The following is a 123,245-nucleotide window of genomic DNA, read 5'->3' on the forward strand; positions in this document are numbered from 1 at the left end:
GTGGACCCGTCCCCTCATATTGCTGGCTACCCTAGGGAACCACTTCCTACACCCTCAGAATTTCTTTAGTTTTACACACATTTTAAATGAAGGTGCTGCTCCACTTTTTGCATTGCGCATCCCATCCTCAGAGGTGTACTGTTTACATCCCATTCCTTTCCCCATGTGCTGGTGTGTTCCTTCCTCTTTTATTGATTTATCTGCTACCTTTTTTTTTTCTTTGCACCCAAATCATGCCCCCCCACTCCAGATGGTGATGATCTCTTTGATGTATACCTGTTTGTCCCCCAATGTGTGGCTAGTTGCTGTTAACCTTGGTTTTACTAGCTAAGAAGACCAGGGTGCTTTAACTTTTTCCTCAAGGGGATACAAGGGTAATAGCCTTGTTTTTCCTGAAAACAAATACATCCTCTTCAATTGGTCTCTGGATATCCAAAGGTCCAACTTATAAAAGACCCCAAAGTACCAAAGGTTTCTTATGCTCAGCGTCTCTTCCTCACTGTGTATCGCAAACACACCCCATTCTGGTTACCTCCTAGGTGCTCTTCCCTCTTGTAAATGCCTACTTGCTAATCTATTCACTACTTCCACTACCAATTGTTCTGCTTCCTCCTTTGTCCAGTAATACACTCGTTTTCACACTACCCATAGTTGTCCCTCTTACTCCTCCCATTATCCCTCTTCACTGTTACGGCTGTCATCTTTCCGTAATTTCTATTGACAAACATAATCTTAAATCAAGTCTGCTTGATCTGATTTCCTGCATCTTTCTTACTATCAAAAATGTATCCTGGACTCTTGCTAAATGTAAATCAGGGCTGTCCAGCTTTTCCAAAAGTTAGGCCTATTTGATTTTACCCAGCCTTTTGACATAATTATTTTAAAATGGCAGACAGAGGTGAAGTAATTGAGCAAACAGGTGACAAACTTTTATTATCAAGTGTTTTTGAAGTACCAACATACTCTTTAGTGCTGTATAATAGAATGGTGTGCACAACGAACAGATAACCAATTTACCAATGCTGCGCTAAAGAGGGTCCTTCTGATTTTTTTTTACAGTTTGTTTTTCTTGCATATGTTCAACCTTTAATACAAAACACTGTTTCTTTGTCTTCAGAACAATGGATTTTGGCTCCTGTAATAATCATTATTTCTATGATGTGGATATGAAGGAGGACTTTTATCGCTGCATTGCTCCAAGTGAAGACATATGGAAGAAGTTTGAGCTTGTGCCTGGCTTTCCTCTATCACCTGGGGGATGCCCAGGTGGTGGTGGAACAGACTGGGGAGCAGAACTAATGGATTTAGGGTGGGAGTCTCCTATGAAGTTAACTGGGTTAAGTTCTGTAGTCCTCCTGAGAGACTGCATGTGGAGTGGCTTCTCTACCCGAGAGAGACTAGAAAAGGTAATCCATGAGCGGCTGTCTACTGGGTCTCCTCGAGCAACAAATGCCCAAAAACCTGTAGCAGATAATGAAAACTCAGAACCTGGAGTAGACTCTATAGAACAGAATGCCACGCCTTTGGTTGTGCCGACACCCATTCCAGAAAAAGTACCCAATTCTTCTGGATCTGAGAGCACCAGTGATTCAGGTGAGCTGGGTGAGAAAGCAAAGGGATGCCTAAAACAAGGCACAATTAAAGCTGTAAAAAAAAACTGCTCGTCAGGGCAAGGTTGCCTAACAAGCGGATCTTTCCTGTATATGCTCACCATGAGAGATGCAATATCAGGCTTATGTGATTGCTTGTGATTTTTGGCTTGAGTCTCAATTGTCATAATGTGACTTTATAGTAAGCACATTGTACTTTCTGGTAGCTAGAGTGGGCTTTTTTAGATTGGATAGTCAGAGCAAACGTGAAGATTTTTGTGGATGCTTAATATTGGTAATGTTTGTGACATTAATGTAATAAGCATGGAGAGGGGATGCTGTTTGGCAGTATGCAGGTAAAACCCTCTACACCTTAAACTTTTTAAAAAGGTAGCTTTTTTTTTTTTTTTGTTTGCTATATTAATTTGGGTTATGACAGGGTTGATTTTGTGATGCTAGCTGGGAAGCAAAACCATCTAATTTAAAGGGGAGTGTGTGATCCAGCGTTTTGCCCAGCTGTTCATTCTGCATGTCCAGGTCTGACACGTACTGAATTAAAAATAAGTACTTTGTATAGCTACACTCATATATTTTTAGTCTCCCTGAAGTCAGTGAAGTTTGAAGAACTTAGAAAATATGAGCAAACTGTAATACACAATTCCATATTTACTTGTTAATAGCAGTTGTGGCTACTGTGCTTTGTTGCAGGCCAGACAATGGACCTTTAATAAAGTGTATAGTATTCAAAGTTGCTGTAGATATAGTTAACCTTTTATAAATGTAAAAATTCAAACAATTGCACTGAACAGCTGTGACTATTATACAAGGAAGTGATTGGTTCTGTTCAGCATGCACTTTATGCTTGTAATCAGGAAGTCTTGTAAGGCTATTGTGTTAATGGCAGAAAGCTCAGTGAGTGCTTGGTGCAGCAGAATAGCAAACATGTACATTGAAGGACTGTGGTGCAAATGCAGCCGTCTTCAGCTATGGATTTTTTCTAAAATGGCCAATAGACCCATGAGTATGTACACCTATATTTGTTTTAGACAAGATTCTATAAATTGTGTTTTTTACCATGGTATAGTTTTGTATGCATGCTTTTTTAGACCCTGTGAAATGTTATTGGGGGTGAGTGCCAAACAAAGGGATTCCTTTAACAATCAACACTATTACAGCTCTGGTTGTAGTTGCCACTGCACACATGCAGCTAAGTATTCTTTGTTACATTTTTAGGGTTGCAGACAAGGGACTACAATTATAAGAACTAGTTCAGAATATTGCATAAAACTTTAATTAGACAGTGCTCATATACCCTCACTATAACCTCACTTTGTTTCCTGGCCTCACTTAATATTTGTGCTCTTTTGCAGTGATCTGTAGTATTACTTTTTAGGTGCTATCAAAGTAATTGCGAGTGGAACTTTTCCAACAAAATTTGAATACCTAGGAAGATTTTAATGTACACTACTAATCATTAAGCAACCCAAAGATTACATTTCAACTAGACCCCATCAGCTGGCTTAACCTCTTATAACTTTATTTTCACCCTTTAAAAAGTGAAATTAAGGCAGCAAGACTAGTGAGCAATATGACTGTTCTGTAAGTTTTGGTAATGTTTGATTTGTTTCTAGAGTAATGGACAAATGGCCAGTGATTCATAGTGGAGTCTGAATTTGGAGTACACATGGCCAGGCACTCTGTTTGGGGACATTGTTTGTTGGGCACCCTTCCCCCTTCTTTCAGAAGTCCTTCTGTGTTAAAGAGCTTTTAGCTGCATGCGGCAGACACATGGCTAGACAAAAAGCAACAGCTTGCAGCCGGTGGGGGTCAGACACCTCTGAGCCAATAGCTATACGCTTTGCTTTTGAACTAGATGCAAGGAACCAATCATTGTACCCTTGGGTTAGTTGACTAGGATTTATTAATGGGTATGTGAGCCTGTTCACATAATACAGCCCTTTTTCCTTTCTTTTGACAGAAACTTCATACAACCCATCCCCCCCCCCCCCCCAACCATGCCTTTTATACAATAAACGTTTAAACAAAAGGTGGGGAATTTCCATTTTCAGCTCTTTGTAGTACCTAATACCACATAGACCCATATCTGTATGATTTTAATTCATTCTGGTACTGAAGCCAATTGGGAAATTGGCCAACAACCCTTATGCAATAATTTACCCTAAAGCTGGCAGTGTATTTGCATATGCAACAGTGAGATGAAAAAGGGTTAACCCTGAGGGGTGTATTCTAATTGAGTCAGCTGCTTTTGTTTCCTTTTCAATTAGTAAGGAGCAAGGAGCTGCAGGGTCCACATTTACAACGGGTTTAGGCTGGATGGGTGGTACAGCCTAATGTTTGCTTCCTTTGTTATGCAATTAAAGTGGGAGCAAAATTCATCTTTAGTGCTACTGTTCATGGTGAGAGTTATGAGCTATAGCAGATGTGCGCCTTAAGCTATTTTGATTGCGATTGCAAAGAGGATGATGGGAGTTGTAGTTTGTAACAGCTAGATAAAACCCAACCACTTCTGATAGCAAGGAGACTAGTCTTTTTAGATCAGTTGGCTGCTTTCTTTGTACTGAAGACAATGAGCTATTGCGTAAAACACACTGGGAACAAAAGGCAGTCACTTCCTCCTTTGCTAGTGTTCTGCTTTTATTTGCATGCATAACCACTGAACTTTGCTCCAGGGAAGCTGGTTATGCATGAGCTGATTCTTAAAACAATTCAGTTCTCCCAACCAAACTGTATGATCACTGGTCATGTGTAGGCCCACACATGGGACAGTGCTTGGTGAAATAAGCTGGCCATATCACACAAGCACTTTTTTCCAAGACAAATCTTCAATAAATCAGGCCAAAACACTAAGTACATTTCTTCTGTATTTAAAAGTTTAATGAATGCACTGGCAAATTCTTGTTTCACGATATGTCCCTTTGGAGAAATGGTCCAAATTATGGAAATCTCAAAGCATTCTGAATAAAATAAACTTGTTTTAAAAGGGATGTAAACCTAAAATAACATTTTGCATAGTTAAAGAAAATGTTATTCTAAACAACTTTCTAACTAAGCTTTACATTGATTTAAATCTTTGTAAATGTAATCTCTAATGAAAGCAGTATCTTCCTTTTCCTAGTCTACTGCTGATCCTGATTACATCTAGCTGGGAGAGACCCCATTTCACACCAGGCTTTGAATGATCTGTGATTAACTGTAAAGAATAGCAGAACTATGAAATGCTTTGTGGGATTTTAAGTCTTTGCTAGAGGAGTTTGCTACCTGCTACATTATTTTAGCATGTGGTCAGAACCAACAATGCAGGCACTAGTGTACCAACATGATTCTTTCAATATTGAAGACATTTACACATAAAATCACTAACACTTTATACACTGTTATATCCCTTTCAAACTGTTCAGGACTATAATGGTGAATAGTTAAGGCATTTTAGAACTTCATTGTAACTTTTTTTTTGTTCTCTCTTTAGAAGAGGATGAGATTGATGTGGTAACCGTTGAGAAGAGAAAGTCCTATGGTGGGCGACAACCAGTGACTATCACTGTACGAGCTGATCCAACAGCAACTAAACTCTTTCATATATCCATACACCAGCAACAACACAACTATGCAGCCCGCCTTCCACCTGAGCCTAATACCATGTCTCCACAACACAGCTTTCAATCACCAGTGAAGGAGGAACCAGGGGAAGTAACATCTCCACCAGCATTGCAGCCATGTAGCTCACCGATGCCAGGCTCTCCTCTAGCTTCAGGCAGTTCTGACAGTGAGGATCTTGCTAAAAGGAAGAATCACAACTATTTGGAGCGTAAAAGAAGGAATGACCTGCGGTCACGATTCTTGGCACTCAGAGAAGAAGTACCAACTCTAGCCCGCTCAACAAAGACCCCCAAAGTTGTGGTGCTCAGCAAAGCAACAGAATATCTGAAGGGTCTTGTTGTTCAAGACCAGCAACTCACTGCAGAGAAGTTAAAGCTCTGGTCTCGACACCAGCAGCTCCTAAGAAGAATATCCCAACTGAAAGGTCGCTGAATGGAAACTGACTATGCCTGGCACATTTGCACATTATATTTTTCTAGTGGGAGAAGGAGAATGTTTTTGGGTGCACAAAAGACTACCACATCAGACTGTTTGCTCTTTGGAGCACATTGGTATAAAGGGCTTGTCCTATTTTCAGGTGACTGATTTCTCTGGTTTAATAGCTTGTCTGTTCCCTCCACTGGCCAAAATCTGTTTACATTTTTAATTCCTCATAGGTACTTTGACTTGGAAGCTTTGTTTATATTTGCAAACAATGGCTTACTCTTTGAAATTATGGCAATGTCGTGCTGTACATTGAGGATGATAAAGTATGGTAAGGTGAAACCAGTTGCCATTGCAGAATATGCTTACGTTGCAAATTCCCTTTAGTCTGCAGTTCAAATTATATGTAACTGCTGTAATGCACATGCCTGGTACTGTCATGAGAAATTCCGACTTCAGACTCAAAACCCCCTCCTTTCCTCAAATGTATGAGGGCGATCATGTAAAACCACAAGGCATTGCAGGACAAAATGGCTGAAGGTTTTAGCTCAAATGTACTATAAAACCAAAAATCCTGAACCTTTTGAATACTGATAACTCTGACCTGCAGCCCAGTATACCAGTTTTGGGCACTGAATGTTGCTTTGCTTGGTAAGAGCTCTGTTGCCAGTGGAGGGAACATCATGGACGTGTTGTAAACCATTCTATACCTCACTCTTGTCACTTTACATTCTAGTTTGTTTGTGTTGTTTTCAAACCTGCTGCTGCCTGTGGATTTTTTTTGTACTGAATGGAAATTTATACTGTATTTTTGTACATCTTTGGGAGGAATTGTGATTTATAAAAAAAGAAAAAAAATAGAAAAATCTTTAACATGTTAGCAGCTGAAGGTATGTGACCCTCTTGCTGTAAATCTATACTTGAGTGTTTCACCTCACAAATCCTTCTCAAGCTTCAGCTGTTAATAAAGGTGTTGAACTGTAGATGTAGGGTTTAGTCTGGAGAGGAGACTTGTAAGCTTTGGTTTTAAGCAATAAGTCTTTTTTTCCTATTATGCAGTGTTTTCAGAGATCTCACCCCATTATCCTGGCTGCAAACTGTAGTACCCTAGCACTCAAATATACAAAAGATTATTTATTGCAACACATGTTAAAAATAAAGCTTGGCCCCATCTGGCTTCACAGAAAACCTAGAATTAGTGTAATACCAATTTGACTTCTAAGAACGGAAACTTTGGCAATTCCAGTGTGAAGCAAAAATGTTGTCATGTCCCACCAGTTCAGGTGGTGTACAGTGAAGAGAGCTGTAGTTCTGCAATTGCTGGGATGCCAAGGCTTCCTGCCCCTGCATTAAATTAAGGATGGGCCTTCATTGTGTGGGTTTCTACGAGATTAATCTACACAGTTTTAACCTATTAGAATATGGCATTAACCCTTTTATAAAGCCAGAATTGTATTGACCAGCTTTAATTTCTTGAACTGTTGCTTATTTAATGAACTACTTCACGGTCTACTTTTTTCCTACTCTGACTAAGTTTAGTCTGAATTTTGCCAGATGCCTAAAATTAGCAAAAGCTGAAATGTGAGTTATAATATGAACTTATTCTATATTATACTGATATCTTTAAAATTCCATTGTATGAGTTTGTTGGGAAAAATATATACCATATAGAGTTTATCTTCTGTGAGAACAGTGTGCACAGAACTTTATTTTGTATTTTGTATTACTATTCAATATATTTGCATTTGTTTGTAAAAGGGGAATGCAATTTCTTAACTAGATTAAGCATTCTTATAGACTGTAAATAGCAACCTTGCTCAAAAAACACATTTGCCCAATGAAAGTGTATGTACCAGCTTTCTAACAAACTTAGCATTAAACATTTTTCTATAATTATAAGGTTATTTCTAAATGTAATTGCTGTTGAAAGGAGTAGCCTGTCACCTCTCATCTAAACAGTACCCAAATTGCTACGATGTCTTACATGTTTTGTGATTTTTCACAGGTATTTAAAACATAGAATATGTAAGGCTGTAGGAAATGGAGTCTTAGTTTGAGTACAGCTGACTATTGCAATAGTACTTTAATAGGACAATCGGCAAGGGACACAGATGCTGCTTCAGCAATAATTACATTTACTAATAGCTTTAAAGTCTTTAAAACTGCTGATGTATATTGAAGCATGCAATTACATTCTTTCATTGTGCAAAATGTGATTGGGTGGAGTTTGTAGCTAACATAAATGACACCACCAGATGAAGATGTGCCACCTGAATGTCTGCAGTGCATGAGCAAAGGCAAACAGTGTGGCAGCTTCTACTTGTGTACATATTCAAAAACCAGCACTCAAAGGATGCCCTGCACTACAATTCTGTATGGCAGGAAATTAGTGGAGATAAACCCTAGTAACATGGCATAATTTTTCCTTGTCTGTCCTTTGGCTCTCCAAATGTTTATGAAAAGCTCAACACTACAGTGAGAAACTGCAGATGAGTGTGGGAAAAATGCAGAATGCATGCAACTGTTTTATCTCTCAAGTTGGAGATAAACTGGATTCTGCAACATGCTCTTTCGTGTAGAAACCTCTGGCATATGGTCATTTAAAAAGCACTTTGTTATGTAGATAAATGTATTGTTCGGGTCTCAAATCTGTCTGGAGCATCAGTGGGATAGAGGGAATGAATTTAATGCAACACCTTATTCTCCTTTTGATGCTATTCTGATCTAATAAATAAATCTGCTTTGCACAGGATTGACTTCAAGTTGCATGACTGAAAGACTGTTTTCTTTTTTTTCCCTGACCACCTAATTGCTCATTCCTTGCTTTAAATAGTTTTTCCTCTACATGTGTAGTATTCACATTAAAACACTGTACGTTAGAAAAATACACTTTCAAAACACACCAAGGTCGGTACAAGTAAAATACAAAATGGCAGTTAAATATAACAAGAGGTCCCTGTTCCATGCAATTGAAAGTCATAATTCCCCACTAGCCATATACTCCCCCTAGCCCGCACCTACAACTAGCCGATAGATAATTCTGATTCCTATTGTTATGACTTGCTGTGCTAGACATTTCTGTTCTCAAACAATGGGGGACATTTATGAACAATGGGCAAATCTGTACCTGGGCAGTTACCCATGGCAACCAATCAGAAGTTTAATTGTTCTACTTGCAGCTGGCTTTAAAAGCTAATCACTGATTGGTTGCTAAGGGTTACTGCTGTGATACAGTGAACCCCAATGACTAAAGAAAAATGTCTTGAAATGGCACCCTACACAACCGCAGCTCTCTTCTTATACTGATGCACATTCTGCCATGTTCCCAAGCGCTGGCTCTGTGAGCCACAGTCAAATGCAAAAAGACTTGGGGAGCAACATAAACATCATAAAAAAATGATGGGGTGGCAAATAAGGGCTGTGATTGGCTAACTAGTAGCCTCTATGCTTAATCTTGGCCTACAGAAGGCTTTGTTTGGTGGTACATCTTGTTTTTATGCAACCAAAACCACAGCCAGCAATAAAAAAAAAAAAAAAAAACACACACCCAAACCCTGCTTTGGGGGCACTGGGTGCAATATCTAAGGGTTGGTGAGCAACATGTTGAACTGGATCTACTTTTCTTAGCCTGACAAAAAAACGCAGGCTGAGAGCAGTGGACAAACCGCTTAGGGTGATGGCACAGGGGTAGATCCGTAGGCTGTGGGAAATTTGCATTGGTATCTCTGGTAATCTTTTGCATTTTTCAGGGATTGTGAGTCATGTTTTAGCTCCGGGAGTGTTATTGCCAATGGACAGTGCAGATTTCCCATGGGTGACAGAAGGGTGCCATCACCATAATGGACTCCTGCAAGTAACAACAGAGATGGAAAGGAGGAGATTGTATACTCTGAATCTAATCATCTACCTCCAACAATGATTATTTTTAAACTTTCTACATAGCTCAAGAAATAACAAAGGAAAAATATTTTTCCTGACTAAAACTGGTAAAAGTCATATGCAACTCAAGCCCTATTTATTGCACTTCTGTTAAAAAGAGGCAGGCTCTTTATAAAGCTACATTCCAGACCATATCTTCATTTATTCCCTGAACTGGAACATTGGTCATCCAAGTTTTCATATTACTGGAAATGCACCTGAGATCCTATTAAATAATATAAAGGACATAATGTACCCCCCTATATTAAATATATTAGAAATCAGAGTTTTACAGCAATCCAGTGGCCAAAGGCTGTGTGCTTTTATCTGGAAGCAAAAGAACCATACTGGTTAGGGAAAGAAGGCCTGAAAGGAGCCAAAGAGCCCTTCTTTTAGATGGGTCATGGAACACATAGGTAACTTCTCATATTTTATGCACGGGGAAAAATCTTTTTTATGATGAACAAGAGTCATGTGACACAAATGGCTTTACTAATCACCTTTTCTAAAGATCAAATTTACAGAATAATTAAGGCATTTGGCTGAAATTTAGGAGAAATCTGTACGGTGGTCATATACCGGCAGTCTCCAAATAAGAAGAACTCAGCCCAAAATCTGTCTGATCTGATTGTTGGCCCTGTTGGACAAGTACTATATTAAACATGCTACTGAGGTCCTCGTCTGATGAGATTTTCAAATATGGGCGACATTTGCTGATTTTCAGGCAGATATTGGTTGAACCATACACTGCCAATAAGCTTCCAGCTCAGTGTGGAGGAACCATTGGCATGGGTTATCAGATGGTGTATGATCAGCTTAATTTACATAACAAATACATATGGCATGAATATGGCTCCTGATTAAATATGATTGTGTTCAATATCCTTTTTCTTTGTTCTATAATTGCCTGGTTCATGTTCAAAACACCAAGATGATTAAACATCCCACTCCACCCAAAACCTATGATGTAATTTTCTCTAAATACTGTGCCTGTTAGTTGCTATGGGAACAGTGCTTTGCAGTGGTAAGGCTGCCTTTGTTACTATTGGATAACCACTATTTCCCTGTTTCTATGGCACCTTCACATTTTGTTGCTATAGAGATTTTGCTGGTACAGGACCAGTTCCCACTGTTGCTATAGGAACAACATCCATCTGTCTAGACAACACTGCCAGTTGTCTGCTGTTCGCATTCGTAAGGGGTTTGGCAGATGATGATTAAATTCTCATCTGCCTGCCTTGGAGTGTAACCTTTGTTTCAGAAGCTGTTAGAGTTGCTTGCTATACATTACTGTACATCTGCCAACTGCAAACAGAACCTTGACCTCTAAATACAGTATATATATGATGTTTATTAATTGGTAGATTTGCTAAAGAAGCTAAATTGCTATAAATAAGTTAACACCAATTCCAGCTTTTACCACAGATATCCAACCGGAAGTAAATTCCATATGCCCAGCACCTAGCTCCCATTAAAATATTTTAGCCTAAAGGCTGCAGTATACATATACTAAGCATAAAGACACGGAGCTACTAGTAGCAGCTACTTGTCATGGCTAATAAAATAGACAATGCTGATAATTTACTGATAACTGTCTCTACATGTGTTTCAAGGTGCCCATACACGGGCCGATAATAGCTGCCAATATTGGTCCCTTGGTAGCTGCTACTAGTAGCTCCGTGTGTCTTCACTCTAAAGAAGCAGTTCTCCAGGATTCCCCCTCCCTATCCATAAAAGTACGAATACATCCTGCAGAGCTGTCCAATAGTAAGGTGCATACATCAAACATAAATATGACTTCATACAGGAGATAAAGAGTGTCCTGCTCATTAGATAGGAGTGTTCATGAATGGCTTACTGGCTAAGAGGTTGATGCAGTCTCATTTTTAGGGGCAGTTATGAAAATTTGAGATTGATTTTTTAGGGTTTTAGGTTCATATGCTAGTGCTCAGGAATAAAAACAAGTACGTTTTTTTCCTCAAACTTGAAAATCAATAAGTCTGCCCCTTGGTGCTGCTTTTTCTTTGAAGGTGCTCAGCAATAGTTTGAGCAGTAAATAGAGGGGGTGAAAAGCGAAGCATAAAGAATTAAAAACTGAAGAGTGCTTTGCAGGTTATTTGGAGAGTGAGTTCAGTATAGGAAAGTTGGTGTTTTTGGCTAAGCAGATGCTTGTATTATAAGTGAGCAGTGCAGGTTTGGAGCTGCAAAGACTAGTTCTCACCATTCCCACTTTTGGAGAAGTATGTTTTGAGCTGTATGCCAAAGTTGGCATAGTGTAGTGTAGAAGTCATTAGTAGTCATACTGATGTAATAATAGAGATCACTGGTCCTAATCACTGGTAGAGGCTACAGTACCAGGCAATTACTATATACTTCACTTACATGCATGCTACCCTCTTGCAGGGTCTAGATACACAAGTTGTTATCCTATGTATACAGCATCTAACCCAGCTGATTGTCCAGACTCATCACATCTTCCTAAAGATAGTATACAAAAACATAAAAGAAAATATAGTGCCTTTAAATACATTCTACATAAAAGGTGCCAAATGGCTTACAACAGCTCCAGTGAAATAGCCATGGTCCAATACTTGCATGCCTTAGTATAGTCCACCACTTGGAGTAATGACTTCACTTCTTTAGGAAGATCAGTGTCATTGTTACATAGAGGCTGCCGCAGGACAAGACAAAGGTTTTGTAGCGTGCTACCTGTCCACATTAAAAGTACAAGACAATAATGCAGCAAATAATTAACACCATATTCACCTCCTGTCATACATAGTTATGTAGTGTGTACAAGTGTGAAAAATATTAAGGTCAGTGTATTAGTTTTTATATTCTGATCAATTACCTTTAATAATCTTTAAAAAAAATAATCTTGGGAAACACCTTCAAAACCCAAGAATATGCTTAGTTAGAATTAGTTATGCATTTAATTTTAAAGTCTAGTGCCTACTGTAGGACTGCTGCCAAAGGCTATAACTATAAAAAAAACTATAAAAGAAACTTGGGGAACTATTCTGTGTCCTGAACCATAGGTTAAAAAAAATCCTTGCTGTACCCAATCTAAAAACAAATAAAGAAACCAGATGGGGTGTACTAGCTGGATAGATTTTAAACACAGCAACCATTGTAAGGAGTGTTAGAAGCAGAAAAATCTGGCTTCTACCACTTAACCAATTAGTCCCCTGCCTCTGTCTTTTGTGCTGGTAGAGCCATCTGTCACAAGGATGAGGCGGTTTGCTGCACCATGTTAATGAATGGCATAGCCTTACGCGTTTCATGCCTGACTCGGACACTTATTCATAGGCAATGCAAAGCTGGCCCAACTGTCATTATAACATTATCAATTCAATAAAGTTACAGGGGGTTGTCCACCCAGAAGTTTTTTCATGTATGTATGTGTATATTTATTTATAAGGAATGAAATGTAATTCTTAGCAACTCTTCAAAGTAAATACATTAAAAATGTTCAGTGGTTTTCAATGTAATTGAAAGCAGTATTTGTTTATACTTTTCTTCTTTCCTGTGTCTGACTCTTAAAGGAGAAGGAAAGGGTTAATAAAGCGACCCCCCCCCCCATAACTGGAAAGGCCTCATGTCCCTGTAGCTGATCGCTACCTTTATTTACCTGGAAAGCCAGTATATTGCCTGCACATCTTGATTTTCAAAATCGCTGTAGTTGTTCTATAGCGGCTGCCATGTTAGATATCCAACATGGCGCCGCATAAGGAAACGCGCATGCGCGAACCTTCTCCCTCCCCCTAGACGCGAGCGTGACCTACTCTGCCTGAGCCGCTCCTGCTTGAGAGATGGAAAGCACGCTCACAGGGTATGTTCAATGCGCATGCACTTACTCAGTAGCTGGTCGGAGTGTCTGTGCAGGAGCGATGCATTCTGGGAGTCTTCTTTACACAGCTCAGCATTTTTTCTTCCTGTTTGGCTTCTGCCAACAACAATACTCTATTCAATCAATGAGTCCAATTGATAAAACAGCATCAAACCTAAATGTCCATTCTGCCTTGTAGTTTAGCAATGCGCGTTCCCTATTTCCACCTGTCCTAGGGCGTATGATCTATTGTAAAACCTGGAACCTTAATTGGGATGCATTGTGTTTTTTTTATTTTAGCTTTGTGTTAGTCCATCCCTTATATAGTTTGTATAATCTTGTATAGTCATAGCAAAAGCCACAGGGCCATCTGGGGCTTGGGCATATGGAGCGTATCAGCAGCATCCTGAGCAACCCAGCCAGGCACGTCCCCCCTCCCGCCCCTTCAGGCTTAGAGAAGCTTTCCTAAGCAGCACCGTGTGCCAACACTGGAAGTCACAGTATCTGCCTGAGTGAAGGCACACGGAGCACAGTATTTTTCAGGCCAACCCATGCTCCACTCTGTTTTGCCTACACTCAGGTGGAAAGCTGTAGTTTTCAGTGTAGGCACACAGAGCAGTGTAGGCACACAGAGCAGTGTAGGGATGAGGATCCACTTGTGAGTCTAAGAGCAAGTGACCCAATAGGCATGAAATGTGTTACTTTTACTAACTAGTGCTCTGAATTGAGAATTTCACATCCAGTGGTATAACTGCTAGGGGTGTGGGGAGGGGCACAACTGCATCTGGGTCCAGCATTAAGAGGATTTTTTGCGTTCCTTCTCCTCTGTTGAAAAAGAGAGTGTCTGCAGGGGGTTGTGGGGCCCAATTACACATCCTGCTGATTTGCTATCATATACCTGTAGTCTGCTGTCAATTGTGAGATATTCTCTTTAAATTTAGCCATTTTGGATACCTCACATTACTACCTTCAAGTAAGGTAAAATTTACTGATACCTGTGAGAAGAGTAAAGGAGTGGGAGGGAGTGATGATAAGCTACAGGAGGGGCAGACTTTGTGGAAGGCAGACAGAACAGTACTTACCTAGCACCCCCCTTTTGCTCAGTAGGTAGGGGCATTGCTGCCTGAGAAACTCGCCCTTGAGTGGTAGTGCCCCTAAAGTTACCAGGTGCGGAAAAAAAATGCTCCTGGTAACTTTAAGAGCTAAAATTCTGAACTGGAATTGTGGCTTTACCGACGCAAAAAAACCTTAGTGCGGAGGGGCAAAGGGGGCGGAAAGCATTCTCTAGGCTGTCTCAGGGCGGTGCTAAGGGGCTAAAATGCCTCTAGCAGTAGGCACATGCCTCTTCTGTCCTCCCCTAGCTCTGGACCTGGGGAATAATGACAAACATCATATTTAATCACACTATTACACTGCCAACAGGTTTACTAAGGAACTTTTGTCTAGTGCTTTTTATCTCCAACATTGGCAATAACCAGTCTTTCCCTGAGACTGCACTGTATTTTATGCCAATTCTATAAGATGATTTTCTTAACCTCCTCACTTTAGGGAATTGATTGTATTGATGGTGGTAAACCCAAAAGGTCTAATCAGTCAATCCATAGATACAGATATTAACTTTTCCTAGTCTCTCACCTCAGGCCATCCTGCCTTAGAAAGAGGTTAGCAGAGGTTCATCATGCAATGTGGCACAGTGCACAGAAGTTGGTAGTTTGAAGAGCTTGCTGATTTGTGTCATTGTTTTCACTGGTTTGTGCTTACTTTATGGAAATAGTACAGGATAATGGATTGTCCATGCAGGGTAAAATCAATTTAGTCTTGGCCCACCGCCCACCAAGGTCTTAAAATGGCCCTGGGGCCTTATAACCCTTGTTCAACATGAGTTCAATGATCAGTGCTTGTGCGGAACATTGATTATTCTTTATTAAAACAATAGTCAAAAAATATGAAGCTACTCCATGTTTCTAACTGACTGCTTCTTAGATGATAATTAATCAGATTAACTGTGCACAGATAATCCCCCTGCATAATGGATTTTTGTTTATCTGTAATCTCACTAATTACAGGGGAGGAACAGTATAGCAAGACAATTCTCCATTACTACTATATTATTTTTTATAGAAAAAGAATAGGCATAATTTTCAAGATAATTTCAATTTATTTATATAGGTGTATACTGCACGCTGGACATCCGAACACAGTGGGTTTGAGTTCAATGAAGATTAAATGTATATGTTATTAAATGTATATATCCTTGTTAATTTTACCCTCCAAAACTGCAAAGATTTGTGTAAAAGGAACTGCATATTTATAGCTATTCCCCTTTTGGCTAATATTCTCTATGTAAAAGCTCTTTTTAGACCGTTTTAGAATAACACAAGCTGTAGAGTCACAACAGATTTGACAATAAAAGTTTTCAAGTAGACTTGAAAAAGTACATTGAAGTCAATAGGGGGAAAATAAACAGACACTTGAGTAAAAATAAGGATGCACCGAATCTAAACTTATTTTTTGCCGGGGGCCTCGCACATGCTCCTTCTGCCTAATCATGCTTCACTTCCTTTGCCCCAATAATAATAATAAAAATAATAATTTTTTTTTTTCAAATTTAAATACAGATAAATATTTCCCCTAGTTAGTGTTTAAGTCTGGATAGGGTTGCCCCTTTTCCCTATATTTTTATGAGTTTTCCCTATTAATAACATTGGCATCAAGCAACATTTTACTGGCCAGACCAGTCAAATACTGGCAACTCTAAGGGGCACATTTACTAATCCACGAACGTCCGAAAAGCGTCTGAATGCGTTTTTTCCGTAATGATAGGTATTTTGCGATTTTTCATAAATTGTCGCGACTTTTTCGTAGCCGTTACGATTTGCTTGTATATTGTCGCGACTTTTTCGTAACGTTACGACTTGCGCGAATTGTTGCAACTTTTTCGTAGCCGTCGCGCCGAGTACGAAAGTTTCGGATTCATTCAAGCTTCAGTATCGTGACGTTCCTTGGGCCAGGTTGGAGCTGCAGAGTGCCATTGAGTCCTATGGGAGGCTTCCAAAATCATGCAAAGTCTGAAAGGTTTTCCCGCCGTTTACAAACGCTCAATACGAAAAAGTTGCGGCAATATACGAGCAAATCGTAACGGCTATGAAAAAGTTGCAACAATTTACGAAAAAGTCATAACGGCTGCGAAAAAAATCGCAAAAAATACGAAAAAGTCGCAAAATGCTTGTTTCCAATCCGAATTTTTCCCATTCGGATTCGTGGATTAGTAAATGTGCCCCTAAGTCTGGACTGACAATCAAAATAGGCTCTGACATTCCAAGTACACAAAGGCCCAAATAGCTCCCAAAAGGCCCAATGAATATTGATGAGCTATGTCTCTACAGCTTTGTCACCCGCCCCTATATTAGCAGCCTAGCTAGTAAAATACTTGACAAGGCCAGGAGTCAGTATTGTAAATCTACTGACCCCTGATCTGCTCCCAATATTGCCCCTTCTCTTCCCTCATCCACCTAGAATTTGCCCTTAGCACACCCACTTCATCATCACCACATTCCTTTAAACTACTGTGATCCTCCTATATGTCACCACCCCCACCCCTTTCATCACCACCTGTTTGCCCACCAAAGCCTAAATGCTGAATGATAAGAACTTCCACATACCTCCCAAATGCCCTACTTTGCCTGGGACAGTCCCGCGTTTATTCCATTATCCTGCTGTCCTAGATTGTCCCACTTCCTGGAAGTCTTCCGTCTTCTTTAATTGCCAAGCTTGTATTTTGGCACTTGACCATTGGTGCAAAGCAGCAGAAAGTGCCAAAAGTCCTGGCACTTAAGCTGGCCATACACGCACCAATGATATCGTAGGAAACCTCGTTTTGTACGATATTCACTGCGTGTATGGCTGCTCGACGTGTCGATCGGCCAGGTTAAAAGATTTTGATCTGGCGCCATTGAAGGTGCCAAGCGAAATCTATGTTCGGGGCTGAATCATCATAAGGAGGTAGAATTCCTATTGTTTCTGCCTTCATATCTGACAAATCAGCCCTGAAGTCTGTAGAGGGTGGGAACGATCTTTTGTGCAACCAAAAAAAAAAATTTATTGCGTGCATGGCCACCTTTAAGGAGAAATGGGACATTACAGCAGCAAACAATTTAGCACATTTGGTGGATTGTAAACAAACAAACTTTGCCCTGTGGATACCTGGCATTCCACTTCTTTCTCCTGTAGATTTGTTGTGTCACGCTGGGCCCCATAGGGTGAGCAGATCACTTGAAAATTCAGGGACATGTCTAATAAATACATGTTGCAGGGCAAAACTGATTGCATTCAAATCTAACTGTAATCGGTTCAAGCCTGCTGGCTGAATTTTCAAGTGATATGGTCACCCCATGCTGGGCTGATATTTCTGGATATTACTGCTTACAAATAATGCAGGAACAATGTGATATAGTTCTACAGATCTACCCCCTATGAGTGGCAGTGCCATTCACCACCGTCAGTGTTTCTCATATTGAAGACTCAAAGCCAGGGGTGCAATTAGATGTTATTAGAATTAGAGGATCAGTGTGCGCAGCTAATGTGATGCCATTGTCAGTTTAAGTTCATAGTAGTCTAGTTATTTCCGGCCAGAACGACAACAGGTTGTAGTGCAATATTTGGTCTGGGCCCTTCTTATTGTCAAAGCCTTCAACATTTATTCCCCAGTCCCTCCAGGTAACTCACGACGGGAGAGTATACAGTCATTCCTCGCACTCACTGTGCCATTACATGCCATCTGAGGGCTAAAATGTAGCATAAAATGCTTTAACACACTGAGTCTATCATAAAATGCTGGGGGACTCTCACTGTGGCTGTAATGAAATAGAGGTGGCAAGTGTGTCATGGTATGCTTAGGGCCATAATGTCATGAAATAGCAAGGACCACTACATCTGTCTCAAAATGCTAAAAAATCACTTTGTGTACCTGATGCTGCTATTCCAATCATGGGAAAAGGGTTTTTGTAAAAAAATGGTGTGTTGCTTGGGGGAGTGGCCACAAAGTGAGAGTGTACAAAAACTACATATGTTTGTCCCTCTTTCTGATTTTCACATATCGGGAGGTATGCTCTATGGCATCCTTCAGCATCCCCTGTACAGATTGCCAGATCAGGTCAGTGTTCCCTCTGATTTCTTTTTGCCTGTATATGCTAGAATGATTCAAGATTCCTTTTATTCGTCACATATACAGTTAAACAGGTACAACATATAATTAAAGTTTTGAAATATTTTTAAAGAAATAAAAAATTGTTTACACCTAAAAAAAACTTCAACATAAAATAAGTGTAAAGAATAAGAAAAAACAAACAAAATAGAGCTTATAATGTAAAACAACAATAGTGCATTATGTTTAAACAATACATACTAAAGTGTAGTACCATATTATTACCAAACACAGCTGTCAATAGGTGACAGTCAAAATATATATTAATATAAATTATCTTTTGTGTGTATTTTTAAAATAGTATGTGCTTAGAAAGGTAATTTGTACTTTTTTCTGACCACAGATTGTTGTTTGTCCTGGTCTCCAAATTTGTGAACACATGGCTTATAGGGAATTTATACTGGCCATAGTGGCCAACAAATGTTCTTGGCCTTAAGCAGTTAAAGGTAAACTATACCCCCAGAATGAATACCTAATCAACGGCTAGTTTATGTTAAGTAACCTATTAAAGAATCTCACCAAAATGGAATATGAATATATATATATATATATATATATATATATATATAAAATCAAAATACAGATGCACACCAGTTATTTTACAAAGAAAAAACTTAACTTTTAATCAGCATCATTAAAAAGAAAACAGGCTGATGTTTCAGTCCCCATCTCAGACCTTTCTCAAGACACACACACACATATATATATATATGTGTGTGTGTGTGTCTCGGCTTGTTTGTGTGCACTGTGAATCCTATGATCCCAGGAGGGTGCCCTTAATTCTTAAAATGGCAATTTTCTATTTAGTACCGGTAGTACCCTATAGTGCACACTACTTAAAAAGTATATATTTATGAAAATGGTCTATTTAGACAAGCAAGGTATGAGTTTGTTTATGCAATATATTTTTATAGAGACTAACATTGTGGGGGTATGTGAGCAGCTCTTCTTGAATAGTTTACAGCAGAGCTTGGCACACTTTGCGCACTCAGGATTAATGTGGGCAGCCACGGGAATTTTGAGGGACAAACCTGATTTAGGACAACTGTGATGAATCTTCTGTATGAAATACAACTTTCCTTTTAGTAATATTGTTGTTAGTGCTGTATGCCTGGTTACATTTTACAGCTTTTCCGGTGTTTTTCTCCTTAGACAAACCCCTTCCTGTCTGTCGCTATGGCAGAAGATGATGTAGGAGAGATGGCTGCGCAGGGCTTGAGTCGCTCATTGCCGCTTGTAGTGGTTCTCGGAGCTACGGGGACCGGAAAGTCTAAATTGGCTGTGCAGCTTGGGCGGACACTTGGTGGGGAAATAATCAGCGCAGACTCCATGCAGGTAACGGGCACCTAACAGAATAGCGTTCAGTGCCCAGGCGCTGCTTGTGTTTTGTACATGGAGAACTGCTTAAGTGGCGTGCTGTCCTTTCCTAGGGCAAAACAAACTATTCATATTTACTGGGAATACATACAAGTCGTGAACTATTATACGAGTGGTTTGTTTGATGTATTTTTTTAAAATATAAATAGAAAAAAACACGTGCGTTTACAATTTTAAAGGAGTCCTTTACCCACAAAACTTTTTTTGTGCAATGACATTCTAAGCAACTTTCCAATATGCATTAAATACATTCATATAAGTGATTTTAAAGTTGTATGTAATTGTAATTGCTATAGAAATCGGCTTTTTATTCTATGTACCCCTGGTTAATGGAATAATAGCCTGTCCAAAGAATGCTGTATTGAATCACTGGAAAGCAATAGAAATATATGAACAGGTCTGGACTGGGATATAAAATAGGCCCTGGCATTCCAAGTACTCAGATGCTCAAACGGCACCACTCCAGCCCATTAAATAGTGACATTTTCTAGCATTTGCCAGAACTTGCAAATTGCCATTCCAGGTATGAAATAAAAAAAATAAAAAAAAAAAATATATATATAGTATACAGGGAGGAGCACACCCTATACAAGTCCAAATGCCCTTGGTGCAGGTCAAAAAACAAAAATATAATAGAAAGAGTGCCGCACACATAGGGACTTGATACAAAAGAAAAAGTGGTTTTATTGAAAAAATTCCAAATTTTTTCAAAATGGATCTCTTTTCTTAAATAAACTTATTATATTTTTGCCAGGTCCTGGCAGTAGTACCAAGAATATGAACAGGCAGCAATTTCATTTACAAAAAGACATTTTGTATTCATTTATATTTGAAGATTGTTTAGAATTATTACCTTTAATTATGCAATGAAAATAGTTTTTGGGTAGGGGGCACCTTTAAATTATGAAGGTAAATACAGGTATCGGACCCCTTATCCGGAAACCCGTTATCCAGAAAGCTCCGAATTACGGAAAGCCCGTCTCCCATAGACTCCATTATAATCAAATAATTCAGAATTGTAAAACTGATTTCCTTTTTCTATGTAGAAATAAAACTGTACCTTGTAATTGATCCCAACTAAGATATAAATAATCCTTATTGGATGCAAAACAATCCTATTGGGTTTAATTAATGTTTTATTGATTTTTTAGTAGACTTAAGGTGTTGAGATCCAAATTACGGAAAGACCCCTTATCCGGAATACCCTTGGTCCCGAGCATTCTGGATAATGGGTCCTATACCTGTATATATATATATTAGCTGGACAGTCTTGGAATTCATCAAATATTCCTTTTCAAATCTGTATTATTAATGAGAAGGAGAACTAAAGTTATAGTTGCTGGGTGGGGGCGATTATAGTTGCTTCCCTGATGTCCCAGGCCCATGCGTCTCTTTGCCAAAAACTACACTGGCCTGGGGTATTTCTATAGAAGCTTGTCGTCGCCATCTTCTTCAGTCTTCTCTTCGTTTCATTCCGGGCAGGAGCATGTGCAGTAGGATGAGACTTAGAGGCAAAAAGGGGACTTTTACACTCTACTATACATGTGCCTGCCTAGGCCTGAGGAAAGGAAGGGCAAGAAGGTTTTTGGGGAATTAGCCCCTGTAGAAATACGCCTGGTCAGTGCAGTTTTAAGACAACAGGAGCACAGGACTGAGTATCAGGTAATTGATTATAGCTGGAGAGGGGGTGCCTAAGATTAGCCAGCCCCCAGTGGTTATATCTTTCCTTCTTTTTAAAATCTTTAATTTGCTGTGTACATGCAATATTGTTTGAGTTTGCTAGTGCCAGTGATGACTGAACACTGGTTTGATACATTAAGGCAAGCTATATAATCATTTTTAAATGTGTTGCCTTAATGCAATTTTGTTGCACCACCACCCAAAATATAAAACGGGGTAGACTAATGACCTGATTTGCTATGTGTAATGTGTAATTAACTTATCTGGAAATGCATAATGGTGATATGCATGTGCTAGTGTAAGAATACTCAGCACTGTGTTGAATTAAAAGGAGCCATATGAGCCTTTTTATTGACATTTTGCAGACACAGTGGTTGTAATTAGCTTACATACACCAATTAGAGTAGTCCTATTTAATAATATTCCAGTGTCACATTAATTAATCCTGAACACAGACGTTGTAATCCTATTTAAATGTAAGTCTTGTCATTATTTGCCTGATTCCATTTTGATAGTTGGTGAATGGGACATGAGATGAGAATGTGCTGTAAATGGAGATCTGCTGAATGAATTCTAATTCTGAGTGCTGATGTTTTTGGGTGGTGACAGCTGTTCCTAGCTGGAGCTCCTAGTAAAAATGCTTTCTTTCATTGTAATACTCTATATGGGGCTTGTGCCTGGGGACACAGCTTTGGGGGGGGGGGGGGCAACTAGTGCCTATATAGAAAAATTCAACATTAAAAAAAAAATGGGGTACCCTTCTTCCACAACTGGTATTTGTACAGACTGTTTTGTTCCTGCACTATTCAGCAAGAGGAGGTGGTGGCCTTGGTAGCAGCAGACCTAAATACAACCCTGAATCAGCATTTTAGTTAATCCCAAAGGTGTTCAGTTAGGTCGAGTTTAGGGCTCTGAAGTCAGGTACTTCCGCTTCCAACTCAACAAACCAATTCTGTACGGACCTCACTTTGCTCATTGGGTTAGCGTACTTAAAGAGGAATGAGACATCCCCAAACTTTTGCCACAAAGTAGGCAGTGCAGCATTGTCAAGAATGTCTTTGGACATCATAGCAAGAAGGTTTACCTTTACTGGAACTATGGGCCAAATCTCTTATTAAAAAAAAAAAAAAACAGGCCGCTTTATTCTTTTACAAAAGTTACAGTTCACATTAAGCAATCAGACATGTACCATTTCTTGGCATTTGCCTAACCCTGACATGTCTTTCAAACTGCCAGATGGAGAAATTTGATTCATCATTCCAGAGAACATACTCCTGAGTCCAATGGTAACCTTGAGTCCAGTTAGTGCTTGGCATTACACATGGTGTTTTATGCTTGTGTGCAGTTGCTCACCAATAAAAAAAAAATGTTCCAGATGAATAGTCATGTCCTGATGTTGCTTCTAGGAATTCAGCTGAGTTTTCATATGAGGATACGTCATTTGTCCAGATACTTTTGACCATTTTGTATATTGCATTCATTTGCTGCAGTATGTATATAATATACACATATATACATACACATACATACACCTTTGGTCTTGTGTTATATTATTAGATTTCTGCAAACAAACTGGTGCTTTTGTACAGTATAATCATATATTGTTGTATACTTGTTTGTTCAAGGTCTACAAGGGACTGGACATTATCACTAATAAGGTCAGTGCAGAGGAGCAGAAACTGTGTACACACCACATGATCAGTTTTGTGGATCCTTTGGTCGCCAGTTACACAGTTGTAGACTTTCGAAACAAAGCCGTGACTCTGATATCCTTTTAATTTTCATGAGACAGATATATTCTTCATTCCATTGCACATGATTGCACTGCTTCTCCAACGGTTGTTTCTTTTTACTACCTCCTTAATTCTGAACATTGAAGATATTTTCTCAAGAAACAAAATTCCAATTGTTGTGGGAGGAACAAATTACTATATTGAGTCTTTGCTTTGGAAAATTTTATTGAATACGGTATGTCTTTCCTGTGGTGTTATAGTTCTCGTGTTTTTCCTTGTTTCTTTTCTGGCTAAATTTATCTGCCCTAGCTTGCTTTGTTTTATTTTGCTTGATTTCTACTGCAGGTAACAAGAGATGGAATAAAAAGTTCCATAAACAGCAATGAAAATACACAGACAGAAGGTAATAGGAAAGAAGAACTTGAGAAATTAGACAGCCACGAACTCCACTTGCGTCTCAAGCATGTGGACCCAGAGATGGCATCAAAGCTTCATCCAAATGACAAACGTAAAATTGCCAGGTACAACAACTTTTTCTGCATATGGTTAATTTGCTACACTACACTGTAAAAGTGGTGTGCCTTTTTTTGGGTGAATCTTAGGTCCAGATGTCTTTCCATAATTTGGATCAACATACCTGTAGGGGCTGATTCACTAAGGTATGAATCTGAATCACGAAATCCGATCATTTCTGATTATCTCAAATGTCACTAAAATTATTTTCATTTGGATATGAAAATTTTATACTTACGATCCGAAAGTTTTGGAATTCTCACATTGAAACAATCATTTGTGAATGGTGATCCAATAGGCACAACATTTTTGTATCCAAACGATCGTAAACGGTGGGAAAACTTTTCTGACTTTGAACCTTTAGTGCATGATTTTGGAAGCCTCCCATAGGACTCAATGGCACTCTGCAGCTCCAACCTGGCCCAAGGAAAGTCACAATACTGAAGCTTGAATGATACATTGATGAATGTGCCCCTAAGTGTACCAAACAATAATGTTAACATTAAATAAACCCCATAGGATTGTTTTGCCTCCAATGAGGATTCATTATATATGGGATCAACCACAAGGTGCTGTTTATTATTACAGAGAAGAAAGAAATAATTTTAAAAAATGTAAAGTATCTTATTTAAATGTACTTTATGGGAGTTGGAGCTTTCTGGATAACAGGTTTCCAGATAACGAATCCCACACAGAAATATGGCAGGCAAAGTGATCATCCCATACCAGGCCTTTAAAAAGCAAAGGTAGTTTATTGTAAGTAATATTTCTTAGCATGCTCTAATGCTTGCCACATTCCAAAATTTCTACCAGGTCTGTTATCAGCATGGAGTTTTGCTGCCTTTATCCTTGTACATTTTAACCCCAGTAGTGAAGGATGATATTCATTCCCATCTGCCGCACATTAGAATTTTACAAGCTGCCAAAGCATTATTTTATGTTGTTACATAAGATGTAGAATTAAGCACTGGTTTTGTGATATTTTACAAAAAAAAAGTGTATTATTTTCTATGTATAAAGAGTTAGAAAAACTTTATAACATGCTGTGTGAATGAATTTTCAATATCAGAAAAATTGCTTTATCTCCATTCCACTCTAAACAAAAGACCAGATAGGCTGGAAAAACCTTTTATATTAGGTCTTTGCCCAGCCTTCAAACCAAACATCTTGGCTGCAGCGCCCATAGTAGAGGGGTTTATCAAAGGGCATAGACAAATACACATGAATATAACTCATATATTGCGTACTGGTGTTTGCAGGTGTTACTTCTCTATCTGCATTGTTTGCTTATTGTTAGTATGATATTTGAGAGACACCTGAAAGCATGTAATATGTGTGCATCATGTGGCCTTCTGTGTTTGTACATTTTAGGTGTGTAGTTGCAGATCCAGTTTGATTACATATTTCCCAGCAAGCAGCAGCTTGCTTATAATGTGTTCAGGACATTGCTAGTTTACACCTCTCCCTTCCCTAGGGCTTCTGGGAGTTGTCCACACCAATCCATGTTCTTAGCCGAGTTTCCTTCCTCTACTTCTCTGACCCGGGGTGGGGGTACATATCACTAAATCATTGTGCAAACTTGATTACTTTCTTTTACACAGGAGCCTGCAGGTGTATGAGGAATCTGGCATCCCCCACACTGAACATTTAAGGCGTCAGCAGGAAGAAAATGGAGGGGGACCTCTTGGTGGAGCCTTGAGGTACCAGAATCCCTGCATTTTATGGCTTCATGCTAATCAGGAAGGTATGAGATGGTTATGTTGAAGCCTTGCTAAACCTTGTTTTCATTATAACTGAATCAGTAATCAACAATCTGGTAAATGCATTTCATTCTAAAACAGAAGATTTGAGAATTATTTTTTGGGGGGATGGGGGCATACAGTGTGTAAGCCACGGTGGTCCTTTTTTCCTGAATATTTAACAGTAGATGGTATCATGTTAAATGGATATAATAATCACTTTTTATTCTACAGAATCTTATAGCTATGTGGTTTACTTATGTAAAAAATCAATTTCTTTTGACTTTGGTTTTGGTTGCTGCAGTTAATATTGTGTTTTTATTTTAATGTAAATTAATTTGTGCTAGCATAAAACTAGATTTTTCTTACATTACCTACCTACATTTCTAAGGAGTATTTAGCAAAAGAGCTGTGCAGCAGGGTTGGTTGCCAGCCATGTTTGACTGCTTGACTTCTGATCCCTTGTTTTGTGACGCTGATGGCTGACCAGGACCATATGCACTGAAAGCTAAAATCTAACCATCTTCTTGCGTGCATGCTTCTGTTTGGTGATCAGTGCCAAGGAGCAAAGAGCCTGAAGTCAAGCTTGCAAACTTGGGGGCCACTAACCCTGCAATGCAGCCTTGGCCAGGGCAGGTCTTTCACAAACCAGTTCAGTTGCAGCTTGATTGCAGATGCAGGGGTTTATGTTTTGGGAAATACTGCTTTATACTGACAGCTCTAACTATACAAATTCTGTCCTAGATTTAAATTCTCGCCTAAATGCCAGAGTAGATGAGATGCTGAAACTTGGGTTGATCGAGGAGCTACAGGACTTTCACAAGCATTACAATGAGAAGCTCATAACTCAATCCAGGTGAATGCTGCTGTACCACTATTTAAACATGTCATCATTCTTTAGGGCAGTGGTACCACTGCAGGTATATATATTAACTCTGTGAATTTAATTGTGGTGCATTTAATTAGAACTGAATTTGTGGGTTAAAAGACTTACATGAAAGTAGCCATGTGGAATGCATGGGTACTATACATTTTCAGAGGGAATTGTTGGTAGCAGGTAAAAACAAGCACAGGACACATTTTTAAGCCTCAAACTTTCTTTCTAGGCAGGATTACCAGCATGGCATCTTTCAATCAATTGGTTTCAAGGAGTTTCATGAATACCTAATAAGTGAGAAAAGTGATTCAAGTGCAAAGGAGGTCCTGCTTCAGAAAGGTAAAATATTTTGCTGAGATTGTTTAAGTAATATATGGAGTGACTGTACTAACAGTTTTTTTTCTTGTTTTTAGGTATTGAGAGTCTGAAGCAAAGAACACAGAAATATGCAAAGAAACAAAATCAATGGGTTCAGAACAGATTCCTTAAGCGTACGTGTCCCTACAATTTCATGGAAATATTTTCTATAACAGGTGCTGAATTCCAAATAAAGTGTAGAAACAGCAGTTTGATCATGGTTGCTCAAGCTAAGATCCCATTTCCTTGTCAAATTTTTTTAAACTTGCATCCATATGACGTTTTTATGTTTACTCATTATTGCCTTCTCTCTTCTCTACACATTTGTTTTCAAATGCAGTCTAATTATGTTTCCTTAAATCTTGCTTCCTGTAATTTGCACACCCCTTTTCCCTCTTCTGGAATGCAGCCAAATGTAGCAGCTGGAACTCGAATACTCATCTAGAGAGCACAGCCTAGGACAGGTGCTTAACACACTCCTTTTCATATTCAAGGAGCAGCAGGTGGATGGCAAGCAATGTTTTTGAATGTAGTGGTCTCTTTGTTATCTTACCAGTGTAGGGCATTTTTTATGTCTTACCTAAATACGAGATTTACGAAACGCCAACAGACTTTCTGTGTTTAAAAAAAAAATTAGAGACTAGTGTTCTGAATTATGAAGACATGTTTGTACAGGACATTTCCACCTTTTTAAAGGGTGTGCCCTACATTTCTGCATGTCTTGAGAATATGCATTCTGTGAATGCAGAGATGCTTGTCAAATTATAGTAGTCTCCAAGCCTATTAAAAAACAAACAAACAAGAAAATCCAGACAGTAAGGTCATGATCAAAACCCCCCAGCCAAATTAAAATTAAAATTAACAATGTGTTTTGCATAGGAGAAGAGATCACAGTGTACAGGGTTTCAAAGGACAGATATTGTTTTAGCTTACAGTGGGATAAAAGGCTTATCAGAAGGTGTGTGAGCAAAAATTCCCAGTTCTTATCACATTCCTCATTTCAGTGCATTGTAAGCCAAATCGCATAATGTATCTGTAATCACATCAGTAGTTTCACTATATGGATGCATGAGTGAAAATTTTAGATTAGGATCTTAATCTCAAATAAACTGATTTCCTCAACTTGTTATCTTTAAACATCCTGTGGGTATATTTTAGGCCCAGGACCTAATGTGCCCCGTGTGTACCGCTTAGACGTGACTGATGTCTCTGCTTGGGACCAGTGTGTTCTGTCACCTGCTCTGCAGATTGTCAACAGTTTTCTACAGGTTAGTTTAGTTGACAGATGCAATTCAAAAGTTTTTAATTGAGAATGTAATTTGTATCAGTCCATTTAAATGACTTCAAAGTACTCACAAATATCAATTGGCATGAATACTAGTGAACCGATGTGCTTTTGTATTTTGGGTATATTTTTTGGTTTTACAGGGAGAAGATCCAGCGATAGAGCCTCTGCTTCTTGACTGTGATGAAACTGTGAATAAGCGAAGTAGTCGCATATGTGATCTGTGCAGTAGAGTCATAATTGGTGATCGGGAATGGGCAGGTAGGTCAGAAAAACATTTTTGCCTTGGAAACTGATATTTTTTGGTGTTTATCGAAATATTTATGTAATGTCTAATCTATGTTGTCAGCTCACATCAAGTCTAAATCTCATCTTAATAATGCAAAAAAGAAGAGGAAATTAGAAGGTCAGTGTGATCTTGGAAACACCCAAGTGAAAAAGCGATTGTGCACCCAGGATTCAAAGAGTGTGAAAGAAAATGAAGATGAAGAAGAAGCAGCATAAGAGTTGTCAGGTAACTCGTGAAGAGGATTCATGTGATCAGTTTGGGATTTACTTGGTAAGGGTTAAAAAAGATGCTGGCTATGTTAAAAGTAATGTTGATTATTTTGAATGGAGAAATACTTGGTAATAAAGGCTTTCTGGGATGACGAAATCACAAGTAAAGATTGGTTGCACGCTCCCACAGACCTTGGAAGATCTTGGACTGAGAAAGGAATCCTTCAAATAGAAAAAAAGAGGGGGATCCCCAGTAGCTACTGGGGAGAGCTTTAGATGTAGAGAACCTGGCAGTGGTGTAACTACATACAAGTAGAGGGACTTGAGGGAGTGGAGGGCTGGCATGGGCCCAGGAGGCACATTCCTAACCCACCCTTGTCCCATGCCGAGAAGGGAAACACACAGGGATCGTGGATCACGACTTAAGGTGGCCATACACGGGCTGATCATAGCTGCCGATATTGGTCCCTTAGACCGATTTGGCAGCTTATCGGCCCCTGTAGGTGCACAAATTATGGGCCTGCCCGACCAACATCTGGCCTGAAATCAGCCAGATATCGATTGGGCAGGTTAAAAAGTTTAGTCGGATCGGGGACCGCATTGGCTCGTTGATGCGGCCCCCGAACTGATTGCGCCAATTACCGGCGTTCTAATTCGAACCGAATTAGCCTGAATTCACCCGATATCGCCCACCCGTAGGTGGGGATATTGGGAGAAGATCCGCTTGCTTGGCAACCTCGCCAGGCCAGCTGATCTTAACTTGTATGGCCACCTTTTGTCCTGGACCACCCCCCAAGCACATTAAGGGTGGTTAGGGCAAGGAAAGACAAATGATTTTTGCTGTTGTCCTGGAATGGTGATGTGAATTCCCTGATTCTGGTTGCATTGCAATTTCAGTATCTGTGAAAAACAGGCCATCCTCTAAATTTGGTGGGACCTGAAGATTTTGTTGTGGGGGAATCTTTTTGCACATGGAACATCTGTGTGGTTGTGTCCCAGTCAACTATAGGTTTGCCGGCAAAGAAAAAACACTTAAATAAAATATACTCAGAGAAAGGAATATGCATAGTATTTTTTCAGGAGAGACAAATTTATTTTTATATGTGTTATATTTATTTCAGATTTTAATAAATTCTGTGCTTTTACTTAGCTGTTTCATTTGTCTTAGCCTCTGTTTGGTGTTCATTTATTTATTACCATGTTTCTGCTTGTGTGAATAAATATCTAATGACACATATTTCAAGTCAGTAAGAGGTGCCAGGGGAAATGTCTTCTAATGCCACACATGATGTTTTCTCTGCTGGTGTATAGGGTTATCACCTTTTTTTTTTTTTTTTTTTTTTTTTAGTATTACCAGAAGTAGGGGGGGTATCACATGGGGCTGGATGATGACATCAAAGGTCGGGTAAATGGACAGGTGGGTCTGGCCGTATAAGGTATAATCCATCAGTGGAAAGGGTCAGGAAAGGGAGGGATTCGTTAGGTATTACAAATTTACAGGCAATTACATTTGTAATTCCAGCCTAGCTGGTGATTTACTAGCTGTGATGACTATGTCTAGCAATAGCAACTATAATCAATGGGAATCGCAATGAGTTAGGCGAGGCTTATTGCCAAAAGTGTTCTCCTGTCTCTATTTAGGGAAATATATTGGACTATGCTACATAATTGCAACTTTCTTTTCTGCAATTGGAAGCATTCTGTAGCTGTTACTTTTTGGTAGTTGTGTTTTTGTTATATGACAATGGGCCCATGAACATTTTTAGGTGATAGTCATGTATATATACCTTACTAATAAAGAACCTTTCTTCCATAATCGCTCCCTTCTCTGTTTCTGTATTCAGGCTGTTGTAGTGTAAGTGTGATGGCACAGAGGGTCCTCTTCTTTCAGTTAAAGCCAATGGGAGCTGGCTTGGTGTGGTTTGAAGCAGTCACATTAGTAATGACCCCAGAAACAGAGGGGACACTGAAGCAGTGCCAGTTCCTTAATTTTCCTAAAATATAATTGCAAACATCCTGACTTTACTCATTTATTTTATCTGTTTCAAAACCTTCTTTATCTCTGCTTCCTTATTCTACAGTTAGCAGTGCTTTTGTATTTTCTTCTACCTTAATTATTGCCTGCTCCCTCCCACTCCCCCCCGCCCCCCAACCAAAGACTGTAGGTCTCCCGCCACTCTTACCCGCCCCGTAGCCCTTGGCGGCAAATCCTTTGTGTAGAACGCGGGTAAAGCATGACACTCCTTACACTTTGGAAGCTGGCCCAGTGACAGGACAAAGACTGTCACCTTTGTACACAGTGACAAATGCATAGCTATTCAGGTAGATGTAAATATAGATTAGAACCTAGCACAGTTACAGGATAGGCTGCTGCTTTCAAACTGTTGACCTGGCTAATGTTTGCCTCACATGTTTTCAGCATGGAAAAAATCAAATCATACCTACCACTAAGGAAGATTTATACGAGGAGGCAATATAATATTACACTGCCATTCAGAGATACATGACAATACCCTTGAATACTGATACAAAAGATTAATTCCATAGAGAAACCTTCCCCTTCCCCAAATTGTTGTCACAAGTAAGATACATAGAATTGTCAAGAATGTATTTAAAGCAATACTTTTTCCTGTCTGTACTTTTAATGTAAAGTAAAAATGTATAGTGGTGCTAGTCATAGACCTATAGATATTGTGTCATTGTATGCTTTGCTTTCGGTTGAACCAGGGGCTCTAGCCTAAACCATCAAAAACAGCCCCAGACTCTAGAGTTGGAATTATGCTTCATTCAGGCAAGTAGTGTTCTACTGACATTTGCCAAACACAGACTGCCAGATGGTGAAATATGGTTCGTTATACCAGGAAACATGTATCCACTGTTTCAGAGTCCAGTGTTCACAACCTTTACACCACTCCATCTGATGCATGTCATTTGCGCATGGTGATGTTAGGTTTGTGTGCAGCTGTTTGCCTGTGGAAAACCAATTAATTATCTTCTGCTAAATAGATCCTGTGCTGACCTTGCTTTTAGACAGTTCAGAACTCCAGCAGTTGCAGGGTCTACTGCAGGGACCCTCCAACCTTTTACACCTGTGAGCCACATTCAAATGGAAAAAGTGTTGGGGAGCAACACAAGCATGGAAAAAGTTCCTGGGGGTGCAAATAAGAGCTATAATTGGCTAGTTGATAGCCCCTATGGGGACTGGCAGCCTATAGAAGGCTCTGTTTGTCTTTGCACTGGGTTTTATGCAACCAACACTTGCCCCCAAGCCAGAAATTCAAAAATGGGCACCTACTTTGAGGGCCCTGGGAGCAACATCCATGGGGTTGGAGAGCAACATGTTGCTCACGAACCACTGGTTGGGGATCACTGGTCTACTGTATGGCAATTCTGCTACTGGTGCCAAGCCTAAACTCATGCAGGGCACACCAATGAGCCTAGGGCAAGTTTGCAGTGGTCCATGCTGTACAAATGTACCCTGGGTTACAAAAACGCAGCAGTTAAAAAAATGCAGAGCAACAGCCTGGACATAAGGAAGCACCTTAAGGAAGAGTAAGAAACTTCATAATACTCATTGGCTAGATAGATGTAAAATTTGCTCTGCTGCAAATGAAGTGAACCTTTTAACTTATAATAATACCCCAAGCATAAAAAAAAATCAGTTCAACACTGGAAGTTCACATTTTCTGTCTATAACTCTTGTATTCTAGGCTTTCAAATCGTGGAATAGAAGGTTCTCATTTAAAAAGAAAAATGAATGTCCATTTGCTAATAGCCTTAAAATTCAAAAGTACAATTTTTGTTTTTATTTTAAAGCCAGGTACAGTTCCCTACAGACCAAGATTGTAAGCATATACCAAATTTACTGCGCCTCATACAGAACCACTATATACCATGACTTATCAGTATAGTTTTAATTATTCATACAGCTAGCCATGCGCCATACCGGTATTCCTAAACAAACGTAAAGCCTCAACCAATACAGTAAGTCAATGCAATTGACTTAAACGTGATTTAAGTTTTGTTTTCATGAAATAAATCACAAGGATATTCAGTAGTGTTATTTTGTATTTTTATGCCTAGATAAAAATTTCCTTTATTGTATATTGTTAGTTTTCTTCAGAGCTGTACTTCTGAAGAAACTAAACCAGTTTTCCAAGTCTCCAGCGGCATTGGTTTTGATCTTATTGCGGATTCTCAAATGCATGTCTTTCTATCCTGCTCTGCCACCTCCTGGCTTATATGGGGTTGTTCACCTTTAGATTAACTTTTAGTACAATATAGAGAGTGATATTCTCAGACAATTTGCAATTGACCTTATTTATTTGTGGTTTTTGAGTTATTTAGCTGTTTGTTCAGCAGCTCTCCAACTCGGCAGAATCTGCTTGCTAGGGTCCAGATTAGTGTATATACTCGAGTATAAGCCTAGTTTTTCAGCACCCAAAATGTGCTGCAAAAGTCACCCTCGGCTTTTACTCGAGTCGGGTGCCATGGGTCCCTCCAGACTAGCACCCTCTGTCCTTTTTTTTCAAATTAGGCCACCTGCAACCAGACCCTCCAGTGCCCTGGCCCGCTCCCAGTGGCAATACTTATTCCCCCTTATGTGTCCTCCGGGACTGGGTCTGCTGCCAGTTTGCCAATGTGCAATGAGCATGGAGTAATACTCATATTGTTTTTGTTGGCCCTCTTCTCCACTTACAGAGCTAGTTTACGGTTTTTCTTTTAAATACATATTTAAAAACATATACCCCACTGATGCCTCAATTTATGTAATTTACTGTTTTTTATTTTGATTATTGAAACTTAGCAGTAGCTGCTGCATTTCCCACCCTAGGCTTATACTCGAGTTAATAAGTTTTTCCAGTTTTCTTAGGTAAAATTAGGTACCTCGGCTTATATTCGGATCGGCTTATACTCGAGTATATACGGTACTCTAGGTAATCTGCTGTTCACCAGTGAGCGTGCTTTGTGACCCATGAGTGCATGGTGTTGAGGAGGGCCTGAAATATTTTTTTTGACTGGGAGGCCAGAGCTCCTGAACGTACATCACTGTATTTCTATTTACTTTAGATAATGATGCTAGTTTCACTTATTAACAGTTTATTAAAGGTTCATACATATGCAAAAATATTGCAGAGAAAACCCACTACCACAAAAATGACTATTTTCTAGTTTTTACTATCTACTAACTAAACTACTAAATGTATGTTGGAATTATTTTTTCTAATTTTTAAATCAGCAAGGCAGGTTACTGATTTTCTAACCTAATTCACCTTAATATATCAACTACCAAACAGTTGTTCTTTGACAGTCTTTATACTCGGTAGGGACATAAGCTGCCGCAGAGATATATCGGCAAATGTAAGAAATGGTACCAGTTCAGAAAGTCATTGATCTAGGTTACTAAACATCAGATGGGGAAAACTAAACTAATTCATATTGGAACTAATTCATATTAGCAAAATAGTAAATAGCAGACGGTAATGTAAAAGTAATTGTCTAGTGTGCCCCTGTCCATAATTGGTATGACTACTGGGTAGGGATTCTGGGCAGTTTGTGGCTAACTTTGCTTAGGTGTGCATAACAGGTCCCACCTACTTATCTTATTAGAGTACCTGCAGTTTACTGTATATGCCTCCATCCAAAATAACCAGCTCAACAGCTTATCATGCCTTTCCCTATTTTGTTAGCTGTCTTTTCCGTTCCTTACAATGGTGGCTTTCCCCCTTCACGGTCAGGGTTCTGTAATGCAGTGCCATCAGTTCTAGGGACACAGTAGTGCCATTATTTTGAATAACCTGTATAAGATTTTTAGGGTGCATATTTATCAAGGGGTAAATGTTCAAACACTGATAAATACACCTCTATTAAATCCTACAAAAACTGAATACAGAGCTGTAAAAATGTCCACAGTGGCAATGTATTTACCCCCATTTGATAAATATGTCCCTTTAAGTCTGTTAAACAGAAACTTATATATGGTTGGCTATGTTGTTGTGGTTGATTAGAAGCAGTTTCAGTTTTGTGACACTTTTTATTTTTGCGTTAGAGATGTAACCTTTATTTTTATGTAAATACTCAATCAATAATAAAGGTGAAAAACATATTATTAGGATTAGATCTAACTCTGTAATATCCTTGAGACTTTATTTTAGATATCAAACTCTTTAATGGACGTCTGTGATAATTCTAGGTTTAATGGTGGCAGGCAAAAAGCAATACCATTATCCATGGTTTTTTTTAAAGCAACAGTTCAGTGTAAAAATGAAACTTTGTAAAAAGGATAGACTACGCAAAATAAAAAATATTTGCAATATAGTTAGGCAAAAATGTAATCTATAAAGCCTAGAGTGGACAGATTGTCTAACATGATAGCCAGAACTCCCTGGCTCTCTAACCTCAGTTAGTCTGTGACTTTAGGGGGGGGGGGGCACATGGGACATAACTGTTCAGTTAGTTTGTGAGCATGCAGGTCAGATTCAAAAGCAAACTAACTGAGCAGTTATGTCCCATGTGCCCCCCCCCTCATGTCACTGATTGGTTACTGACTGCTAACATCTAATGGTAAAGGAGGAAGTAGTGTTCTGGCCATTATGTTAGACATCTGCCCACTCCAGCCCTTATAGATTAGATTTTTGGCTAACTATACTGAAAACATTTTTTATTTTGTGCAGTCTATCCATTTTACCCAGTTTCATTTTTACACTGAACTGCTCCTTTAAGCCTTTTTAAAATGCATACAGTTCTAATCTTTAATTCCCTGGCAACACAATGGGTAAAGTTTTATTTTAGACCTTTTAAACCATAAGCAGCTTGTCAGGTATCAAATCCATGAGCCATTTCAGTCCAAAATCGATATCTTCGAAGAAACAACTGACTCTTAGAAGGTTAGAGAGCAGGTTTCCTACTAGGTAGCAATTTCATTCACTGGCTGTAATCTCTGATAATAACTAAAGCAGAATTAGCCCTATTTTAGGGCATTATTCCATTATATTTGTATACTCTATTTAGCCTTGGAGTGCTCCCACAACCCTTTTCTGTGTATTATTCTAAAGACCCAAGTTTACTGGTCAGAAATGCTGATCCATGAGATGGAACACCTTGAAAAAAAACTATAATACCTGAATGTGTAAGTTTATAGGATGCAATCCCATTTTTGTGCAATCCAAGTTGGAGATCCTTGAATTCCAATATAATTTGGGTAATTGCCATAATATAGATGTGACTGCAACCACATGAAGACAAATACATCTAGATTTTACTCTCTGTGCCAAAGGACAGTGCATTGACCATCTATTATTTTCATTCCACCCTTTAGGTCTAGACAGGGCTGGTTTTAAAAGGAGGGAGTACAGAAAGGTTACAAGAAGAATAGACACTAATAAGAGAAGATTTGGGACTTCACCAATTGCTCTACCTGCCAATTTTTGCTTAACCCTTCATATTTTGGTAGGTTACATATTAATGGTCCTTGCAATGGTTCTTGTTAAATAAAAAATATTGTATTGTATTGTAACATTAACTACAAGAATACATGTCCATCCCTTCCTTAGAAGTTTTAGAGCTCTTTACCTGTTTCTTTACAGAGAGCATAAACAAAATTAGTTTGTCAGCTGCTCTGAGATGCAGCAATCATCATAGTGGTTTTTATTTTTTTTGTAATAAAATTCATTTACATTGAATGTGATGAAGGATATATTTAGAGACAGTGTAAAACATGAGAAGTTTTACAAAGACCTTTTCTTTAGAATCACTGCAGAGACAATTATATGATAATGTGTCTTGTGAAATACATAGAGTAAAAATTGGTATTAATAGCCAGTTTGTCCACATCAGCATGAGTCTGAAGTATACAATATCAGTTGCACTGCAAACATTAACTCAGGCACACTACACTTTATGCTCCTTTTATCAGCAGCACAGACAAAGAATCATCAGGTTGAGCATAGATACAATGTAAATATGAGTTACTAAGGCTACTTCAAATTTCTTGACCAATCTTCTGGGTGTAAATCATCTCCATCTCATGTATCAAATGAATAAAAGGCTAGCAAAATATTATTTGTTCAAAATTCACAACATAATTTTTCCCTGTGGTATAGCTTTTTCTCAAGCAGTCAACTCATAGGCACGTCCCTGGCACAGTTCCATTTTTACGGTTTTAGATCTTTTTCTGGTACTCAGTGGAGATGCTGGGTATTTGAAGAGGTTCACGTTGTTATTTTGGATGATACATGCAACTAATAAAAAAAAAAATTCTTTATAACAGTATAATAGGAATGAAGCTACTCTGAAGAATAGGGGATTACTTTGTAATCTGTCAAATTATGAGCATGAGTCAGTAGAATAAAATATCTACGTATTTACCTCCCATGAACAGCACCAGAGTTTGCAGTAGATATGTATTCTCATGGGATAAAATCTGGTAATTTGTAAAACTTGGAAGGCTGGTAAATTATTGCACATGATTTTCTAATACAGGAATGTAAAAAAGACTTTGCACAGCATTGCAGATGATCTTTGTGCAGTTTTACATTATATATGGTACATGATCTTCACATTGCAGAGAAGTAATATGGAAAGTGCTTTCTATATTTTAACACTATATATACATTAATGAATTTGGTTGTTGCACAGTTTTGTTTTAAGGTTGATGCACCCTTGGCTAAATTTGAGGTTTCCATTAAACTCCGTTGTACACACGTACATTTTTTACACTAACAATTTGATGATTTGTACAGACACATGCAAAGGTCTGGATATGCTTCCAGCTAATTCATCAATGCTCTTTTATGGTACATAATTGGTACATAATTAATGTGGCGCTATTAAAGTCAATTTACGATTGCTTTACTGCAAAAAAAAAAAAAAAAAGTGTAGTCGTCTTTGGAGTAGTTTTTTACATGTCCATGGTACTATTAGTTGTAGAACAAGTAAACTGAAGAATAATCAGTAAGAAAAAGTTATTGTATGTACATTAAGTTGTATGTAAAATCAAGCAGAAACATGAAGCATTTGTAATACAAAACACCTGTAAGTAGCCACCGGCTGGCCAGATTTGGGTGAAGGATTCCAAATAGATTATCTTGGAATCGGTGACAGGTCCATATGCATTTAGTTCATGCACTTTGACTAGCTGTGCATTAATGTTCACAACTTATATGTGTACAAAAAGAAATATTCACACATGAATTTGTGGTGCAGTGTACATTTCCCCTGACAACAAAAATAATAAACACCAAGCTATGTGTGATAAATATAGGACACAGGGGAACAGAACCAGGAGCTTCAGCGATAACAGAGACTTTCCTTTATAATTCATTGTAGGATGTCCTACATGTAATATGCACTGTTTACATAAAGAATCTGTGATATACATACTGGCTTTGGAGTGCAGTGCTACTGCAAGGACTGGCTGCTGTGTATTGTTTTGTTTGAGACCATAAAGAACATTGATGCAGCAAGGACTAAATCTAAAGATTACTATCCTCTACCTGCAGATTATTGAACACGGGAGCAGAAAGGCAAGAGGAACGTATAACACAAGACACACAAAACCCTCTCCCCCCTTGCTGTCTCAAATACAGTGAAAATGCACAGTGTATTACTGGAGCAAAGCTCTGATCTGCTTGGATGTGGTGTCATCATTTAGATGGCGGGTTGTATATCTAAGAAAAAGAACAAACTTATGTTATTAAATTTGCATATATTAATAAACTGTATTAAGGAAACGTCTATTCTACCAATGGTATATTGTTACATACCTCAGAGCATTTAGAAGGCCCTCTGTGCTTGTGGATGGTTGATCCTTCAGCACCTTGATGCAACCTTTCATCTAGAAGTGTGAGAATAAGTCATAGATATGAAGAGTGAATATGCTGTAAAGATACTGCAAGCCTTTTTTGCACTTACATTTTGACTATAATGGTGCCAGATATTTGCCAGGATACTGAATGGTTTAAGTGGCAGGACTGCAAGTAGCTGTCCTCTGCCCCACTTTTGTGGCATGCTCAACCGTGCTATTTGGGTTGCTAGGTGTAAGGGAGTTCCTGGGTGTAGCAGTAGGATTCCTTTGATAGAGCACATTTCTTGAGCAAGGTACACACAGGAGGATGCTGTTGCCTCATTTATTTTAGTTTCTGAATCAAAATTGCATGAGCATGTATATCTGATCATTGACTGAAAACATATATTGGCTTATTACCTGATCCAACCATTCATGCCACTGCTGAATAATCAGATTCAAGCACGGATTGTACAGTTAGGCTACTAACGTGTAGCCAGATTCAAAAATGTTTTGTCCATTTGACAACCGTGTCCTATAGGCAGATTGGCCAAATGTACAAATTCTGGGGCCTTCACATGGAGAAATTGGAACATAATGTAATGTATTTAAAGTTACATTTATATATGGTACTCTCTATAGGCAAAAAGCAAATTACCAGACTGTTTGGATAGGTGAAGCATTACATCTAAAAGCCTGTGGGTATGTTATGTTGTGCACTTAACTTTGCATAACAAGAATTTTTTTTTTTATAGAACATACATATGTCCTCAAATAATAACTGAAAATATTTTATGGCATTGAGTACTTACATCAATTTTGGAGGTTTTGGCAAAGGCTCCAACTGGGTGTACATGATCATACAAGATGATAACTCCAACCATGACTCGCATACAGAAGAGCAGTGTTTCGTTGCTGGTAAAACGGCTGCGGTACCCTCTAAGAGATAAAGGAACTGTATTGGTATATATCTGGAAGTGTGTCTGATTAGTGCCTTACAAGGTCAATCATTGGTACTCACGGAGTCTCCAGCATTACTCTGCACACACACGCCATTGTGCTCAAACAGTCAGTTGTGTCTTCAATGGGCAAAGACTTGTTCTGCAAAATGTATAAAAGCAATTGTGGTCATAGGTTATCTACATCCATTACTTTGTGCTACTGCATCTGCCAAGATATAAATGCAATACACCTGCTTCTGGCATGTGAATAGCAACAATTTTGTATGAGCATTGCACAGAATACAGTGCCCCAGTATTTATTTTTGTAGTGCCTAGTCTAAAATTTGTGGTGACCATATGCTCCAACGTACAGCCCCCCAGTACTTCCTCCTACTTCAGTCTACCCTTCTGTATTTAAAAGCTGTTAAGTTTGCCATACACATTCAGATCTTAGTCATCTTCCGACGAAAGTTCAGATATTGGTCGTACATTTAAATGCAATGATATAAAACTAAAATTGTAGGATAAAGCCCTGAAAATAACAAATCAGAGGATGTTCCAAATATAAAATAATTGGAAGACAACAGTAAAATGCATTGTAGGTCACCCAAGGATATCATGAGATACACAGTACATGCATACATTTTATCATTCTCCAACCAAAATTTTCTAACCTGTCCAATTGACTCAACAACCAATCACCATGGTACGAAAATTATCGGCATGGTAATTCGGAGCCTGCACATGGCCCAAAAATCATATCGGTGCATGATGGCCAGCTTTAGTAATTTCAACACATTTTCTCACCTCAGACACAAATTTAGTGGTTGCATTGCTCAGAGTCTTCAGCATGGGGGTGGCATCAGCATAAAACAAAGACATGCGATTGGCCATCTCATTGTTGACATCACTCTCTGCATCCACCTAAATGATATTGTAAATACAAGATTAGAGTTCTGAGTTTGCATGTGTTTTGAGGATACCTAGCAATTGAAATTACCTGGAAATTGTTTAGCCGGTTGCGACTGACTGTTCGTCTGTAGTAACTGAAGTCATTTTGTATTGCAGGATTTGTCATCTGAGGACAGATCAAATTAAACAGATTACAAACTTAGGTTATGGAAGAATAGCATAGCACATTGCAGTTGCGTTACTTTATAAGAAAGGTTATTCTCTGAGGTGTTCTCTGAAATGTAACATTTTACAGTCAGTTTATTTTTTTTTGATCTCCCATCCAATTATCAGTTTGTGTGATTATCTACAGTTTGTGTGATTATCTACAGTTTGTGTGATTATCTGAAGATGGAGTGCAGATTTATGTCCTTTTGAAGTTTGAATGACATTATATTACATGTACCCATAGTTAGCAGGCTACAACATTATTTATGTCCATAAAATTACATTGATTGAAGCACATGATTGGACAATTTTATCATGATAGCTACATAAAAATGTAAAAATATATTTGGAATTTTGAGAATTTTCAGTTGAGAATTTTCAGTTACTTTCGAGTGCTATGATTAACCACAAGCCAGCCATGATGCTTAGTTTACAGTTACCCTAAAACATTTCCATCCTTCATGTGAAATAACATCTAGCACCAGCTAATTTTACACTAATCTTGTACCTTAAGTTCATCAAAGCTAAGGGTGAAGTGCAGAATCTCAGCAAACTGTTTGGCCAGAGCTTGCTCTCTCTCCAGATGTTGAGTAGGGGCAAATGGGGGGGATGTAAGAGCTTCCAGGAGGCTGTGCAAGGCATTCTCTAAATAAGACAAAAGAAGGTAAACCATGTAAATGTACTCAACTAGAAGAAAAACAACCACTGAAATCTGTTACTGCGGGTTTGACATTAGTTTTTAAGGGTAAGAACCCACGGAGCGAGTTAGTCGCCCGTGATAGATCTCTGCTACTCTGTACTAACCTCTCCGAAAAGGCTTTCCACTGGCAACAATAGTTGTCACTGTTGGAAAGCCCTTTGCATTGCTTCGGTAATCTGAAGTCGCACAAAGTTTCTCCTGCAGGCAACTTCACTCGACTTTGAATTACCGAAGCTATGCGAAGGGCTTTCCACTGGCAACTCCTACTGTACTTTCCTGTGGAAAGTCTTTTTGGAGCAGTTTGTAGCCTGCCATAGTAAGGATCTATCGGGGCGACACTACCGCTTCATGGGTTCTTACCCTGAAAGAAAAACATTACTGTTTTGAGAGAGATGTTTGTCTAATATGATAATCACCAAGTCGAAGGGAGAATTCGTAGAAACGCTTGAGTTTGGCTACCAAGGGACAGACAGCACGCCAGGCCTCCTCTTGTAGGTGCAGATCCAGTGGATTCTGAATTGCCTGGCCACAGAACATTTACAGAAAGTAATATAAATAACAATGTGACATACTAAACGTACTTATATCAATTTATTTCCCCCAAAATAACTGAAATAAGCATGGTTTGATGATTCTGGTAAAGAGGGCTATAAGATGCTATTTAATCAATAAAGACACACTAGCCCATCAGTAGGTCTGTCTTCTACCTCTTAAGTATAAAACAAGAGGCCCAGGAACAAGTATGTGTATCTAACTATTAATTCACAGTGTTAACCTAACTTAAGGGCATTTATATGAAGCTAATGTGTAAATCATTTGGTATAATAATTTAGTGGAATAAACCATTTACAGGCATAAGATCTGGAATACTTGGGACCAGGGGCTTTCTGGTTAAGGGGGCCTTCAGTAATTCAAATCTCCGTACCTTAAGTCTACAAAAAAAAATTTAAACAACCCAATAGTATTGTTTTGCCTCCAATAAGGATTAATTATACCTTATTTGGGATCAAGTACAATGTACTGTTTTATTTTTATAGTGAATAAAGGAAATCATGAAAAAAATAAAATTATTTGCTTTAAATGGACTTTATGGGACATTTTAGAAGAAAGATGACTAGTTCAGTGGAATATTTGATCCCCACATTTTATACAACTTCATAAACGGATGCCTTAATGTATTAGTTATGAAGTTGCGACCCCTTAGTGGGTACAGGACAATGAAGCCTTTATGGCTGTTAAAAGGTTCTATGAGTTGTAGTTCAATAACATTAATTTGCCACAACCCTGATTTGAGTCCTCTATTCTTGCTTTACCTGTCTTATCTCTTGTCCTGCTCCCCTGTATGACTGCAGCTCAGCCAGGACACCTTGGGCCTCCTCCAGCACAGAATTCACTTGATTCCACACAGCGGTTTCTGCCTCAGTGGGCTGAGCATCTACAGATTCCAAGCACAGGAAGGGTAGTGAGAACAAAATTTTGCTGGATCTGAAACAGATCTGTGCTTTGGTGATCTTTTTAACAGGTCTGCACAGAAAAATGAGTTACATGGTTGTCACAAAAGGAGACAGTAGGGCAGTTTGCCTTTAAGTGGTCACTACTGTAAAAGGCAAGCAGTTTACTGAAAGTGCAAAACAAGAAACTACAATAAGGGCAGAATTTACAAAAAAGAACAAAACATCCAATTGACATTATTTCTATTATCTTTATGTGAAATTGGGGTAAACAGAAAACAAAATAAGCAAAATACGTGTTGACTAGTTCTTTGTAGAAACTTCATTTAGTACTGCATACAGGCAGGTGTTTGTGGTGTGTGATATTAATCTGAGAACACACAACAGAGGAATGGGCACAAAAAATTGGCTACACACCCATGGTGGGCTAAATTAACCAGCACTTAGACACATCTGATTTACTTGCTGTTGCCTAAATGGCTGGATTAATTTGAGGGATCCAGTAAATCTGGATGGCCATTGGCAGCACTGCAATCTCTGACCAGTATGGAAACTCCAAATGCAGAGGCAGATGATGGCCAGTTGGGTTTAATGTGTCTAACGTCATGAGCCTACATGCTGTGTGTAGCAAACTTTAGTTGTTCAGGGAGAGTATAGTGTCTGACAACACATATAAAGATTTGATTATGTTACAATTGCCTTGGTGCCACTATGTTAGATAGAGGCATAGTTTTGTGCAGTGATTATTAAGAGATTAAGACCATAAAGTATATACATGCTAAAGGTTTAAAGATCTGCATATGTATGACACCAACTGCTGGAAAAAATAAGTTAGCCAGAGTATCAATATATGTACCTATGGCAGGTAGGGTAGGACACTATTAGCTGCACATTGCTCAGTTTTACAAAGAAAAGATGCATTTTCGTCATCTCATAATTTTCTAGGGAATTGACTACACTCACTGTGATTGGTTTAGGACCTATGCAGGAATAACCGTCATACGGTTGCACTTTACCAGTGAATTAATGATAAAATATGATTCAGTTTATGATGGAATGAAACAGAAACAAAAATAAATAAAAAAAAAACAAACAAAAACATGGAAAACTTAAAATGATCTCACGTTCAAAGTCAAGGAAAAAAGTGGGACACTGTTCTATGTCGTTATAAGACAGGACTTTTAAAAGGTTCCCCATCTGACACCTGGAAAAAAAAAGAGAGGTGGGAATGACAGGGGCTACTAAGGGTATAGGTGGGGTGGAAAGCAGTCCTTATCGAAGAACAACAAAACATTTTTTTTTTTAAACATTTCACTTTGAGGCCACAAAAAGAAGCAAAACATTAGTAAAGACTCCATATTAGTACAACAATAAGTACAACAATAAACCTTTAATTGCTACAATATGTAGTTGTGGACTGGATGCAATTTAGGATTCACAATTGCTATTTACCTTGCTTCCATCTGAATGATGTGAACCACAGAACATCACACTTGGCATTTTGTTCAGTTTTTTACACACTGATTCCTACTAATGGTGTACTTATTATATTGCTTGGACAGTAATGGATAATCTTTCCCTCAGCTCCCTCCATCATTGGCCAGACTGTCCATAACATAAAGCTGAATAAGATTTACAGAAGAGAGATCTTCTGGGATGTCAATCTCTGTCCTCCAGATGGTGTGAACTACATCTCGAATGACCCTCAGCCAGACTGGTTTTGTGAGGATGCTGGCAGATATAGTGAAGTTTGGAGGCTGCAAGTTTGTCATCATGTATTCCGTCCCTCACAAGTAAAAACCCCTAATGCCACAAGGAAGCCGAAAGTATTTGGCAGTGTATGGCTTTTTCTGACACACTGCAGAAAGGGAAGAAGACTATATACAGATTTCTTTTCATTTTCAGTCAGAAGACCAGTGGACCAATTGAATGCATAGCCTATTTTCTATGCACAAATTTCAATACCCAATCTCCCTTTGCTCTCATGGCTTTTTAAAAGACACAGTCTACAGCAAATTAGAAAAAACTGAGAAAAAACTGATAGAAATATATCACCTCAACTTGAAGTATGACCAAGACTAGAATGCAGTTGTTACACAATCACAGGCTTTCTTATGTTCATTAAATAGTGATATATAATGGTAGGATATTATATTTATTCACAAAACACCAAGTTGATAAGTAGTCATATAAAAGCTTAGCGTTAGCTCCTTTCAAAATATATATAAAATGGTTAGTGTGTCAATATTTTATTGCATTCAACATAACATGGTTACAAACAATTATTTGCCTGGCTACTCCACCTAATCTTCCCATAGACTGGATGCTCAAATTTTAATGTCCAAAATGGCTTTGGAAGCAGTAGTCAGCACAACACCTTGTATTTAGTTTGTAGCAGTGCAGGTTCCCCAATGGCCACTTTCCATCGGCATATCCAGGTAAAAACGATCCGGAACAGCACCTCTGATATTTTAAATTAAAATGCCTGATAAAAGGCCACACATGGCCTGAAACATTGCTGCTGTTTGCCCCTGAAACTTGCAAGGCATTTTAATTTAAAATATAAGAGGTGCAATGTCCAAAATGGCTACAACTACCTCCCAATCTAGGCTAAAGGAATAATATACCCCAACCTCAATATGTGCTACAAATATTCACAAATGATCATTGGTTTTTAATACAACCAGATGTGGATATTTTTACACATTCTGCAGTCTGGATACTGCCAGTGCCTCTTAAATGAGCATTCTACTTTGTTAATACTGGGGGTTTAGCTACTTAATTATCCCAAAGTTAAACCTGTTTAGTAACCTATCCTGCGTCAGAAATCATTCATTAGTGGGATCAAATGGACTTTGTCATAGTTGTCACAGGACATTGCTCAAGTTCTATGTGAAAAATCTCTAAGCTGCCACATAAATTACAGTAAGACATACAGATGCAGTCAAAACACAGTTTTGCTTCTCTACCCATCAGATACTTCCTCTGGTTTTCAGCTTCACCAATTCCTTGATGAAAAAAACATATTATGTTCCCCAGAGACAGGAAGTGACAAGATATGTTATGTGTATTAAGAACCACAATAGAAAATAACATTTCTTAGGACCTACATTCACCTACCATGGGCAGAATTCTCACATCCCCCCCCCCACCAATAAATCCATTAATTTCTAATTAAAGTTGCCTGGCTTTCCAATATCCTCCTTTTTATAGTCTTATATAATTCATTTCATGTGAACAACAATAAAGTCATGGTTATTCCCAATGTAACACAGCTGTGATCGACACATTACCTTTGCAGAAAACGATCTACCCTAGCAGGAGCTAAGCTACAAATACAAAGCTGCCAATTTAGAGTTATATGAGACTAAAAGCTAAAGCTACACTGATATTTTATATATGTAAGATAGGGTGACCGGATTCCTATGCACATCAGGACCTCAGCAAGTCATACAGACAGTGAACCTGTGAGACTTTGTAGGGACCCATAGGGTTAAGCTCCCTATGGCTTTGCTTCCCTACCTATTTTTATCTGTACTGTTATAGGGCAGAGCCCTTGTACTTAGTTTACAGTTGTATAGCTATCCCTTATAGGTTTAGCCTGGTAGTACACGCCCCCTGCAGACTGATATAGTGTCTAGCAGGAGGGTGTGACTTCCTCTTTTGGCTGCATGCTGTGTCCTAGGCAGAGCCCCAACTGAGCCTGGGTACAGATCCGGCCCAGTAGCCACATATCCATCCAAATTAAAGTCGGGGACAGGGCCCCGTGAATGAGGAAAAGACAGCATAGCAATATATGTTATAGCACCCTCTAGGAGGTGTGAGTTCAGACAGAATTATATAGAAAGAGCAGCCATTTGCTCCATCAAGGATAATAGCAAAGGAGTAGTCTTCCTAACAGGCATTACTGGCCTTAGATTAGGGACACAGAAGTGCTAGGGAAATAGGTTAGCAAATATGCCTTGCCCTAACCTCCAAAAGAGCATGGGACTATGCCGGTGAGCTTTCCTACCTATCACTCTGTTGGTGTTCTACCTGCCCAACCTCTTGATGAGAAGGGATATCCAGGGGAGCATCATATTTCTGCTATTGATCTATCTTTACATCAATTGTATAACTGCATGGTGATCTGTGTAACATCTGAGTGAGTATATTGAAATACCCTGAATACCCTTGTCTTGGACAATAAAGTACTATCCAGTTATTCTGCAAGAGCTCCTGGCGTCCTATTACTTTAATCTATTGCACAACACCAGTGTGAGTTGTAGTCCAATAACATCCTATAGCCCCTGACATAGCTCCCATATAGCGGAGGCCCATCCTGGGAAAGGGGGTTGCATGTAACACATGCTCTAAGTCCAAACTAGCCTGGTAATAATACCCCTATTAAGCCAAACAAGTGTTACAACTTATTAAAAATCAAGGGCAGGAGTGTCACTGGACTAACCTAAATTACACTGAGGAAATTTACATTAAAAATAAACTGGAATTACTCCCAAACACTATGTGAATCTGATATGCACTTAGCCCACTAAACAAAGTATTGACTCAAGATGCAGTGAATATTTTTTGACCAACAAATGCCTACTGTTTTGTTTAATTTACTCTCGTGTCATAATAAAAAATCTTTTTCACCTTCAAATAGTGTTACCACCTGGCTGGTATTTTACTGGCCTGGCTGGTATAAATGATGGATGATGCCAATGTTATTAATAGGGAAAAAACATAGGAAGGCCATTATTTTTTCCAGAAAAGGTGGCAATCCTACCTTCAGAATTAGTATATTGTTAAAATCAAATGATAAAAACTTTAATTCCGGACCAATAGGGCACCGTGTGCAAAGTGAAGCACATCAAGGGTGCCTTGTTCTTTACACCTGCAGTAATTTCAATGAAAAACACTGCTTTGTAAGAAACATGGTGACTAAAGCTAGATTTTTGTCTCTGCAAGCGTTGCTTACATGCAGGGTCAGACTGGGCTGGTGGGGCACTCGGAAAAAAAACAGCGGGCCCTGGCCCTCATGGGCCCCACCAACCCAGACCCAATCCACCAATTCAAAATTATTTGTGGTTTTTGAATTATTTAGCTTTTTTGTTCAGCAACTCTCCTGTTTGAAATTTCAGCAGGGTCTGAATAGAAAGATAAGTAATAAAAAAATTACAATAACAATACAATTGTAGGCTTAGAGAACAATATTTTATGGCGAGGATCTCCAACTTTATTTTAACGGGGAGCCACATTCAGGTATAAAAATAGTTGGGGAGCAACACAAGAGTGAAAAAAGTTCTTGGGGGTGCCAAGGGCTGCAATTGGCTATTTGGTAGCCCCTGTATGGACTGGCAGCCTACATCAGGTTCTGTTTGGCAGTACATCTGGTTTTTATGCAACCAAAGCTTGCCTCCAAGCCAGGAATTCAAAATTAAGAACCGACTTTGAGGCCACTGGGAACAACATGTTGCTCGCGAGCCACTGGTTGGGTATCACTGGTTTATGGGCTACCATAGTCACTGACCCCCATTAAAAGCTTGAAAGTCAGAAAAAACAGGGCGAAATAACAAAAAAAAATTCAAAAGAAAATGAAGATCAGTTGAAAGTTTGCTTAGAGTTGGTCATTCTGTAACATACTAGAATATAACATGAAGGTGAATTTCCTCTTTATGGAACCACTTGGTCATTCAAGTCTCACAAACAGCACTTTAATTAATTAGGAAATCAAATGCTCCAAGACAGCTACTGGGTATTAGTAATAGGACAGACTAGATCCAGCTGAGAATGAGTGCTGTGATAGACTAAGATCCAACTAGATAATGTCAGCAGTGGTTTTGGGGATTTGAAATGCTGATGTGTGCGTGTCTGAGCTTGAGATTTTTTTTTTAACCCACTCATCATAAGCTTCTAGTTGTAAAATGTAAGAAAAGGTTTACTACACACTGATCCCCATGTTTAGGTTGTGACCTGGCATCACAGCAGACAGGAAAAAGAGAAATGGGAATTGTACTTAATCATATGAGTTTATTCTTCTGAGTGAACATGCATAGAAGGAGAAGAGCAGTGGCACTACAGGTAAACTCTGTGATAATGAAACAGGTTGTGGATTTAGGAAAGAGCCACAAGGGAGTTTGGTGGAACACAAAGATAGGGTTTTGTCACGAGGTTGTAAACTCTAAACTGTTAGAACAAATAGCAGAAAAAACCTTAGTTCCACATAAAACTACATATTTTCCAAAATAAGTTGGATTTATCCACTAAGTCAAAACTAAATTGGCTACAACTTAGAGGCAGATTTACTAAAACTCTAACATTTCTCATTTTTTTCTTTTTTAAAATTTGAATAAACTCATTTCCACAAATGTGTGAGAAAAAGTCTAAAAAAAAATCGAGAAACTGCAACTTTTACAAATTGTCACACAGAAAACCCCGGTGACCATGTCAAAAATCCAAAGCAAAAGAAGAATCCTCCAGGGAGCTCTGGCAATAACTTTTACATGATCTTAGGCAGTTTAAGATGGTGAATTGTCGGAATCAGATTTTTAGCCGTTTCGACTCATAGTAAATCTCAAAAAAGTCACAACTTTTTTTAAGTTTTGACACAAAAAAATCTGAATCGGATAAAAAAAAAAAATCTTAATGTTAGTAAATGGCCCCCTTAGTGTGGCCAGTGCATACTTAAGGTAGCCCAGTGGTACGCATCAAATTAATTTTCTGTACTGATATTTTTTTAAACTTATCTTTGTATTACTAGGTAAGATGGGAAATCGCCTTCAAGATTGTTTTATACATACATATATATCTATAAATGTGATATATAATTTGGTTTTACCCTGTTGCTATACATTTGCTTGTAGTTTTAAAGCAACAATGTATTCTGTATAAACCACCCGTGTGTGTGTAATTTATTTCTGTCTTTAGCACTACAAGTTCCTGTTGCACATGACCACTTTTTAGTGAAGTTCTGCCTTTTCTTTCAAAAACATTTTTGGATGGTTTTGTGGAGGGAACTGTTCTTTGTGCAAAATATATATAGTATACTGGTGTTAGTCAAACCATTCTCTGTGCGAAATAGTAAGTTACAGTAAGTGAAACTAATCTACATTACTATTTCAGCATTTAGGCATGCATACACAACAAACTCCTTATATAAATTCCCTCACTTTTCTGATAAACAAAAATAAGTACAAACTATGACATTGACACTGTACAATGTGTTGAACTAAATCACATAATAAAAAAAATTCACGTAATAAGAAACTCAAAATTCTCAGAGCAGTATGGATTATTAGTACTATTCCCCCCTTATAGTGGCATGTATATATATATAGGGTCGGACTAGGGGGTGAAGGGCCCACTGGGGCTGCTGCCCCAGGGGCCTCGCACACCCCAAAGTGCCTCCGCTGGCCGCGTCCACCACAGGGGCCCCCCGCCATGCCCCCTTACCCCCCCAATAGAGGCCACTGCCTGAAGTCCTCCCCTGATTGCGCATAAGTGAAACCCATCAGGGGAGGGACACCTGTGGGTCTAGGCCGCCGGGGCCCACCAGGTTTTTTCCCGGTGGCCCAGTGTGACCCTGTGTATATAATTTAGGAAGCTCTCAGTTCTAGCTTACCAGATCTGAGAAGGCTATGATTATTCACTCTTTCACAACCAGACTATGTTACAACAAAGCATACTATGGAGAAGGTGTTTTCTGATGAACCCAAGCCAGGGCCCTGCATGTGCCCCTGATCCTCCCTTACCCCCTGCAGGGGCCCCCGCTGGGCCTCCCTAACTCCCCGCAAGGTCCCCCACCCAATGTCCTTCCCTGAGCATGCGCAAGTTTCAGGGGAAACTTCAGGTGAGGAGTGGTTGGCCTGGGGAGTGCTGGCAAAGGTCGGGTCTGGGCCGCTGGGGCCCAGTCTGACCCTGACCCAAGCATAAATATATGGAGTAATACTGTATAGGCCAACACAACCAGATTCCTTATCAAGTATCCAGCAGCAGGCCATGGGTTTTAAAAATATTTAGAAAACTCCATATGGTTAATTAATCATGTAGGGGACATCATACAGTGCCTGACAGGACTGACAGGACTCTGGTGCAAAGTGCAGAGAGCAAGTTGCACATGATATTGGCCCTAAAGTGTTTTTGTTTTTTAGTGCTTGTGCATTGTGCTTGTTAGATATGCAGTACCAAAATCTGACTCAAACACAGACACTCCGTACTACAATATAATCAACGGCTCTATCAAGGGCAATCAAACATATGTACAATATAAATTAAAATTCCATTCAGTTTCTAAATATTCTGTATTCAAAATGCCACTATGTGCAGTAAATGGATGCAGAGAGTAGTAAGTAGTATATTTAAAGACACTGTGAACTAACGTACAATCTAGCAAACCACCAACTGCAAATACAGGGTAATAACCTCAACCCTAACACATACTGAGTCAATTTCCCTTAGTACAACTGGATCATTTACCTTTTTGCAGTTTATACCTGTATTGTAACAGTATTAAAAAAGGCTGATATGGTTGTACAGGTATGGGACCTGTTATCCAGAATGCTCGGGACCTGGGGTCATTCAAATCAACTCCCAGTGTTATAGCAAATAACAAAAGTAGCATAAAGACTCAGATGTTCTTTGATATATGCTGTAGTAAAGTACTTATATACAATCCGAAACCTCTACCAATCAGCAGAAGTGCCTACTTACAAACTGATGATTAGAGGTATTGCTTGTAGTAATCAATCAAGCACTTCTTTCTCTACTCTATATGTGTCCTCAGACTCCAATAAAAAGATATACAAAAAATCCAAATAGTGTTTAATATATATAAAAAAAACTTTAAAACATGTTTCACTTACATTTAGTTTTTTGGGGTTAGTCACAAGGTTACTGTTTAGTACCAGAGGAGGATCATGTCGGCATAGTCCCCTCATGGCTCTACTTGCGACTGTACGTGATGTCACCCCACCTGACGTGTTTCGCTGGACAAATCAGCTTCCTCAGAGGCTTGTAGAGGCTCTTAGAATGAGGCACAAGCAGGCAGTATTCGATTCAAAGGGCAGTTACACATGCCTCATGCAGTGGGCAAAAAAAAGGCAGATTGCTGCCTTTTTTTGCACTTTGTACACAGTGTTTGCAAATGAGCTCTATAGTCAATATGCTATTTGCCACATCATGCCTTATTACGGATTAAGTGTAAGCTGAATCTCATTTTATAGACCTGGTATACACTTGAAGTCATCCACCACAAGAAAAACTTAAAGTTATCCATATATAAGAAACACAGCAGTGCCGTGGTTAGCATTGCTGCCTTGCACATTACTGGGTTTTGGTTGTTTTCCCTATGAATATGTGGGTTTCCTCTCATAGTCCAAGAACCTGCGGCTTCTGATAAAATTAACTCTAGTTTGTGCACATGGTATTGATTGTACATTTTCAGGGCCCCTTACACCACCCTATTAAAACTCTGCCCATGACCCACCCAAACCCTGTCTTTTTTCAGGTAACACTAACCCTCTTTCAAATGACTGCCCTGGCACAGACTGTTGTTAGTGTTGTCAACTTATTTCTGGTGCATACACGAGATTTTGGGGTGATACAAAGCTTGCCTTACTAACAATGTCCACAAAATGGTGAGTGTAAGTAAAGTTTATTTTGCTTGACAACCCAATAGAAAAGGTTTCGGAATTATTTCATAGGGTAACCATCGAACCATCAGTCCCCAATTTGGGGGGACTGACCTCACTTCAGAGTCACTGTATCTGTGGAAAATTGACCCTGGCAAGCATCCTTGTCTCTGAAAGCTATTCCCAGCTGTGCCTGAGGCAACAGAGCTGTTGTCTATTACCTGATCCCCTTCCCTCCTCCCACTTCCTCCAATATATATTATACAGGGATGGGAATTTTTAGCAGACTTAAGATATAGATATCTAAACTCTAGACCCCTTATCTGGAAAAGGCCTGGTTCTGAGCATTCTGGATAACAGGTCCCATACCTGTATTAAAGTATATTAAGAATAAAATATTTCGCTGTGATATTGAGTGGGCATACAACAATGGGGGTGTAAGGCAAAAAGTGGGTGTGGCATATAAACATTTTTTTGTTTATATACCACACTGCTCTATGCGCAGCAGGCCCTTCTTGTTCTTGATTTGACTGGTAACCTTACTATATATAGTTACAACAAATCCTTCTGAAGTTTAACTAATCTTTTTCCCTGAGTCTTTCCTCATAGCTCTCACCTCTTATGTGCATTTTGTGCATGCACACTGAGTGTCTCAATGGTCAGACATATAGTAGTGACACAACTATAGGGCAGAGCTACTTATGGAAGGCCTTAGTAGGAGTTTGTCAGTGGTATACTATCAGTACACCTGCTCAGTGTTGTAAGGGTTGCAAATCATTTTAATAAATTATTTTTTAAAGATAAATGTCCTCTAGTGTGTACATTTAACATAACTTCAAAGATGCATGTATTTCTTAACAACATCAAAATTCCTAAGCAAACCTTGGTTGATATCTCTTTAAATGCTATGCACAATAACCAAACCATATGAACAGGCGTGTACGCTTGTGCTTTACTACAGCTTTATTAAAGAGTACAAAGATATTCCAACACAGAACACAGAAAACAGGAAACAAACTAAGAAGGTTTCTGCAGAACAAACAGAAATATAAATAAAAGGCTGCACCCGCTCCCACTGCTCAAATTCAGTAAGCCTCACTCAGGCTCTATTAGTACCACCCGATTGGCAGCCTTTACTTCTTCATTCAGCCCCCTTGCTTTCATTCATTCATTTACTTAGTCTTTAACCTTGTCCTGCTACTATATTTATTTCTTTTTCTTGTTAAAACACCTTTTCACTCATTATGACAACATTCTTTTATAAGTACACAGATATAAGCGTTCTATGAAAGCCAGCTATTGGTAGCCTCCTCAAACAAAAATGCCACCCTCCTCCCCTGTCTATATACTCTCAGTCTCACTCCTCTTCAATTATTTTCTCCCATTCAGACATCAACAAACAACACTTCTCCTTGGCCCCTCTTTTATATTCTTATAAACACAATTCTCAGAGACATAATTTGTTAAAGATAAACTTAATAAACTTACTTTCAAAATCCAGGAAAAAATGAGGACAATTTTCTAAATCTTTTCCCAAAACCTTAATGAGGTTTCCCATGACCCGCAGACCTGAGGAAGACCAGAGAGAGAGAAACAAAGATTACAACATGCCTTGATACAGCAAAGACCCCACTATATAGACTTTCATTTATCCATGGAACCAAACTGTTCTAAAGTTATCTGTAATCTCCTGCACATGTTATTGGTCCATTTATTTCTAATGTACAGATAGAGTGTCTGAGTAGCTCAGTCTTACATTTTTCTGTATGTGCAGGCTTCTTTCTGACTTTCTCTGCGGAAATGAAGTTTTTTGTGTTACCACTTCTGTTTTTCTCTATTTCTGAGAGGTAAGAGGAAGCTGCAAGCTAGTAAGTCTGCATTCTCTGCACTTCCTGTGTAAAAGATGATCTCGCTAAGGGTCCTAATCTTCATATGAACAAGATAAACATAATTTATCAAAGCTGTTACATAAAGATTGTAACCAACAATTAAAAAGTGCTTCTTATTATTTAAATATATAAAAGAAATAGATAGACAAACAGATAGAGAGATAGATAGATATAGAACAATGTACACTCTATTACAAATTATAAGGCTATTCAAAGTCACTGAGGACTTCCATGGTTATAAAAAGGCACAAGGCCATAGGCCAAGTACTTTTATACAGGCCATGGAAGTGCAAGCTGACTTCAAATATCCTCATATTTTACAACAGGGGCAACAAAATTTTTCACTGGCTTTTGCAAGTAACGTGATACAAATGGTATCACTAATCACTGGGTATCAAGATACACTATATTTTTCAGGCTTTTCATGGTTCTTGTGTTTTAAACAGCGAATAATGTGCCCCTTAGTATTACTAAGGAGTTGAGGCACCATAGTTCTTTTAGCCAAAAGTCCCTAGCCAGCAGTACTTACCTGAGCCGACACTCAGACATAGATAAAGGCTCCGCTGCAGTTGCGTCATTCACACTGGGATAGGTGAAGCGTGATCCTTGCATAGATTGGAGAACTGTGTTCATTTGTAATAAGCCTGTGGAAGGATTGCGCTGCACCCATTCCAGCATGACAGAAGGAAAACAGCATGGCTTCTTCTACTATCTGTGCACTTCCTGCCAAGCAGGTACTGCTGGTCTGAGGGCAACTCAGGAATTTTGGCCAGAAATATTTTGGTGCTGCTACACTTTAGTAATACTGACACATTCCTAGTCAGTGTCACTTTAATGAATATCTGTGTAAAAGGCATAATTTCTGCCACACGGACTCAATAAGGTTATTAGCATGTGATTTACTAGGTGCAAGTCAATTGTGCAGGTAGGCACAAAACACTAAGTAAACCCTGGAAGTACCACCTCTTCAAAGCAGGTGTTAATACCTGGGCTTTCTTGCATCCATAAAACCTGTACCAGGGCTAGGAATAGGGGCAGGCACATGCCTAGGGCACAATGCTGAGGGGCGCTAGGCACATAACTCTTTTGTTTACCTTTTCCACTTCCAGCCCTTCTTCAACTCCTAGCCAACACTCTCTTCACTAGAAGAGCTAAAATTCCACTTACAAATTTGAATATCATCTTTTAAAGTTGCTAGGAGCAACTTTTTGCCACCCATAATAACCTGTGGGGCACTGCCTTCTGAGGCAAAATTCTCAATTTGTCTCATACTAGAGGCTCCCCTGCCTGAAGTTTGAGCTGCTAGGTCTCTTATACATTTTAGCATAGGCGGGTTGATTTCTGTGTTTGGCAAGGCTAATTAAAGACAGATTCCTTTATACTATCCCAGGGCCAGTATCATGTAAAATTCCCAGAACCCATTAGGGGATAAGGATAATAAAGTTTCATATATAATACATAAGAACACATGACAAGACAAATATTGTGCCAATATCATGCATCTAAGAACAGGCTGCAGGATAAATACAGTGCCAGCTCTATATATAATACCCGCAGACCACGTGGTAGTATACTGTAAATATCACTGTCAATTTTATGTATAATACCCCAGGATAAATGCTCAGGGCAGCTTAGCCTTCATTAAAATCCACCCAAGTATTCAAGGATTTTATTGGTCACTGCAGCTGCTGCTTGGCAGCGCTAGCTAGCACTGTATAATACCCTAGAATGCATGGCAGGGTGAAGACAGTGCCAAATTAATGTATAATAATCTCAGAACACATGGCAGGAAAAAGGCAGTGCCAACTTCATGTATAATACCTCATTTCACAAGTGTTGGTTCCCCCTAAGCTTTTATTAAAATGTGCCCATAAATTTATTGGTCATTGCAACTTGCAGCTGCTGCTTGGCACTGAATGCTGCTTGTCAGCCTCCTATCTAATAGCACTGCTGAATACTTTCTCCTCTCAGATTTCCCCAAACGTATCATGTTATAGGTACAAGCAAAAAAAAATATTACCACAGCCTTGGTGCAATTATTAGAATTTGGTGGTGAAAGTAGAAGTTACTGGGCCCCACAGGGAAATCTTTTATAGCCCCCGCACAAGAAGAAGAAAATATTTGTTTTTTTGATTGGTTTTAACATTTACTTGGTCCCTCACTAGGCCCTCAATACTACTGGCCTTTCACTAGCCACTGGGTCTACCCTAGTTTATATTTAACCCCATCACATTGCCCAGTTTGCAATTTGTTTAAACCTTTTATAGTGAAATACTAACCATTTGTTTATCTGCAATCTATGGGGCATATTTACTAAAGTTTTCTAACTCACGTAAGAAAACAGGTTTTGGGGGGCTTTGCCCTTACATTAAAATACAATTTCATTCAAAATGAAACAGGCTTACTGTAACTGACTCCCCAAGCCAATCCCATTGCTCAGTTGCCATGAATAGGACCAGAACTAGGGAGAGCAAGTGCCTTGGGTGCAGTTATGCTGCACTGTGCCCTCTGCTTGTAGCACTGGGAAAGGGGGACCTGGCAGTGAGTGGCGTGTGGGGGTAACAAGGCAGGAGCCTGACAGTGACCCAAGCAGGCTGTAGGTTGACAATAGTGTCAGACCATGAGGATAGATTGGTGTCAGGCACCCTTGGGCTCCTGGAACTCTTGGCTTGGCTCTGGCAATGTACTAGTGGTTGTATTTATAGTTTATGTATGTGAGTATAGATTGGTAGGTGTGGGTTAGGTGTGCTGGGTTTACTTGGATGGGTTGAACTTGATGGACACAGGTCTTTTTTCAACCCTATGTAACTATGTAACTATGTAACTATGTAACTATGTAATGAATGGTGTGCTGTGAGCAGCAAAAGTCATGATTACAACAATTACAAAAACATAGGACCAAAACTGGCTCTTGTGGCACTCCACTAATAAATGGTTACAAATATGAAGTTGTAGCATTTATAAAATTCCTACATGCAACACTTTAACATTTTGTTTGGTTCCTAATATTTATTAGATCACAAAAACAATTCCTTCTAATAAAACATATCTTGATAAATAAGCTGCATGAATCCATATTGATGGTCAAACAATGCTTGTTTAATGTTTAAATGATTTACAGCAGATTTAAGGTATGGTGATTCAAATTACACAAAGATCCTTTATCTGGAAAACCCCAGGTCCCAATCATTGCTTAAAGCAGATCCTATACCTGCACTATGATATCAGAATAGGACTTTTATGTCATATGTTACTTTCAAAAATGAAAGCTTTAAAATCTAGGCTATAACTTAATCGCTCTAGTTCCTGGAAAAGGATTGACATACACAGCGCTACTAGAACAAGCAATGTAGGCCACTTATTTATTGCTCTGGTACTCATGAGATGCTCTGTGGGTCATAAAGACAAGGAATATGCCATTCTAATACATTGGCCTACATATTCATGTCAGTCTATGAATAGATAATCAAGGCTTGTTTCAGAACATGGTACAGATGGCATTTATCCTAGATTAAAGGAGAACTAAACCCTAAAAATAAATATTGCCATATTTTATATAGTGAACTTACTGCACCAGCCTAAAGTTTCAACATCTCAATAGCAGCAATGATCCAGAACTTCTGACTTGTCACAGGAGCTCCCCATCTTGGGAAGTGTCAGTGGTACTCACATGCTCAGTGGGCTCTGGGCAGCTGTTGAGACATTGAGCTTAGGGGTTGTTGCAAATTATCAAGCTGAAAATGAGGTTTGCTTGTCATATAAGCTGAAACTACAGGGCTGATTATTACATTTTGATGCTAATTGCGCTGGTTTCTGAGCTGCCATGTAATGACAATTTCAATTAATTACTAATCAGCCTTATATTGTGACATTTATATTCTATATATACAGTATATTGTGAGTCGGTCCCTAAGCTCAGTAACTGACAGCAGCACAGAGCATGTGCAGTGAATCAGGAGAAAAGAAGATGGGGGGCTACTGGGGCATCTTTGGAGGCACATATCAAATAAATTCAGTTTGCAAAGTGATTGTTTAAGCAAAATGCTATTATGCAGCCCATCTAGCAAGGTTTACAAGAAGTGATGTGGAAATCAAAAAGTAATTTCCACATTTTTAGACAGCCAAATTAGATATCACATTGATAACTGATATGTATAAGTACTTAAGGGCCAAGTCTGAAGTTCTACAGCTTTTGCTGTACTACAACTACCACAATCCCACCAACAGCCAAGTAAGCTATTCTGCTCACTTATCTCTATTTCTGGTTCCACCGATAGCTGTCCATCAGGTATACAGTGGCCCACTGCTGTCTATAAGTAATGGGATGTGGTTTAGTTTAAAGGAATGTAGACAATAGAACATATCTAGGTAAATGCACAGTATAAAGTGCCACTAAACCACAACATTTGTGTCATTTTACTCTAATGTGTGTGAATTTGTCATAGATTTTGTGCCATTCTGGCTTTGAGATATCAATGGATTCACATAGAGCCTTACCAAGTACAGCTCTATCAACAGCCACTGCTGAACGGTTCCCTCCCGTCACTTCATCAGTACAGAAGGAGCTGCAAAAAAACACACAGATGCATTGAGTGCAATCAATACTTTAGCCTGCTTATAATGCTGCATATCACTGTGAGTGCAAGACCTGCTTGCTTGTGCATCCCTCTCAGTGCACTGCACAATAACCCTTCCCTCTTCATTTACTGCATTGTACTGGTTGTTTATTGCAACTCAAATATCACCTAATATTTTAGATAATCATCAGCACTCTGTAGTATGCCAAGGTACAACTCTGCAAGGTATTTTGTGTGTTTCTCAAGGGCAAGCACCAGATTTACAAGCTAAAATAAGTATGAAATATTTATCTGTTCACTGTAGGATTCCCTTTCATGTAGCAGACATTTATATTGTTAAGGCAATATACGGCTGGCTTCATTTGTTACTGTTTTTCTGTGGCTCGCCTAAGATTTTATGGATTTAAAAAAGGACTCAAGGAATAAAAGAGGTGCTATGGAAGCCCATAAAATTAAACTGCATTGGTAAGGTCACTGACCCTGCCTATCAGGAGCTGCCTTTGTTTTATAGATAGAAGATAAACCGGAAAGGGCTTTAAGGGAAAGTAAGGAATGGACATCCTTTATAACAAAATTCTAACCTCATGGGCTATCTGCTTTCTCATTGCTTTGTACTTTGTACTTTGCTAATTTTTAGGTGAAATTCTTAGTTAAGAAACACAAAAAAGCAAGGGTTGACCTTGAAGACTGCACCAGGGAGAAGCAATCTGCATTTAATCTGCAAAGCACAGTGCATTACTTTCCTAATACACTGCATATCTGCTGTTTTCCAGTCTGCGCTGCAATGGGCACTACATGCTCTCCTTGCTCATGATTACTCTCCGCATTTCCCATTTCTGCTGCTTTTCCATGAACAAACTTTCAGTTCCTCCTTTTTTAGGGGAAGAGGGGTAAGCAGAAACAAGGTTTTGTGCTTCTCTGATATTTAAGTTTCATTATTGTGTAAATATTCCTGGAACCAGTTAGGCTTATCATCCTGCCACTAGTTCCTATGTCTACATTAGATCAGAACCTCTTTATAAAATAACTTTAGGTGCACCTCCTATTCCTTTTGTTTTACTGGCAGACAATGTAGAAATGTGCCTATTTGCCCACCCTCCTTGTCTAGCAATGTGACCCACTGTGCTGTGCATGCACAGTACCACTACTGTCACTAAAGCCGCTAGCACCTCCCACCTTCTCAACTCCTCTGCCTCTCCCATCAGCTGTATAGGAGACAGTGCAAATCCATTATCTAGAAGCACTATGGGGGATCAGCTGGATGAGGAGGGGGAGAGGCAGAGTGCGGCAAGGGATGTGAAGGAGAGAAAATGGAGGGAAAAGGGTCAGGAGGAAGAGATGGGAGGCAAAATATATTGCTATAATTGGCATACTGTTCCAAAAGCATTACCGTGCTTCATGCATACATAAGCAGGTACATCAAGCATGCAGTGTATATGTGTGTATAGCTCAACCTCAATACATGCAGCACAAAATCTCTGGATCATTTCACACATCCTCTATTAAGTACTTAAGTTACAAAGCATCTAGTAATACACAGCTTGCATGCCACAAACACCATTGCACAAAATGCTCTGTACAGATCCCAAGCTAAAAATCATGCCCTGTAGCAAAATTGACAGTTTAAGATCAGATCAGCTTATGTAGATATATTGCATTTATCATACACACATTTAGTTAATCCAATATCCAAAATAATAATTTTCTTCCATACACACACTGTCTAAGCAACATACCTTTCCTAAGGAGACATGAACCCTAAGTATTACAGACATCCTTTGTTCTAACACACATTATAGATACACTAATTTGTGCATCACACACATCTGGTTAGTCGTGTATTTTCTGTTACAAACATGCCACAAATAACATGCAGGTAAATAGCTGTGCCCTGATTCCCCTCTCCACCCCCTGCACACAGCACTCACCGCTCAGCCGGCTGCAGGAGCGTGTGAGGATAGGAGAGTCAGCAGCACAGTGCGGCTGTGTATGGATGTGTATGCCTGTACCAAGGAGTCCTGCAGCTGCTAACTGTGCAAAATACATCACAAAAGCAGACACCCTCCCCCCAGACCAACTGTGACGTCTACATGGGCAGATTAACCCCCTGCATCCTTAGCACTGGCAGACATACCCCATGTAGCAAGACAAACCATCCCTTACATGCTTAGATTTAGAAACATTAACCTTTTTTGAACTATTAGTGGAGATTCATCTTTTGCTGCTTTTAAACAAAAATGAACTTGCAGCACTCATTACCTCATCTGCTCCTGTTATATCAGGTTGGACTGTATTGTCCAACCTTTCTATATATATGGAAAAACGCTAACACCTGTGCATCAGTGCGTTTCTCATTGGGCGTTTTCCTCCGATGGAGGATCTGCTATGTGTGACAGTAGTCAAAAAGTGCTCGGTGTAAGCTATGGGGCCAGGGACCAACCATTTATTGTTTTTTTATAGCCTTTTTTTCTTGAACAAAAATGCAAGAATAAATAAATAACACCTGCAGAGCAACCACCACAGAAATATGAATGAAAGAACCAAAACAGTCACTCCAGAATGCAAGCAGAGGATTAGTTGAATTAGATGTCAGTCTCTGCCTGAGACACAGAAACCACTGTACCAAGAACTGTTGCTATGGTGACTGCCAGTATAAGGCCAGTATCGCTAGTACTACTGGGTCCCACACTTCAAGAAATGTGAAATTCAGGATGCAGCTGCTGTGTGGAATTACAGAGGGGCAATGATGCTGAGAAAACATTGCATTCATGAATGGTAATATAAAGAAGGGTTATTCACATAGGAGTCTGCCTTAAAATTGTTTTTACTGCAAATGTTCCTCAGAGAAAACCTGTAGCAGAACAATTAAATCTATCCAGGGCAGAGGAAACTGGCCTAAACCCTGACTTATTTCCCAAAGGGCAAAAACCTCAGTTGTTGCCTCACTGTAGTCTAAAGACGTATACTGATTTTAAGGAGAAACTATAGCACCATGACTTGACACTTCTCTATGTGGTTTTGGCCAGCAGCTTTTGACCACTCACTAATTTTCTGTTAATTCCTGACCCTTTTTCCCATTGAGAAGAAGTCCATCTGTAATGCCTTCATTCAGAAATCAACCAGTCCTGCTGTTGCTTGCAGTTTGCAGTTTGGTGCATATGTCCAGCTATGGAGGGGTTGATATGATATATCAACCCCTCTATACATTGGGTACCTAACAAAACCATAAACAATAATAACAATGTTTCACTCTACTTTATAATATTTCTAGGAATATTTAAACAGGAAAATGCTCTGCCATAGTCCAGTGTCGGACCACCTGCAAAGTTATAGTATTCAAAGAGATTCCAGTATCTCATTCTATTATTTTCTTACCTAAAGAATCTTTACCATTAGAGTGGTCCCTGGTAACCAAGATGAACTCTCAAACAGAGTCATGAAGGTCCCATCTAGACTGCAAAGAAGATATTCAATGAACCATGAGAAGGAGAGCAGATTAATTTTGTATATGTCGCTCAGAAAGGTCATAAAAGGAACTGAAACATTGGAACAGAAATGAGATTTCATTTTTATAACAAGAAAAGAGACAGATTTAAAGGAACAGTAACACAAAAAAATGAAAGTGTATAAAAGTAATTACAATGTAATGTACTGTTGCCCTGCACTGGTGCAACTTGTGTGTTTGCCTCTGTACACTACTATAGTTTATATAACCAAAGCTGCTGTGTAGCCATTGGAGCAGCCATTCAAAGGAGAAAAGGCACAGGTTACTTAGCAGATAACAGATAAACCCCATTATATTCTACGAGGCTTATCTGTTATCTGCTATGTAACCTGTGCTTTTTTTCCCTTTTCTCAGCTTGAATGGCTGCCCCCATGGTTACACAGCAGCTTATTTATATAAACTATAGTGGGGTTTCTATAGCAAACGCACTAGTTGCACCAGTGCAGGGCAACAGCATATTATATTTTAATTACTTAATACTTAAATTTTTTGGTGTTACTGTTCCTTTAAGAAAAACTTGCACTGACTGGACAGTTGCACTTTGGGACAAAAATGTCAGACTATAAAAGCCAAAAGGACAACAGATATAGGCTTATAGGTTGGGTATTCATGAGTCTTTACTTCAGCTTCAGGAAGAACAGAGCAGTGCACACACAGATGAGTAGAAGAAGCACATGTTGAGGGAAGAACCGTTTATTTGTTATAGTTTTTTAATTATTTTCCAGCTATTAAATGGGGGTCACTGACCCCAGCAGCATACAAACTATTGCTGCAATATTTTGTATTACTGATCTTTCTATTTAGATCCTCTATTCATATACCTGTCTCTCGTTCAAACCACTGCCTGGTTGCTAGGTTAAATAAGACACTATCAACCAGATACCTGCTGAAATTCCAAACTGGAGAGTCACTGAGCAAAAAGCAAAATAATTCAAAAACGGCATATAAAAAATGAAGACCAGTTAATATTGTTTCATAATAAGCATCATAAAAGTTCATGGAGGTGCCAAATAAGGGCTGTGATTGGCTATTAGATAGCCTCTATGCACACTATCAGCTTACAGGAAGCTTTATTTGGTAGTAAATCTTGATTTTATTCAACCAAAACTTGTCACCAAGTCAGGAATTCAAAAATAACTACCTGGTTTGGGGGCACTGAGAGCAACATCCAAGGGGTTGGTGGGCAACATGTTGCCCCCAAGCAACTGGTTGAGGCTTATTGTTCTAGACCTTATTCCCTGAAAGGAACTTTGCATTTGGCTCAGTTGTGTTCATCATTAATCTCCCCATACAACTCCATGCGTGAAACGTCTGCCTCACTTGTGTCGGCTCCAGCGCCAGATTTCAGCATAGGGTGCCCCGAGGCCGCCCCCATTCGGCGCCCCCTATCACCCCTGCAGCACGAACAACCATTCCCCCCCGCACCATGCAAACGCGCATGCCCATGCGCCAAAGTTAAAACTCCCATACGGAGCAGTGGGGAGAGGTACCCATTGCTTCGTATGGGAGCAAAATTTGAAAATTTGCGTGCGGCAGGGCGGCATACCGCCCCTATGTTTATGCCGCCCTAGGCTTCTCATAAACCATAAGATCATAAGCCACTGTGGGTAGGGCTCTTGGTACCACCAGTCTTGGTATGTATGGCCTTGCATATTTTATTTATATCTATAACTGTATTGTAATATTACTGCAAGAGAAACCTGCTGGAGTTTTGTTTTTCAACTTCTGGATACTGGAAGGGTGGCATACATTAGAGAACTGCATTTAGACATAGGGAAAGGCAGATATACAGAATAATGCCTAATGCATTATTACTGTGTTTATGCTGCTTACCTATGTTCTTTGGGCAGTACTTTGTGTCTATTATCATAACATTTAAATTGACAGTATTTAATTGACAGCATTTAAGCAAAAGGAAGAATAGCAACTTCAGTCACTCTGGCAGTAGGTAGGTTGAGGGAGTGCAGTCTCATGGTCACTCGGATATACCCAATAAACTTGGGGGCAGATTTATCAAAGTGTAAAATTACAGGACAGAAAAAAATAACCCAGATTTTTAGAAACATGTCAATCAGTGGGTGAGATATAGGGTTCACCATTTGATAAATATGCTTCTAAAAATCCCATAGGAATAAATTGAGAGTGGGTGAATTTTTTTGTGGTATGCTCTTATATCACACTTTGTATAAGCATATATTGAAACTGCCAAGTGCCAAACTGTACCACTATACCTCCTTGGACCCCCAGCAGTTGCTTCCTCTATATTTTGCATTTTGACACACCATGTCTACTATAGAGTATACCCATTAAGCAGGGAGAGAAGTGTGCACACAGTGTGCTGGTCTATTGCAAATTATTTAATGAAAGAGGTTCTGTTCATTGTAGTTGTGGATAGTGCTTTCATTGTACCCTGTTACAAATCATGTCCCCAAATTGGACTTGTGGCCCCTTTAGTAAACTGGTGCCTTTGTGAAAATGCAGTTCTGAGAATTAAGTGCAGTAATGGATTGTTTGACAGATCTCTGTTTATGGCTTAATAACATAATACCTAAATCAAAGAGAAAACAGTTCCTCTATAAGGGAACCTGCTCAACATTATATATGTTAAAATTAACTTGCATCACCTCAAGCTAAATTTTTATTTATAAAGTGCATTTGCAGTGCAGCAAATCACATTTATAAAACAATTCCCCTGTTGAGGCCTTAACCTGGGCAAATGATCAGTTTACCCCTAAACAATATTGAACAATATGTATCTACAGGTCATCTCATCAACAGTGATAAATTACGTTAGATAGGGTAAGTTAGAAGACATGTTTTTATAATAAAGTTAGTTTAATTGCGTAACCCCATTGTGGCTGTAAGGGTGAAGACACACTGGACTACTAGTAGCAGCTACTTTTTTAAGGCTACTGAACTCCAGAAAATACCCTGTCAATACTGACAATTTCTTCTGCTAAAACACATGTAGTAGCCATGACAAGTAGCTGTTACTAGTTGCTCCATGTGTCTTCACCCTAATCAGACAAGACCAGCTAGAAAGGCTATAGAGCATGGGGTAAAATGGATTGGCTTTTGCTATGTGGAAAGATCAAGGGGGAGGTAGTGTAAAAACTACTCACTTTTGCTGTGTGCAAAATAAGTAAATAAAATGACACCAGAAGGTTCTTGTAGGAAAACTCCAGCAAAGTCCTTAGGGTTTCTACTTCTAGGGGCTGATTCATCAAAGTACAAGTTTGAATCCCGAAATGGGTAAAATTCGGAATGGATACAATAATTTCTGATGATCACAAATATCACGAAAATGCTTACGAAAAAGTACATTAGCTTCCCATAGGACTCAATGGCACTCTGCAGCTCCAACCTGGCCAAAGGAAAGTCGCGATACCGAAGCGCAAATAAATCTGAAACTTTCATACTCGGCGCTGCAATATGATTTTGATGCATAATTTTTGACGCACAGTACGGAAAAGTCACGCAAATTAGCGAAAAAATCAACGAAAATTTGCAAGGTACGAAAAGTCGAATTCGGACCGATCATACTTTAATAAATATGCCCCCTAGTGTCTGGATCGCCACAGCAACTTGAATTAGGGAGAAGACTAGTCTGAATTACCTGTCACTACTGCATTCCCTTCACTAAGGCAGCAGAGGCTGTAACGGAGAATACTCCCAGCTATTTCTCCTGGTTGGAGTCAGAAAGCTGCTCTGAATAAAGCTGACTATCTCACTTTCCTAGAAAGGGCTATAACTAGAACAATGCTATCATGGGAAAACATGTTTTCTCAAAACGCATCAGTTAATAGAGCTTCTTCAGCAGAATCCGCCATTGAAATCCATTTTTCAACAGTACAAACAGATTTGGGTATGGGACCAGAATGCCCAGGATCTGGGGTTTTCTGGATAAAGGATCTTTCCATAATTTGGATCACCATGCCTTAAATCTACTAAAAAATTATTCCAATATTAATTAAACCCAATAGGATTGTTTTCCTCCAGTAAGGATTAATTATATCTAAAAATACAAGGTACTGTTTTACTATTACAAAAGGAAATTGTTTTAAAAAATTTGAATTAATTGATTAAAATGGAGTATATGGGAGATGGCCCTCCTGTTATTCAGAACTGCATAACAGGTTTCCGGATAAGGGATCTTATACATGTATTTAATTTTGAAATTTCACATGGGGTTAGTCATTTTCTTCATTCCCAAGGTGCCCCCTTCCTTCCCCCCCCCAGCAGCTGATCAGCGGAACTATAGCAGAATAGCACTCAATAGTAAGAAATCCAAGTCTGGCTTGGGCACAATGGCTGTTTACACACCAATATTAAAAAAAAATACATTTGTTGGTTCAAGAATAACATTTTAAATTATAGAATGAATTATTTGCTATGTAAACAGTGTAATTTATAAATAAAAAGTAAATATAAAAAAAAGGTGTGGCAGCTGGACAGGGGGGTTTTCATGCCAATGTTTTCTAACAGAGGACTGTGGTGGACAAAATGCCTTGTGTATTATTAGCCTTTGCCAGCATGCTGAATTTGCACTGGAAAGGTACACATATACAATGTATTAGTCAAACTATTCTTTTGAAATCTCCTGCAATTTCACATGCTTTGTTGGTCAACTGCGGGCCCCTGCAGAGGAAGTAGACCTGGCAGGGGTGGAACAACTAGGGTTGTGGGGGGTGCAATTGCATGACCTGCACCCGGGCCCCGGCTTATAGTTATGTTATTGAGACCTGCCCCTCCAACCCCCGTGATCTTCCTCTGTAGTTACGCTACGGAGGGCAGTACAGAGGATCTCTCATCTTTGTCTGTATGCATTTTGTGGCCACACCCTCATTGCACCACTGCTTCATAATATCACATTTTTAAAGGGGGTAGCACAAAGTGCTAAAGCTAAAGTGCCTATTTGCTTTTTTACATATCCGTAAAAAACACCTAGACGATCACTTAGTAGTAGTTTTGAGGGCTGATTTAGCTATTCAAACTCTATGGTAGTTGATACACCAAGGCATTCCTATATTTGTAACCTTGTTATGAGCTAAGGGGCCTTCAGACAGTCAGACACTGGTCTTTAAAAAGCAAAAAAATCAGTCAGGCGCTGATTTAGTTACATTTACTTAATTTCAATATAACAAACTAATTGTGAAAAAAACTGCAGTCTCTCCTGTGTTATATTTGCTTGAAAAAACATGAAAACATAAAACAGTTGTCATCTCTGTCTAAATGCCCAACTTGCTATTCAGCTACTGTTGGTGAACTACATGCATAAAACAAATGAAAGCTTTCAAAGGATGCTGGGAAATTGCGGTTCAACAATACACTAGGTATCTTCTATTCTTCAGAAAAAAAACTTGTCTACAGTGTCACGGTCTTATGAAGTGCATTTCCCTGGAAGTAACTGTTTCAATGCACATATTAAATCCTGACTCATGAATGTATGGTTTTTATATGGCAGGAACCACTCCATGTATGCAGCAGTTAATGGCTCTTTCAAAGGTAGCCACTAAGATATTCGCATCACTGACAATATGTTATACTCCTCTGCCCACTTATAAGATTTATTGTTTACTATAGCACATAATGGCCTCATTACATCTGGTGTTTTTCATACAGATTGAAGCAAACAGCCTTACAGCTTGCTATGCCTTAAAAAATTAGTTGAACGGGCCAGACGTGATTCTGCCTGGCACAGACTTATAATACTATACTTTGCCACCTTTGAATAAATCATGCAGGTGTATAAGGCCATGGCTGGTTTCACCACTTTCTGAGACCTTCAGTTCTGCAGGAAAATCTCTATCTAGGGCCCTGGGGCAAATGCTTTTATACAGTTCATGTTTACTGCTGGTGAATACAATGCTGCAGTGTGTATAACATTTTAATGTTATAACAAGGATCAAAGATGTTAAGTGTTAAATATTTAAGCTTATTTGGATGTTCCTAGTTCCAAAACATTATAAATTACAGCATTTGTCCTTTTAACACCATCACCACCCCAGTCTGTGGGGATGTCCCCCTTGGCAGACCCAGATCAGCAGCTGATGAAGGGCACCCTAAAGACCACTTTAAGTAGGATATGGGAAAAATGCCAGATTTGCTCTTTTAAATACTTAATAAACAAACTTAAATTTCATTTTTGATAAAATTTGAAGTAAATATTTATTTGTTTTCCTAGATTTTCTTGGAACTATGGCAAACTGGTTTGTAGAGCAGTTTTCATCTTTTAATATTATTATGAGTTAACAGGGGGGGCTGAGAGAACTGAAAAAGTATTTTACTTCTAAAAGTTTTATTTACAAAGATTAAAAACATACTTATAACAACATTTTGGCACATTGTATCAGATGTGACATGAAAATTGAAACAGCATCCATATTCGCCAAACCTTTTCAAATTTCACAGCCCCTAGTGTTGCATTACTATCTTAATGGGTGGTAAACAGGGCAGGGACTAGGGGTAGGTAGAGGAGGCATGTTCCTAGGGCGAAACTGTGGGAGGTGTGCTAGGCACATACCTCTTCTGTCGACAACAGCTACTTTGTTGTTTACCTGATGCCCCCCCCCTCCTGAGTCATCCCCTTGGATCGGTACTGGTAGCTATTTATAGAGATTTAACTAGTATGGGACTGTTATATATGGGAATGTGATATATTGATGTATTAGGTTTCTATCGCCTGTTAATGATAGATGGTGGCAGCGAATAGTTATTTGGGGCAGTGGTGTGTTTGGGGGTGCTTGATGTTAGTCTAACCTGTGTGAAAGGTGACTGAGTGTAACCCCTTGTTGCCCCGTCCCCGTGTCATACGCGTCTGAGAGTGGCGTGCTCTTGACAATTTGGTGGCAGAATGGGCAACCCCAAACACACCACCACCCCAAATAACTATTCGCTGCCACCATCTATCATTAACAGGAGATAGAAACCTTTATATACACCAATATATCACACAAAATTCCTTACTGCAGTTAGGGTTAGTTTCCACTAATTTAACAGCACACTAGCAGCCAAATGGTTAATTACAGTCAAACACACTCCCCAGCTAGCAGTCAACTAGTTAATTAGTATATACACAGAACTTGCCCCCCTACTAAACACACATACAGCCAAGAGATGAGAACAAACTTGCTTTTTTGGACTGTTTGATATCCATCCAAAAGGGGGGTAACTTGAAAACAGAAGTATACAGGAAACCCACTCATACGGATCAATATCTGTTGTTCAATTCCACCATCCGCTGGAACACACCACAGGGCGGAAAGTGTGACAACCGATACAAAGTCTGTTAGGATGCTTGCCGTTTAGCGCATGCGTCTAAAGAGTCGCCGCATGGGCGCTCGTATTGTAGCACGCGCAAAGACGCGTGCAGTATAACGAACAGGCACGTGCGTAAAGTCGCGCACGGCATGGGGACAAATTGCGTGCGTAAAGTCGCACATGGCGAAAAGTCGCGCGCACACGTCTGCACGCTGACACAGCGCGCACTTGCGTCTTGTCAACACCCTGTAAATAGTCGCCATGTACATGCCATCTTTGGTTATCAAGTTATCCTGGTGCCTGGCGTTTTTCCCTATTCTGATTCTTCTGTTGTTAACCTCTGCCTGGAATTCGCTTTTGAACCTGTTCTGCCTGCCACGACCCGGACCTGTCTGACCATCCTCTGCTTGATCCTGTTGTTACTGCGTTTTGGCTCTCCGGCCTCTCTCCACTCCCGTGCTTCCTGTTCTCATCCTCAGGCAAGCCTCCGGTTAGTGTGAGACATTTGTGGGCTTGCTGGCTACGACCTCCACTCCTCGGCCTGACAGAATAACCAAGCCATGGACAGGGAGGAAGAACCTTCTCCTCTCACTACCCTCACCCAGCAGATTGCGTCCCTTACACAGGCAGTGAGGGAGCTTCAGGGAGGATATAGCCAAGTTCAGGAGCAGCTACGCACCCTGCAACCACCTGCACCCGTTCCGGCTGCCTCACCTCCACCTTCCGCTGCTGGGGCTTCCGTTCCACCTGCCCCTGAGCCTAAAGTGGCCATGCCTAAAAAGTTTTCTGGCGATCGCAAGACTTTTAGAACTTTTACCAACGCCTGTAAGCTTTTGTTCACTCTCAAGCCAAGAATGTACTCGACTGAGCAAATCAAGGTGGGTGTTATAGTTTCACTTCTTCAGGGAGAACCTCAGTTCTGGGCTTTTCACCTTATGGAACAACGCAGTCCTGCCCTAGCAGTCTTATATGACGATCCACATCGCACTGCCACAGCTGAAGCTGCCCTTAGAAACTTGCGCCAAAAGTCCAGACCAGTTGAGGACTACACGGTGGAATTCTGAAAATTTGCTTCTGATGTGGACTGAAATCAAGCAACTTTAAAACATCAGTATCGTTTGGGTCTCTCCGACAGCCTGAAAGACGAATTAGCCCGAGTTGGGGTCCCAACCACTCTGGATGAACTCATCCATTTGTCCATCCAAATTGACAGACGTCTGAGGGAGAGAAAGTTGGAAAAGGCCGGTTAATTCTATCCATCTTGGCTTTTACCCAAGGCTCCTCCCCCAATCCGACCAGATCCAGGACCTTCATCCGTCAGCGAGCCTGAACCCATGCAAATTGGGGCGCTGCAACCCGTTTTATCCTCTGAGGAGCGCTTATGTCAGAGACGACTCAGTCTCTGTTTATATTGTGGACTTGCTGTACATTTGCTTCGTAACTGCCCCACTCGCCCTTGTAAGAAACCCATCGTAAAGACTGATACTCCTCAATATAAATTTGCTCCGTTATTAACTTTGTCCATTTCCTTGCAGTTGGGAAACAGGGCCTAATCCTTCCAGCGATACTTGACTCCGGGGCCAGTGGATGCTTCCTTGACTCACAAGTGGCAGAAATCCATCAAATCCCTCTGATAAAGAAACAGTTTCCAGTCTTCATACGAGTTGCTGATGGGTCACCTATTAGCTCTGGACCCATTTTGCTTGAATCCATTCCTCTGTCACTTACATTGAATAAAATTCATCACGAATATCTAAGTTTTGATATTGTATCTTCGCCACTTTCTCCGATTATCATTGGCCTGCCTTGGTTACGCAAGCATAATCCAGTTATTAATTGGGACACTGGTTGTATTACCTTTTCATCAAAATTCTGCTCTTCCCACTGTTTTTTTACCTCGGCCGCTAAGTCTTTGGAGTTTTGTAGTATTGTTACCAAGAAATTTCCTGGGTTACCTGACGAATACTATGAATTCCTGGATGTCTTTGATGAAAAAGGGGCTGACTCACTCCATCCTCATCGTATCTACGACTGCCCCATTGATCTTCTTCCTGGCTCCCAAGTTCCATTTGGGAGAATTTACCCTTTGGCAGGGAATATACGAGAATATATCGAAGAGAACCTTGCAAAGAAATTTATCCGTTCTTCCACCTTGCCTGCTGGAGCAGGGATATTTTTTGTGGAAAAGAAGGATCATACACTAAGGCCCTGTGTTGACTATCGTGATCTCAATAAAATTACCATCAAGAATCGTTACCCACTGCCTCTGATACCTGAACTTTTTCAACAACTTAGAGCAGCTACCATTTTCTCTAAGCTGGACTTAAGAGGAGCCTATAATTTAGTAAGAATCCATGAAGGAGACGAATGGAAAACAGCGTTCCGCACCAGATACGGGCATTTTGAGTACTTGGTAATGCCCTTCAGTTTATGCAATGCCTCAGCAACTTTTCAACATTTTCTCAATGATGTTTTTCAGGACTTTTTGGACATTTTTGTTATGATTTATTTGGATGACATGCTTATTTTTTCCAATTCTTTGTCAGAACATCAGACTCTTATGAAAAAGGTTTTTTCTCGTCTTCGAGCTCATCAGCTATATGTCAAATTTGAAAAGTGTGAGTTCCATAAATCCTCTATTGAATTTTTAGGATTCGTGATTTCTCCTGGGGGGATTCAGATGGATCAGAAGAAGATTTCAGCTCTTCTAAATTGGCCTGCTCCCACTACCTGAAAAGAAGTTCAACGTTTTATAGGTTTTGTGAATTTCTACAGAAAGTTTATTAAAGACTTTTCCCAAATCATCCTACCCATTGCTAAACTTACTGTCTCAACTTCCAAGTTTCAGTGGACATCTCAAGCTCAAGAGGCATTCAGTGTTCTTAAATCTCGCTTCACTTCTGCACCCATCCTTTGTCACCCGAATCCATCTCTACCTTTTGTCCTGGAGGTTGATGATGGTCAGAAAATGCAGTAGGAGCAATCCTTTCCCAAAGAGTAAATCCTTCTAGTGCTCTACATCCTGTGGCATTCTTTTCTCACAAATTAAGTAAATCTGAACAAAACTATGACGTCTCTGATCGAGAGCTTTTGTCAATCAAACTAGCCTTGGAAGAGTGGAGATATCTGTTGGAGGGTAGTCTCCACCCCATCCTAATTTTCACTGATCATAGCAATTTGGAGTACCTTTGCACGGCTAAGAGACTGAGACCCAGACAAGCCCATTGGGCTCAATTTTTTATGTGATTTAATTTCCATCTCACATATCATCCTGGCTCCAAAAATATTAAAGCGGACGCCCTTTCTAGAATGTTTCCTGCCCAAGTGAACTCTTTTAAATCCTCTGAGACCATACTCCAACCACATCATTTTTTATGCATACAATATTCCCTTATTGACCAGATTAAGCAGGAATGTAGCTTGTATGTTCCAATCGAGCCTGATCTTGTGGCAAGAAATGGGCTATTTTTCTTCAGAGACAAGATATTTGTGCCCAAGAAACTTTGCTTAGAGGTCCTTCGTACTTTCCATGACTCCAAACTAGCAGGACACCCTGGAATCAAGAAAACAATTGTGTTGGTAAGGAGGTTCTTTTGGTGGCCGAACTTATATTCTGACTGTGCAATGTATGTTAAATCCTGCGACAACTGTTCCAGAACTAAGAGTGTGCATTCAAAACCAATGGGTCTACTGGTTCCGTTACCTGTCCCCACGAGACCATGGGGTTTGGTTTCGATTTTATTTCTGACTTACTTTCGTCCAATGATTATACTACTATTTTTGTCATTGTTGACAGATTAACCAAGATGGCTCACTTCGTTCCTCTTCATAAACTTCCTTCGGCGGCTCTTACTGCAGAGACTTTTATTAAGGGAGTTGCCAGACTTCATGGAATTCCTGATGAGGTAGTGTCTGACAGGGGAACTCAATTTACTTCCCGATTTTGGAAAGTGTTATGTAATGCTCTGCAAATCAAGGTCTCCTTCTCATCTGCCTTTCACCCACAATCTAATGGGCAAACCGAGAGAACAAATCAGACCCTGGAACAATACCTCAGGTGTTTTACTTCATGACTGGTTGGCCTTGCTTCCATTGGCAGAATTTGCTTATAATAATGCGCACCACTCTTCTATTCAGCAGTCTCCGTTTTTCGCTAACTATGGTCTTCATCCTGCAGTTTTTCCGTTGTCCACTCCAGAGGTTCTCCTTCCTGCTGTCTAGGATCGATTAACCTTTCTGAAGGATAACTACAAGACTCTGCAAACTATGACCAAAGCTCAGAAGAACTTCAAGACTTTCGCAGATAGAAAGAGAAGTAAGGACCCAGAATTTAAAGTTGGGGACAAGGTATGGCTGTCAGCCATCAATCTTAAAGTCACCTGTCCAAGTAAGAAACTTGGTCATCGTTTTCTGGGCCCTTTTGAGATTGTGCGTCAAGTTAATCCTGTGGCTTTTCAACGAAAGCTTCCGGAGGTCGCTCTTCGGGGGGGGCAATGTAAGGATGCTCGCCGTTTAGCGTATGCGTCTAAGGAGTCGCCGCACGGGCGCTCGTATTGTAGCACGCACAAAGACGCGCGCAATATAACGAACAAGCGCGCACGTAAAGTCGCGCGCGGCATGGGGAAAAGTTGTGTGTGTAAAGTCGCGCACGGTGAAAAGTTGCGCGCACACGTCCGCACGCTTCGACGTGCGTCCTGATGCAGCGCGCACTTGCGTCTTGTCGCCACCCTGTAAATAGTCGCCATGTACATGCCATCTTTGCTTGGTTATCAAGTTATCCTGGTGCCTGCCATTTTTCCCTATTCTGATTCTTCTGTTGTTAACCTCTGCCTGGAATTCACTTTTGAACCTGTTCTGCCTGCCACGACCTGTCTGACCATCCTCTGCTTGATCCTGTTGTTACTGCGTTTTGGCTCCCCGGCCTCTCTCCACTCCTGTGCTTCCTGTTCTCATCCTCAGGCAAGCCTCCGGTTTGTGTGAGACTTTTGTGGGCTTGCTGGCTACGACCTTCACTCCTTGGCCTGACAAGAGTCCAAGTGACATCATATGATACCATAGTTTCTTCTGCCTCTAGTTTAGCTCCTTGAATCTTGGTGACAAACTCTTTGGTAATCCTTTCAAAGTAACTCCACAGCATTCACACCTCTGTGAGTTTCAGATATCACCTTTCTGGAGAGTTACAAAGTGCCATTGTGATTGGATTAGTGGAAGAGTATATATGCTGAGGACTTCCCATACCAGTTGAACTGAAGAAGCTGCTCGGATGAGTACTGAAACTTCTTCAATGATTACTTAACAAGTCCAGTTGCTTTAGATTTATTTATACTAGATATACCATGACCTGGATGAATGAAAATCTTCATAGTCATGTTATCATGAGTGCATAGTAATATTTTTAGGACTTCAATTGATTTGTATCTGTTGCAGTTAGGTTATCTGATTCAAGCTCTACCACCATTTTGACTAGACTATCAGGCCAATAAATAAAAGCAAGCATATACAAAAGTGAGGGAGATGTGAATTACACCATAACAGAGTATTCTGTGACAACAGGTTGGGGGATTTCCCTAAGCCACATTATTGGCATCATATGGGTTAGTAATTATTTTTAATCAGAATGACAATAGGACTGGTGGAAGATGAGACAAATGTAATTACAAGTCTTACAGGTCTAGAACCCAAGCTCAAGAAACCAGACAGATTCAATTATAATCATAAAGAGCATATTGGTATGAATTTCAGGAAAGCCTATAGAAGGTTCCCTTTGTTAGCATATGGCTCCTACACCATCAAGCACATAGATAGGGTAGGCTAGGACCCAGAGGACACTTGCTAGCTCATTCACTTTTATTTCATTGGACAGGGTAGGTCTCATAAGGGGCCCCTGTAATTATTTATTACCCTTTTTCTGGAATGGGTAGGAAAATAGGGAATCAAAAATGAATGCTGACAGTTACAGCCATGTCCAAAGGGTATAAGATTCCCAGTTAAAAAGATATGGGATAGAAGGACAGACATCAGTATCAAAGTCACGAGTAAGCTTGTAAGCTAACAAAAAGCCTACTGCAATGAAATATACATTAATAAAACTATGGCCTCTAGCACAGACAGGGGCAAATCTCAAGCTCACAACTATATGTGCAGAGAATAGAAAATATGTTTTTTACAGAACCATAAATAGATAGTAGGTTCCTCTCACAAAACTGGGAGATTTATAAATATTTCTGTAAAAATAAATACTATTTTTTTAAGTAACCTTAAGAAGACAGAGATTAATCTTTACTAATTATCTTTATCATCATTTTGATTTAAAAGATGTTATCCATAAGATTTTGTGTTCAAAAAAGTCCACAATCTTGTCAGTCACACACAGAACATTTATTTTAACATTTTCCTTTTAAACATGGATTGTCCACAATTGCAGCTCCACCTTCTGGGCAAATGGTTCACTGCCTATTAACAATAAACACATTGCTAGCTATTTTGCCATATTCTTCTTTTACAGAAGGGCCCATAAAAATAAATGCAGAATTCATTGCCTAGAATATAAGTGATTTTTTTTATTTGTTTATATCGAGAAAATATAGCAATTGCTCTGCAAATGAAACTAAAGTAAATTAGATGTGCCACCCGCAGCACCCCCGTGCATACTTGCCTTAGACTGCACTCATACAGCATGGATGGCTACGATTTGGGCTGCTACAAAACATCTTATGTTTGGAATGGAATAACAGAAATGACTGTGCTAAATTGTTTTTCAGCTGCAAGAGATCTACTATGTGTGTGTATTTTTTTTTGCTTTCTTTTTACTTCCCCTTTAGGCGATGGTTATAAAATGATATAAAGTAAGTAAGTTCCTAATTTTCTTAGGTGAAAAGGCTGAAATATATCTAAAGAAGAACATGTATATTTATACCAGGTATATAATTCCCTGGAATTTGGCAATAATGAAAACACATTGTTGATGCTGTAGGAATGACTACGTTTTTACAATGAGGAGTGTAACATCCGGAGAGTACTTTGTAGGCAATTTCCTTGATTTTTGACATTGGAGGATACTTTTGTATGGAAGTCCAAATTTTAGGCCATTTGTCATCCATGCCCTGGATCTGTAAGGCAGATTTACAGGGAGTTATGTAGGTGCACTCTGGGCTAGGAGGTTGTTTCATTAATTGGTTATATAACATGGAGATATTGCCTGCTGTAAGCATTGGTTGCTGACAGGGCCAGATTTCTGAATAAGGCGCCCCAAGGCTGCCCCCTTTTGCCCACCACAACCGACCGGCACCCAAGCGTCAAGCAAGCAACCCCCCCACTCCGCATGCGCGCCACTTAATTCATATGGAGCAGTGGGGAGAGGATGTGCTAACGTTTCTGCACGTCCTCTCCCCATTGCTTCTTATGCGGGCAAAATATTCTGGTGCTGCCACCCTAGGCCCGGGCCTTTGCGGGGTCTTGCCACAAATCCGGGCCTGGTTGCTGCATCTTTTTCAAACAGTGAGCCCTCTGTAGTTGCCTTGTGTGGCGCTTGAGGTTTATTGTAATAGTTGGAGAGACTTAGGGGCTCATTTACTAACCATCGTTTTTTATTTTAAACTTGTTCTTATTTACTTCTACATGAACTCGGCAAATCTGGCGAATTGTCGAATTCAGATTTTTAGCTCTAAACAGCTAAAAATCCAAATTCGACAATTCGCCAGATTAAACTTGCTGAGTTCATGTAGAAGTCAATGGCAAAGGTGCCTTCCCTTTCCTTGAAGTTTTTTTTTTTGTCTCAAAACTCTACAGGTTTCACTGGGTTTTGTCCTGAAAATGAAAGGTTATGATTTTGAATCCCATATTGTCATACATTTGCTAGAGTTGGTAAGCCCTGTTTTTAAAAACTGTTTCCCGGCTAGATGCCAGTTTACTGATGTAAACATTTAATACAGAAGATATTACAGCAACCAGTGTGGCAGCTTCTAATTCTGTTTGGAAAGCTGTGATCTCCTGTTTGTTCTTTATGTTGTATTCCCATGTTTGAAAGATGTATTGTTCAAATCTAACTGAATAATAAAGCCAAGAAGGCCATGAATTTAAAAGCAATTTGCCCTCTAGATGCCAGGGAGCAATGATGGGGGCATTAGGCAGGTACCTCTTCTGCCTACCCCTACTTCATGTCATCATGTATGCTCACACATGGGAGTGGAGGGGGTGGGACGAGGCAAGGTAGCTGGTCAGGTTGCCTTAGAGCGCCCTTGGCCCATGCCTGTACCGTAGCAAGCCAGTCTGAACTGGCCATACACCTGAATGTGGGCAAAGAATGTCCCATTTTCAAAAAATGCCTTGCAACTGATTGTTCCACTTTCAACTTTCTTTCAGTACTTTGATTATTGCAGAGTGATGGTTGCCTATTCTCTCCTTAAAGAACATGTCAGTAATGTTTTGCCTAAGAAAAGAAAACTTAATTCTAAGCAACTTTGCAATATACATTCATTACATATTTGTAATGGTGTTTTTTTTTAGTTATTTGTATATATAACTGCTATTAAAAGCAGTGTTTGCCTGTCCTTTCTATTCTCTGCCCTGGCGGCTCTGGAGTTTGAAACAATGTAACAAACACCAGGAGTTTAAAAAGTAACAACCAGGAGTTCAGCAAATGCTGCTTTCTGTAGCAATTACATTTACAAATAAAAAGCACTAATAATTTTGATTAAATTAATATTGGAAAGTTGCTTAGAATAATGTTTTCTGTTATTAGGCAAAACATTATTTTGGGGGTTGACATGTCCTTTAAAGGTACTAGTGGTTTTACCCATGTAGTAAAATACACAAGAGCACAGGTCACAATATAAACCACAAAAGTAGACATAGACAAGAGTCTGTGCAAAATGTTATAATGTTTCCCAGTGTAAGGGTGGGGAAAGTCCGGCCCAATCAGTAGAGGCACCTGCAGGTTACAAATGTGGGCACTTATAGCATCCAAGCTTACGCTGAGAGGATAACCAATTGCCACCAACCCCTGTGTAGAGAACTCAGTGCCCAGTAAAGGGACAGGCACTCACCTTTGTTAACAATTAGCCAGTTATTGCACTCACTATGTCTTCGGCTCTTGGATACATCTAAAAATATATCTGTAAAAGGTTGTTATAGCTGTGTCAACAAATGGTCGATTTATAGTTAAGGAGATTGTCCTGAATGAATGTGGATTCTCTGGTTAGCTGTGTCTGTAGTGTTTTCCCTGTACCCCCATTGTAAAAGTTATTTTCAGTTGTTCTTGTGCAGTGTTGAGATCATTGTTGTTGTGCATGACTGCAGGCAGTATGAACAATAAAATTACGGTCAGTGGGTTTTCTAAATAGATGCGTCCCTAATCTGTATATCTGTAGTTATAAGAAATTAATAGTCTGAGCATCAAATATGAGAGTCATCTTAACTGGAATATCCAGCATCTGGTGAAAAGATGCCTCGTTGTTACTTTTTAGGGCCATGACAGACATGGAGATTAGTCGCCAAGCGACAAATCTCCCTTGTCGTGGGCGACTAATCTTCCCGAAATGCCATCCCACCGGCTAGAATGTAAATCGCCGGTGGGATGGCATAAGCGGCACGGCAATTTGCCAAAATCGCCGAAGTTGCCTTGAGAGGAAACTACGGCGATTTCTTCATCGCATATGCCATCCCACCGGCGATTTACATTCTAGCTGGTGGGATGGCATTTCGGGGAGATTAGTCGCCCGCGACAAGGGATTTGTTGCGTGGCGACTAATCTCCCTGTCTGTTACAGCCCTTAGATTAGAAACAGATCGTCTATGTAGCTTAGGTAAAAGATGATGTAAGGCGCTGCCCTAAATATATTGTCATAAACAGATTTGCATAGGAAGGTGCAAGCACACTTCCCATAGCCATCCCAGAGACTTGCAGAAATAATGCAAGTCTCTAAAATAGTTACATGTCAGTGTTAGTTCTAGTAGGTCCATAAATACAAAACCCATTGGGAACACATTGTCTGGACTTTTCTGATTAGCAATTTGTCAACTGCTAAATTGTAAGTGCATTATTTTTATTTATATATAGATGCTGGTACTATTTTACATGATGGAAGTGCACCCCTTGTTTTATGTTTATCTAAAGGAGGCCTATTAGGGCAAATAAGAATCCTATGCTAAATATGTATGGTTTACACCATAAATAGGTTTGCCACCTGGTCAGTATTTTACTTGCACTACCTGTAAAAATTATGTTTAATGCCAATGTTATTAACAGGGAAATAGAAAACATAAAAATATAGGAAGGTCAGTATTTTTCCATGTGGCAACCCTACCTGGGTGCCGGAGCCATGAAACAACACAAATAATGCAGAAAAACTGCACTCACAGGGCTCACTAAACATTTAAAACACTAATTAATATGAAGTCTACCAGACCATTCATAAATCCATAAGGCTAATGTGTTACTGAGAGACTATAGGTTTGTAGATGTGGCTGGTGGGGGTCAGCTTTGGGGACGTTTCCTGCAGATTCTTTCTCCATTTAATGTTTTTGCCAAACTTGCTCTGGTTACTTGAACTATACATTCTATATGTAGTACTCTGGAGTATTTTCTCTATGTATTTTATGGTAAGACATAATCATTGGCTTAATATTAGCTGGAACTAATATCATTCCCATCAATCTTTAACACAATTATAATGGAGATGGTTTTCCAGGTTAGGCTTGCACAGCCACATTTTCATGAACAACATACAATTCAGACCCATTTTACATTTGCCTGACGAAGATCCATGAACTATGAGCAAGTATACGCCACTGCCAATAATACAGAGAAACTCAAGTTGAATATATCTGGTTTATTATGGGTCTTTGTGTATTTTTTGGGTTTATTTCCATGTATTATTCATATGTAATGTACACTACATATTTAAAAATAGCTGCTTAAGAAATCTGCATAGGTTTGCATCATCGAGTATGCATTTATGTATATTTCTTGTCTTTTCTGTGACATCTACAGATCTGTGACAAAAATAACATGTCCTGTATATATCTGCATGAATTTGTGTTTTTCTCTTATTTCATTCCTTCAGAGCACAGCATCTTAGTGCCATGGCTACTGTTTCTATGGAAACCCTATGTGGAGCTTGTTTTACATCCCTAGACATTTTCTTACTAACTGGCCTCCTCTGCTACCACTAGCCAAATCTGTCCCCTGTGACACACAGTGGCATCCTGAGCCACACGGACATTTCACCTTGTTAACATACCTCCCCACCAATGGCACAAACCAGTGTATATGGGAGGGTGGGACTATGCAAATAAGGTGTGACAGGCAAACATCGTGATCTGGGTTTTGCTTACTGCCCCCCAAAAACATCTCACTGTGAGCAAGTGACACAGCTAGAAAAAACAGGAGCAAGACAGCAGGACCATCACAGAGAATCCAGAGGTATATCATTCAACGTTAAGGTACAGTATATATGCTTTTGCTTTGTATTAATAAGGTGGCCCTAAACAGAGTATTCTCTTTAGAGAGCAGACTTTACAGTGATATGCTTTGTATAGTAGCCCAACCTGCTAGTCTAGGAGATGATTTCCATGGCTGGAACAATTTTAGGACATCAAGACCAATTATCCCTCATGCAAGGCTGTATCTAGCTGGGCTTTTGTTTAAATTATTATTCTCTCTCTGTTTTGTGTCCAGCTCCTCTTACTAATGGCAGAGGAAGGGGCATTACAGTTCTGTAAATGTGTTTTCTGTGTCGACTTCAAAAGACCTTTCAGCAAGAACAGGTGATTGTAGAACGCAGTGTCATTTAGTGTGTGCCTCGAGCTTTTTGTGTAATTGCGCAGGTCTAATAATTCACATCTGTGTAGTATTGGTAAAATTGCAACTGGAACATAATCTGACTTTAACACTTCTCTTGCTAGTGGTTTCTTGCATAATGATTTCCAAATCCCAGATATTTATGCAAACAGTAAGATGCAGTCTTTTTATGTATGGATGTCAGAGCATACAAGAGTCGTGGCATTACATAGATGGAAATTGTTCATCAGCCAGATACAAATATGTATAGTGGGACACAAATATACAGTGTTAGAAAAATAATATATATATATTACTATATAACCTATGAATACTGTGAATCACTGACCCAATTTCCATTTCAGTTTAGTATACCCATCATCAAACCGTGCACATTTCAGATTCCTACTTTACATGCTTGAGATCCATGAAGCAAGATCCTGTGTTTGCCTTAAATATGTACTTTATTTTTAGGGTGGATATTACAATAAAGAGCATAATGAGAGAAAAGTAAGGGAAATATACAGACTCTCAGAGTGCACTCTGGGAGTCCTATGTGTACCAGGCAGCAGTTGCCATAGTAACCACCTCAGCACCAGCTCACACTTACACAGGATGGAAAATGGTGATATTCGTTCAGCAATGAGAGGAAGAGACAAAGAGAGAAACTGTTAGGACAAGCAGCCATGAACAATGAACCTCCACTAGCAGCCTGACACACATATACTGAAAGACACAACAATATCCCAGTGGTCTATAAACACAGATGTACAATAACATAAACATATACGTACAGGAATATTGCTATTAACATCCTCTCAGGCACAATAGTGGCATATTGATTTTTTTCCATTAACATACCATAAAATAGTGAAATATATATGTACACAAGTATATTATCATATTAACTTACAGGAATCCAGCTTATCATTGCTTACATCTTCAAGCAGAGTGTCAGGTGATGATAGCAAATCCGTAAAGGCAAAGGGCAAGCATTATGTTAAAGGGAAGAAAATATCTGTTAAAATGTTTAATCCAATCACACACATCATCATATGCCATTGTAACACTTGTGTGTTAAGCGCAGATTTTGTAATTGTACCATGCTACAGTAACCAATGTTTTTTTTTAAAGATATCTGATTAAAAGCTATTCTTTACATCATCATCTGTTTTGCCTTCAGCATAAGCTTGTACATGCAAAACCATTGATCTGTTGAAGTGGTTCAGGCATAAGAAAAAATAACAAAGCTATCAATACTATAGCTCAAGTACAATAACTTCTGAATTAAACAACAGGTAGGACTGACAGATATTAATCAGTTGGAAGAGTTATTTATTCATGACTGACACTACACACAAACCATATCAATCTGTATATCCACAATGGAAAAAGCAAAGTCAAAACTACTGACTGGCAGTTTCAGTAAATATTTCTTTCTGATCATGAGGACCACACAAAATGCCACAAGGCATCATGAAATTTTGAGTAAGTCACTAAGAGATGTAATAAAGTACATGGCAGATTGAAAAAGGCCATAGAAATGTCTTCATTTATGCTCTTATTTGGCAAGAATTACAGAAAATTAGTGTGACTCCAATCCAGTGCACCCAGTTTACCCATATAGGTGCAACACCTTTCAGGCCTACACTGTGTCTTTACCTCCTGCAGCCCAAGAACAAGATTACAAGGTCCAACAAGGACTCTATAGTGTATGCCAGGATGAGTTTTCTAAACTAGTTCAACCCTTAGTAGCTAATTTACTAAGCCAGTGCATAATAAAAGCACAAATCACCGTTTTTGATCTACAATGCACTGAAAGTGTTTTTTCTTATAGTATCTGTATAATAAGCCCATGGTAAATTTCAAACAAGTTCCAGTGCAGGAATATTGCAAATTATTAAGCAATAATTTCAGAAGCGAAGGGCAGGATACCCAATTTTTAACATTAATTCAGCACATATTAGGACTTACATAGTTAAGTTAAACTTTATGTATACTGAACATACCTATTGTTATAAAGGGAATATATGTATGTTATGGTTTTTTTTTATTTTTTTGAACAATACAGGCCAAACTCTAAAACTGAAAGCCCCATAGATAACTGCTTAATGTTATTGTGCCCCTTACCTTGCAGGCTTGTACCCATTTATGACAAGATTAGTAACCAGTGCAAATCTGTCCACCATTAGTTTATGATGCAGTATTTCTTCTGGGAAAGAAAGTTGCATCATGGGTAAAAAACTGTCCAATTAGACTTTTTTTTACACTACTTAAGTAAATGATCCATCATGTATGATGTTAGTTCAAAGGTCATACATGGGCCAAGCTGGCACCTCAGCCCCTTCTGACCAAGTCTGCAGTTTAATGGTCCTTAGGAGAGCCTGTCTAATAGAGTCAGAATCAGTCAGATATCAGTCAGGTTTGAAATGCCATCATGTAAGGGCTGCAAAGGCTTGCTATTGCGGTCTTCATCAGATGGGTCTCCATAGGCTCGCAGTATAATGCAGTGTGTGGGTGGGAAAGGATTGGCCAAGGATTTGCTTGTTTGGAGACCTTGCCAAACCCTTTAGAAAACATGTTTCCTTTAGAGAAAATTATTATACGAACATTTTTAAAAATGAATTTCCTATTTAGAGCCTTATGCTATTCTAATCTCCTTCATTGCAGGGTTAGGTTTCAACACATTCAGTACCTTCCTTTGCAAGCTGACAATTAGCAGTGCTGTCTCACATATATAGCACAAAGCCTTATTTTTAAAGGAAATGCTGCATTCTGAGGTTAATACTATTTGTGAATCAAGAATATAGTGTAAATTAGTGGTTTTCTTCTATTACTGTTAGCTAGGAGAGTTGTGTGTTTCTCATACAGTTAGGGGATGATGAGTTAAAGGACAAGGCAACGCAAAATATAATTTTTTGTCTAATAAAAGAAAACAAATTCTAAGCAGCTTTGCAATATACATTTATTACAAATTTGTTATGATTTTTGAGTTATTTGTATATATAATTGCTATTAGAAGCAGTGTTTGCCTGTCCTTTCTATTCTCTGTCCTGGTGGCTCTGACTGTTGAAACAATGTAACACAAGCCAGCAGACTGACAGACCTGCCTTTCTGGAGGAGACTGACAGTTGTAACATTGTTTAAAAAGTAACAACCAGGAGTTCAGCAAATGCTGCTTTCAATAGCAATTACATTTACAAATAACTTTTAAAGTGCTACAAATGTTTAATTATTTCATATTGGAAAACTGCTTAGAATTATGTTTTCTTTTATTATGCAAAAAATTATTTTTGGGGTTGACATGTCCTTTAAACATGCATGCCAAAAGCTAAAACCTGTGGCAGCAATGGTGGTTACCAACTGACTGTGAAAGATTGAATTTTAGTGTTGGGCAGAATATAATATTTCTTGGAACCCCACATCAGAGGGCTCACCTGGCACAAAAGGGCATATATTGTTGGATATTTTCTATATATCCTTGAGGGCTGTTCAAAATGTGAATGATCTCAGAATCCAACCAGTGGATGAAGGCTGTTAGGAGATGTTTTTCTCACCTCAGATGTGTTCCAGATTCCCTTCTATTACCGGTAGCCTCCTTTTTAACCTACAGCCTCTTATTCAAAGCTAAGGAAATAAGCAGAGCTCTGGCTGCATCACAGTTGGGGTTTTGTTTTACTGAGTATCTGCTTAAACAATGCTCTTCTCACTTGCAGGTCTGGACTGAGACTCAAACTAGGCTCTGGCATTTCAAGTACCCAGACATCCAAACAGCCCCCCACAGGCCCAACAAACAGTGAATTTCTATGACATCTTGGCCTCTGGCATATGCAATAATCTACAGATTTTCAGGCCTTCTCAATTGTTATTGTTTCTAAAAGAAATATTTTGCACTAACCACCTGACTTTACCCCAATTATATCTAGAGAGTGGAGCAGTGTGCCAAATAGTAAATCCATATTTTCTTGAATTTATAATGAGCTTCAAAACTGCGGGTGTTTTTCTGCACTTTGCTCTTTATTGTGTTACTAGTTTCACAGATAGGGTTGCCATTTGGCTGATATTAGGCCTGGCCGGTAAAAATGTTGCTTGATGCCAATGTTATTAATAGGGAAAAACATAAAAATATAGGAAGGCCGGTATTTGTTTCCAGAAAAGGTGGCAACCCTAATTATTGGCCCCTGGGTCAAAGATATGCTCATTTGGCAAACTAGCTGAACTTTTTCCTGTATATAATACTTACATTTAAAATGTGAAGTGTAATTATCAGTAATATAAAAAACAATTTTTTTATGTCACTTATATGAGTAGAAAAATCCATAAATGATAATCTCAGGTTTTGATTCGGTATGATGAGTGCACAAAGGTAAATTTTTCTGTTTATCTTACAGATCGATACCATGCAAGGTGGTATTTAAAGGACAAAGAAAGCCTTATTGTTTGTGTCAGATTACATCCTCATCTGTAAAAAATCCCCTTCACTTTGTAGCATGCTGGTACCCATTGCAGTGCCATGCTAGCACATCAGGTACCTCAGAAACCTTGACCCCACATGTGCATTAAAACCTCTAATGGGTAGTGTACCCTGCTACCCATTAAAGACCTTAAGGGCAGTGGCACACAGGGAAATGAGTCGTCCTGTAATGAAGGCAAAACAAAGCGACGCGTATGCCATCCCATAAGTGATTTAAATTCTTGTGGGTGGGATGGCATTGTGGGGAGATTAGTCGCCTGTGGTAACGAAGAAGTCGCGGGGCAACTAATCTCCCCGTGTGCCACTGCCCTAAAGTGCATGCAGGAAAGTGAGTCTCAGCAATACCTAACCTGCAGGCATGGTGCCGCTGTGGTGGAGAGTTTTTTAAAGAAATGTCATGCCGGATGTCTACAACAGTAAGGGACTGCAGTCACTGGGGGGTACCCTGTAAAAAAAAATTAGGTTTCTTTGTCCATTAATGAAAAAGGCTCTGGTTTTTTTTTGCCTGTTTTTCTATACCTAATGTGTTTTCCTCTATTATCAGCATGATAATGAACAAATGTTTCATAATTGGCACCAGACATTAAACACAAGTTCTAAATTCTAAAATTAAGTAATAGAAGGTAAAGGTATAAGATCTATTATCTGGAAACCTGTCATCCAGAAAGCTCTGAATTACGAAAAGTCCATCTCCCATAGACTCCATTATAAGCAAATAATCCACATTTTTAAAAATGATTTTCTTTTTCTCGGTGATAATAAAACGGTACCTTGTAATTGATCCCAACTAAGATATAATTACTGTTTATGGGAGACAAAAATATTCCATTGGGTTTATTTAAAACAAAGTAGACAAAGTATGGAGATCCAAATTACAGAAAGACCCCTCATCTGGGAAACCTTAGATCACTAGCATTCTTAATAACAGGTCCCATACCTGTAATAACAGAAGTATAATACTACTTACTGAACCAATTTATAAATTAGAAGTACAGGTATAGGATCACTTATCCGGAAACCCATTATCCAGAAAGTTCAGAATTACGGAAAGGCCATCTCCCATAGACTCCATTATAAGCAAATAATTCTAATTTTTAAAAATTATTCCTTTGTTTCTATAATAATAAAACAGTACCTTGTACTTGATCCCAACTTAGATATAATTAATCCTTATTGGAAGCACAACAATCCTATTGGGTTTAATTAATGTTTTAATAATTTTTTGGTGGAGTTAAGTTATGGAGATCCAAATTACATAAAGATCTCTTATATGGAAAACCCCAGGTCCCGAGCATTCTGGACAACAGGTCCCATACCTGTACAAGGTTTAGAACCTCTCCTACTTTGGGATAAAAGGTACTGAACCTTAAATATATACAGATACGTACATACTTAAAATCTCTTCCCCAAAGCAAGTTAAGATCACTATCAGATTTTGAGAAATGAATTCTTCTGGGAGAGAGAAGGAAAAAAGGTCTGCAAGGATCTATAACCTTTTAAAGAGACCCAAAGAGTGGACAAAAATCCCTGCAATGGAGAAATGGGAAAAATGTCTAAATAAAAATGTTCCTATTAAAGATTGGCAACAAGCAATAACCAGAACTCAGAGATATATGACATCCATAACACACCAAGAGAACTTTTACAAAATTTTATACAATTGGTACCTAACCATAAAAAATTGTCACAGATTTATCCAGGGATTGTTAATACTTGCTGGAGATGTAACAAAGAAATAGGAGATATGTTATACATATGGCGGTCCTCTTCTACCATCCAGTCCTTCTGGACTTCAGCATTTTCTCTGATATCGAATTACATCTCACGAGATGGTGTTATTAAACATTTATGACAAAATGCCTAACAAAGCTCTGGAAATAGTAATTTTTCAATTATCAAATACAGTCAGACTTTTAATTGCTAGAAATTGGAAAAAACAGGAGGCTCCAAACATTTCCCAGCTGATGAGAGAAATTGGCAGTAATATAGAATATTGGCAATTCCAAGAAATATTCGGAAAGAAGATTCATACAGGAAGCTCAAAAAAAGTGGAAGAACATTTCAGGTGTCGATACTCTATAGTTATGTGTGATGTGTCTGAGGTTTTTTTTTGTTTTTTCTTTTGGTTTGGTTTCTATTTGTTAAATTACGATGTTTTACTTTTCTCTCTGCAGATATTGATAAAGTAAGCTGTGTAGTTATTATGGTTTACATGTATTGTAAAAACTAATAAAAAGTACATTGAAAAAATAGAGGTACTGAATCTGAAGAATAACCCAGCAGGCCCAGACTAGGATTCAAAACAGGCATTTCAGGTACACAGAGGCTCAAACAGTCCACCTTCAAATTAATTTTTAGTATGGCATAGACATTGATATCCTGAGACAATTTGCAATTGGTTTTCATTTTTGAATTTTTGGTGTTTTTTTTAGTTATTTAACTTTTTGTTCAGCGGCTCTTCAGTGGAATTTCAGCAGCTATCTAGGATATAGGATATTGTTTACCTTAGCAACCAGGCAGTGATTTGAACAAGAGACAGGAATATGAATAGGACAGGAAATGAATATAAAGATAAGGAATAAAGAGTAACAATACTAATAAAATTGTAAGCTCAAGAGCAATAGTTTTTTCACTGCTGGGGTCAGTGACCCCCATTTGAAAGCTGGGAAGATGGCAGGCTGGGAAGAGGAAGGCAAATAATTTAAAAACAATAAAAAAAAATAATGAAAACCAATTGCGAAGTTCTAGGAATAGGATTTTCTATAACATACTAAAAGCTAACTTAAAGGTGAACACCCCATTTAATAGTGGCTGACAATGGAATCTTACACCAGACCCTTTGGCATTTGCTATAATCCACAGATTTGGGCATGCACACCAGCTAATCTATCTATAACAAGACAGGCTATGGCTTTTCTTTTTCATTCATGATCTAGCATTAGATGCGGTTAGGTTGCTATAAGGGCCAGTTCAAATAAAGGAAACTCAATTCTCAAATCAAAGATGGGCGTAACTGTCTACAGAGCAGGCCCTAGGGTATATGGTAACCTGCGAACATTCATTTAGTGGTTGCTCCTCAACAATGAAAAAATATATATTCTTTTTGCTTTATTGTATGTATAAATAAAGTAAAAGAATGGTCAAGCTAGAGTCCATGTAGCAACTCTTTGCAGATGCACAGAGGAAAAAATTCAAAGAGCAGCTTTAGTTGTCTTTAAGGTGTGCATGACCTTTATCCTTATACTTGTAATTTTCACTGCCTGTGCTTTTATTAGCATTTAATACTATGGTTAATGTGTAAGCTCCTTGTGCTTGTATACTTTCAATGGACCTCTAGTTTTGGTTGTAACTGTTTTTACTTAAGATGTCATATACTCAGATTAATTTTCAGAAATTGGTGTCTCTCTCAGAAGCAATGGGGAAACCAAACAGCAAGCTGGCACCTGAGATGCTGCAAGACCTGGTTCAGAGCACAGAGTTCAGTGAGCAGGAGCTAAAGCACTGGTACAAAGGGTTCTTAAAGGACTGTCCATCAGGCATCCTCAATCTACAAGAGTTTCAGCAACTCTACATTAAGGTATCTTCATCTCAACTCATGTTCATTGCAGTCATGAGAAAAGGCAGGCATTTCATTGCCAACTCTTTGATACTTGAAGACATCTTTAAAAATGGTAATCCCGCTGTATGTGTTGCATAAATTATGTACTGCTGAAAGTACAGAATCAGACATAATATGTATGTAAGAATTTGAAATTTAATTTTTCTTGTTTGCTGTTCTCTAGTGTGTTTTGACACAGTTGACTCTGCCACACCCTTGGTAGAATCCACAGTTACTGAATGATCATTTGAGATATATATATATATATATTTGATGTACCTTACCATATCTAAATACCCATACCAATATATATATTTTATGTGTAGTGAGAAACTTGGGCAACAGGTGAAAATAAAAGTAGACCTCCACATTAAGTAACCACCAGAGGTCGCTGTGTGATATGCAAATAAATGGAATATATAAATAATGTAAAAAACTGATATAGGTTACTTTTATATTTATACAAAAAAGATGTAGAATACTTGGCAACAGTTTAAATGAGATTCTTGTTTCATTAAAATTATTTTAATAAGATTATTATTAGTGTGCCCATTTTTTGCACTTTTCACCTGACCCCTAGTAGTCAGATCCCAGCTTCCTCAGGCTTTCCTCTCAGTTTCTCTGACATTCTGTCTCTCAGTTACTTGGTCTCAGCTCCCTCTGCTCCTTGCAGTGGCAATCAGCACCCCCAAAAGGTATCCTTCCTGCTCTGAGAGGCCCTTACACCTTTTCCATACAATTAAAAACATTTCCACAGGACAGCCTTTCAGTGGAAAGTGATCTCCAATATGTATATATATATATAAAATACTGCAGAAGGAGCCAGCACTCACAGGACTTTAGATCAATCAAAAGAAAATAAATAGAGCTTTTCAAATCAAGTGATGAAGCATGGTTTTTTATTCGTCCGACGTTTCAGTTCCAAACTGGAACTTTCATCAAACGTCGGACGAATAAAAAACCATGCTTCATCACTTGATTTGAAAAGCTCTATTTATTTTCTTTTGATTGATCTAAAGTCCTGTGAGTGCTGGCTCCTTCTGCAGTATTTTGTATTCTTTTTTTGCATTAGCACCCGGGCATTCGACTCAATGTAAGTGGAGTGCTACCTTTTGTTGGATTATATATATATATATATATATAAATATATATAAAACAGTCCACACGACAGCACCACACTCCAAAATCTGCTGCTCTGCAGCTGCCCCTGTGCACGGGATATCACATAAATATCAAAATAAAACAGCCAGCACCAAGGGTCTTTGTATTTCAAAAAATCTCTTGTGTATTATAATTGCATGTACAACCGACGTTTCGGTCCCAAAAGGGTCCCAAAAGGGACCGAAACGTCGGTTGTACATGCAATTATAATACACAAGAGATTTTTTGAAATACAAAGACCCTTGGTGCTGGCTGTTTTATTTTGATATAAATATATATATATATAGGCATAGATACACTTACATCATGAATGCAATAGTAAATGACCCATATGGAGCTTCATACTTTTGTAAATGCTCCCTTAAAATTCTGTGTTATCCATGCATCTAGAATAATTGAGGCCATCTAGAATAATTGTATGCCAATACAAGTAAAGTGTTGTTTTAATTTATGTTTCACCCAAGCAAATCATTCCTTGTTAAATCAGATATGCTACTGCCAACTGTCACTAGAGAATGCTACCCCCTTCTTGTGTGCCCATCCTTCAGTCCACTTGTTTATTTATAGCATAATGGTGAAGTCATGACAATGCATTACCAGTACACTTGCTTAGTTCTAAGAATAATACAGTAAGCATATAGTGCCATGGTGATAGTGAATTGTTTCTGGCTAGCAGCTGTTTCCCAGGGCCATCTCATACCCTGATGATTTAGCAATTAATAGGGATCCTGTATTGTAAAGCTACACGTGTAGTGGCAGTGGTAAAGGTGGCCAACATAGTGCAAACATAGATATGTGCTATCAGTCTGTATGACCATTACTCTGTGGGGCTACCACTTATTTATTCAAACAACCAGCATTCAGTATCAGAAAATGAGTATCCCAAATAAGCTCCTTGGCAGTGGGTCATTGCATCCTACCATTACAGTGCAATTGCAACAAATTGGCTGTGATGCAGGAAAGATTATTTCTTAATGATATAAGGCAAAAAGTAGCCCTATTTCCTATTTAGATAAGTGTTAGTTATTTTTTTTATATGTTTTTCTTTTCATAACAGATAATGTAATTCCCTCTCTTCCGTAAACTGTTCTTTTCAGTTCTTCCCATATGGCGATGCCTCTAAATTTGCTCAACATGCCTTCCGCACATTTGACAAGAATGGAGATGGAACAATTGATTTCCGGGAATTTATTTGTGCTTTAAGTGTCACCTCACGGGGAAGCTTTGAGCAGAAACTCAACTGGGCCTTTGAGATGTATGATCTGGATGGAGATGGCAAGATCACACGACTGGAGATGCTGGAAATAATAGAGGTATTATGAAATACCTTACAGGAGAGAGGGAGTTCAAATAGCATTCAGGAAGTTAGAACTGTAAGCCATAAGGAGATGAAAGGGAGTTGAGGAAGACAATAAGGGGCAGATAGAACAAAGAGGAAGAAAGTTTCAATGAAATCAATGTATGCTTATTACTTTTCTCCAGTATATTATTTGCATCACAGAAAATGCCACTTTTGAAAAATTTTCTGCCTCTGTAATTATAGATCTGTCTCTAGAAAAGTAGTATACCAGAAAGCTGACACTCCTTCAGTATCTAGTAACAGGGCTTCCATCATAGCCACGTCTGCCTGCACTTGGGTGGAGACAATGCTTCCAGGTGCAAGCAAAGTAGCAGGGTGGTGCCAGCGTAAGGGTTGATTCTTGGCCTACATTTTTCCACAGGCCAAGAATCAGCCCTGTTTAGCATTAGCCATTGTGCCTCCATGGCTTATAGCACTCATGGGCTTATAGCACTGCCTGTACTGTCCTAAATTTTAGTGGGTGGGTAAATAGGCAAAACTGTCTAAACTGTCTCCCAGTAATTTAGGGCAGCTTCAGGTTTTCTCTGACAGTTAAAATACACTGTGGAAAAACTGCCCTATGTGCTATTAGCCACAATTAGCTTGTACAGTAATGGGTATATAGATATATACACACAGCATGCACTCGTAAGTAATGGTACATTGGCTTCTATGAACAATAACTCCAGATCCTAAATACATTATACAGTAAGTGGCAGAAGCAGTGGTACATACCTAATGGTAGACTCAAGAATAGAAACCCTGTATTAGGGTGAAGACACACAGAGCTACTAGTAGCAGGTACTTTTCACAGCTACATGAGACAATGTTGATCATTTACTGATAACTGTCTCTATGTGTTTTAGCAAAGGTAATTCTCAGTATTGTCTATGGCAGGGTATTTTCTGGAGTTTAGTAGATGTGACAAGTAGCTGCTACTAAGCTGCTCTGTGTGTCTTCGCCCTTATGCAACTTGGGTCATATTTACAGTACATTGAGTAGAAGAAATAATAGATTATCTAAAAGCAGTTCTATTGTGACATGCTGGCTCTTTCTCAAAAGCTCAGAAAGCTCTTTCTAAAAGCTCATAATCAGCTGGCAGATTCTCCAAACTGCTGGTTTGGTCCTGCTTCTGAGGTCTCCTGTGTAATTCATGGGTAATGTCCTATAAGTTTAAACAGAGCTCTATGATTTCCAGCACAGATAAATAAAAATAAATGTGTTACTAGGATGTGCTAAACAAATTGCTCTTGAGGTTTTATAGTTACAAAATATAATTTGTTAATCCATACTAATAGCTCAGTTGTGGTTTGTGGGTATGGCTTTTAGGGGTGCATATATTTTTCAGTCAAAATAATTTGCTCAACTAGAATTCCTGTAGACAGCGTGTTATAAGCACAAAGAAAACCAAATATTGTGCTTGTCCTGATTCCCAGTAAGTCTGTACCATGTGACTTAAAAATGACTGAAGTATTTTAAGATGGTTTTGTGATTGCTTTCTTAACCCCAGTATAAAAGAGGCCTCTGCTGTGACTTTCTTCACCGATAATGAAAAGCCCCATGCTGCTAAAAATGTGTAGTTTCAGATATTCTGTATTACTATGTATTACCACGTAGATATCTAGAATGATGTTTTATAGGATGCACTCTGACGATAGTCTGGCCCAAAAATATATATATAATATAAAATATGACTTTATTATATATATATTGTGACATGCTGTCTGCCTGTACATGTAATTATGTAATTTTGGGGGGAAATTAGCTATGGTAGGCAGGTAAGAAGAGGATCAGGAGCATAGTGGCAGGGACATCACTTCTTTTCACAAAAAAACACAGGTTTATTTCGGGCACCCTCCTCCCAACATAAATATCACCATCCCTCTCGCATTCATGAACACTCGGGCTACTCAATCAGCCCTGCTGTCTCTCCCCTCCTGGGATACCAGCTCACCAGCATCTGGCACACTTTGGCTTTTCACTAAGCCTTGTCGTTCCTGCACTCATACACATGTTCACGGTTCCCTCTGCTCCTTGCAGTGGCAGGCAGCACCCCCAGCTCCTTTGGGAGTACCTCACACAGTCAGGCAACCTTCCTGCCTTGCGCTGACCTCTGAGAGACCTTTCTCTAGGTGACCCTTCACTTATATTCAACACTTCTCTGGGTTCTCACTTGGTTAAGGCTCCCACCACTCCTTGCAGCGGCAGGCAGCACCCCCAGCCCCTCTGGGAGTTCCCCACACAGGCAGGCAGCCTTCCTGCTCTGTGCCCTGCTCTGAGACCTTTCACATGGTTACAGCTCCCTCTGCTCCTTGCAGTGGCAGGCAGCACCCCCAGCTCCTCTGGGAGTTCCTAAAACAGCCTTCCTGCCCTGTGCCCTGCTCTGAGAGTGAACCCCTCTCTGTGAGTCAACAACTCTGAGTCCCCCAACCCTCAACCTCTGTGTAACCACACAGCTCTTTTAACTGCTGCTCACCCGCAGCCTAATCATGCAGCTACCTACAGCTGGCCAACTGAAAATACTAAACGGAGTAAGGAATGAAGGACCTATCCTACTCACCCTCCATTTACTCCTTTCTCATCTATCCAGCTTTTTCTAAGCCACTGACATGAAATCAGCATTTTTCCTGGTACTAATTTTATCCCACCTTTAATACTGGTGGAAAATACACCAAACCATGTTCTTATTCTTTGCATCTCTCACAATATATATATATAGTGTATATATATATATATATATATATATATATATATATATATATATATATATATATATATATATATATATATATATAAGAGCCAATATATATATATGAGAGCCAACCATTTGTCCTTGGGCCTGATTATATTAAGAAACTGCTGATGACATACAAGCAATTCTGTGTAGCCCTTAGAAGGTCTGGGGGCAATACAAATCCCAGGAAGAACTGTATGTGTCTCACAGGCCTCAAGCTGGACAGCCTTGCTCTGCAGATTTTTGAGATACTAAGAGTCATGGTGCACATTGTTAGCCCCTACAAAACTGGTTCTGGCATTAAATTTCATTTTTCCATCTTTCCTGCCACAGGCTATCTATAAAATGGTTGGTACTGTGATTATGATGCGAATGAATCAGGATGGTCTCACCCCACAACAAAGAGTTGACAAAATCTTTGCAAAGATGGACAAAGACAGAGATGACCAGATCACCTTGGAAGAATTTAAGGAAGCAGCAAAAAGCGACCCCTCTATAGTGCTGCTTCTTCAATGTGACATGCAGAAATAGCACTCATTGAGCCCCAGCAATTCCTGAGAGCTCCCTGCATGCATGTCACTACCTTCCCAGTTCCACAGCGTACAGGTCCTTCCACCTGTCTCTCACGCTGGACTGCCCCATCATGTGAGATCAACCTGACAATGCGACTATTTGCAAATCAGGATTCAGAATCCAAAATCTTGTTACATGAAGTATATGCATAGAAAAATATGTAATACCATTGCAGGGCAGTTTGGTTCATTCTTTTTTTTGTTTTCCTGCTAATATTTTTTGGATTTGCAATAAGGTTGTTGGTTGTTTGAAGATCATGCACTTTTTTTTTAAAGGCGCTATACCTTATGATGGAATACCTATGCTGCCACACTTTTACTCTCTTTTACTCTATACAGGCTATAAGAGAACATAAGGAGCTGTCCCTGGTATGAATAGTTTTACTTAACTTATATGCTTTGTTTGACTTGCCATGCTGCAATATATATATATATAGTCATTAAAAAAAAGTGCCACAGCTGGAGATCCTGGGTACAAATGACTTAGCTTGTTGCTACAGGCTCACATATGTATATATATATATATATATATATATATATGTCAGCTCCTGCTTCTCCTGTTAGGTTGTGCAATCTCTATTCTAACACTAAACAAGGGAAGCCATAAGGATGGTTGTGGCAAGTCGGTATAAGACAATGGTAGCTCAGACTACACTAAAGTCTAGGGAAAAAGCTAAAGGAAAATATCTATTTATTCACCTCTTAATATTTACATTAGACAAATACAAAGAAAATATAAAATGAAAGTATAGTGCCCTTTAAAATAATTAAAAACTGATACATTAACTGATCATTTAGAGGGCATTTTCTGGTCATTCATGAACAGTTAATGGGCAATTAACAGATTTAAAAATAAAACTTGAAGAATGGTTTTGATTAAAATTTCACAATATTTTGCAATACTGTATATTTGTTTACGTGTTTGCCTGAAGGCTAAAGATCTCATTTCACTGCTTAAGATTAGTGCATTGTGTAATATATAAATTGCCAGCTTCAGCAAGTCAGTGAGTGCCTATCGTTTAGACAAAGGGATCTGACTGAAGACAAAGGAAAAGATAATGTTATGCCTGTAATATATAAAATATTTGGCTTGTTATGTATATGGTGACAGCGTTATATTTATATGGTGTTTGGACTCTACACATTACATTGTTACAGTGCTATGGATAAACACATTGCGCATTTATGTATATGGCTTTATATGATTTACACAAGGCTTTCCATCTGATCTATGCAGTGCATTGTATGTTACTGATACAGTGCTGTATATGTTAAAATAAGGCTGCCAGTGATATAGAACCTTGCATGTGATACGTAGTGTCCTAGCTATGCATGATGATAATGCATAGTGCAGTGCTTTGCTGCTGCATAACCATACAGTGTCTCACCAGTTCAGTATATTTGTGACATTTTGTGTAAATTATCTGTGCTACTTTATTCAATATTATTAACAGTGCTTTGCATTTTACACAGCGTGGGGCTCATTTATAAAAGTGCTAAGCACTGTCTGTATATTGTTCAAAAATATGATGTTTTTTAGAACACTTAACACTATGTTGGGTGGAAGTGGGAAACTATGTGTTCTACAGGGGAACCCACAGTCAGCTTAAAGAAATTTGCAGTGAATTATTATTCTTTCCCTCAGATACTTCTGGAAATGCAGCTTGAGGGTCACATAGAATGAGATTTGGGGTAAATATTATTTACTAATGTTCTTTATAAAGTTAAGCTGGCCATACACAAGGCGATATAAGCTGCTCATTCGTTCAGAATGAGTTGGCAGCTTATTGGCCCATGTATGGGGGCTTCTCAAAGGCCTCTTTGATTGATACACAGGTCGATAAAAGCTGCCAACTTATTCTGAAGGGGGCAAGTCAGAAGCTTGTTTTGGCCTGGGCATCCCCTCCATGTATGGGCTTCTCGAAGGCCTACTTGATTAATACCACAATGGATGGTATTGGTTCTGTATTAGTCTAATTAGCCCTAAATTTCTTAGTGGTGTAAATGGCATAATTTTTGGCACACCAAGGCAAGGGTTAAAAAAATGGCACAGCATTAGCACACATTTCATTAGTTGATTGATTACATGATTAGGTGCAAAGTACAAGGAAGCCCATATGGAGAACCCTAGAATTGGTATATTAGACTTTTTAGGGCCCTGTACAGGGATACTATTGAGGATAGATCATACAGTATAAAAGAAATCTGCAGCTTTGTTGGGATTGGTAGGAGACTGCAGCTGTATCAATATTTATGTGCTGCTTTGCTTGGGTAGTGTATGGGATGCTGGATGAGACACCAGCGCTGATTTTCCTTGCAGTGCCAGCAGATTTTGTTTATTAACAGAACCAAACTATTCTTCAATTATTCATTGCTGACCCCCCCTCCCCCTTCAAAAATGAAGTAGTAATCTACTATCATTGCCAGGGCAGTCTAACTAAATAGAAATTTCTGATTAGTATTATGTACTGTATGTAGTAAATAGCATCAGAAAGCAATTAGCCATTTAAATTGCATCAGGATACATTTGTGATAGGTATGAAGATAGAAGCGTGTGGGCTCAAGATTGTTCAATGTACCTGCTAATATATGGTTTGGGGACTTCTTGTCAGATAATATAGTATAAAACATTGACATTTAAGCTGCAGAATTACATTACTGATATGAAATAACCTTACATCACCCTGAGAGTGTCAAGTATACACAAGTGCTCCTAGTAAGCCTAGGGTCAGGCTGCCCCTAGCAATATCCCTGAGGGCATAATACTAGATCTTCTCCTGCTCTGTGTGTCTGATCTGTACAAGTGGACTTTGTCTATTTTTCTATCTGAAAATAAAATAACTGACAAAATAAGCTGTGTGTGTGTTTATTTTTAAAAACACATCAAAATACTATATATACTTCTCATCACTACACACTAGCCCTTGAATTGCCCAAACCAAATATTTTTCAGATTAACATAAGACTGACACAAATCATAATGTAATGATCTCTTCAAAGAAAGACTGATAAGGAAACCTAGGGACTCACAGATTTTATTTCTCAATAGTATTGCTCTTAAAATCCTTACTACTGGTGACCAATATTAGCGGTGCAAATGCTAAATGCAGCAAAAGGGCTAAAGCATATGAATATTCACATACTGTATATGAATGAATCATCAGTCTTCAATGGTAAGACGAAAACAATTAGGCATATTTACTAACATAGGAATTTTCACTTTGCCAATACGCAAGTCATAATTTCATGGCAAAAAAGTCAAAAAATTATTGCATAATAATGCTGGCATATTTTCCAAATGGTATTGAATTAAAAAACAATAAAACAATTTCATACATGGAGGATATGATGTACAGGTAGATAATGAGATGGTAAAATGGCTGCTGTTTCTCTGCTGTTCTCTGAACTTGGCAATGAGGGTACCTAACGTTTTGGCAGAAACAATGACTTACTCCATTGGGTGGCAATTTTTTGGGATTAAAGGCTTTTAGTGGTGTATCATGGTCAGCCAGGAACCCCCCTGCTTTATAAATTGTCCCTTACCTACCTCCCAGCCGAAGTGTGTCCTAAGCAGCATTATATTCTCCTTCTGCCCACCAACTTTCAACGGAATGGAAAGGGGCAGGGAGGAGAAATTATATGGCAGAAATGCAGCCGTACAGGTCCTCACTGCCACAGGCTCCATCATGGTAAGGTATGGTATGTGTATGGTACTAACGCCAGTGAAACCTTCTAATTTACAAAAGCCCTGTGTACACGCATGCATTTTAGCTCCACCCAGCATACACATACTGTATCTGTCTGTTTGTTTACACTAGACTCCTGAAAGTTACCACACTAGAGAATATTTTTTTCCCCGTTTTCCAAATTTTCCAGACTTATTAACCTTAATTTACATTTTGGTACATAACCTTTAACACCTCTATGCCTCTGGAAAAGGAATCTTGCATGTCCTGGAGAACAGCTGGTTCCACAGGGTTTCTCCTCCTCCCCCGACCCCAAGGCTTGATATACACCAGTGTCACATACTCAGTGTATACATGACATTTATACCCTGGCCTGACATGGTAGAACTGTGGATTTGTACTAGATATCACACATGCAATTACACAAGTGTACTTTCTGCCAGAAACCCATATATATACAGTATATATAGTACCCACAAAGAGTTATTTTAGTTCTGCTGGCGGTATTTTAGTTCTGCTGAACCTTACTATTGCTCGGTGACCTATCAATCAACAGAAAACCATTCAAAGACTTTTTTGAATATTTCACCTGCTCCCATAGAAAGTGATCTGTAACGATCTTAGGGGATATCCTATATATCACCAATCCCAGTCATAACAAAATATTTCTATCTCTCACTCAGGGTTAGTGTTAGGGTATATCCTCGTTATATATATATATGTGGGATGCCTAAAATATGACCTTACTGGACCACATCTCCAGGCATCAGACAGCCTTCAGACACTATCCCTTTTGTTATGCAACACTCACGTTTTTAGCTGGGGTCTGTAGAGCATTAAAAAAATTGTTTGTGAGGCTATCCAAAGCCAGGGACTATCACCCACCTCTTTCACTTTGGTTCTATAAGTTCTATATGTATATTTTATATATTACATATTTAAGCTTGTATTACAAGCTTATATATATGATTTCCAAAGAAAATAGGTTTTTGAGTTTGCAAGTTACAGAAACGCTAGAGCAAAAACAACAAATGAAAAAAACAAAACAAAACAGCTCTTTATGCAACTTAGCTCTCACCTACCTCAAACATGTGTTTTAAAAAGATAAGGAATGCTCAGTTACCTGGTGAAGAACAACAGGATGATTTAACAATTTTGTCAGAGTTTGTGGGATTCAAATCTGCCTGTTCTTTTGTCAGCACAATAATACATATCATTTTTCAGTTTTTACATAACCCAGGGTGCAATTTAGATGCAATTTATAATGTTACATCTACATTTCTGCAGACTTATTAACCTCATGGGAATTTACTGAAACATTGTCTGTGGTACTTAATTAACTTCATGTGCTTTACATAAGGAATTTGTAATGACAGGAAAGATTAGTAAGCCTCTGCCACTGTATCTTTTGCAACTTGCCACAGTCCTTCTTCCAGCAAAGTATGGGTGGAACTATATTTGTGGAACAATTAGGCATATTTAAAGCAATATATACATTTTGTGTTATAAATCTAATTTGCCCTTTTGTTTTCAATTGCCATTGAACTCAGGTTGCCATTCCAAACATATATATGCCCAGAACAAGCTATCTGCATAAATAAGCAGGAGGATTAGGTGCCATCTGTTTTAAATTGTTTTACCTCTAGGCATGTTACAGATACATACAAACAGTATTTTCCAGCAGTTTCAGTACTTTCCAAAATAGGCCAATCAATCTAAATGTGCAAAATTTCAACCCCCCTCATGCTTTCTAAGAAAGGTGAATCCAACAGTTTGGCAACCTCTGTGTTATAGCAGAATAGGCAGTCAATTTCCACGAGTTCTGCTATAGAGGACTTCCACTATAACTCACACATTCTGCATTCAGCAAGGAAACAGTCAGTCAAGATGGGGATCTTTAAGACAGTTCCACCTAGCAGGAACCAAGCACCTTTGCATAATATTGTATTTATAAGGTTTTAAACAAAGCTAATAATATTTCTTTATTATTACCTGAAAAGATTGTGGGCATTCCTATGCATGTATCAGTATCACCTAAAAGATAAGCAGAGGGTATATAAATGATTGTAGTCTTGCACGATTTAAAACCTAAGAAGAATCAGTAAATGGCATGGGCATTATTTGTTGTTTGTGTGTGTGTGTGTGTGTGTGTGTTTGTTCTTATGAAGAAGAGGCCGGCATCCCAGGAGACAAGAATTTGTGTAGATAAGCCAGAATCTCCAGGGGAAGTCTAGCAAGATCCTTGGAATGCACATGTTCCCCATTTTAGGGGAAGTCTGACTCTGACTAGCTCTTTATGGAAGCAGATCTCTTGATGGATTCTGTGCACACACTCCATGACATCACAAAATCTACATCCATTTAGTTCATTAGTACAGGTATAGGACCCATTATCCAGAATGCTTGGGACCAAGGGTATTCCGGATAAGGGGTCTTTCCGTAATTTGGATCTCAATACCTTAAGTCTACTAAAAAATCAATAAAACATTAATTAAACCCAATAGGATTGTTTTGCATCCAATAAGGATTATTTATATCTTAGTTGGGATCAATTACAAGGTTTTGTTTTATTTCTACATAGAAAAAGGAAATCAGTTTTAAAATTCTGAATTATTTGATTAAAATGGAGTCTATGGGAGACGGGCTTTCTGTAATTCGGAGCTTTCTGGATAACGGGTTTCCGGATAAGGGGTCCGATACCTGTATTATGATTGGTGCTCGTTTTCATGGCTTCCTAACTGAGATTCAGAAGCAGCTATAAATGTCCATTTGCCAATGTCTTTGCAACCCAGCCTGAAAATTTCCAGTTACAGACAGATCTTAGGGTGTGTTAAAAAGCATTTGGAAATGTTTACAGTTAATTTAGTATTATCTGAATTTTTAAGAGGAATTTTTATATTTTCAGCTTATTATGAGTACGTCCATAGTAACTATGTGATAAGTAAAGGACAGAACAAAATCAAAGAAGATTACTAAACAGCTTACTCGAGAATTTTGTATACATGTGAAACACACATACAGGTCTAGATTGGCAATCTGTAGATTCTGGCAAGAGCCAGAGGGGCTGCTGTAATCTGCCACATACAGTCATTATTTATTGGGCCAGCGGCCGTTGTTTGGACCTCTGAGCACTTGAAATGCCAGGGCCTATTTTGAATCACTTTTGCACACATATATAGAGGTTGGTGCATAACAGACGATGCAGGATAACAAACAGGTGCTGGGGGCCCAGTAAGATAGCTGCTAATATAGGAGCTAGCCAAAAAATAGAAACGCCAAATGGAAAGAACTCCTATTTGACCAGGAACTGCACGCTATCATGAGCTGACATTTCTGGTAGGGATGACATTTGGAAAACCCCTTGTAACCAAGGTCACTGCATACAAATTCCTGACCTTGTGTACTAACAACAAACCTGAGCATCTGGGCAAAGGGAGAAAGTAATATGATCTTACTACTCCTTTTTTGTATTTGTAGACAATTATGTGTTAGAGAAAGCAAATGGAAGTCTTTTTCTCAAACTGCCTCCTTATAGAAATGTTAGACATTGAGTCCATTTATACACAGTAAACAGTGGTGTAACTATGTTTACAGCAGACCCCGCCATAGCAGAGGGCCTGGGCAGCAGGGGGGCCCTCTCAAATGATTTTTCTGTAGGGGGGCCTGGAGCGAACAAGTTACGCCGCTGACAGTATACTTTTCTTTATATAAGTACTGATTTTCCAACACAGAGTTATACAGTATACTGTATATATCTAAAACACAGGACTATAAATTACTATTTTTCCACTACCCTATATTACTTTTTTTTTTTTTATCTTTCCTCAGTTTGATACTGAGGGGATCAGTCACTTTCAGTTTGTAAATACAGATAATCACTTAGCAGGCTTAATGGTACACCATGTTTTCTTAGGTGCCCTGCTTTTGTTTGCCCCATCTTGTGTGTGTGCTGACAGGCGGATTGTGGTACGGAAACTGCATTTTTGCTCTGAAATCCACCCTGTGCATATTGATGGGTTGATGCCTTCCCTGAAATAACGTGCACAAGACAGAGTGAACAGGAGCAAATGACCATTTGTAATAGGCTAACCACAAGATTAATAATTTGACTCACTGGGGCTCATTTATCAACACTGGACATATTTGCCCATGGGCAGTAACTCATAGCAACCAATCAGTGATTGGCTTTTCTCAGCCAGCTGCAGGTAGAACGATGAATGCAACAATATTATTGGTTGCCATGAGTTACTGCCCATTTGACCGGTGTTAATAAATGACCTTGACTGTGAGGTATCCACCATATTGGGGCTGATTTACAAAGGTAAGTTCAAAATTAGTGCAGTTGCCCATAGCAACAATGACATTGTTGCTCTCATTTTTTCTAAGGTTCTGACAGTGGTTGAAAATCGCCAGTGAGCTCTAGAATAGAGTAAAGCCCAAGACATCTCTTAATTTCTATGATGGAATAAGATTGACTCTGTTACCTATATATAATTTTTTTTTAAATACAGGTATAGGACCCATTATCCAGAATACTTGGGACCAAGGGTATTCCGGATAAGGGATATTTCTGTAATTTGGATCTCCATACCTTAAGTCTACTAAAAAATCAATAAAATATTAATTAAACCCAATAGGCTTGTTTTGTATCCAATAAGGATTATTTATATCTTAGTTGGGATCAATTACAAGGTACTGTTTTATTTCTACAGTGAAAAAGGAAATCAGTTTTAAAATTCTGAATTATTTGATTAAAATGGAGTCTATGGGAGATGGGCTTTCCGTAATTCGGAGCTTTCTGGATAACGGGTTTCCGGATAAGGGATCCCATACCTGAATATATTTGTGCAAACATTCACTTACTGTAGCACAGACTTTGCAGAATCCCTTTTAAAATTCCCCTGTGAATCTGTGGGACTGTGAATTAATATTTTAAATGGGGATACTAAGCACTTAATGAACAGTTTAAGATTATTAAATGCACACAAAAATTGTAGTCATTGGTTCTGCCATAATCAAAAATCTTGAAAATGCCAAATTGTTGTTCATAATACATTGTGCTTGTGCATTTAATCCTACGATGAAGAGAAAAAGATACAAAAAAAACTATAAAATTCGTGAAAACTTAAAATCAGGGTATGTAAAATAAAGGGTTTCAACCACAAAAAGTGTAAAATTAGGGAAAACAACAATATGTTTTCCCTAATTTTACACTTTTTTGTGGTTCCACAAATATATAATTCATGATGCATTTCCCTGATTTTAGATTTTCCCGGATTTTACACATTTTTTCTGGTCCCCTAAAAATCGCAAAATAGGGGTTCTACTATATGTATATATATAGAACAACAACAGCTCCTCTGCACTCACCCATTAAGAATATATATAGGACATTAAGACATTCTGTGCATTAAGCTACCAAGATATACCCTCCCTTAAGCAAAACAGGGATTGTCTATATATTGCAATATACCTTAAGCATATATACACAGTATATATGATTCCTACAATGTAGCTGTGTGTTAATATGGCTGCATATAAATAGAGTATATAAATATTGTATCATATTATATATTTCATATATATCATATTGTCTATGTCAGTGTGAAAGCAAGAAACAGATTAGTTATAGGCACACTAAAGCATAAATATTGTTGCTATGCTGTGGGAGGATCCTAGCTCTCTAGGGACTCCCGGCTGTTTAAATTCTCCTCCCTTTCATCTCTGTTTTTCTCAGAGCCAAATCCAGCTTTTGAGAGAATCAGCAGTGGTCCAGCCTTGGGATAAGAGGAAATATTTTAGATGACCTAGTGGGTTACACTCAGGGTATATTTATCCCACCCTTCTCTATTTCATGGAAGCAGGGGCTGGAAACACAGTGGGTTTATGGGACTCCTTATAAAGACTTCATCATCAGTGAGGGGGGAGTCAGTGGGGGAGAGAAGGCAGCGACAGAGACAGAAACAGAGGAATAACAGATAAAGCCGCTAGAGAAGAAAGCAGGAGCTATATTAATGATAAAGCATATACATAGAGAGAGGAAGAGAGACAAGAGTACAGACAAAAAGAAACAGTGAAAGAGAGCAGTAGACATGATACAGACATATCTGCAGAAAGAAAAGCTGTAGGGAAGGAGGCAGGGAGAATAGTATCAGGCTGCTCATCTCTATAGCATAGCCATAGTCATCTACTAAGCAAGGACCACTGGAAAGATGATACCAGGAGAAACAGCTGCCAAAGAGCCTAAGAACAACCCTGTTCCAACCCAGAAGCATGGGGAGAAAGAGAAACTGGATGAGGCCAAAGCATTCTATGAAAATCTTACCCCCACCAAGAAACCCAAATCGGTAAGAGCTATGGCAAAAGCTGCCCAAGGTGGCTACTAAGATCTACTTGGTAGGGGTGGCTCTTGATAATACAGCTCTAGGCACCTAGGAAATTGTATATCTATCTATCTATCTATCTATCAACTATCTATCTATCTAATTATCTATCTATCATCCATCTATATATCTATCTATCAATCAATCAGTCATCTTTTTCATCTTAATCATCTTTTTATCATTTTATGGTACCGCTAGCCAGTATAAAAAGAACATTATGTAAATTGTGAATGTCTTGCATGAGATTTTCCATCTGAAATTGTTTCTACTCAGTTTGCAGTGACATAGTAGTAAGGGAAAATGTCAGGCAGGGAATAGGATCCTTATCATTGCTACACTGGAAGGGCCAAAAATAATTTGCTCACTTGTTTCTGTTTATCTCATCCTCTCAGCTTCCCTTTCCTATTTTAGTAACTAGAATGTAATCTCTGTCTGTAGTTCTCTGTATGGACACAGTTATATGTTGCTGCAGAGGAATAATATGTGTGTGCATGATGCTGGCCCTCCAGGTGCTGTAGAATGCCAACTCCCAGCATCCCCCACAGCAACAAATATAGGGTCACTTAACTAAGAGATTGGTAGAAACTTCTCTCTTATTCCCCCAATGTTACCTGCACTAGCTCTAAACTATCTGACCTTTAGCAATGTGTACAACAAAAGGCACCTGTTGGGGTCAGTGACCTTCTGCTGGGGGGAGGTCAGAAACTGTCATTCTCCTCTGCAACCCTTTATTTATTTATGTGTAGTATTTGCTGACATTATCAATAAATGATAGTGATGATGGCAATGGTAATTCTTTACATATACACATATAAAACAGCACCCTAATAAGGATAACCTACATAATATATACCTGTCTATATACAGGCATATTCATTAAAGCCTAATGCCCCTTTGGATTGTGGTCATCACTAATCACTCTTTTAGCATTAATCTTTTTGACTTCTTTTGTCTTCATTGATCCTTCTATTAACACCCCAGGGATTAATCTGATGACCTGTCCTTTTCTCTTGATTCACCCTCTATTTATCCTTGAGTGGCTTTTTGCTTCACTCATCCATATCATTACAAAATACCAATTCGGGTGTATTAAGCAGTACCACTGAATGTTGCATCCCTCCTTTCTAATGTGTTGTGATACAAGAAAAACACTGAAAATATGGAATATGATTGATTCAACAGTTCTACTGATTTCCTACCTCTTGAACATATAATTTATGGTTCGGGATATGTCTTGCCTGTAATATACAATACTATTTGCTTATAGCATCCTCTGTGTTCCAGAGAACAAATAAACTAGTCTCCAAGTGGGGGGAGCGCCAGGCAGGTGCCTCTCCTTTCACTTACCCCTAGTTCTGTGCCCTTTCCCCCCGACTACATCACCCCCTCCAGTAGCCTCAGCAACTCCTGTGTGCATTCACTCACTACTGGTATGAATTTTCTAGCAGGAAGAAGGAAGTAGTTCAGCAACACATTTTATAGGATTCGGCAGAACACCAAACTGAATTTGAACCCTAATCTGCATAAGCAAAGAGTACAACTAATGAATTGCTGTTATTTGTAAACAAAAAACTCAAAGCTTTAAAGTCATTAATGGTATGGATACAGTTCAGCTAAAGCTAAGGATTTGGCCAAATCCAAATCTTTAAAAAAATTGCTAGGATTTAGCTGAATCCTGAGATGAATCCTGGAATGGGTTCTTCCCTTCACTTTAGGTACTTAATTAGAAAATAACTGTAAGGGTAATTTACAAATACAGCGCAGCGTGGAAAGTGTAATTTTCAAACACATAATGTTTTTACCCACAATGCAGCATTGTGGATGCACAGGAAGGAACACCCATCTGAACTGGCCATAGTCTTGCAAATCAGGTGCAAGTTGCAGCACTTCCAGTGCATAACATTAAACTGACATAAAAGTAATTCTTTTGGTGCAAGTCTGCTGTCCCTACTGACACAAACCCCTGTTGGAACCCTGGAATTACACATTCAAGATAGCTTTACCTCTAGGGTTCCTTAGCATCAATTAGAAACACATTAGAATACAATGATGCTTAGCACAACTATATGGAAGTGCAAGGATCATGTTAGGATGCAAGTACTTAATAAATGAAACCAAAACATGCAACACTTGCATCCATTTTTTAAACAACTACATCACACGGCTGCAATAGTAAATAACTCTGTCAACTAACAGATAATTTAATTAGGATATCAACTAAAAATAAAATTCTATTAAATTCCAATATACAGTACATGTTAGAGATGTATTGAATCCACTATTTTGGGATTTGGACAAATCTCAAGTCTTTCAAGAAGGATAACCTGACAGGAAACAGTAAGGCTCCAATCAGCATGTGTGCGATAGTTTATGTGCACACATCAAACTGGAAATGGGGATGAGTATGGGAACATGTGCATAGGGCAGGGTATATGTGCACTTGTTGTAAGAACAGTGCCTCATAAGAGCCAGAGGAACTGAATTTAGTACTTAAAATGAATGTCTTTATAGGGGAAAGCAAACAGAACGTATTATTAGAAAAATACATTTTTCATTGAAAGGCTTTATTTATATGAAACATTGTTTTCCATATAGGCTCATTTAGGTGATATAGTTTTATAAAAACCTTCAGAACTAGGGTCCTATGTTCAGTCCCACCAACTGCACTATAAGCATGGAAAATGTATATTATGTAAAGTGCAGTGGAACATGGTGGCACTATAGAAATAAAAGAATACTAATATTCAAAGGTAAAGTTTGATTTTAATAATCAGTCATTTGTCCTTCTCAGCCTAAACCTCACAATGCAATAACAATAGCAGTATCCTCCCGAGCACTTTTTCTCATGGAAGAGGAGCAAAAGGTTTACCAAGAAAAGGGTCTAGAGGAATATGTTCGGTATCAACTAGAACATGAAAATGAGCCATTCAAGCCTGGAGCTGCATTCCCTTTTGTAAAGGTAAGTTTCACTTTAACTCCAAGGCAGAAATAATATACGCTTGTTACAGCAACAGAACTGTTTCAGGGCCAATAACATTGACCATACACCTGATTGGAGGCATATGCCTATCTGGTCAGTCTCAATGTTTAGGGATATTTCAGACCATTTTACCAAACAATTATGTAAAAGCCATGTTGCATTCAAACCCGCCCCCTTCATTTTCTTCCTTCTTAAATTGGGGCGGAGGCGTGGGTGGGGAGAGGGGATTGCAAGTTTAGTGAGCTCTATTTGTTTACAGTTTAACTTTCTGTTTAAAAAACGGGACTTTTGACCCCAGAGTAGCAATGTATTATATATCTAGACCATAGCTAATCCAAGGCTGTACAACCTTAAAGCATTTTTCTAATTTTACATTTTTGTAGATTTTACGCCATTTTCTGATCCCCTGAAAAACATAAAATAGCATTTCTACTGTATGGGAAATTAAATCTACAAAAAGCAATTACACAGTCCAGAAAGATTAATTTAGGACTAAGAAAACAGTGTGCATACCTAAACAATATAACCAATACAATTTTCATTCTCATAAAGATCAAAAAATAAACTGACTTTAAGGTATGCTAGTATATTATTGGACTGCTCCTAGCTAATTGTCCAGATCTTATTGATTAGAGGAATAAAATATAAATCCCTCACCATAGTGCTTACTAGAGCCTGGGGAATATGACTGTTTAACTAGCTTCCCTGACCTTCTGGGGCCTGGGGGCCCATTTTAAGATTTTGAATTTCCTCTGCATTTGAACAGCTTTTTACTTATAGTGCTTACATCTTCAGCACTGAAACAAGAATATCTCTGCTTCTGTAGCAGGTTAGATGTTATGTCTAAATAATGCCTTTATTATATATTTGTTCCTGCCTGTTGGTCCTGGCGGGGTGTTTGTAGTGTTGCATGTATGAACTAAGGTTCATTTAAGATCCTGGGAATTTTAGATCAGGGGCAACACAGCTCCAATATGAAAGGTAACTATAAGTGTATCATAAGTAGTCATTGAAAAAAACAACAAAAACATATGTTGCCTACTTGGCTGTGTTCTTATAATATCAGTTTAATTGGACTATGTTAATAAAGAATTTTTTTGTAATACTTGTTTTATGTTTACTAAAAAAAATTGAATGTGTAAATCTAATTCCATATTCCTAGACTCCTTATACCATAGTGTTCCCAGTAATTAATTAAATAATGGATAGCTCCTCTTGTTTGTGTGACAAAAACATCTGCTGCTATATCTGGTTCAAGGATAATCCTTACATTAATTGCTTATAAAGATCTTAACATTCAAATTCCAGTTTGAAAATGTAAGCTGATTATTGCAAATGCTGTCCTAGAAAGTGGAGAGCCAAAATAATAACTGAAAAAGCTGATGTATATATACATCCTATATATTTAGGATTAAGCTACACATCCATTTATTTTACAGCACTATACAACATGTTTGTGCTTTATAAATATGTGTGATAATAATATTAACAATGTAAAAAAAAATAACAAAACAAATACCAATAAAATTCAAGTTTCACAAAAGGTGAAGTATAGTAATTGATTATATGTTTTTTGTCAGCATGTCAAATGTCATGATGCTTTGGAAATAAGAATTACATCTAGATTAAAGAATAAATTGAAACCAGTACTTTGTCTGCCTTCAATAAAACCGAATATGATTTTTGTCCTAGGCTCTAGAATCAGTTAACACTCAACTTCGCCAGCTCTATCCAGAGAGTGAAGATCTTTTTGATATTGTCCTCATGACTAATAACCATGCTCAAGTTGGAGTGCGCCTCATTAATACCATAAACCATTACAGTAAGTCTCTATAAGCAATTACAAACAGAAATATAAAAATCTCTGGGCAATTTAGCACCTGGGCCGTAACTCATAACAACCAATCAGTGATTGCCTGTTCTTTACCAGCTGTGAGTTGAACAATGAAAACAAACATCTGACTGGTTGCCAAGGGTAACTGCCCATGTGCAAATATGCCTAGTGTTTATAAATGACTCCTGAATTGCTCACAGAATGCATTTATTGCATATGTATGTGGTGTTAAAAGCCTCTGCTAATACTGTCAGTACTCTATGACATACAACTACTCTCAACTACTATACCACATTCAAGAGGACAGAGAAACTACATATTTAACATATCTACCAGGGCATCTGCTTGAAGTTTGTAACTTTTTCCTGTACTCTACTGGGTGCTCCTTTCCCTTCTGCACTCCAAAAACATACAGGCAAGTTAACTGACTCTATTGTGTTTGTATGATATGAGTGCTTGGTGGAGACTTATGTGATTGTTAATCTCTATAAACCACTGTGCGACATGTCAGTGCTATATAAGTAGCAATAGTTATATTTCCTAGATAAAATCATACTGTAGTAGTACAGTTGGTACAAAAAGACTCCACAAGGTTGTGCTGCATTAGTAAATGACCTCCACAATGCACTGTAAAGATATTGACATCTTGGTCCATCTTCTGCCTTAGACCTCTTTATAGAGCGTTTCTGTATGACTGGAGGCAACAGCCCCATTGGCTACCTGAAAGCTTACCACACCAACCTGTACCTCTCATCTGATGGCCAAAAAGTGCAGGAAGCTATAGAAGAAGGTAAAGAAATTCATTTTTTATAAAGCTCTAAAATGTAATTTATCAGTGTCTGTTTATCTGTATGTGTATTGGTCCCTCATCACTAGATGTGGCAATGTTGTTTAATTCTTTGTTATCAATTTTCTTCCACAGAGCATTCAAAAGCCAAAAAATGTGTAATGATGAAGAGCATATACTTATAACATGTCTGTGTGAAAAAATGTATAATACTATACTTTTTGTGTATACATGATTCTTTCTCTAATGCTACCATACATACCCCCTCCAGCAGTGGCGTAACTTGGTTGCTCTGGGTCCTCCCTGCAGAAAAATCTACTAAGGGAGCCTAGCGCAACCAGCAACCAGGGCACTGCACTTACGGCCCCGACTGTGCCACTATAGGGTGGGACTACAGTACAGCAGCCCCCCCCCTGTTGCCCAGGCCCCCCTGTGGCCATGGGGTCTGCTGTATACATAGTTACACTTCTGCCCCCAAGCTGCCGCCACCTGCCTTAAGCCTTGGCCTTGGCCAAGCTACACTTCAGCTACACTTCCTGCTCTAGGCTTTGTTCCTGTTAGGCTAACTATATCCCTGGTTTCCTGGTCCCCTGCTGCCTCCCCAAACTGGTCACACAAAATATGTCAGATCTGTATAGGTGTGAAAACCTAGAGAGCTCTCCATCATCTTCAAAGACATTAGACTGCAGTGGAGGTAGCCCACATCCTTAGTTAAGCTCTGGGGTCCCCAACCTTTTTTACCCATGAGCCACATTCAAATGTAAAAGAATTGGGGAGAAACACAAGTATAAAAAATGTACCTGGGGTACCAAATAATTGCTGTGATTGGGTAGCCCGTATGTGGACAGGCAGCCTACATGAGGGTCTGTTTGGCAGTATACCTTGTTTTTATGCAACCAAAACTTGCCTCCAAGCCAGGATTTAAAAAATAAGCACCTGCTTTGAGGCCACTGGAAGCAACATCCAAATGGTTGGTGAGCAACATGTTGCTTGTGAGCCACTGGGTGGGGACCACTGCTCTAACTACCAGTTCTTTACGTGGATCCTTTAATTGAGAACCTTGCATGCTGGTTGGCTGCATGCTGGTAAGGTCCTTGTTTAAGAATACTCTTGCATCTGTAATTACGTTTCTTCCTTAATTATTTTGATTATGATAATTATTTACATGTATTTATAAAACACAAGCATTGTACAACATATTACTGTATACATTAAACATATAAACAAAACAAGAAGATAAAACAGGACTCCTTTGGAGAGATTGGGGGTGCAACTGGAGGGTTTTATAGCGTTTATACATTATATTTAATGTGCACTTATTTTGTCAAAAATAATTAAGTCTCGCAATCTTAACTAATTAAGATCCCTGTAACATGTTATACCCTTTTTATACACCATTAAGGTATAGCAGCAGCAACCATTTTTAGCCCAAGTCACAATGTGTCCGTCCATGAAGAACAACTACGTGTAGCATTTGATGGAGATGCTGTCCTGTTTTCTGATGAGTCAGAGCAAATTGTGAAGGAGCATGGGCTGGACATGTTTTTTGAACATGAGAAGGCTTATGAGAACAAGCCTTTGGCACAGGTAATTGCTTAAAATAAGCCATATTTTGTGTAACTGCTCTCAGATTAATTCACTTTTGCTGACCAAAGTACACAGTAATATTGTGGAAATGCCAACAGGCTAGTTATTTTCCTTTACTTGTTAAGTATTTTCTACAGAGCAAATGCATAGATTACAAAAGCTATGATTTCTGAAGGTGTTATGTGTACAAGGCTAGTGTATTTGGGTTGTCACTGGGACATATCACAGAGATTTTCAAGACTGTACAAACTGTATTATCCAATGCACATTGCAGGGCAACATGGATAGGATCTCATTGTTTACTTGAGTCATTGTTCTAAAAAAATGTCTTCTTTTGTTTTATGGCTATTGCAAAAGAGTTCTCCTATAAGACTGGAATTGTCCTGTAAAACAGGAATTCTATTCCCAGAGAGTCCAGTTTTACTATTGCATACTATTACCGGATAGTTTTAATTAAAATTGCATAAAGAATGTTTGGGGTCACCTAAATATAAAAATGTCCTTAATTATACATTTGTGTCATAGATACAACAGTGCTTCTAATAGGAATAGATGTAAGCCAATTCATAATCTGAAAAATACATCATGTGCCCTTGTTAAAAAAAAGTTTTAAGAAGTGAAAACTTTAAAATATGTAAGGCTAAATTTTAATGACATGAAATGGTGCAGAAATCCAGAGGCTTTGAAGTTTAAACCATCTAGGCCAAATATAACAGGTGATCCAAAGGGCAGAATTGCCCTTTCCTAGCAATTTGGCTGCACAGAAAAGTCCACATGTTCACCTTTGAATGTATTTTTTTTCTTTTTCAGGGACCTCTTAAAGGTTTCCTGGAAGCTTTGGGGAAGTTGCAGAAGAAATTTTACTCCAAGGGAATGAGGATGAACTGCCCTATTCGCACTTATTTGGTTACTGCACGTAGTGCTGCCAGTTCTGGCGCACGTGCCCTAAAAACTCTACGTAGTTGGGGGCTTGAGACTGATGAAGCTTTATTCTTGGCTGGAGCCCCAAAGGGACCTCTCCTTGAAAAGATACGCCCACACATATTTTTTGATGACCAGATGTTTCATGTTGAGGGAGCTAAGGAGATGGGCACAATAGCAGCTCATGTACCATATGGTGTAGCACAAAGACATAAACATAAACCTTCTCAAAACAGCAAGTAATACTTCCTTTGGCGCCTGCAGCCATGCACTATACCCAGAATATTACCACACTACATATTTATTTGGGTTTTTTGGGTTTAATGGAAGCCCCCAGATTGTTTACAAAGCTCCTTGTTCTTTATTAGAACCAAATGGGGCAATATATAAATACTATAAAGTGACTTTTTTGTGATAAGTGCCCATGCACATTCACTATTGCTGCCTACTTTGCATAATGGCATGATTGCAACCATTGACAAAAAAATGTTATGCTTGTCTGTTGTCTGTGTTTCAGCTGCCTCTGTCCTTGTATGTAACAGTGATGTGGTGAATGTAACACTCTACTAAACAGGCTGCTATTATTGCCTTTTTGCTTTGTACAGCTTTAACTGTAACTCACACCAACATGCAAATGATTAAGTAAACAAAATTCCCTGCACATAAAACAATGAGAGTCCTACAGAGTCAAGTACAAATACTTAGCACTGTGCACATGATAAAGTCAAGGAAAAGTGAAGGGTATTGTAAAAGAACTCAAGAACACCATGGTCTTACTATCATTAGCCTTCTACATATGCATGAAAACTAAATAGTCCTAATTTGTTTTGGAAAACCAATACATTATAAAAATAGAAAAACAATTTGCTCTCAGTATTTTTGCTCTTATTTGCAAGGTAAAAATATACTCCATTTGTAATATTTATGTGCTAATTGGCAGTGTTCATTTCTTCAGTGGTTTCTTGGTGTAATTTTGCTAATAGGGTGCTTGGGGTTTGGTAATGGTGTCCTTTCTTTTATTTTTTCCTCTCCGATATTTTAAGGAATAGAGCTCCCTTTATTTGTGTTTCAGCTCCTAAAAAGCTGTGGTTATTTATATTAGTTTGTAAATTGACTTTTGTGCATATTTATTAACCATATAATAAGGATCCCAGTTTTGCTATGTACCATATACACACAGACTGTGAGATGTACTTAGTACTGGATGCTGGTAACTTTGCATTTTGCTTCTTAGAGTAGGGAAAGAGGGTGAGTAGGGTGGCTAGCAGTAGATGGCTATCCATTGTATGTCTGCATAGTTATATATATGGCAGCTTGGGTCTTTTTGATGAGTCTAAATCAAATAGGACTTTATTATATTGAATATAACATTTTTGACTAAAACACCGTACTTGATATTATAGAAAAGGGACTGATATATAATATCAAACTGTTGTGCCAAGCATATCTACAAGCGACAGTCTGTGGCCAAACTTAAAAAATATTGGGGGAAGGGCACACACATTAGTCAGCTAATACCAATGCAATTGTTATCAGCCAACTGACTGTTGGTATAGTACAGTACTTTACCAAAATGTTTGCATGGGCACAGATCCGTTCTGTTGGAGCTCGCACCAGCAAGTATGAGCAGCTTGATCATTATGCAGATGACAGTTTGTCTCCTTATTCCTAAGTGTGTAAATACATTTGCTAAACTTTGTGAATGAGGATACCTCAAAATAACCAAGCACATCTACCTTATGTGAAATCAGTGTATGAAATGAGGAGATGTAAAGAAATGGTGATAGCGACAGAAAAGTATTATGCAGAAATACCAGGTCCTTCCTAGAAGACAGAATCTACCTAAGACTAACCTTTGTTGGTACCCAATAATAATAATAATATATTTGTTAATAAAAGATGGTGACTACTGTTTTGTGACTCAAATGAGAATTGTTTGAAGTATTTAATTCAGTCTTAAAAAATGTCTTCCTTATCACTAGAGACATAATATATGACTAATAAAAAGATTAGAAATAAAATGCTATTTTAAAACTTAATTTGTACTTGGAATACTTCAAGCAAATATAATATATACAGATATATATATAATAAATCATAACCAAAAAGTTATTAGGCCAAATTTTGGACATCATGCAATAAATATTTAAAAGATATTAATTATATAATATATATAGATAAATATATATTATATATATATATTTATATGTATATGTTTTTCCCTGATACATAACTTTAGATATTAATACTGTGGTTTTTATTAAAATAATATTTTGATGACTACATTTTTAATGTTTACTCTCAGAAATTGGGGCTAAATTTTATAAACCAGTGCGAAAAAAATGGTGCATGTCACTATATCTTTACCCACAATAAAACATTTTATGCCAGAACTCTAGTGTAACTGTGCCTGTCACAAGCAGGCAGAAAAATGTGCACTGGTAAGTAAACTGTGCATTCATGGGCACAGCTTATGCTTATGAAGTAATTGTTGGGAGTCCATTCACACACACACTCTTCAATTGATGCAATTTCAAGTGCCTATTGGCACACTATGTACAGGGGCATTTTGCTTACCACCTTTTCATAGCAATATATGGCTGTAGCAGAACAGACTATGCCTGATTCCTCATACACTAACGTTGGTTAAATCGGCAAACTGGAACATGGCACAGTATAGTAAAGCAAGTAGATGCATGTGCTTTGTGTATGTTATTTTAATGGGCTTGTTTCTGTCCCTACTGTTTTAATATTGTTTTAAAGATACTTGTGATATCAGAGAATACTGGGTAGTAAGCTCCTACCTGAATGAGTAAAATGCTAGTAAAGACTTGATAAACTTCAAACCTCTGTTATAAATTCCTAACTATTTTTGCAATAATTTGAATGTATAAATATATATATTATGAGTAGGCAAAGCCAATTTTACTAAAACATTTTGCTAAAAAAACTGTTGCCTGCTGAATAGCAGAATTTCAACTAAACTAAATACAGGTATGGGATCCGTTATCCGGAAACCCGATATCCAGATAGCCCTGAATTATGGAAAGCCTGTCTCCCACAGACTTCATTTTAATCAAATAATTCAGATTTTTAAAATTGATTTCCTTTTTCTCTGTAAAAATAAAATAGTGCTTTGTATTTGATCCCAACTAAGATATAATTTAATCCTTATTGGATGCAAAATAATCCTATTGAGTTTAATTAATGTTTTATTGATTTTTTAATAGACTTAAGGTTTGAAGATCCAAATTACAGAAAGACCCCTTATCCGGAATACCCTTGGTCCCGAGCATTCTGGATAACGGGTCCTATACTTGTACAGTGAGATCAATCAACTGAACTCGGTTCTCATTAGGTGGTATATTAAACAAAATTGTTTTCCCCAACTAAATATTTAGTCTTAATGCACTGGCCAAATCTATGATTTATGGATTTAGTGTATCCCTAACATCTGCCTACACATTTTAATAAAGAAAACCTGCAAACTGAATGTATTAATACCCAAAACACTATGTAATGTTGCATGTCCTGGTACTGGCCTTTTAGTCTGTGACACACTGTCAAGTTTGTCACTATTGTAATGTTCACTCTCCATGTTTGGAGAGTTTTAACAAAATTGCCTTATAAGAAGCCTCTTATGTTCTTCGACTATATGTTTCGACCTTGTTCACTGTTAAATGTGTTATGCACCTTTATATGGAAGAGATTGTACATAGGACTCACAGACCTTTTCCACATATTTTTGTGAATGTAATAAACTGAATGTATTACGGAATCTTGTATGTTTTATCTGTCATAAAATAAAAGCCTGTGAAATTCACATATATTTAGATGTATGTGGTTTATGTGATAGTGTACTTTGCATAAACTGAAAGTCTATTGAAATACAGATTTAAGAGGATATCTACCTGGCATAATGGAAAAAAACAGTTATTGGCTACAGGTTCCCTTTAAACAGCCATTATTTAAAAATTGTCAGTCGGGATTGCATCATTTCCAAAGCACAGCATTTAAATGAGGTTTGTGTGTGATTTCTTAGGCACAATTTTGCTACTGAAGCAGCCCACAGTGGGAACCCTGGATTTGCTGCCTCATTCAGGGGTGCTCCAGGGTTCCCACGTCAGTACGTGTATTTGCATAAAATTCATCTGAAAGTACTGAATGTATAAAAAGACAGATTTGCCAGATTGTGTGAAGAAGATGGGAGTGTGAACTCTGGATTGGCGGTTCTAGGTGAGGCTGATCTCTCTAACAGCCGGGAGACCAGTTTCACTAGTAGTGGTGGGGAGGAGAGCAGAGCTAGGCCTAAACAGATGGTGGTTATAGGGGATTCGATCATTAGGAAAGTGGATAGGGTAATCTGTCAAGCGGATCGCTTCAACCGGACAGTTTGCTGTCTTCCTGGTGCCAGGGTTCGGCATGTGGTTGATCGGGTTGACACATTATTGGGAGGGGCTGGGCATGACCCGGCTGTCTTGGTACATATCGGTACTAACGACAAAATGAACGGTAGGTGGGGGACTTTAAAGAGTGAGTTCAGGGATCTAGGCTCTAAGATTAGGCAAAGGTCCTCCAATGTAATTTTTTCGGAAATTTTGCCGGTGCCACGTGCAAGTTTAGGGAGACAGCGGGAGCTTAGGGAGCTAAATGCGTGGCTAAAGTCTTGGTGTAGGAAGGAAGGGTTTGGGTTCCTAGAGCACTGGGCTGACTTTTCCTTGGGGTACAATCTATACAGCCCTGACGGATTGCACCTCAATGGAAGGGGGTCTGCTGTGCTAGGGGAGAGAATGGTTAAGAGGTTGGAGGAGTGTTTAAACTAGACAAGGGGGGGGTGGGTGAGCTAGAATTCCATGGGAAAATTAGTGTAGATGGGGTAGGGGGTCTAGCAAAGGGTTGTGGGGGAGGAGTGAGGGGGGCATATAGTTTATCAGATAAGGAGCTTCCGTTACAAGGAAAGCAGTCTCATAATTGCCTTAGCTCTAATTCTCCCTTAGCTAATGTAAACATCAGAGGGAGAAGTAATAATCTCCGCTGCATGCTGGCTAATGCGCGTAGCTTGTCGGGTAAATTAGGGGAGCTGCAAGCTATTGCATGTATTGAAAATTATGATTTAATAGGTATCACTGAGACCTGGTGGGATGATAAATGCGACTGGGCTGTGAATTTAAATGGTTATACACTTTTTAGGAGGGACAGAGAGATTAAAAAGGGTGGAGGGGTTTGTCTTTACGTAAAGTCAGACTTAAAGCCATGTAATAAAGACATTACCAATGAAAACGTCGAATCTCTTTGGGTAGAAATTTCAGTAAGGCTGAAGGTCACAAAGAAAATGATCATTGGTGTATGTTATAAACCACCCCGTATAGATGAGGGGGATGAGGCCCAGCTATTGTTGCAAATGGAGGAGGCTTCAAAACTGGGTCAAGTTGTTGTTATGGGGGACTTTAATTATCCGGACATTGACTGGAGTAATGGGGTGGCTAAGTCAGAAAAAGCTAGTAGGTTTGTAAATATGCTAAATGACAACTTTTTATTTCAGGCAGTTCAAGAACCCACTAGGAATGACGCTATTTTGGACCTGGTGATTTCTAATAATAATGAACTTATCTCTAACATTTGTGTGGGTGAGCATTTGGGGAACAGTGATCACAACATGGTCTCCTTTGAGATAATGCTGCAGAGACAGCGCTATAAGGGAGTAACTAAAACACTCAATTTTAGACGTGCAGACTTTGCCAGTATAAGGGCATCTCTGCAATGTGTCAACTGGGAAAGGCTTTTCATGGGGTTAGACACAGAAGGAAAATGGAACATCTTTAAAACATTGCTTTGTAGGTATACACAACAGTATATCCCCCTAGTAAGCAAGGAGAGGCATCGCAAAGCGAAACCTTTATGGCTGAATAAAAGAGTTATTGTCGAGGTTGGTAAGAAAAAACGTGCTTTTAGGGCATTCAAGTTAGCTGGGACAGCGGAAACTTTCATCAGGTACAAGGAAGCAAATAAAGCATGCAAAAAAGCTATCAGGCAAGCTAAAATAGAGATGGAAAGGGATATTGCAGCTAGGAGTAAAAAGAATCCAAAATTATTTTTTAATTATGTGAATAGTAAAAAAATGAAGCAAGAAGGGGTGGGAACTTTATTATCACGGGGGGGTACGTTGGTTGATGAGAACGGGGAAAAAGCTGAAATTTTGAACTCTTATTTTTCATCTGTCTATACATCTGAGGAGCCAGATAATGAAGGCTTCCCTTGTAATATGCCCAGTTCTAGTAATTTAGCTACTGACGCATGGGTCACTCGGGAGGAAATTCAAAAGAGACTTGAACATGTAAAGGTAAACAAAGGTCCAGGGCCGGATGGGATTCATCCCAGGGTATTAAATGAGCTGAGCGCTGTGATTGCCAAACCTCTTCACTTAATTTTTCAGGATTCATTGAGGTCTGGCATGGTGCCAAGAGACTGGCGGATTGCTAATGTGGTGCCGTTATTTAAAAAGGGATCCCGTTCTCAGCCTGAAAACTATAGGCCTGTTAGTCTGACATCAGTAGTAGGAAAACTTTTGGAAGGGGTAATAAGGGATAGGGTACTTGAATACATTGCAGTTCACAATACTATTAGTTTGTGCCAGCATGGTTTTATGCGTAACAGATCTTGCCAGACTAATTTAGTTGCCTTTTATGAGGAGGTGAGTAGGAACCTTGATGCTGGAATGGCAGTTGATGTCATCTACTTGGACTTTGCTAAAGCGTTTGATACAGTACCTCACAGAAGGTTAATGATCAAATTAAGGAATATTGGCCTAGAACATAATATTTGTAATTGGATAGAGAACTGGCTGAAGGATAGAGTACAAAGAGTGGTGGTAAATGGAACATTTTCTAATTGGACCAGTGTGGTTAGTGGAGTACCGCAGGGGTCAGTCCTTGGGCCTTTGCTGTTTAACTTGTTTATTAATGACCTGGAGGTGGGCATAGACAGTACTGTTTCTATTTTTGCTGATGACACTAAATTGTGCAAAACTATAAGTTCCATGCAGGATGCTGCCGCTTTGCAGAGCGATTTGACAAATTTAGATAACTGGGCAGCAAACTGGAAAATGAGGTTCAATGTTGATAAGTGCAAAGTTATGCACTTTGGTAGAAATAATATAAACGCAAACTATCTACTGAATGGTAGTGTGTTGGGGGCATCCTTAATGGAGAAGGATCTAGGGGTTTTTGTTGATAACAAGTTGTCTAATGCCAGGCAGTGTCATTCTGTGGCTACTAAAGCAAATAAAGTGCTGTCTTGTATAAAAAAGGGCATTGACTCAAGGGATGAGAACATAATTTTGCCCCTTTATAGGTCCCTGGTAAGGCCTCACCTTGAGTATGCAGTGCAGTTTTGGGCTCCAGTCCTTAAGAAGGATATTAATGAGCTGGAGAGAGTACAGAGACGTGCAACTAAACTGGTTAAGGGGATGGAAGATTTAAACTATGAGGTGAGACTGTCGAGGTTGGGGTTGTTTTCTCTGGAAAAGAGGCGCTTGCGAGGGGACATGATTACTCTGTACAAGTACATTAGAGGGGATTATAGGCAGTTGGGGGATGTTCTTTTTTCCCATAAAAACAATCAACGCACCAGAGGTCACCCCTTTAGATTAGAGGAAAGGAGTTTCCATTTGAAGCAGCGTAGGTGGTTTTTCACGGTGAGGGCAGTGAGGTTATGGAATGCCCTTCCTAGTGAGGTGGTAATGGCAGATTCTGTTAATGCCTTTAAGAGGGGCCTGGATGAGTTCTTGATCAATCAGAATATCCAAGGCTATTGTGATACTAATATCTACAGTTAGTACTAGTGGTTGTATTTATAGTTTATGTATGTGAGTGTATAGATTGGTAGGTGTGGGTTAGGTGTGCTGGGTTTACTTGGATGGGTTGAACTTGATGGACACAGGTCTTTTTTCAACCCTATGTAACTATGTAACTATGTAACTATGTACAGGATACATACTTCACAACATTTGAAAAGTGTAAAAAAGGGCAAAAGAAATGCGGCGTGTAGCATGGTGAACATTTTTTGACCATGCCCATTTTTGCCAGCACACCTCCTAAATAACACTTTTTACAAAAATTTGGCAGGTTATTTAAAGTTTGAACACATTTCTGGGGGGTTTGGCATCTTGTTTTATGTGTTATTACAGATTTGCTAAAAAAGGTGAAATTACCCGTTATGGTTCTAAACATACCCTTGCAAAAATAGTATAAGGGTTGTGTTGGAGGTAGGGTTGCCACCTGGCTGGTAAAGATTATGCTTGATGCCAATGTTATTAAAGTATAATAAAAGTCCCTTTCAAGTTAAACGTGTAGGGAACTGGTAAATTATGCCTTTTCCCACTCTGTGGTCCCCTAGTTCTCTAGACAGCTATAAGGGTCCTTAATGTAATGGGAAGTAAGTTCCTTGTTCCTGGGTCATAGCATGACCCCTTGTGCATTTCCACAGTTTGGCCATAAGGTGGCACTGTGGATATAAAAGGCTGAGCAGCCATGAGGCAAGAGGCCATTTTGTGGAGCTCTCTCCACAAGAGGAGAGCTCTACATGTGAATAGGTAGCTTTAGAAAGAATAGGCAGTTCCTGTTATAGATCACACTAGGGGGCTGATTTACTAAGACACGAATTCGAATCCGAATTGGAAAAATTCCGATTGGAAAACGAACATTTTGCGTCTTTTTCGTATTTTTTGCGATTTTTTCGGCGCCTTTACGACTTTTCGGAAATTGACGCGACTTTTTCGTTACCAATACGATTTTTGCAAAAAAAGCGAGTTTTTCATATTGAGCACTCGTAAGCGGCGGCCGAAACTTTCAGACTTAGCATGATTTTGGAAGCCTCCCATAGGACTCAATGGCACCCTGCAGCTCCAACCTGGCCCAAGAAAAGTCACCATACTGAAGCTTGAATGAATCCGAATGCTACGAAAAAATCGCAACATTTTGCGCAACTTTCGGAATGGCTACGAAAAAGGCGCGATAATTTTCCGAAAAAATCGCCAAATACCAATCATTACGAAAAAAACGCAATCGGACGCATTCGGCCGGTTCGTGAGTAAGTAAATGGGCCCCTAGGTGTGATAGACAGGCAGGGCTATTTAGTGAGCCGCATTTGCTCCAACCAGGATTGTAGAGGCATTATAAGCCGGGTATAATAGCAAGTTTTAACGCTACGAAAAAATTGCCAGATTTTGCGCAACATTCGGATGGCAACGAAAAAGTTGCGATAATTTTCCGAAAAAATCGCCAAATACCAATCATTACGAAAAAAACGCAATCGGACGCATTCGGCCGGTTCGTGAGTAAGTAAATGGGCCCCTAGGTGTGATAGACAGGCAGGGCTATTTAGTGAGCCGCATTTGCTCCAACCAGGATTGTAGAGGCATTATAAGCCGGGTATAATACTGCCCAGAGTAGGGTTAACAGTGTACAGACCTAGGGTTAGATAGTGATCACCCAGGTTCCACTGGAAGCATATACCTGAAAGCTGGGAGTTAACCCATTGTGCCCTGCAGCTAAAGGGTCAGTGTGACATATTCTTGTAAGTACTGCCTATGCTGTGAAATGCTACTGCCTGCCTATTCTGTAATTACTCCTAAGTGGCTGTGTAAATAAACAGTTCATGGTTTCAATGTTAAGAACCACTGGCGCCCATTTATTGAGAAATACAACACATATCCACCTGGCCTCCATACAAAGCGAGGGCTCACCCCTATGGGATACAGTCTCATCCTGGGTAAAATACGGTGTAGCTTGTGGTAATTAAAGGGCTAATTTACTATAAGCTTACACATGAAACACAAATTCTATTTTTTAATAACACATCCATACCCATTATAAAAGCATTTTAAAATCCCAGCTGTCAATCATACCCCCCCCCCCCCCTCATCATCATCTAATTAT

At 38.9% G+C, this 123,245-nt stretch overlaps 5 protein-coding genes across 15 annotated transcripts in view; 4 read left to right on the forward strand and 1 right to left on the reverse strand.

The window, feature by feature from the left end:
• Positions 1-8,392, forward strand: part of mycl (MYCL proto-oncogene, bHLH transcription factor) — an 8,887-nt gene extending 495 nt beyond the window's left edge. The window contains exons 1-3 of one of the 2 annotated variants that reach the window (XM_012956848.3): positions 14-92; positions 1,118-1,593; positions 5,077-8,392. In XM_012956848.3, coding sequence (XP_012812302.1) covers positions 1,122-1,593; positions 5,077-5,639 — 1,035 coding nt within the window. In that variant the 5' untranslated portion in view covers positions 14-92; positions 1,118-1,121 and the 3' untranslated portion in view covers positions 5,640-8,392. 2 annotated transcript variants of the gene reach the window in all.
• An 11,335-nt stretch (positions 8,393-19,727) lies between these two features.
• trit1 (tRNA isopentenyltransferase 1) lies at positions 19,728-38,374 on the forward strand. Of its 5 annotated transcripts, XR_004221061.1 has the most exons (13): positions 19,733-19,915; positions 23,263-23,403; positions 23,510-23,605; positions 23,716-23,891; positions 25,485-25,627; positions 26,367-26,478; positions 26,729-26,838; positions 26,913-26,990; positions 28,015-28,124; positions 28,285-28,402; positions 28,491-28,655; positions 35,958-36,088; positions 38,140-38,374. XR_004221061.1 is itself a non-coding variant. In XM_018091209.2 (12 exons), the coding sequence occupies exons 1-11, from the start codon at positions 19,757-19,759 to the stop codon at positions 28,643-28,645; spliced, it is 1,398 nt and encodes a 465-aa protein (XP_017946698.2). In that variant the 5' UTR covers positions 19,733-19,756; the 3' UTR covers positions 28,646-28,655; positions 38,140-38,374. The 5 variants fall into 5 exon arrangements, 4 of the variants coding, with proteins under 4 accessions (XP_017946697.2, XP_017946698.2, XP_031751780.1 ...); XM_018091209.2 differs by lacking the exon at positions 35,958-36,088; NM_001011306.1 differs by lacking the exon at positions 35,958-36,088 and having other exon boundaries at positions 19,775-19,915; positions 28,491-28,700; positions 38,140-38,370.
• On the reverse strand, positions 36,241-60,745 carry LOC548655 (uncharacterized loc548655). Of its 6 annotated transcripts, XM_012956909.3 has the most exons (13): positions 60,640-60,745; positions 58,632-58,699; positions 53,734-53,814; positions 43,759-43,838; positions 42,497-42,618; positions 41,600-41,705; positions 40,992-41,128; positions 40,365-40,442; positions 40,172-40,288; positions 39,445-39,524; positions 39,236-39,362; positions 38,404-38,474; positions 36,531-38,307 (listed from the first exon to the last, which is right to left on the reverse strand). In XM_012956909.3, exons 4-13 carry the CDS (start codon positions 43,829-43,831, stop codon positions 38,244-38,246), a joined length of 975 nt encoding a protein of 324 aa, XP_012812363.2. In that variant the 5' UTR covers positions 43,832-43,838; positions 53,734-53,814; positions 58,632-58,699; positions 60,640-60,745; the 3' UTR covers positions 36,531-38,243.
• Positions 60,746-80,852: 20,107 nt separating this feature from the next.
• hpcal4 (hippocalcin like 4) lies at positions 80,853-97,985 on the forward strand (the record flags this gene model as incomplete). The annotated part of the gene is given in 4 exon segments (NM_001079330.1): positions 80,853-80,917; positions 89,139-89,305; positions 91,585-91,800; positions 94,894-97,985. Coding segments are annotated over 3 exon segments (576 nt in total). The 3' UTR covers positions 95,092-97,985.
• Positions 97,986-104,555: 6,570 nt separating this feature from the next.
• Positions 104,556-117,139, forward strand: LOC100495335 (5'-nucleotidase, cytosolic IA). Its single transcript, XM_002941654.5, has 6 exons — positions 104,556-105,165; positions 107,993-108,160; positions 109,874-110,003; positions 110,683-110,805; positions 112,205-112,389; positions 113,200-117,139. Exons 1-6 carry the CDS (start codon positions 105,031-105,033, stop codon positions 113,551-113,553), a joined length of 1,095 nt encoding a protein of 364 aa, XP_002941700.1. The 5' UTR covers positions 104,556-105,030; the 3' UTR covers positions 113,554-117,139.
• Positions 117,140-123,245: the final 6,106 nt, after the last annotated feature.

This window comes from Xenopus tropicalis, chromosome 2, assembly GCF_000004195.4.
Source record: "Xenopus tropicalis strain Nigerian chromosome 2, UCB_Xtro_10.0, whole genome shotgun sequence".
Lineage (NCBI taxonomy): Eukaryota > Metazoa > Chordata > Amphibia > Anura > Pipidae > Xenopus > Xenopus tropicalis.

Bases quoted from the DNA above. Each gene is read 5' to 3' on its own strand.
- trit1 (XM_018091208.2), top strand. From the start codon at position 19,757: ATGGCAGAAGATGATGTAGGAGAGATGGCTGCGCAGGGCTTGAGTCGC. The intron at 19,916-23,262 runs GTAACGGGCACC...TGTTTGTTCAAG, and splicing joins TCAGCGCAGACTCCATGCAG to GTCTACAAGGGACTGGACAT. The intron at 26,991-28,014 runs GTACGTGTCCCT...GGTATATTTTAG, and splicing joins TCAGAACAGATTCCTTAAGC to GCCCAGGACCTAATGTGCCC.
- LOC548655 (XM_012956908.3), bottom strand. From the start codon at position 54,712: ATGACGCAACTGCAGCGGAGCCTTTATCTATGTCTGAGTGTCGGCTCA. The intron at 53,815-54,663 runs GTAAGTACTGCT...GGTCTTCCTCAG, and splicing joins ATGTCTGAGTGTCGGCTCAG to GTCTGCGGGTCATGGGAAAC. The intron at 40,289-40,364 runs GTAATTTCAATT...AATATCATTTAG, and splicing joins ACCGGCTAAACAATTTCCAG to GTGGATGCAGAGAGTGATGT.
- LOC100495335 (XM_002941654.5), top strand. From the start codon at position 105,031: ATGATACCAGGAGAAACAGCTGCCAAAGAGCCTAAGAACAACCCTGTT. The intron at 105,166-107,992 runs GTAAGAGCTATG...TGTCCTTCTCAG, and splicing joins CCACCAAGAAACCCAAATCG to CCTAAACCTCACAATGCAAT. The intron at 110,806-112,204 runs GTAAAGAAATTC...TACACCATTAAG, and splicing joins GCAGGAAGCTATAGAAGAAG to GTATAGCAGCAGCAACCATT.